At 44.7% G+C, this 144,179-nt stretch overlaps 1 protein-coding gene, 1 non-coding gene and 1 pseudogene across 2 annotated transcripts; 2 read left to right on the top strand and 1 right to left on the bottom strand.

Moving 5' to 3' along the window:
* The first annotated feature begins 6,345 nt into the window (after positions 1 to 6,345).
* On the top strand, positions 6,346 to 10,753 carry LOC128579396 (death-associated protein kinase 1-like; annotated as a pseudogene).
* Positions 10,754 to 38,869: 28,116 nt separating this feature from the next.
* Positions 38,870 to 38,943, top strand: LOC128579404 (small nucleolar RNA SNORD65). The gene has a single exon (XR_008378142.1). It is a non-coding gene; the product is annotated as a small nucleolar RNA SNORD65 (small nucleolar RNA).
* Positions 38,944 to 40,722: 1,779 nt separating this feature from the next.
* On the bottom strand, positions 40,723 to 126,833 carry LOC128579393 (leucine-rich repeat-containing protein 75A-like). The gene is given in 14 exon segments (XM_053581516.1): positions 40,723 to 41,009; positions 41,012 to 41,256; positions 43,572 to 43,646; positions 43,706 to 43,746; positions 52,163 to 52,291; positions 52,339 to 52,351; positions 105,176 to 105,273; positions 105,817 to 105,954; positions 110,808 to 110,895; positions 113,186 to 113,410; positions 114,826 to 114,901; positions 117,687 to 117,729; positions 126,288 to 126,467; positions 126,794 to 126,833. Coding segments are annotated over 12 exon segments (1,422 nt in total). The 5' UTR covers positions 117,694 to 117,729; positions 126,288 to 126,467; positions 126,794 to 126,833.
* Between the last annotated feature and the right edge of the window lie 17,346 nt (positions 126,834 to 144,179).

The raw sequence follows: 144,179 nt of genomic DNA, 5'->3' as shown, positions 1-144,179 counted from the left end.
GACACTAAGGCTGTGGAGTGGTGCCCCACAGGAGGAAGGGCAACATCAGAGGTCACAGGTGGAGTAAAGTGCAGGAAGGGCACCTGAAGGGACCTCCTGATGCCCCCAGAACAGCCTGTGGGCAGGGCCCTCTGTACCACCAAGCAGTAGTCAGCAAAGGGAAAGATTTCCTTCTGGGATTTCAGCATTTCCCAAGAAATTGTTCCTTTAGTAATACTAAGTATCAACACCATCCTGACCTCTTATCCTCCCAATAAGAACTGTCACTGAGGAGAAATGACTGCAAATTACCAAACAGTGTCTGCTTCACTCAGCAAGTCCCTGCCCATATTATTGACCCTGACAAGTGGTCATCTGGACACAAGGTTTGGCCCTGACAGGTGACCTAGACACAGTTTCCAGGTCATAGCTAAATGAATAAACTTATTTTAGGTAAGCACCGTAGCTTTTGTAAGACTTGGACTATGATGTCCAGAGAAATACATTAAAGTGTTGGCTATTTTGACAAGGTTGGGGAAGCTGAGGCCTTTGGGGCCACATGTGATCTTGGGATCATTGAGTGAAGCCTTTTTATTGAATACAAATTTTACAGAACAAATCCCTTTCTTGTTTGTTGTCTTCTTACCTTTCTGTTTGCCAACTTTTCTGATTGTATAATCTGAAGTGTATGTGTGTGTTTGCATGATTTTAAGAATAAGTCTGATCTCATTGCCCCTCCTCCTTTCCCTGTATCCAGCCCAACCTTTGGGTCTTCTTTCTTTCTTTTTCTTTTCTTTTCCTTTTTTTTTTTTTTTTTTTTTGTCTGAGAGTCTCACTTTGTCGCCCTTGGTAGAGTGCCATGGTTCACAGCAACCTCAAACTCTTGGGCTCAAGTGATTCTCTTGCCTCAGTGTCCAAAGTAGCTGGGATTATAGGCACAAGCCACAACGCCTGGCTATTTTTAAAGATGAGGTCTCACTTTGGCTGAAGCTGGTCTTGAACCTATGAGTTCAGTCAATCCACCTGCCTTGGCCTCCCACAGTGCTAGGATTATAGGAGTGAGCCACCAAGCCTGGCCCTTTGGGTCTGCTTTTTCCTTCTCATCCGCTTCTTTAGATTATCCCATTATCCCCTTGTTCAGTCTTAAAGGTTTGGTTTTACATACAGGATTACCTTTGTATTTGGAGCACAAATTTTGAATGTCAGATTGCCAAGTGAAATGTCACTTTCTTAGTGCCTTGCAATGTCTGCAGAGTGAATTGTGTACTCGCGATCCTTCCTAGTACCATTCAGCACCTTGAACCCCTTCCCCAGTGTATCTGCTCATAAATACTTAGGAGCACCCACTTGGAGCCAGGCCCTGAGGCAGACAGACAGCTCTGCCCACACCTTGCTGGTGGCCCAGAAGGGATGGGAGGCTGATAGGCCAGTGAGCAACTGGGAGGGTGAGGACACCCTGGGGCTGTGCTGGGCAAGCACAGTCTCTATTCTGTCACCAGGAGAACCAGATTTGCTCTCAGCTAGCCACCAACCCCACATATTCCACCATTATTTATATGATAGTCTCTTTAAACTGGCTCACCTTTCCTTATTTACTAAAATACCTTGGTTTAAAAATGGACCACTTAAAATCCTTTGCCTAAAGAGAAAACCAGCACCACTGCCATAATAAAACTAAATACAGTGAACACAAACCATGTGATTACAGTTTGACTGCATGCTCATGGCCAGTCCCTGTTATGAAAAGGGAAGATGAGCAAGTATTGAGGAGATGCTAAAATCTTAAGGCTGCAAACTGAGACTTGCTGTTAGAGTATCTGAAAGGCCTTCTAGAAAACTTTAAAATGGAAAACTTCTGGGTTTTGTGACTCGGCATTATTTAGTGCCATGGCCTACTACTGCCTAAAATCACTTTGCATCCAACATAAAACAATCCCGTGTGTTAGAGAGAGAAGCCGCCCAGCGGGAGCTAGAGCCATGGAGACGCACAGCTGCTGTCAGAGAAGCGCAGGAAGACCCAGAAGGGAGGAAATCCTGGCCCTTCTTTCCTCCCACCCTCTCCAGTGCCTCCCCTTGGCTGGCCCTAGGCAGACACCAAATGACAAGCAAGCCTGGAGATGCAGCCCCTAGGCCAGCCTCTCAGGGTGCAAAGCAGGGCAGGTAAGGGTCTTAGGGAGGTAGAAGGGAAGGGAAATGCCACCGCCTCCCTGGGAATTCCTGTGCCCAGCACACTTGGGGGCACACACCACCCAGCCTGAAGCCAGACTAAGGTGGGGACAGCAAGGCGGGAGGGAGACTTGCGTCCTATCTGGCCAGCAGTCTCTGTGAGCATCAACAAGGCTGTACCCGGGCTCTGAGAATGTGAGCATGCGCAGCTGCAGCATTATGTTGGAGCCTGACCTCACCAAAGGAATGCTAGAGGTGTTCCTGGCCCTGTCCTGCCAGCCACACTGCTCCACCAACGACCAGTCCACCAAGGCCATCGACATCCAGAATACCTATTTGAATGGTATGCACCACCTGGTCCAGGGAGGGATCTCAGGTTTGCCTTTGACAGGGCTTAAGTCATTTCCCAAAGGGAGCTTGTCCCAAAGGGAGCTTGTCCGTGCCCCATGTGTCGCATCTGCAGCTATAGTAATTTACATTCCCACAACAGTGTGTAAGAGTTCCCTTTTCTGTACAACCTCACCAGCATCTGTTAATTTTTGTCTCGTATCATAGCCATTCTAGTTGGAGTAAGTTGATATCTGATTGTTGGTTTGATTTGCATTTCCCTCACCATTAGTGATGTTGAGCACTTTGTTGTGTATCTGCTGGCATTTTTTCTTTTAGGAAATAGTCATTCATATCCTTTGCCCACTTATTTATTTATATTTTATATTAATATAAGGATACAAATGATGAGGCTACATTATTTGGGTTTCTGAAGTAAGGTTCAACTTGTAGTTGAGCCCTTCACCCAGACACGTGCGGCAAACCCTTAGTTGTGCCCATTAGGTGAGAGCTTACCAATCGCCCTCCCTCCTCCTTTCCCCTTGCCCCTTTCCCTCCTCCCCTCTCCCCTCCAACTTGAATATTATTGTTTTTCTCTCTTGTGGGCATGTAGTTGTTTATCTATTGGTTTCATATTAGTATTGAGTACTACTTTTAAAGGATTTTTTGTTTGTTTGTTTTCTTACTGTTGAGTTGAGTTCCTTGTATTTTGTGGATATTAATCCTTTCTCAGACAAATAGTTTGGTAATGTTTTCTCTCATTCAAAATGTTGTCTCTTTGTTCTGTTGATTGTTTCCTCAGCTGTGTAAAAGTTTTTTATCTTTAGTCCCATTCATTTGTTTTTGTTTTTGTCTCCTGTGCTTTTGAGGTTTTAACTGTAATATCTTTGCAAGAATAGTGTCCTGAATTGTGTTTCTCCATATTTTCTTCTCATAGTTCTATAATTTCAGGTTGTGCATGTAAATCTCCAATCTATCTTAAGATGATTTTTGCATATGCTGAGAGATAGGGGTTCAATTTCATTCTTCTGCATATAGATGCCTAATTTTTCCTGTATCATTTATTAAAGAGGGTGTTCTTTATCCAATTTGTGTTCTTGGCACCTTTGTTGAAAATCACTTGGTGAGGCCAGGTTCAGTGGTTCACACCTGTAATGCTAGCACTCTGGAAGGCTAGTGGATTGCTTGAGCTCAGTTGTTTGAGATCAGCCTGAGCAAGAACAAGACCTGTCTCTATTAAAAATAGAAAAAAATATAGCCGGGCCTTGTGGTGGACACCTGTTGTCTCAGCTACTTGGGAGACTGAGGCAAGAGAATCACTTAAGCCCAAGAGTTTGAGGTTGCTGTGAGCTGTGACCCCACAGCACTCTACTGAGGGTGATATAGTGAGACTCTGTCTCAAAAAAAAAAAATAGCCAGGGATTGTGGTGCAGGCCTATAGTCTGGCTACTCAGGAGGCTGAGCAAGACAGAGGATCGCTTGATCCTAAGAATTGGAAGTTGCTGTGAGCTATGTGCCACAGCACTTCTACCTAGGGCATGGAGTAAGACTCTGTCTCAGAAAAGAAAGAAAAGAAAAGAAAGCAAAGCAAGGAAATTCAATTGCCATTTGTGCCATGGCTCTTTGTGTCTATGTGATATTACCAATACCATGCTGTTTTGCAATAATATGAGTAAAAGTCAGATAATGTGATGCCTCCAGCCTTGTTCTTTTCACTCAGGATTACTTTGGCTATGCAAGATCTTTTGTGGTTTCATATGATTATGTGTTTTTTTTTTCTATTTCTGTGAAAAGTGATATTGTTATTTATTTTTTTTGTTTTGAGACAGACTCTCACATTGTTGCCCTCAGTAGAGTGCCGTGGTGTCACACCTCACAGAAAACTCAAGTTTTGGGGCTCAGCAATTCTCTTGATTTAGCCTCATGAGTTTCTGGGACTACAGCTGCCCGGCTCTTTTTAGAGGGGGTCTTACTCTTGGTCAGGCTGGTCTCAAACTCCTGAGCTCAGGCAATCCACCCACCTCAGCTTCCCAAAGTGCTAGGATTGCAAGTGTGAGCCATCATACCCGGCCAATATTTTTTCTTAAAATTTCTATGGAATAATTAATAATACATGGGATATATAATAAATACAGCTAAAAAACAGGAAATGCTTAGGGAGTATGGAATTAAATCACAATATCTATGGAAATGCAATAGAAAACAAATTTATTTTAATTTATTCAGGGAAAAGCTTATTTAGAGAATGATCGTGGCACCACTGGTGATTTGCATGAAAAGAAGTAAGTTTGGACACCTATATTTCAGCATCTATATCATCTAAAAATACATAGATCTAAACTTTTAAATGTAAAATAAATAAATTTCATGACTTAAAATTTAGGAGAATGTATTTTTAAACTAAGTAGGTACTGGAGAGCTGGGCAAGGTGGCTCATGCCTGAAATACCAGCACCTGGGAGGCCAAGGCAGGTGGATTACCTGAGGTCACAGGTTTGAGACCAGCCTGAGCCAGTGTGAGACCTTGTCTCTGAAAACAGCTGGGCATTGTGGCAGGTGCCTGTAGGGAGGCTGAGGCAAGAGAATTGCTTGAGCCCAAGACTTTGAGGTTGCTGTGAGTGGTGACGCCACAACACGCTACTGAGGGTGACACAGTGAGACTCTTTCTCAAAAAAAAAAAAAAAAAAAAAAAAGAATTCATAAGTAGGTACTGGGAAACTTTCTAAACCAAGATAGGAAACCATAGAAGTTTTTGACTTGTTGCCCACAGCACAGTAGTTATAGCACCAACCACGTACACTCAGGCTGGCAGGTTTGAACCTAGCCCGGTCCAGCTAAAAAACAATGACAACTGCAATTAAAAAAAAAAAAAAAAGGCGTTGTGGCAGGCATCTGTGGTCTCAGCTACTTGGGAGGCTGAGGCAAGAGAACCGCTTACCCCCAAGAGTTAGAGGTTGCTGTGAGCTGTGACGTCATAGCACTCAACTGAGGGTGACATAGTGAGACTCTGTTTCAAAAAAAAAAAAGAAAAAAGAAAGAAACAAAGAAAACAATAGACGTTTTCAGAGAAAACATACTAATTTAGCAACTTAACATTTTTTCTAATTTTTTTCTGGCAAGTGAATTCCATAAACAAAGGAAGGATAGAATAGACTTGGAAAAAAATATTTTAACACATTTGATGGATAAAAGGCTACTATCCATAATATTTGTATTTGAAAAGCTCACCAAAATTGGTAATCAAAGGGTAAATGTGTGAAATGGAAAAAATGCTAAAGTGGAGAAGTGCTCACATGTTCTCCTGCTACCCCTGAAGCCCAGGCACACACTCGGGGAAGGTGTGTGCCTTCCTCCTGTCCCACCTCCTGTTGCATCCCCGCCCCCTTCCAAAACACTGCCCTGTCAAAACCAGGCTTCCTTTCCCATCATGCTTTAGGGATTCTCAGGAAACTCCTCTGTCATGAAAACTTGGCCCTTGAGTACCATCAATCCTTGCTTTCCTGAGTGGGTCACACTGTGTAAGAATGAGCACATGGGGGAGTGTCTAGTGAGGCCTGGGAGGACTCTGGTCACAGAAACTAGTGGGCAAGTGATCTGAGCCTGTAGAAGGTCCTAGGCGTCCCCACCGTGTCTGGATTAAGGCTGCCTTCTCTAGACGATTTTGAATCCAGCTGTGGAGTGATCGGCTGCTCTGCCATTGAGGGAGAGAGTGAATGAGGAAAGGACTGAGGAAGAAGTGAGTAAACATTAGGAGGTGGTGAATATTAGTTGATTGAATGATTGAGTCCACAATTCCAAAACATTTTTGGAAGTTTCACCATCTATTTGACATTATCAATAGAACTAAAAAGCCTCTTATAAAACTTTATGTTTGAGAAATAGATTCCGTTTAAAACAATTGTAAGGAAATAACCAGCTCAGCCAGTACTCAGCCATAAAAGTGCTTACTCCTTCATCAAATCAACCCTGTGCAACATGCCTGAATGAAAGGTGTCATCTCTACCTGGGTCCTCCTCAGAGCATCCACACTGTGAGCAAGGTCACCTGTCCTGCCCCACCTGTTGTTGGTCTGCCCTCCTATGACTCACCTGTGTGAGAAAATCATCTCCACGCTGCCTTCCTGGAGGAAGCTCAATGGGCTCAAGCAGCTGATGTCGCTATAGCAGTTTGTGTATGACGTGCAGGACCAGCTGAATCCCCCGGCCAGCGAGGAGGACCTCAGGTGCATAGCTCAGTGGCTCCACAATACAGATGAGGTGAGAGTGCCGCACACTCAAGTCTGTCCCAAATTCCAGCTCTTGAAGGTGGTATGAGCTGGGGAGGCAGAGTGAAAATGACCCAACTACCCATAAAATTTCCAGACCTGTGACTTACATCCAGCCTCAAGTGACCCTTTGAGCCGCAGTTCCCTGCTTTCCTACCTCACGGTAGGAGCAGTCATTTGTCTTGTTTTGTTTGGCTTACCAGCTTCTCTTAGTTGGGGAGCACATTGCCTGCTACCCTGGGTAACTGGGCAGCTCTTCACTCTCCTTGGGCAGCCAGAACTTCCCTGCTATTCCTGGAAGCCCCCAGAAGGGCTGCTTTCCAAGGTATGTGAATGTACCATTTCTGAACAGATTCTTTGGGTTCACAATTGAAAAAGGCAGTGAGGTGTTCTCATAGAGACAATGTTTGAGACTTGACTAAGACAGAGATATAGTGCAGACACACAGAGTAATAAAAATGCAAGGAACACATTAAAAAAAGAAAAAACAAACAAAAAAAAAAAAAAAAAAAAAAAAAAAACAGCCAGTGATGCCTGCTAGAAATGACCCCAAAATGGGAGTCTTTGCTCTGGCTGTGTTACATTTGGCACTGGGGTGTGGTTTGGAAATCTGTTCTGATTACACCACCTGCCCGACCCCAGAAAAGGGACAAAGCTTTTGAGTCCCTCCATGAGGTGAAATCAGGAGACACAAGGTACTCTGGGCCAAGAAGAGTGGATCTGAGTATTAAAACTGGAAGCAGCCCTGAAGTTATTGAAAGCCAGAAGCTGCCTCTGCAGTCTCGGCTGCCAGGTTTGCCTCTTTGAACCATGTGTTCTTGAGGCTAAACTTGAATCCAATGACCCTGAAAACTAGAGCCTCGGGCAGTAATTTTGTCAGCCAGTAAACTCCCAGTTCTACAGCAGCTGATCTGCTCACTTCTCCAGGAATAGTTTAAATGATTGAATATGAGGAAAAAGACAGGCACAGGATCAAAGCATAGATTATAAGATACTACTGGATATTAAAAAGTATTTTCTTTGTAATAAGAAACTCCTTTCACAGAATTCCCTTGCATTCTAGCATTTGACTAGCACCTTTCTGGATGGCAGCATATAATCTGCTTTCTCTGCCATCATCCCTCTCTGCCCTGAGACTTCACAGTACACGCAGACTTAAAGAAGGATGACAATAAAGGGGTGTCTACACCATATGCCCCTCCCCCAGCCCCAGCCCTCCCACAGTCTTGCCTTCTTCTGGTCTCTGATCTTCAGATCTCACTCCCATTTCCCCAGGAGCCCTTCTGATGTGTCCCTTCTGGTCCAGGGCCACACTGCATTTGGTTAGCTGTGTCACCTCCTCACTCTGCTCCACTGTGGGACAGTTTTCAATCTCTGTCTTTTGTGACACTAAGCAGACAGAAGTCTTTAGGAGGAAATTGCAAAGGGTGTTCCACCCAATGCCATGTCAAATACTTCATAGATATTGGCTCCACCTTCAGGAGTTGTTCCACCTAGGCTAATTTTTAAACAGAATCCTAGACAGAGGCCAAGTGGAAGGTTTAAGCCAGGCTGTGGGTAGAAATGTACTACTGTTGTGCACAGAGTCTGAGCCTCCCTGGGAGGAAGGCGTCCACCTTGGGTGGTCATTATCCATAGAACTAGCCCGAAACAGGAGGGAAGACAGGATGTGGAACTGATGCATAAAGGGAAAGTTACTTCTGTTTTTAGCCACATTTTTTTTTTCCTTCTGACTTCTGATTTTTTAAGGAAGTAAGCAACCATAAACCTGAAGTCACCTCTGGTCACCATCCCCCATCTCATTGCTCCCCCCATCTCTGGGGCTAACAGTTATCATGGCAGCCTACCTTTCCAGACCTTTTTGTATGGTTGATTACAATTTACATAATGGAATATAACCTTCTGAATCCTTTTTGAAAAATCTTTTGAAAAATGTAAAGACTTCAGCAAAGTTGCAAGAGTAGTGCCACAGACCCTCATGCATGTGCCCTATACTTCACTGGCACTGTAACCACTGTGCAATGGCACTGAGCCCATTCACTTTTTTTTATGTTTCTATTTATTTTGGGATTCAGAATCCAGTCTAAAATCACTCACTGCATTTGGTAGCAATTTCTTGTATTTTTTTCTTTCATTTCACTGACCTTTGTGAAAACTCAAGGGTAGCTGTTGTCCACAATCTCTCTTCTGACACTACCTTGATGCTTTTCCCATTTAATGTTAACTCTTTGAGAGTCACCCTGGATCACCCCTCAGAACATCAGCTCAGACGCTCTCACTGGGGTCAGGTCCTTTCCTGCTGAATGGCTGGTGCCCCCAGCCAGGGCTCCTTCCCTAAGCCGGACCGTCTTTCTCCCCCTCTGGCATATCAACATCATGCAGAGTGAAGCAGTCCAGGACGTGCTACTCCTGTACCCCCGCTAGCTCTGCACCAACGTGCTGGGAAAGCTGCTGTCCATGGAGACACCGCGAGCCCTGCACCATTACCGGACAGCTACACCGTGGAGGACATCCAGCGCCTGGTGCCCGACAGTGACCTGGAGGAGCTGCTGCAGATCCTGGATGCCATGGACATCTGTGCCCAGGACCTGAGCAGTGGGACCATGGTGGACACGCCCGTGCTGGTCAAGACAGACAACCTGAACCGCTCCTGGGCTGACGAGGACAAGATGATGGTGTACCGCGGCATGCACATCATGCCAGTGGAGCACCTCACCCACTTTCCGTACTGCATCTTTCACAAGGTGCAGGTGAACCTGTACCAGTGGATCCACCAGCAGAGCACTGAGGGGGTCACAGACATCGCCTGTGGGTGAATGGCTACAAGGGGCCAACCGCAGGCCGAGTTACTGGTGCTCCTGGTCAACCACAGCCAGGGTATGGAGGTGCAGGTGTGCGGGCTGGAGACGGGAAAGGTCAAGTGCTGCCTGCTGCTGGACTCGGTGTGCAGCACCATTGAGACCGTCATGGCCACCACGCTGCCGGGGCTGCTGACTGTGAAGCCTTACCTGAGCCCACAGTAGCCGGGAGCACCATGAGCCCATCATGGTGAGACCTCCCTGAAAAACACCATGGGTACAAGGAAAGCTTCAACAGCATCATGTGCTTCGGCTGCCACAAGGTCTACTAGCAGGCCAGCCTCGGCATGGACATCCACGTGTCCAACCTGAACCTCCTGATGCAGAGGAAGCTGAGTCGCCTGCTGGACCCGCCCGACCCCATGGGGAAGGACTGGTGCCTGCTAGCCATGAACTTGGGCCTCCCGGACCTTGTGGCAAAGTACAATAGCAGCGAGGCTGCCAAGGACTTCCTTCCCAGCCTGATGCATGCCCTGCTGCAGGAATGGACCTCCTACCCCGACAGCACAGTGGGCGTCCTCATGTCCAAACTGAGGGAGCTGGGCCACTGGGACGCAGTGGACATTCTGCTGAAAGCATCCTCTGTGTTCAAAATCAACGTGGAGGGCAAAGGCCTGGACACCTACGCCTCCAGCTGCAACAGCGGCACCACCTACAATTTCATTAGCTCGGTGGTGGCCCAGTGAGGTTAGCTGTGACCGCAGAGCAAAGGGGGTGCGGCCCATCCTTGCACCCGAGATGCCCAGGGCGTTCCTTCCCTCACCCCATCCCGAGGGCTGCCCTCCCCTCCCTCCAGCTGGTCCTCGGCCCCTGCTGCCTTCCTTCCTCTTACCCATTCCCTTGTCTGTCGACAGTCTTCTAGTTCCAGAACAGAGCAGACCTTGACTTTGGCCATTTGAAAAGCTAGTGTAGCTCCTCCGTATTTTGGACATCATCTCGCCCTCCAGTACTTTGCTTTTACTGGAATTCTACTGGAATTCCTAACATTTCCATGAAATTTTTTTAGCTACTCTATGGGTTGTCCTTTAAAAACAGAAAAGTGCACATTTATCCGAAGTATGTATTTCCTATACTCTTTGCTTTGTTATACCATCTCCTCCTCAGCTTCTCTCTTTTATATGTGTAGGAGAAACTCCCACATACGGAATCCCACTGTATAATTTATAAACAGACACTATGTGAGTGCCTTTGCAGAAGAGAGTGTGTTTGAAATTGTCAGAGTCAGCCAGCAGCTGTCACCAAGGAAACACTACCTCTCTGTCCCTGCTGTATGCTGAGCACCGCCAGAGGTGCTTCACCCTGAATGTTCTCATTTTTATTCTTTCCAGCAATTTCTGTGTTTCGTTTGGCAAGGAAAGGAGAGAAAGGGATCTTCCTCCAGGGTAATTTCATGGTCAGTGTTGTTGCTATGAGAAGACGTTGTCATTTTCTTTGGTTTCAATGTCATTGTAAATGTCAGCAGCAAACCTACCGACTTAGTCATTCCCTGTCATCTCAGGTAGAAAGTTGACACAGTTGCAGGGTTAGGGAGAGCTGTGTAAGAATTCAGAAGGTCCCTGACTCATCACTTGGCAGTCCGTTGTAATTGGTGCATAGCAGATGGCTTCCACATTTAGATCCTGGTTTGATAACTTCCTGAAACATAGAAAATAAAGAAGGCAAGTTTACTTCAGTGATTTTAAATTGTGATCGAGTTTTAAATTGATACGAGGGAACATGTCGAAATTCTTCTGTCCTGAGAAGCATGTGATGTTAATGTTATATAATATGTATATATACATATGCACTAAGTATATACTTATATATTAATACTGGTATTTTTACTTAATCTATAAGATGTCATAAGAAAGTTTATGATTTTTCTTGTTTCTTTTTTTTAATAAATGGTTGTTGCATTACTTTTGTTAGTCTTTAATTCAAAATGATTTCTTTTTCTTTGTTGTGTTATCATTTCCAATAATCCCACATATCTTAAGACAGACCAATCTGAAATCCAAGAATTAATTAAGACTAAATGCTCAGAGGTTGAAAACACCCCATTTTATTTAGTTGATTAATTATTACTAACACTGGGAAGTTCAAAGAGCCCAGATGACCTTCACATTTCTTCTTATTTTAAAGAAAAGAAGCCCCTTTCATTTTCCTTGGGTGAACCAAAAAGCCAAATGCAATCTTTGAGCCTGGACACTGGGGAACAGAAAAAGCTTCGCTATTTCTATGCAAAAGTGAAGGAAATGGCGCCACGAGCAAGAGAAAACCTATAGCAAAAGGTATGTAATTTGTTGCCCCTCTTCAAATTCAAACTACATTTGAAGTTCATTTTTTCACCCAAATTGTCCACAAGAAATATGATTTACTTTTCTAGTGAGAGGAGAAATAGTAATGAATAAAATTAACAACTACATATAGCAATACCCAGAATGGGTTATGCCCAAACGTAAATGTTGAAGCCTTAAGGAGTGGAATATCCTTTCCTTGTCTTAACTCCTCCTCTAGGTTTTGGCCTCATTCTCTCCTACTTGAAAGGAGCTTCGTATTGCAGGGATATGGCAAGGGGAGCTAAAACCAGAGCATCTGCATGTAAAACTCCAGAGAATAACTCTGATTGGACCAGTTGGGTCACGTAGCTGTCCCTGTGCAAATGTCAACGGCTTGAGGAGACAGAGTTACTAGTACTGGGCTCGCCCCAGTGACCTTGGGTGGATATTGGGGGGAGGTAGCAGTTCTCTCCAAAAAGGAAGTTCTGGTAACAGAGGAAGGGGATGAGGGGAGGGTGTTGGGCAGAGAAATGCAAAGCATCTGAAGAGTGTTCATTACCTTTGGGCTCTGAAGGTGTTGCGGTCATACTCAGGAACCATTACATCCCAAACTTCAAGAGCTTAAGGATCACTGACCTCACTGCCCATCCTGGGAGATGCCCTGGGGGCATTGCATGGGGCAGTCTGGGGTCTTCTGTACCAGAGAGTGGTCAGGCTAAAACTGGCAAAGCCCCACCTGTGTAGCTGGCTCTGCCCCCTGAAGGAGGGGAGAAACCGGACAGTAGCTCCTATGGCCACCATAAGAATCAGAAGATGCAAGGACTTGGGAGCCTGAAAGAAAAGCCGGTCATGGACCCTTTCTCTTGGAATTGCTGAAACGTCTTCAGGCCACATGTTCCTCATCACCGTTGGGCTGTGGTATGGCTGCTCCTGGGTATCAAGTTCCATCTTTGGTCACCCTGGGGTGTCTGAGGTCTCCAGTATGGACAAAAGCATCCCAAGGACACAAAGCCTCTATGGTGTAGTCTTGAGGACACTTGTGGGACTTCCAGTGGACTCAGAATCTGGATTCTCACCAATTCTAAACAGAGTCAGATCTCTGGGGTGAATGGTGGTGGTCTTTTCTGTAAAAAGGGGTTCACAATGACAACTGCAGGACTCACAGAAATCATGAGAGTACATTTGGCCTATCAATGTCCACAGAACATACCAGTCTTCCAGATCCTGAAAAGCCACTCCAAAGAACAGGGCCAGGCTGGCTATTCCTGTGTAAAGGGCTGCCAGATGCCAGCCAGGCTGTACAAGCCAAAGGGCAGTCAGGACATCTGAGCCTAGAAGTGGAAGGCTTTCATTAAGGGTAAAAAGATGGTTTCAGTTCTGCAGATAAAAGTGTTCCGGAGATGAATTAGTCACAATTGCACAGCAGTGTGAATATGTTTAATGGCACTGACCCGGCCAGTTCCAATGGTTAAAATGGTAAGTTTTATGTTATGTATCTTTTATAAATTTTATATAAGGGGTAAGAGGTAAAGCTGGACTCTAAAAATGTCCAGGTAACAACAAAGCTGCCAGAGTAATGGACGAGGCTACCCACTGTATTTAGAGCAGCCCAGCAAAGCTGAGCCCCCCCACCCCAAAGTGGGATAAAAAAAATGATTGCTTGCCTTTGGAAAGAATTTGGGACTTGGGATTTAAACAAACAAACAAGGAAACAAACACTTTAAAGTGGTCATATAGGGGAAGGAGTGAGAGTTTTCATTGGCTTCTCTGTTTACAGTTAATTTTTTTTTTTTTTCTGATTTGAATTCATGCACAGGATGGTGCCCTGGTCTTCGTAGGACTTTAGATTCTTGAGGGCTTACTGAGCCCACACTGTTTAGAAGGCTGTTTAGGAGGAGTGAGTAGCGAGCTATGTTTCATCATTCCCCAGAGGGTTGTTGAGCACCTATGATGCTGCCAACCCCATGCTGGTGACAGGGACACAGTGCTGGGTGCAGCTGTGCCTGGCTCAACAACCAGGCCCCAGGGCTCAGCTCCACAGCTGTCTGAGGAAATTGCTCTCGGGGCTATATACAGAGATCATGCCTGGGTTTTCCTGAGGGTGAGGTCAGACATTACCATTGAAACCAAAAGTCACATGCTGATAGGAGGCTGGAGGTGCCAAACTCCACAGCTTCCAGATGGGGGCTAAGGAGGACAGGTTCGTCTACCCCAGATATACGCTCCGGCCAGAGAAAGTAGACCAAGGGCACCCCTGAAAGGAGGTTTCAAGGAGCAGTCAGTCCCCTTCCACCTCCACTGGGCAGAAAGGAAGCCCAGGAAATGCCCCAGGACAGAGCTGCTAATCCCTTCTAAGAACGAATTCTTTGTTGTTGTTTGTTCTTTTCTCTTTGAGATGGAGCCTCACTTTGCTGCCCAGCTAGAGTGCTGTGGCATCAGCCAAGCTCTCAGCAACCTCAGAGTCTTGGGCTAAAGTGATCCTCCTGCCTCAGCCTACCAGGTAACTGGGACTACAGGTGCTCACAACAATGCCCAGCTAGTGTTTCTATTTTTGGTAGAGATGGGGTCTTGCTCTTTATCAGCCTGGTCTCAAACTCTTGATCTCAAACAATCCTCCCACCTTTGCCTCCCAGAATTCTGAGATTACAGACTTGAGCCACTGCACCATCTAGGAACAAATTTTCCACCTGTGTGGACATGGTGGGGGTTGGGGATAGGTCCTCAGAGATCCTGGGCTGTTCCTGACACCATCACTCTCAGGGGCAAAGGCAGGTGAGGGTGACCTGGCAGGTGCCCTGGGCTGTATCTCAAGCCCATGGAATTCTTGTCTGGGTATAGAGAAGCAGCTCAGGTGAGTTGTGGGTGGATGAGACCAACTTTCCCACTGAAGTCACAGACTTTCACAACTAGGATCTATTTTGTTGTTGTTTATTTCATATTATTACTACTTTTTATTAAATCATAACTTTGTACATTGATGCATTTATGAGGTTCAGGGTACTGCTTCAATATACAATGGGAAATGCTTACATTGAACTAAGTAACACATCCATCACAATTATACTCATTTCTTAATAGTTTTGAAATGTACCGTTGCATCATGCACCTTAGGTGAGGTCCCCCCAAATACTCTGCCTCCTCCCATATCCCCCCTCTCCTCCCCTGTCTCTCCTCTTCCCTTCTAATTTCTGGACTATAGTTATGTTTTGGCATTCATATGAATGTGTAGGGAGGTGATTATATATTAATTTCATAGTAGTTTTGAGTACATTGGATTCTTGTTTTTCCATTCTTGAGATACTTAGAAGAATATGTTCCAGTTCCATCCAGGTAAACATAAAAGTCTCCAACTTTTTTATGGCTGCACAGTACTCCATGGTGTACATACACCACAATTTGTTAATTCATTCATGGGTCAGTGGGCACTTGGGTGTTTCCCTGTCTTGGCTATTATGAATTGGGCTGCAATAAACATTCTTGTGCAAATGTCACAACTACGATCTTGAAAGCGGCTTGGTTCCACTACCCTCTTTGAGATAGATAGAAAAGACATTAAAAGATGTAGATGTGATCCCACAGTTCAGTCATGGACCGTTCAGACTAAGTGTCAGGACATTGACCACCCTGAGGACCCTTTATACTGCATGTTATACTGTGTGTGCACATGTGTGTGAATGTGTGTCATAAGTATACCTGTGTCTACATGCATATTGTATGTGTGCATTTGTGTACATGTACAGAAGTGTATGTGTATGTGTACTGTGCACATGTGCATGCACTTGTGTAACTGAGTTGGTGTGTATGTGTGCAACAGGGGTGTGTGCATGTGTATATGTGTGTAAGTGCATGTGTGTGCAAGTTTGTGTGTTCATGTGTATGTATGTGCATATATGTGTGTGGGGTGTGGGGTGTGGGTAGGGCTACATCTTTCTCTGGCCAGAAAGGCTTGTTTTTCTGGCCAAGAGCCTTGATTCCTGCTGATTCAGCTGTGAGAGTGTTTCCCACAATCAAAATGACTAAACGGAACATCGTGAGAACTTCCTTCCGCTCTGCCCTTCCCACTGGGTGCCACCCTCGGGCCTCAGATTCTGAGGCCCCAGCCCCAGCCTGAGCCCCACAGGAGCTCTGCAGAGCTGTCAGATTGTGTCACATTCAGTGTGGATGAGAATCATTTCATCTTCCAAGAAGGGAAGGCCAGTCACTCGAGAGGGAGGCCAGGGCTGCTGCCTCTAAATCACAGGATTTTCTGATTGGAATTCACAGGGAACCAGGCAGTGATGACTGAGGGTCCAGCTCCTGCAACCGAGCTGAGCGTCAGCAGCCACTATCACCCTGGCCCGGCCTTCAAAGCCACTGGCCCCTTGGCTCTCAGGCAATTTGAAGCAATGGAAGTTTTTATTCCCCTTGGCTGTTTCTAGACAGATTTTAATGTCACTGAAATCCTTGAAGTGTTTGATTGTATATACCCTATGATTTTTTTTTCTAAGATTACAGCATCGCTATTTTTCAGTGTTAGTAGAAGCTTTTCAGAAACATCAGTTTTCACGGTGACATAGTTCTGCAATAACGTTGTTAGGTCCCAACTCCTACTATGAAACACTCAGGCATCGTTACCTACTGTTAATACAGCCAGGATGAACATCTTCAGGCACATTTCATTCTGTATTTTGGACTAGGCATGAAATACATGTTTTTGTGTTTTTTTTTTTTTTTAATTTTGGGGACAAAAAAATTAAAATCCAAGGAGAGAAAGCACCTAGTATAGTTAAGCAAAAACATTTGTGTTGCTGTCTATCTGCTTTTCTGTTTCCTAGAAAAAGATCATTTTATTAACTGCTAATAAACCTTAGGATAATTTTTCTACATTGTTTAGCATTAATATCTTAGCTTAATGCTAAGACTGCACTATATGCTCAAGGGAAGAGGCTCCCATTTACAGATGTCTCTCTCTTCTAGGTTCCAGAAGTAAATATTTATAAAATGAGAAAGGTCACATTTAGGACCTTAGGATAGTCAGGGGAGGCTGCTAAGGACTAGATTCTGCTTTTTTTTTCTTTTTGTTTTTTTGAGACAGAGTCTATGTCGCCCTAGGTAGAGTGCCATGGCATCACAGCTCACAGCAACCTCAAACTCTTCAGCTTAAGCGATTCTCTTGCCTCAGCCTCCCAAGTAGCTGGGACAACAGGTGCCCACCACAATGCCTGGCTATTTTTTTGTTGTAGTTGTCATTGTCATTTTAGCAGGTCTGGGCTGGGTTTGAACCCACCTGCCCCAGTATATGTGGCCGGTGCCCTAACCAATGAGGTATAGACCCTGAGCCATAGATGTTTTAACACTTTTTTTTTGTTTTTTTGAGACAGAGTCTCATTTTGTCACCCTCGGTAGAATACTGTGGCGTCACAGCTCACAGAAAACTCCAACTCCTGGGTTCAGGTGATTCTCTTGCATCAGCCTCCTGAGCATTTGGGACTACAGGCATCCACCACACACTCGGCTATTTTTTGTTGCAGTTTGGCCAGGGATGGGTTTGAACCCACCATCCTCATTATATGGAGCCAGCAGCTTACCCACTGAGCCACAGGTGACACCTTGCTTTAACACTTTGGCCCTCCTAGGTCCCACCCTGCCACCAAGGACTGAGAGAGTCAATAGCTTAACATATGCCTGGCTTGGGGGCACTACATTATCTGTTACACGGCTGATGTAGAGGGCAGGGATTCTATTTCAGAGATTACAAAAACTGTGGACAATGCAATGAATCAAGATTGAAATAAAAGAAGAAATTGATAGATTACTGGATTTGCAAATTGAATCACTGAATTGATTTATCAAGGATGTGTGTGTGTGTATGTGTGTGTGTTTGTGTGTGTGTGTGAAACATGTCCCCAAAGTCTTTTGTACAGTTCATGTTTTGCTAACTCAGAAAAATAAGTCCTACAAATTTATCCCCAAGATCACTGCAGTTATAGTTAAATTTTTATTTTAGTTAAATAAAATTGTTATTATATACTTAGTTTTGTATTAAATATACATATTATTGAATAACAAATAAGATATTGAATAACGAGTTGCTAGTTTTAATTATTTGAAGCAACCCTTCTGATTGGGAATGAAAATGGCTGACTTTAAAACAAAATGTTTGCTAACAAACTTCTTAAAACTAAATAAATGCAAAACAATTTTAGGTTTCATAGCAGGGTTAATGGAAGGCAAAAGCATTCTATAGATAACATTGTTGTGACAATGTGTGTGATCCCAAGACTATTAATGTCTAGAACAAGTGGAAATTCCAGGCACTATTTCAGACTTTCAAGGTCCAAGTTAAGGGTTTGCATGGTAACAGGGGCTTGGGTAATATCTGGATGATGGATGAAAGAAAGAAAAGTTCACTGAGGCAAATATATCAGATAAAGAAGAATAAAGTTGGAAAACATGATGGGGGTGGGGGGCAGAGGGCCCAGGAGGGGTGGAGGGATCTGCTGGGCTCTTGGCAGCAGGAGCAGGATAGTGGCCACACCCTCCTCCTGCTCTTCCCTCTCACCCTCAGAAACTCTCTGTGACTCTCCTGGGCTCTGTACGCAGGCCTGGGACCATATATACCTAAGTCCTTGCACCCTCAGCCCACAGTAGCTTCAGGCAGCATAGCTATTGAGAGAATGGACAATATTTTCATTTCTCTGAATAGAAATCCTGAATTATGGTGGAGCCTACACACTACCATTTTTTTCCTTTTTTTATTTTTGTTAAATCATAGCTGTGTACATTAATATGATCATGGGGCATCATACACTTGGTTCATAGATTGTTTGACACATTTTCATCACACTAGTTAACATAGCTTTCATAGCATTTTCTTAGTTATTTTGCTGAGACCTTTACATTCCACATTTACTACGATTCACATGTACCCTTGCAAGATGCACCGCAGGTGTAATCCCATTATTCCCTCCCTCCACCTCCCTCCCTCCTCCATCCCATCACTTTCCCCATTCTCCCTATTCTTAGGTTGTAACTGGGTTAGATTTCTTCAAGGCCCTGGGTCCCTTCCCTGTGCTACCCTCCCTCCGGTTCGGCAGGGCAGAGACTGGGGACAAGGGTGAACAAGGCGGGCAAAAGTGGAACGCAGTGAAGTCGCCAAGCTTCTCAGAACTGACATTCCCGCCCAGAGACCGGTCCTTGATAAGACAGCCCGCCACCTAAGCTGTTCACTCCCTTTTGGTTTTCACCAATCTTCAGGCAGATATCCCACGCCAAGGGGTCTAAGTGGCCGAGCATTCAGGTCTGAGAATTCTCAGGTTCCCTCACTCCCTTCACCCGGTCATCAGCAGCATCTCTGAGTGGCGATGGGGGAACAGGCTTGGATCACGGTGCTCTGCGACTGGAGAGGCTGTGATATTTTTCACTGAGTCCTCTCCTCGCGTCCACTGGCTTCTATCTGGAGTGAGATCTACTTGGCTTCTGTGCGTCAGACCCTGGCAAATGGAACTTCACAGCCTCGAATTATCCCCCCACTCGTCTCAGCCTGAGGTTCTCTGGATGCCACGCGATTAACGTGGAGCCTCTTTACGGAAGGGACATCGGTTTTCGCAGGAGCTCTGGAGAGTCCAAAGGGATAAGGATATCCTCTGGGCTCAAGGGTAATATCGGCCTAGATCTGTCACGTGGTGTCAGGTTTCGCTTTGTCTGGCAGACCTCCCTCTGAGGTGAGAGACGATGCAGAATGACCAGGCACGCGTGTTCAGTACCCCTGTGCCATTAGGATGCACTGATGCCAGAGTTGGATCCGTGCTGGGGCGCGGCGGTCACACCTGTGCAAGGGAGGGCCCCGCTGTCTGACTGCCCAGCGCACAGTGCAAAGCTCCTGCCCACTCCAGGCTTCCTTTTCTAGTTCCCTTTTCAAAACCCTTTGGCTTTGCCCCTGGCCACTCACAGATTCCCGGCAAGACTCGGGAGCTTCGTGTCCGACGACTGAATTTAGACGCCACCCTTGCCTTTCGTGAGCCGTGAGATGGGTCCCTTTCAGCTACTGGGTGACCATCGCACTCACTTGTCTGGTTGTCCGCGTCATGAGAACAGACGGCGCACACGATACAGAGTCTTTTGTCGAAGCTGTAAAGTAGACCGACAGACCAACCAGATCCTGGGAAAGTTGAACGTGGCAGAAAGGCCTCCACTTCTCATGAGCACTACTTCTTGTCCCATCCACAGCTGATGGAGTGCCAACTCAAACTCGATTTTCCCTCTTACCTAGAGAAGACGAAGGGAAGCGAACGCGAAAGTAGTTGCCGGGCTAGGGGTGATGGCGGCTACTCGCCCGAGAATGTGCGTCTTCCTTGGCCAGGACCCTTTAGGGAACGTGAGCGGATGGTGGAGACAGTATCAGGTCACGGTTGAAAGGTATGGCTTTGACTCGTACATCTCCTCGTGTACAGGGCAAATCAGGAAAATCAGGTGGGGGTATCTCTTTACACAGGGTCTAGTCGGGGCACCAATCTTTTACTTCCACTGAAGGGAATTGAAGTGTGTCTTTGGTTGCAGAGCTTCAGAGACCAACGTCTCGCCCCAACTCCCACAAGCTCTGCAGCCCTCGCTGTTAGGAGAGAAGGAGATTTGGGTTTTCTGGCGCCAAGGCTGTCGAGTCGGGTCCTGAGCACAGGCAGCCCTTTTCGCTGGAGGTTGGGGCGCCACTTGCTCTCCAGACCTGGCTTCCCCGACCAGGCCTGGCCTCCGTCGAACCCTGCCCTCACCGAGCTCCAGAGGGTCAGCCATCTTTGCCGTCTTCTGCCAGAGGGCGTTGCATTTAGTAAGTGTTCCGTGTGTATGCCTGGCCAGGGGTGATGAACCCTGCCTCCGAGTCTGACTGTCAGAGCCTCTGGCCCCCGGCTCAGGGAGCCAGAGACAGGACTGAGCCACGCATGCCCAGGCCCCTTCCTCCTGGTAGAAGCTGACCAGCAAATGGAGGTTTCTCCCCATGGCAGAAAGCAGCCTCTTCCCCATGCTGCCCTGAGCGGTGTCCGCAGGAAAAGGTAGTGTGGATTTCGTTGGCAAGCTGTGGTCACTGGCCAAGCTCCGGTGGTGGGCGTGACTGAGAGAACGGGGTCTCTGCCTCTGCTCCTTGTCTGGACCTCGTCTCCGCGGCCCCTCCTCAGGGCATCCGGGGAACACCAAAGGAGGCGTCCTGAGGGCTGATTCGAAGCCCTCAGGGTCCGGGCTGGCTGTCCAAAGCCCTCCATACCCCTCCTATGATCCCCCCCCCAAAGCCTCACCAGAAAACCAAGCTGCAAGGCCAAGCGGCAGCCGAGCTGAGGTTGGGGTTTGGGGCAACCGCGGCCTTTGCCTGTGAACAAGAGAGCCAAGCGTCCCTACCGTCTCTCTCCTTCCCATCCTATTGAGGCGAGGGTTCCCTCCAGGTGGTCTCACAATCTTTGACACGGAGTCCACCCCACATTCCGAGGTCTGATCCACACCTCGCCACCCGCTCCCTGCCCTGACCAGTAGCCTTTGTCCTCCACTTGAACACCACCAGCCCTCCCCACCCCAGGAGGGGGCCTGCTGCACCAGGGACCTCCTGCTCCCTCAGGCCCCACCCTGCTTGTCACTCTCCAGGGTTGGGGGTGGCTGTTCTCAGCTGGGCCTTGCCTGCAGCCCAGGTCTCCACGAGGTGTGGGCAGGACCTGACTCCCGTCCAGGGCTGGCACGGGCTAGAAACGCAACCCACAAGGACACGTGGAAAGGCTGGCCTTCGTCAATCAACGCTAATTGAAAACAGACCCTTTGCAGACCTGGGAGATGAAGAATAGATTTCGATCATGACCCTTTGGGCCCAAGTATGCGGACACAGGCTCTCCTTCACAGTGTGGAGCGGCAAGTTGGAGAGCACTGTGGCCACGTCTGGCAACGTCTAAATGCACATATCCCACAGATGAAACGTTGAAGCCATGAAAATCTATCTCTCTGTAGCCCAGGGTCCAGTGCAGCGAGCATAGTGTGCAATACAGAAAAAACGGCAGTGAGCCAATGGTGAGCAGAGGGCGCTGATGAGACCGTGTCTCAAGAAAACTCGCCAGCCAGGATGAAGAGTCAAGGACAAGTTCTAGAATCCGGCCGGCAAGGGCAGCGCTCACCTTCCAAAATCCTAAGTCGTTTGTTTCTCTTCCTGATCGGTATCAAAAGAGGTCGATTTAGCTTAGGAATAAGCTAGTTACCGGACACACGCTAAGGGAGGGAGGCTGCAGAGGCAGGGCGGGGCAGCGGGATGAGGAGAAGGAGGTGGAGCGATGACCCTGGTCCCTCGCCAGGATGGCACAGCACCTCTTGGAAGATGGGAGAGCAAAAGGGCAGGGGTTAACACATGGCCTGCGGGTTGTGAGCGGGGCAGTCCTGGGTTTGGGATGGAGAGGAGGGCCCGCGGCAGCAGCCATTGACTTGCTGGGTGTAGGGCACAGGTCCCGGTGCACAGACAGGGCTTTGGAAGGACCCTGGCCACGGTAACCTGGGGACCCAGAGCTGGCGTTCACAGGGAAGGGGACTGAGCTCAGGGCGCAGGAGGAGGAACAGCTGGGGAAGCAGCGGGAGTGCCCTGGGCTGGATCCGGCGGCGAGTGCGACAGAGAGGCGTCCTGGATCCGAGAAGGGACCCTTGAGGGAGGGGGCTTCTGAGGATAGATCGGGGTTCCCCGGATCTGATTTCGGAGATAAGGGAGTCTGCGTGCGCGGGGCTGTCCCGAGATCGGGGAGCCACAGACCTCCCCACGCCGTGGGAGGGGTTGGGGGGCGGGTTTCGGAGGCACCGCTGGGTTCGGGGTTTAGCCGGGAGAGCGTCCTCTCTCAGGTGCAGTCGGTCAGAGAAGTCTTTGAAGGAGGCCATCGAGGGTCCCTCTGGGCCCTTGCTGTTCCCGGAGTCGGCTGGGCGGGGCCGGAGCCCCTTGGGAATCTTCCATTGTGACTCTCCTCCCCGCGGCTGCCTGGCCACGCCCCCTTTGGCTCGCGCCTTCCTCCTGGACCAATGGGCTGGGAGCATTGAGGTCTCGCCCAACCACCGCTGCGTCCCTGGTAGCGCCAGTCCCCAGCTGTCCGGGCTAAGTCGCCTTACTGCCCAGCTAGGGAGTGGATGCTGTCTGGACGTGGCGCTGTACTCAGCTGGATCTCCTCCGTGAGTTCCCATCCCCGTTCCCGTAGGTCCCCCTTCAACCTGCCGCTACCCGGGATGTCAGAAGAAATCCGACGGATAAAACTAGCCAGAGCCAGGAAGAAGGTACAAGGAACGGAGCAGGCTGGCGGCTCCCAACACGGCCCGAAGACCCCATCCCTCCCCAGTCTCCCAGGCCCGGACCAGGCCTGAGAGACGCAGAGCTGCCCCCAGGGTGCCCCTCGGTTCCCCCCGCAACCTGTCCTCAGCGGGTCCTGGCCCCTGAACAGACTGCCCCGTGTCCCCCCAGTGACTCCGGGCTGGTGATTCCCCCTAGTCCGGGCTCTGGCCTGGGCCCCGGCGGCCTCCTGCCACCCCAATCCTGCCCTCCCCGGGATCTGCTGCCGTCCGTCTCCAAGCCCCTGGGTCCCTTCCCCGCGCTACCCTCCCTCCGGCTCGGCAGAGCAGAGACTGGGGACAAGGGTGAACAAGGCGGGCAGAAGTGGAACGCAGTGAAGTCGCCAAGCTTCTCAGAACTGACATTCCCGCCCAGAGCCCGGTCCTTCATAAGACAGCCCGCCACCTAAGCTGTTCACTCCCTTTTGGTTTTCGCCAATCTTCAGGCAGATATCCCGCGCCATGGGGTCTAAGGGGCCGAGAATTCAGGTCTGAGAATTCTCAGGTTCCCTCACTCCCTTCACCCGGTCATCAGCAGCATCTCTGAGTGGCGATGGGGGAACAGGCTTGGATCACTGTGCTCTGCGACTGGAGAGGCTGTGATATTTTTCACTGAGTCCTCTCCTCGCGTCCACTGGCTTCTATCTGGAGTGAGATCTACTTGGCTTCTGTGCGTCAGACCCTGGCAAATGGAACTTCACAGCCTCGAATCATCCCCCCACTCGTCTCAGCCTGAGGTTCTCTGGATGCCACGCGCTTAACGTGGAGCCTCTTTACGGAAGGGACATCGGTTTTACCTGGAGCTCTGGAGAGTCCAAAGGGATAAGGATATCCTCTGGGCTCAAGGGTAATATCGGCCTAGATCTGTCACGTGGTGTCAGGTTTCGCTTTGTCTGGCAGACCTCCCTCTGAGGTGAGAGACGATGCAGAATGACCAGGCACGCGTGTTCAGTACCCCTGTGCCATTAGGATGCACTGATGCCAGAGTTGGATCCGTGCTGGGGCGCGGCGGTCACACCTGTGCAAGGGAGGGCCCCGCTGTCTGACTGCCCAGCGCAAGGTGCAAAGCTCCTGCCCACTCCAGGCTTCCTTTTCTAGTTCCCTTTTCAAAACCCTTTGGCTTTGCCCCTGGCCACTGACAGATTCCCTGCAAGACTCGGGAGCTTCGTGTCCGACGACTGAATTTAGACGCCACCCTTGCCTTTCGTGAGCCGTGAGATGGGTCCCTTTCAGCGACTGGGTGACCATCGCACTCACTTGTCTGGTTGTCCGCGTCATGAGATCAGACGGCGCACACGATACAGAGTCTTTTGTCGAAGCTGTAAAGTAGACCGACAGACCAACCAGATCCTGGAAAGTTGAACGTGGCAGAAAGGCCTCCACTTCTCATGAGCACTACTTCTTGTCCCATCCACAGCTGATGGAGTGCCAACTCAAACTCGATTTTCCCTCTTACCTAGAGAAGACGAAGGGAAGCGAACGCGAAAGTAGTTGCCGGGCTAGGGGTGATGGCGGCTACTCGCCCGAGAATGTTGCTCTTCCTTGGCCAGGACCCTTTAGGGAACGTGAGCGGATGGTGGAGACAGTATCAGGTCACGGTTGAAAGGTATGGCTTTGACTCGTACATCTCCTCGTGTACAAGGCAAATCGGGAAAATCAGGTGGGGGTATCTCTTTACACAGGGTCTAGTCGGGGCACCAATCTTTTACTTCCACTGAAGGGAATTGAAGTGTGTCTTAGTTTGCAGAGCTTCAGAGACCAAAGTCTCGCCCCAACTCCCCCAAGCTCTGCAGCCCTCGCTATTAGGAGAGAAGGAGATTTGGGTTTTCTGGCGCCAAGGCTGTCGAGTCGGGTCCTGAGCACAGGCAGCTCTTTTCGCTGGAGGTTGGGGCGCCACTTGCTCTCCAGACCTGGCTTCCCCGACCAGGCCTGGCCTCCGTCGAACCCTGCCCTCATCGAGCTCCAGAGGGTCAGCCATCTTTGCCGTCTTCAGCCAGAGAGCGTTGCATTTAGTAAGTGTTCCGTGTGTATGCCTGGCCCGGGGTGATGAACCCTGCCTCCGAGTCTGACTGTCAGAGCCTCTGGCCCCCGGCTCAGGGAGCCAGAGACAGGACTGAGCCACGCATGCCCAGGCCCCTTCCTCCTGGTAGAAGCTGACCAGCAAATGGAGGTTTCTCCCCATGGCAGAAAGCAGCCTCTTCCCCATGCTGCCCTGAGCGGTGTCCGCAGGAAAAGGTAGTGTGGATTTCGTTGGCAAGCTGTGGTCACTGGCCAAGCCCCAGTGGTGGGCGTGACTGAGAGAACGGGGTCTCTGCCTCTGCTCCTTGTCTGGACCTCGTCTCCGCGGCCCCTCCTCAGGGCATCCGGGGAACACCAAAGGAGGCGTCCTGAGGGCTGATTCGAAGCCCTCAGGGTCCGGGCTGGCTGTCCAAAACCCTCCATACCTCTCCTATGATCCCCCCCCAAAGCCTCACCAGAAAACCAAGCTGCAAGGCCAAGCGGCAGCCGAGCTGAGGTTGGGGTTTGGGGCAACCGCGGCCTTTGCCTGTGAACAAGAGAGCCAAGCGTCCCTACCGTCTCTCTCCTTCCCTTCCTACTGAGGCGAGGGTTCCCTCCAGGTGGTCTCACAATCTTTGACACGGAGTCCACCCCACATTCCGAGGTCTGATCCACACCTCGCCTCCCACTCCCTGGCCTGACCAGTAGTCTTTGTCCTCCACTTGAACACCACCAGCCCTCCCCGCCCCAGGAGGGGGCCTGCTGCACCAGGGACCTCCTGCTCCCTCAGGCCCCACCCTGCTTGTCACTCTCCAGGGTTGGGGGTGGCTGTTCTCAGCTGGGCCTTGCCTGCAGCCCAGGTCTCCACGAGGTGTGGGCAGGACCTGACTCCCGTCCAGGGCTGGCACGGGCTAGAAACGCAACCCACAAGGACACGTGGAAAGGCTGGCCTTCGTCAATCAACGCTAATTGAAAACAGACCCTTTGCAGACCTGGGAGATGAAGAATAGATTTCGATCATGACCCTTTGGGCCCAAGTATGCGGACACAGGCTCTCCTGCACAGTGTGGAGCGGCAAGTTGGAGAGCACTGTGGCCACGTCTGGCAACGTCTAAATGCACATGTTCCACAGATGAAACGTTGAAGCCATGAAAATCTATCTCTCTGTAGCCCAGGGTCCAGTGCAGCGAGCATAGTGTGCAATACAGAAAAAACGGCAGTGAGCCGATGGTCAGGAGAGGGCGCTGATGAGACCGTGTCTCATGAAAACTCGCCAGCCAGGATGAAGAGTCAAGGACAAGTTCTAGAATCCGGCCGGCAAGGGCAGCGCTCACCTTCCAAAATCCTAAGTCGTTTGTTTCTCTTCCTGATCGGTATCAAAAGAGGTCGATTTAGCTTAGGAATAAGCTAGTTACCGGACACACGCTAAGGGAGGGAGGCTGCAGAGGCAGGGCGGGGAAGCGGGATGAGGAGAAGGAGGTGGAGCGATGACCCTGGTCCCTCGCCAGGATGGCACAGCACCTCTTGGAAGATGGGAGAGCAAAAGGGCAGGGGTTGAGACATGGCCTGGGGGTTGTGAGCGGGACAGTCCTGGGTTTGGGATGGAGAGGAGGGCCCGCGGCAGCAGCCATTGACTTGCTGGGTGTAGGGCACAGGTCCCGGTGCACAGTCAGGGCTTTGGGAGGACCCTGGCCACGGTAACCTGGGGACCCAGAGCTGGCGTTCACAGGGAAGGGGACAGAGCTCAGGGCGCAGGAGGAGGAACAGCTGGGGAAGCAGCGGGAGTGCCCTGGGCTGGATCCGGCGGCGAGTGCGACAGAGAGGCGTCCAGGATCCAAGAAGGGACCCTTGAGGGAGGGGGCTTCTGAGGACCGTTCGGGGTTCCCCGGATCTGATTTCGGAGATAAGGGAGTCTGCGTGCGCGGGGCTGTCCCGAGATCGGGGTGCCACAGACCTCCCCACGCCGTGGGAGGGGTTGGGGGGCGGGTTTCGGAGGCACCGCTGGGTTCGGGGTTTAGCCGGGAGAGCGTCCTCTCTCAGGTGCAGTCGGTCAGAGAAGTCTTTGAAGGAGGCCATCGAGGGTCCCTCTGGGCCCTTGCTGTTCCCGGAGTGGGCTGGGCGGGGCCGGAGCCCCTTGGGAATCTTCCATTGTGACTCTCCTCCGCGCGGCTGCCTGGCCACGCCCCCTTTGGCTCGCGCCTTCCTCCTGGACCAATGGGCTGGGAGCATTGAGGTCTCGCCCAACCACCGCTGCGTCCCTGGTAGCGCCAGTCCCCAGCTGTCCGGGCTAAGTCGCCTTACTGCCCAGCTAGGGAGTGGATGCTGTCTGGACGTGGCGCTGTACTCAGCTGGATCTCCTCCGTGAGTTCCCATCCCCGTTCCCGTAGGTCCCCCTTCAACCTGCCGCTACCCGAGATGTCAGAAGAAATCCGACGGATAAAAAAAAAAAAAAAAAAAAAAAACTAATACACTTGGCTTGTGAAGAAAATAACTAAGTTATGAATAATTCAGATACTTAGAAATTGTGTGAAATAATAACACCTTTATTAGTTTTGAATTTAAGTCAACAATAATAAAGTAATACAACTTAGATTACCTTTAAATGTTTATTTTTAACAAAGAAAGTAAAGTGGATGATGAGACAGAAGTGAACAAACAGTCATGGACACAAGTGCAATAAATGACAACCGAGGTAAAAAAAAAAAAAAAAAAAAAAAAAAAAAAACTAGCCAGAGCCAGGAAGAAGGTACAAGGAACGGAGCAGGCTGGCGGCTCCCAACACAGCCCGAAGACCCCATCCCTCCCCAGTCTCCCAGGCACGGACCAGGCCTGAGAGACGCAGAGCTGCCCCCAGGGTGCCCCTCGGTTCCCCGCGCAACCTGTCCTCAGCGGGTCCTGGCCCCAGAACAGACTGCCCCGTGGCCCCTCAGTGACTCCGGGCTGGTGATTCCCCCTAGTCCGGGCTCTGGCCTGGGCCCCGGCGGCCTCCTGCCACCCCAATCCTGCCCTCCCCGGGATCTGCTGCCGTCCTTCTCCAAGCCCCTGGGTCCCTTCCCCGCGCTACCCTCCCTCCGGCTCGGCAGAGAAGAGACTGGGGACAAGGGTGAACAAGGCGGGCAGAAGTGGAACGCAGTGAAGTCGCCAAGCTTCTCAGAACTGACATTCCCGCCCAGAGCCCGGTCCTTGATAAGACAGCCCGCCACCTAAGCTGTTCACTCCCTTTTGGTTTTCGCCAATCTTCAGGCAGATATCCCGTGCCATGGGGTCTAAGTGGCCCAGCATTCAGGTCTGAGAATTCTCAGGTTCCCTCACTCCCTTCACCCGGTCATCAGCAGCATCTCTGAGTGGCGATGGGGGAACAGGCTTGGATCACGGTGCTCTGCGACTGGAGAGGCTGTGATATTTTTCACTGAGTCCTCTCCTCGCGTCCACTGGCTTCTATCTGGAGTGAGATCTACTTGGCTTCTGTGCGTCAGACCCTGGCAAATGGAACTTCACAGCCTCGAATCATCCCCCCACTCGTCTCAGCCTGAGGTTCTCTGGATGCCACGCGCTTAACGTGGACCCTCTTTACGGAAGGGACATCGGTTTTCCCAGGAGCTCTGGAGAGTCCAAAGGGATAAGGATATCGTCTGGGCTCAAGGGGAATATTGGCCTGGATCTGTCAAGTGGTGTCAGGTTTCGCTTTGTCTGGCAGACCTCCCTCTGAGGTGAGAGACGATGCAGAATGACCAGGCACGCGTGTTCAGTACCCCTGTGCCATTAGGATGCACTGATGCCAGAGTTGGATCCGTGCTGGGGCGCGGCGGTCACACCTGTGCAAGGGAGGGCCCCGCTGTCTGACTGCCCAGCGCACAGTGCAAAGCTCCTGCCCACTCCAGGCTTCCTTTTCTAGTTCCCTTTTCAAAACCCTTTGGCTTTGCCCCTGGCCACTGACAGATTCCCTGCAAGACTCGGGAGCTTCGTGTCCGACGACTGAATTTAGACGCCACCCTTGCCTTTCGTGAGCCGTGAGATGGGTCCCTTTCAGCTACTGGGTGACCATCGCACTCACTTGTCTAGTTGTCCGCGTCATGAGATCAGACGGCGCACACGATACAGAGTCTTTTGTCGAAGCTGTAAAGTAGACCGACAGACCAACCAGATCCTGGAAAGTTGAACGTGGCAGAAAGGCCTCCACTTCTCATGAGCACTACTTCTTGTCCATCCACAGCTGATGGAGTGCCAACTCAAACTCGATTTTCCCTCTTACCTAGAGAAGAAGAAGGGAAGCGAACGCGAAAATAGTTGCCAGGTTAGGGGTGATGGCGGCTACTCGCCGGAGAATGTGCGTTTTCCTTGGCCACGACCCTTTAGGGAACGTGAGCGGATGGTGGATACAGTATCAGGTCATGGGTGAAAGGTATGGCTTTGACTCGTACATCTCCTCGTGTACAGGGCAAATCGGGAAAATCGGGTGGGGGTATCTCTTTACACAGGGTCTAGTCGGGGCACCAATCTTTTACTTCCACTGAAGGGAATTGAAGTGCGTCTTAGTTTGCAGAGCTTCAGAGACCAACGTCTCGCCCCAACTCCCCCAAGCTCTGCAGCCCTCGCTGATAGGAGAGAAGGATATTTGGGTTTTCTGGCACCAAGGCTGTCGAGTCGGGTCCTGAGCACAGGCAGCCCTTTTCGCTGGAGGTTGGGGCGCCACTTGCTCTCCAGACCTGGCTTCCCCGACCAGGCCTGGCCTCCGTCGAACCCTGCCCTCACCGAGCTCCAGAGGGTCAGCCATCTTTGCCGTCTTCTGCCAGAGGGCGTTGCATTTAGTAAGTGTTCCGTGTGTATGCCTGGCCCGGGGTGATGAACCTTGCCTCCGAGTCTGACTGTCAGAGCCTCTGGCCCCCGGCTCAGGGAGCCAGAGACAGGACTGAGCCACGCATGCCCAGGCCCCTTCCTCCTGGTAGAAGCTGACCAGCAAATGGAGGTTTCTCCCCATGGCAGAAAGCAGCCTCTTCCCCATGCTGCCCTGAGCGGTGTCCGCAGGAAAAGGTAGTGTGGATTTCGTTGGCAAGCTGTGGTCACTGGCCAAGCCCCGGTGGTGGGCGTGACTGAGAGAACGGGGTCTCTGCCTCTGCTCCTTGTCTGGACCTCGTCTCCGCTGCCCCTCCTCACGGCATCCGGGGAACACCAAAGGAGGCGTCCTGAGGGCTGATTCGAAGCCCTCAGGGTCCTGGCTGGCTGTCAAAAGCCCTCCATACCCCTCCTATGATCCCCCCCCCAAAGCCTAACCAGAAAACCAAGCTGCAAGGCCAAGCGGCAGCCGAGCTGAGGTTGGGGTTTGGGGCAACCGCTGCCTTTGCCTGTGAACAAGAGAGCCAAGCGTCCCTACCGTCTCTCTCCTTCCCATCCTACTGAGGCGAGGGTTCCCTCCAGGTGGTCTCACAATCTTTGACACGGAGTCCACCCCACATTCCGAGGTCTGATCCACACCTCGCCTCCCGCTCCCTGCCCTGACCAGTAGTCTTTGTCCTCCACTTGAACACCACCAGCCCTCCCCACCCCAGGAGGGGGCCTGCTGCACCAGGGACCTCCTCCTCCCTCAGGCCCCACCCTGCTTGTCACTCTCCAGTGTTGGGGGTGGCTGTTCTCAGCTGGGCCTTGCCTGCAGCCCAGGTCTCCACGAGGTGTGGGCAGGACCTGACTCCCGTCCAGGGCTGGCACGGGCTAGAAACGCAATCCACAAGGACACGTGGAAAGGCTGGCCTTCGTCAATCAACGCTAATTGAAAACAGACCCTTTGCAGACCTGGGAGATGAAGAATAGATTTCGATCATGACCGTTTGGGCCCAAGTATGCGGACACAGGCTCTCCTTCACAGTGTGGAGCGGCAAGTTGGAGAGCACTGTGGCCACTTCTGGCAACGTCTAAATGCACATGTTCCACAGATGAAACGTTGAAGCCATGAAAATCTATCTCTCTGTAGCCCAGGGTCCAGTGCAGCGAGCCTAGTGTGCAATACAGAAAAAACGGCAGTGAGCCGATGGTGAGCAGAGGGCGCTGATGAGACCGTGTCTCAAGAAAACTCGCCAGCCAGGATGAAGAGTCAAGGACAAGTTCTAGAATCCGGCCGGCAAGGGCAGCGCTCACCTTCCAAAATCCTAAGTCGTTTGTTTCTCTTCCTGATCGGTATCAAAAGAGGTCGATTTAGCTTAGGAATAAGCTAGTTACCGGACACACGCTAAGGGAGGGAGGCTGCAGAGGCAGGGCGGGGAAGCGGGATGAGGAGAAGGAGGTGGAGCGATGACCCTGGTCCCTCGCCAGGATGGCACAGCACCTCTTGGAAGATGGGAGAGCAAAAGGGCAGGGGTTGAGACATGGCCTGGGGGTTGTGAGCGGGGCAGTCCTGGGTTTGGGATGGAGAGGAGGGCCCGCGGCAGCAGCCATTGACTTGCTGGGTGTAGGGCACAGGTCCGGGTGCACAGTTAGGGCTTTGGGAGGACCCTGGCCACGGTAACCTGGGGACCCAGAGCTGGCGTTCAGAGGGAAGGGGACAGAGCTCAGGGCGCAGGAGGAGGAACAGCTGGGGAAGCAGCGGGAGTGCCCTGGGCTGGATCCGGCGGCGAGTGCGACAGAGAGGCGTCCAGGTTCAGAGAAGGGACCCTTGAGGGAGGGGGCTTCTGAGGACCATTCGGGGTTCCCCGGATCTGATTTCGGAGATAAGGGAGTCTGCGTGCGCGGGGCTGTCCCGAGATCGGGGAGCCACAGACCTCCCCACGCCGTGGGAGGGGTTGGGGGGCGGGTTTCGGAGGCACCGCTGGGTTCGGGGTTTAGCCGGGAGAGCTGCCTCTCTCAGGTGCAGTCGGTCAGAGAAGTCTTTGAAGGAGGCCATCGAGGGTCCCTCTGGGCCCTTGCTGTTCCCGGAGTCGGCTGGGCGGGGCCGGAGCCCCTTGGGAATCTTCCATTGTGACTCTCCTCCGCGCGGCTGCCTGGCCACGCCCCCTTTGGCTCGCGCCTTCCTCCTGGACCAATGGGCTGGGAGCATTGAGGTCTCGCCCAACCACCGCTGCGTCCCTGGTAGCGCCAGTCCCCAGCTGTCCGGGCTAAGTCGCCTTACTGCCCAGCTAGGGAGTGGATGCTGTCTGGACGTGGCGCTGTACTCAGCTGGATCTCCTCCGTGAGTTCCCATCCCCGTTCCCGTAGGTCCCCCTTCAACCTGCAGCTACCCGGGATGTCAGAAGAAATCCGACGGATAAAACTAGCCAGAGCCAGGAAGAAGGTACAAGGAAAGGAGCAGGCTGGCGGCTCCCAACACGGCCCGAAGACCCCATCCCTCCCCAGTCTCCCAGGCCCGGACCAGGCCTGAGAGACGCAGAGCTGCCCCCAGGGTGCCCCTCGGTTCCCCCCGCAACCTGTCCTCAGCGGGTCCTGGCCCCTGAACAGACTGCCCCGTGGCCCCTCAGTGACTCCGGGCTGGTGATTCCCCCTAGTCCGGGCTCTGGCCTGGGCCCCGGCGGCCTCCTGCCACCCCAATCCTGCCCTCCCCGGGATCGGCTGCCGTCCGTCTCCAAGCCCCTGGGTCCCTTCCCCGCGCTACCCTCCCTCCGGCTCGGCAGAGCAGAGACTGGGGACAAGGGTGAACAAGGCGGGCAGAAGTGGAACGCAGTGAAGTCGCCAAGCTTCTCAGAACTGACATTCCCGCCCAGAGCCCGGTCCTTGATAAGACAGCCCGCCACCTAAGCTGTTCACTCCTTTGGTTTTCGCCAATCTTCAGGCAGATATCCCGCGCCATGGGGTCTAAGGGGCCGAGCATTCAGGTCTGAGAATTCTCAGGTTCCCTCACTCCCTTCACCCGGTCATCAGCAGCATCTCTGAGTGGCGATGGGGGAACAGGCTTGGATCACGGTGCTCTGCGACTGGAGAGGCTGTGATATTTTTCACTGAGTCCTCTCCTCGCGTCCACTGGCTTCTATCTGGAGTGAGATCTACTTGGCTTCTGTGCGTCAGACCCTGGCAAATGGAACTTCACAGCCTCGAATCATCCCCCCACTCGTCTCAGCCTGAGGTTCTCTGGATGCCACGCGCTTAACGTGGAGCCTCTTTACGGAAGGGACATCGGTTTTCCCAGGAGCTCTGGAGAGTCCAAAGGGATAAGGATATCGTCTGGGCTCAAGGGGAATATTGGCCTGGATCTGTCAAGTGGTGTCAGGTTTCGCTTTGTCTGGCAGACCTCCCTCTGAGGTGAGAGACGATGCAGAATGACCAGGCACGCGTGTTCAGTACCCCTGTGCCATTAGGATGCACTGATGCCAGAGTTGGATCCGTGCTGGGGCGCGGCGGTCACACCTGTGCAAGGGAGGGCCCCGCTGTCTGACTGCCCAGCACACAGTGCAAAGCTCCTGCCCACTCCAGGCTTCCTTTTCTAGTTCCCTTTTCAAAACCCTTTGGCTTTGCCCCTGGCCACTCACAGATTCCCGGCAAGACTCGGGAGCTTCGTGTCCGACGACTGAATTTAGACGCCACCCTTGCCTTTTGTGAGCCGTGGGATGGGTCCCTTTCAGCTACTGGGTGACCATCGCACTCACTTGTCTGGTTGTCCGCGTCATGAGATCAGACGGCGCACACGATACAGAGTCTTTTGTCGAAGCTGTAAAGTAGACCGACAGACCAACCAGATCCTGGAAAGTTGAACGTGGCAGAAAGGCCTCCACTTCTCATGAGCACTACTTCTTGTCCCATCCACAGCTGATGGAGTGCCAACTCAAACTCGATTTTCCCTCTTACCTAGAGAAGACGAAGGGAAGCGAACGCGAAAGTAGTTGCCCGGCTAGGGGTGATGGCGGCTACTCGCCCGAGAATGTGGGTCTTCCTTGGCCAGGATCCTTTAGGGAACGTGAGCGGATGGTGGAGACAGTATCAGGTCACGGGTGAAAGGTATGGCTTTGACTCGTACATCTCCTCGTGTACAGGGCAAATCGGGAAAATCAGGTGGGGGTATCTCTTTACACAGGGTCTAGTCGGGGCACCAATCTTTTACTTCCACTGAAGGGAATTGAAGTGCGTCTTTGGTTGCAGAGCTTCAGAGACCAACGTCTCGCCCCAACTCCCCCAAGCTCTGCAGCCCTCGCTGTTAGGAGAGAAGGAGATTTGGGTTTTCTGGCGCCAAGGCTGTCGAGTCGGGTCCTGAGCACAGGCAGCCCTTTTCGCTGGAGGTTGGGGCGCCACTTGCTCTCCAGACCTGGCTTCCCCCACCAGGCCTGGCCTCCGTCGAACCCTGCCCTCACCGAGCTCCAGAGGGTCAGCCATCTTTGCCGTCTTCTGCCAGAGGGCGTTGCATTTAGGAAGTGTTCCGTGTGTATGCCTGGCCCGGGGTGATGTACCCTGCCTCCGAGTCTGATTGTCAGAGCCTCTGGCCCCCGGCTCAGGGAGCCAGAGTAAGGACTGAGCCACGCATGCCCAGGCCCCTTCCTCCTGGTAGAAGCTGACCAGCAAATGGAGGTTTCTCCCCATGGCAGAAAGCAGCCTCTTCCCCATGCTGCCCTGAGCGGTGTCCGCAGGAAAAGGTAGTGTGGATTTCGTTGGCAAGCTGTGGTCACTGGCCAAGCCCCGGTGGTGGGCGTGACTGAGAGAACGGGGTCTCTGCCTCTGCTCCTTGTCTGGACCTCGTCTCCGCGGCCCCTCCTCAGGGCATCCGGGGAACACCAAAGGAGACGTCCTGAGTGCTGATTCGAAGCCCTCTGGGTCTGGGCTGGCCGTCCAGAACCCTCCATACCCCTCCTATGTTCCCCCACCCACCCAAAGCCTCACCGGAAAACCAAGCTACAAGGCCAAGCGGCAGCCGAGCTGAGGTTGGGGTTTGGGGCAACCGCGGCCTTTGCCTGTGAACAAGAGAGCCAAGCGTCCCTACCGTCTCTCTCCTTCCCATCCTACTGAGGCGAGGGTTCCCTCCAGGTGGTCTCACAATCTTTGACACGGAGTCCACCCCACATTCCGAGGTCTGATCCACACCTCGCCACCCGCTCCCTGCCCTGACCAGTAGTCTTTGTCCTCCCCTTGAACACCACCAGCCCTCCCCACCCCAGGAGGGGGCCTGCTGCACCAGGGACCTCCTGCTCCCTCAGGCCCCACCCTGCTTGTCACTCTCCAGGTTTCGGGGTGGGTGTTCTCAGCTGGGCCTTGCCTGCAGCCCAGGTCTCCACGAGGTGTGGGCAGGACCTGACTCCCGTCCAGGGCTGGCACGGGCTAGAAACGCAACCCAGAAGGACACGTGGAAAGGCTGGCCTTCGTCAATCAACGCTAATTGAAAACAGACCCTTTGCAGATCTGGGAGATGAAGAATAGATTTTGATCATGACCGTTTGGGCCCAAGTATGCGGACACAGGCTCTCCTGCACAGTGTGGAGCAGCAAGTGGGAGAGCACTGTGGCCACGTCTGGCAACGTCTAAATGCACATATCCCACAGATGAAACGTTGAAGCCATGAAAATCTATCTCTCTGTAGCCCAGGGTCCAGTGTAGCGAGCTTAGTGTGCAATACAGAAAAAACGGCAGTGAGCCGTTGGTCAGCAGAGGGCCCTGATGAGACGGTGTCTCAAGAAAACTCGCCAGCCAGGATAAAGTGTCAAGGACAAGTTCTAGAATCCGGCCGGCAAGGGCAGCGCTCACCTTCCAAAATCCTAAGTCGTTTGTTTCTCTTCCTGATCGGTATCAAAAGAGGTCGATTTAGCTTAGGAATAAGCTAGTTACCGGACACACGCTAAGGGAAGGAGGCTGCAGAGGCAGGGCTGGGAAGCGGGATGAGGAGAAGGAGGTGGAGCGATGACCCTGGTCCCTCGCCAGGATGGCACAGCACCTCTTGGAAGATGGGAGAGCAAAAGGGCAGGGGTTGAGACATGGCCTGGGGGTTGTGAGCGGGGCAGTCCTGGGTTTGTTTTTGAGAGGAGGGCCCGCGGCAGCAGCCATTGACTTGCTGGGTATAGGGCAGAGGTCCCGGTGAACAGACAGGGCTTTGGAAGGACCCTGGCAAATGTAACCTGGGGACCCAGAGCTGGCGTTCAGAGGAAAGGGGACTGAGCTCAGGGCGCAGGAGGAGGAACAGCTGGGGAAGCAGCGGGAGTGCCCTGGGCTGGATCTGGCGGCGAGTGCGACAGAGAGGCGTCCAGGATCCGAGAAGGGACCCTTGAGGGAGGGTGCTTTTGAGGACCGTTTGGGGTTCTCCGGATCTGATTTCGGAGATAAGGGAGTCTGCGTGCGCGGGGCTGTCCCGAGATCGGGGAGCCACAGACCTCTCCCCGAGGCGAGAGGTCGTGGTGTTCAGAAGGGTCACTGGGTACCGGTTTAGCCGATAGAGCAGCCTCTCTCAGGTGCAGTAGTTCATAGAAGTCTTTAAAGGAGGACTTCTAGGGTCCCGCTTGACCCACCCCTCACCCTCTCTTCTTGGAGTGGGCGGGCCCGGTGCTCGTGCTCGTGGGCAACTTCAATTCTGAGTCTACTAGGCGGGGCTGCCCGGCCAGGGTCCCTTTGACTGGCGCCCTACTTCTCGACCAATAGACAGGGAACATTGAGGTCTCGCCCACCCACATCTGTTTCCCTGCTAACTCTGGGCCCCAGCTGTCCTGGCTCAGTTGTTTTTCTGTCCCGCTAGGTATTGGAGTCTGTCTGCACGTGTTGCTGTACTCAGCTGGGTCTCATCCATGAGTTCCCATTCCTGTTCCTGTAGGTCCCACTTTCCCTCCCCCGCCACCACCCGGGATGTTGGAAGAAATCCGACAGGAAGAACTGGCCAGATCCAGGAAGAAAGTCCAACGTGCCATGGCGGCGGCTCCCAATACAGGCCGAAGACCCCACCCCACCCCAGGCTCCCAGGCCAGGACCACGGCTACAGTCTGTGTGCCACACCTGAGACACGCAAAGCTGCCTTCCAGGGTGCCCTCGGCTCCCTCCCCAACGTCTCCTCAGCTGTTCCTGGCCCCTAGCAGACCACCTGGTGGTCCCCCAGTGACTCTGGGCTGCTGATTCCCCCTAGTCCGGGCTCTGCCCTGGGCCCCGGCCTCCTGCAACCTCAATCTTGCCCTCCCTGGGTTTGGCGTCCTTTCCTATCCAAGGCCCTGGGTCCCTGCCCTGTGCTCCCCTCCCTCCCTCCCAGCACAGCAGAGAGTGGGGACACGGGTGGACTCGGTAGGCAGGAGTAGAACGCATTGAAGTCACCATGCTGTTCACTCCCTTTCGGCTTTCGCCCATCTCCACGCAGATTACCCGGGGCAAGGGGTCTAAGGAGCAGAGCGTCCAGGTCTGAGAAGTCTCAGGCTCCCTCACTCTCTTCACTCAGTCATCAGCAACATCTCTGAGTGGCGGATGGGGAAACAGGCTTGGTTCACTGTGCTCTGCAACTGGAGAGACTGTGATATTTTTTCACTGAGTTGTCTCCTCGCGTTCACTCGCTTCTATCTGGAGTGAGATCTACTTGGCTTCTGTGGATCATACCCTGGCAATGTGAACGTCACAGCCTCGCATATTCCCCCAATCGTCTCAACCTGAGGTTCTCTGGCTGCCACACGCTTACCGTGGGGCATCTTTGCAGAGCATCGGTTTTCCCAAAAGCTCTGAGGACTCAAAAAGCATTCAGGGGCTCAAGGATAAGACCTGCCTAGATTTTCAGGTTGTGTCAGGTTGTGATTTTTCAGGTAGACCTCTCTCTGAAATGATGTTCAGCTTGGCCTCTTTCTCTGAGGTTCCCAGACTGACTGGGCGCGCGTGTTCACCACCCTTGTGTCATTATGATACTCTGACATCAAAGTTGGATCCGTGCTGGGGCGCGGCGGTCTCCCACTTGTGCAAGGGAGGGCCCCGCTGTCTGACTCCACAGCGCACAGTGCACAGCTCCTGCCGTCTCGAGGCTTCCTTTTCTGGTTCCTTTTCAAAACACTTTAATTTTCTTCCCCCCTGGCACTCGCAGATTCCCGGCAAAACTCGGGAGCTTCTCATCAGACGACTGAATTTAGGCGCCACTCTTACCTTTTGTGAGCTATGTAATGGGTCCCTTTCAGCCACTGAGTGACCATCACACTCACTTGTCTGGTCGTCTGCGTCATTAGATCAGATGGTTCACACGATACCGAGTCTTTTGTCAAAACTGTGAAATAGACCAACAGAGGATAACTATTCCTGTCTGACTGCAGTCAACAAGTCCTCACCATTTGCTACTTCCCAGTAATGAATTTGCCTGAACTGTGGCCTAATTGCTGTATTCATCCAGGTTGCAAATAAGTGAAGGATTACCAGCATGTTGGAATGCTGAGTACTGGAGCCAGGAGCATTGATCTTCATGAGGTACATTTTATTCTATGTTGAGATAGTGTTTTTATCCCAACCTTGAAACAGAAAAGTAGTCAAAACTTTGCATAAATAAACAAATGCAATAAGTGTAACCTGGTTTCTGGTATCTTCAATGAATCCCCAATAATAAAAATAAGTCTTCAGAGACTCTTGTTAGGATGGATTTAGATTTGTACATTTGGAATGAGGCTCTCAGAAATGTCTCCTGCTCAGCATCTGCAGTTTGTATTGTGTGTGGCTTCTCTTTTCCAGGTTTTTGAAAACTGAGTGCTGCAATGCATAGATTGAGAGCTGGCAGCCATAGCAGCTCAGGCAAAGCAGAAGAGGTAAGCCTTGATCTGACCCCCACAGTAGAATGAATAAACAGCTGATTTTGTTAATTGATTTGAAGAATAGGATATCAAATGATGAAATCACCCCCAAATAGCTGGAATTACCGGCAGATTGTGTAGTGGTGAGCCTATGGTTTTCTGACGATATCTTTTCTTGTGCGAATGGCTGTTGGTTAGAGCAGGAAGTGAAACTGAAATTTAGTTTCTTTACAGGCTGCATCCCCAGAGGATGGATGTCAGTCTGTGAAGGACCAAGAGCTGCTATCAACTTGGATTCTGAAAACCTAACTGTTGAACATTTGGTGTAGAAATATTCCTTGTGTATCAGGACATTCTCAACAAAGCTAAGAGAGTATTGGGCAACAGTTTTCTGTAACTGGCACATTTGGTATCATTCATTAAATTTTCTAGCATTGTCCCTTGCCAGCCTATCCAACAGGAGCTTATACAAATTGGTTGTTATGTTGGGAGCTAGTTCTTTAAAATGGTAATTGTTAGTTCCCCTTGAGTAATGTTTTCATTCATTTACCATGAACTAATACCATAATAAAGAATGGTCTTTGGTATTGGTTGTTACAAATGTGTATTTGAAGAAAAAGTAAATTTGACTATTGCTGTCAGGTATTAGCAGTCCTTACAGTCAAAACTCTTTGCTCTTAACAGTTTTATACCTTAGAGGGCAACAATTCCAAAGCATTTAAGACATGGACACAAAGGGTTCTAATCCCTGCTGCCTCTTGAGTACTATCCCTTTGCATAGCTTTGTTCAATCTCCTTCAGCATTTAAATGACTTTGTAGCCAAAACCCTTGAAGTATGCAAGGCCCCATCTTGCTGCCTGCCTGGCTTGAGGCCCATCAGGCAGTGCTTACTCATACTGTTTTCTGGTTCATGAGTGACTGTTTCCCCGAAGAGACCTGGGACTAGGGGTTGCCTGTTTTTTTCTAGGTGGGATTCTTTCAGCAAAAGTGTTTGAGTGTAAGGGGATCAGATAAGCTGAAAAATCTTTGCTCAATTAGGCTCTCCTGGGAGCTTCCAGGTGACCGATTTTGTTTGGGCCTGCTGAGAATTTGGATTCAACTTGGTGGGTGTTTAAGAGCCTTCTGTAGTAGGTTTTTAGAAATACTCTCAAAGAATGGGTTGATGGCAAGTACCTTGGCCTTCACACGCCAGAGATATTGGATCTCACATGAAGGCTGGCTGAATGGGCCTTCACGTGCATGCCTCAGTCACTACTACTTGGTGCTGATGTATTGAAGGATATAGTTGTGATAGGTAGCCCTGGGGGAAGGTGTGTAGAATCATGGGGGAGGGGTGGGGACAGCACTCAGGAGAAGTAGAGGTTGAGACAAGTTCCATGGAGTGCAAGGCTCCATAAGGAAGGAGGTAGACCACTTCCTTTCAGTCCGTTAGCATACGTGGAACTAGGCTTATCCCCCCAGTTTCTTCATCTAGGAGTTTTGGTAAAAATTGCACCTTCCTAGAGTGTGGTACCTTCAGCATTTGGCTGGAGTCACTCCCCTAGATAAAACAAGTGACCCAGAATGGGAACATCTGGGTTACTTTTAGGGCCCCAACTATACTGGGGGAAAGCATTCTCATGAGCTCAACCTGCTGGCACTCAGCATACAATATGCCTGTTCTCATAGCCTTTGGGGGGAGGCCAAGGGCTGACTTGGGAGGGGTGTCCAGAGCTTCAAGCCAGGGATGACTTCATAGGAGCCAAAACGCAGGTGGTATGATTTATAGGGGGCAGATGGAGAGGAACAAGAAGTAAAAGGCTTTCCCAGGTGCTGTGGCTTGCCTTTTGTGATAGGGTTGGCCAGGCCAACTTTGGCAATAGCCTGAGCCTCCTGACAGGAGCCCCTGGCCTGCCTTGACCATCTCTACCCCATGAGGGCTCCCTGGTGAGGCCCCTTCCATGTCATATCGCTAATGCTGCTAAAGTCTCCTTGACCTCATGGTGGTCTTTGGCCAAGGCCACAGGACCCCCTCCAGGGTCCTCCTGGTCCACTGTCCCTTCCTGGGCCTCTTCCCCACTGCCTGGGCCCTCACCCAGCTCCAGGATAGTGAGTAGGTGGCCCTGCTTCGGGGACCGCTTGTGTAGGCTGAGCAGAAAGGGCTGGGGCAAAGAGAAGATGTCCACATTGTTGCCAAGGTCGATCCACATGACATTGGGGAACTTGCTGGGGTCCTTAAGGATGTCAGTAGCATGGCCCGCATCAGTCGGTTGCCGTTGAGTGCCAGCGTGGTGAGGCGGGGCAGGGTGTTGAGTGCTGGCAGCAGCTGCAGGACCACGTCGTGCGTGAGGCCTGTGAAACCCAGCTGCACACTGTCCACTTGCTCCCCACAGCTCTGCACATAGCTGGTCACCCGTTCCAGATCACGGGAGGTCAGTGGGATGCCTGACAGTTCCACCGTGTTGTCTGGATGGCTCCTGGCCAGGACAGCCTTGAGGCTGAAAGGGAAAGAGGCAGGCAAAGTCAAGCAAATGGTACAAGCCTCCTCAGAAGCAGCAGTACTCTCTGCCTCTAGTGATCATTTTTATAAAACTTGCAGATCAAACTCAAGGGAGAATCCAGGGAGCTCCAGGCCCTTGGCACTACCCCACATCCTGGCTGGCCAGAACCCAAGTTCTGCCTGCCCTTCCTGTCTCCATAAGGGGTGTCTGCATTTGCATCTTTACATTTTCCCTTCCTATTCTGTGACTTTATACTCTGCACCTGTTATTATCCTAAAAAATGGAGTTAATGGGGTTGTTATGTGAAGTTAATATATGTAAAATAGAACAATGCCTTGTATAGGTAAGTGATGGACAAATAGTTGCTGCTGCTGCTATTATTAATCACTTGGGTTGAGCTCCCTGCTTCTACCACCCGTGGCTGGTAGCTGTGTTGCCCCAGGATTCGCACAAATGATCTCAGAGGCCCCATCTTTCCCACCATATGGAGGGATCTGTAGGGTGAGCCCTGAAGGGGAGGGAACAGGGGATCCAGGTCTGGGGCTGAGTGTTCTCCACCCATCCCGCTCCCTGCTAGCTGCCACCCTTGTCCTTTGTTCCCCTGCTTCTTGCCCTGGGTCAGAGCCTAGGCTGCTCCAGCAGATGGTGTGTCCTTTCCACCAGCCCATTCTGTTTACTAGTGGTGCTGAGATGCTCATTCCCCACATTTTCAAGTGCCCTGGGAGGGGGTTCCCTCCCTGTTCAAACAGCACATGTTAACAGCAGCTCAAGAGTCAGCCTGGGCCTCCTGGCCAGGCAGGGTAAGTCCCCTGCTTCAGGGATCTGAAGCTGTCCGCAGTTTGCTCATTTTGCCTCTGACTGGGGTCCAGCCCCAGGGTGTTTGAAGGTAAAGCTTTCATGCCATGACATTTAAGTGCTTGCAACACTGCCTGGCATCTATTCAGCAGGATTTAACTGTTGGCTGCTGGTATCAATGTTAATAAAGCAGACCCAGTACCCCAGGGAGACCGTGGTGACCAGCCCAGCCCCACCCATACTAGTCAAACAGCAACAGTGCTGTCTTCTGCCCCATTCATTCCTTCAACAAGTGTGTGTTAAGCTCCTACTGGGAGCCAGGCACTAGGGTCACTGAATGGGATGGACAATCTCTGCTTTCATTCTTGGGGTGGGGGGAGGCAGACCACAAACTTGAGGGAGAAGTGATAGAGTAGCTGGGCACTGTTCTATATAGAGGGAGGTGGCATTTGACCTGAAGGGAAGAAAAAAGGTTCAGGCCACCAGAAGAGTTGGAAGAAGTTCCAGGAGAAGACAGAAAGGCCCTAGGGCTGGAAAGGGCTGGGTGTGATTGTGAACCACCTGGGAGGCTGTGGCTGGGACTGGGGAGTGGGGGAAGGACAGGTCACAAAGGGCCCGTCTGGATTGCTTTTAAGTGTGATGAGAAACCAACAGAGGGGAAGGAGACCTCATTTTCAATGGCTCCCAAAGAAGAATGGCTTCACTGCCCATGAGTTGGGGGAGATAGAAGAGGCTCCTGGATTCCAGTTTCCACACCCCCGTCCTGTTCTATCCCTGTATGTGACCCTTCCCTCCACCCAGGTGGAGCTCCATAAGAGCCTCCCAGGGGTCTCCTTCCCAGTGTTGGGGTAGGGGTGGCCAGAGTGGAAGGAGGTGCCAGAGCTTGCTCTTCTCCAAGAGGGAGGGGGACAGTTCTTCCCTCCCCCGCCTTTGGGACCAACAAGCAAAGCCAGCAGTAGCATCAAGACCTTGCCAAAGAGTCTTCAAAGGCCAGGCACCCTGCCCGTGGTCATTTGCAAAAAAGGCAGGAGTGCTTCCTCCTCCAGGAAGCCTTCAGGGTACCCTCTCTGTTTCTGTTGGTACCTACCAGTTGTAGCTCACAAGGTCTATGTCCTATGTGCCACCCTCCACCATCAATCTTCTCAGGGACTATCAAGCCCCTGAGAGTCCTTCCTGCTGTATGGACCAGGGTTTTGATCTGGGCCCCTTGGGGACACCCCAGAGAACTGGGGGGTTCAGTTGGGAGTGCCCACTTTTAGCACACCAGATATGAGAAGCTGCTCACGTCCCCTCGCTTCCAGCCCCATCTAAGTGGGCCCATACTCCCCAGCTCCCACCCTACAGCCAGGGTGCCTCCTGCAGCTCCTCACGCCCACCAGGAATGCCCTCCTGGCTGTTCCTCTGACTGAGTCCTCCCTCCAAGCGTCCCTCTGGCTCTGCCCTTCTTCCAGGCCAGGGAGGGGCACCATGTGTCACACACTCAGACTGGCATAGACGCACTGTGGATTGCAACTCACCAGGCCTGTGGCTTCCTCTTCACCAGTCCCCGGTGTCGCCTCCACTGGGAGTGGGGGCTGAGGTGGTATGTACCTCTGGTAGGTACCATAAGAAACAGAGAGGGTACCCTGGAAGGCTTCCTGGAGGAGGAAGCTGGCGGCATAGCTTCTCCATGGCGCCCAGCGCATCGCTTTCCTGCAGAAGGGGGTAGGTCCTACTCGCTGGAGCAGCTGAGTAGATGCCTCTCACAGACAGCAGTGGTTGCAACCAGTCTGTACAATGGTTTTTATTTTGTTGTTGCAGTTTTTGGCCAGGCTGGGTTTGAACCCACCACCTCTGGTATATGGGGCCGGCGCCCTACTCCTTGAGCCACAGGTGCTTCCCCAATGGTTTTAGTTTTTGTGGATTAGTTGCTAGCACTGAGAAACAGATTTATGTATCTAAGTCTTGGTTTCAGGCAGTCCAACAACAGTTGGCAGGAGCTGAGTGCCCCCTGACCCCTTGGCCAGCATCCACCCAGGATCTCCAAGGGCCATCCTGTTCATTCGTTTGCTCAACAAATATTTACTGAGCACTTACTAGGTGCCAGGCACTTCTAGGAATCTGAGATATGGCCATGAACATCCTGGTTTTGTATTTCACATGGTAAAGAGGAAAGTGTAATATTTTTACCTATTTCTCAAATGTGGGAATATAAAAGAGTGAAGGGGGCAGGTCTTTCCCAGCCTAATCCATTCATCCATGTTACCCCTCTGGCCCATCAGTATTTGAGTTTGAGACTCTGGGCATTATGGGCTGAATTGTGTCCCCCACAAATTTATATGATGTCCTAACCCCTAATACCTCAGAATATGACTAATTGGAAACAAGGTCTTTAAAGAGGTGATCAAGGTAAAGTGAGGTCACAGGTGAGGCCTTGATCCAATATGACTGGTGTCCTTATAGGAAAAAATCAGGACACATAAGTACAGAGGGAAAGACCATGTGAGGACAAGGCTAGACAGTAGCCATCTACAAACCTAGGAGAGAAAGCAAACCTACCAATGTTGGACTTCCGGCCTCTAGAAGTGTGAGATAATTAATGTCTGTTGTTTCAGCCACCCAGACTGTGGTATTTTGTTCGGGTGGCCCACCCAAACAGAGACACTGGGATAAAGGATGCAGCAGGAAGACCCTGGAGAGACTCCAACTCTGATGTCCCCAGGGAAGTCAGTCCAAGAGGCCCTGAGCCAGAGCTGTGTGGGAGCAGGGGTGTGAATCCCATCTAGGGGGGTGGAGTGTGGGCCACGAGTGTACTTCTGCCAGACCAAGGGTTAGCAAGTGTACTTCATGCCATGGCCAAGGGTTAGCAAGAGCCAGGCAGAGACCCATGGGTGGCCAACAGCTCTGGTGAGGGGAGGGTCAATGCCCTGACCTGTGTAGCCCCCAGCCACACAGTGTGCACTCAGCAGGCTGCTTTGCTATGTGACTCCAGGATCCCTCTATTAATGGAGGAGCTGTGCAGAGTAGTGAAGAGCACACACCTGGGGCCAAACTGCATGGATTCCAGTTGGCTTTAGTCACAAAGTGTGGCCTTGGGCAAACACCTGACCTCTCTGTGTCTCTGATGGGCATCTGTGAGGGGCTCTCACAAGAGTTTTTCTGAGGGTTTAAGTAAGTTATGACTTGTACTGTGCTTTGGTAGAGACCAGCATGCAGCAAGCTCTCCAGGCTGGCTCGGTCAGCGAATACTGCACTGCACCAGCGCACTGAACTTGGGCAGGGGAAAGAAGGGAGACTACTTCACTCAAATTGGAGCTGAGCTTTTAAGAGCAGGTGGGTTAGTGATTATTCTATGGAAACAGGAAACACAAGGAATCCCTGAGTGAAGAGGAAACGATCTGAGCAAGGGCTTGGGGGTCTTGGAAGGGTTGAGACTTTGGGTAGAAGAGGGCTTCAGAGGTGAAGAGGGCAAAAAGGCAGGGCAGGGGATGACCCACTCACGCAGGGCCATGGTGAGTTGAGGGGCCTCTGGGACCCCCAGCTGGGGGTACCATTGGATTTATCAGGCAGGGGCTCCAGACAGGTCTGAGCTAAATGCATCCATCAGCAGCTGATGTGCACCCCTGGCCAGGGAATGAACCAAGGGGGATGTGGGGGCCACCAGACACATAGGAGTGAGAAAAGGAGAAAGAAGTAGAGCCTGGGCACCAAGGGGAAGGGTGGCCAGAGGGGTCAGATCCCCAAGGAGGCCACAGGGTCTCAGCCAGCACAGGCTCAGGAAGGGGCGGTTGTGGTGGGGGCCCAGGTGAGGGCTGACTTTGGAGGCCAAAGGGAGAATGGGAAGTGACACCAGAGATGGCACACCTAGGGCCACAGTTCCCCACCTTGGAACTTTGCACACCAGGATCCTAAGACACTGATGCCCTGGCCACCTAAGTGATGGTGGGCAGCTCGGGTACAGGGATTTCTAAAAGTTCTTCAAGTGATTCCCTTGTGCAGCCACGGTGGAGAAGTGCTGCAGGCGGATTTGGGTGATCTGGCCAGCATCACTCCAGGAGCCCCCTACCCAAGGACAGAACGCTGCCAGCCTCCAAAGTTGAGAACTGAGCTCAGCTGACCCTCCTTCTCCAACCACTTCCCAGAGTTTCTAAGATCCTGGTCAGGGGCCCTCCCTCTCTACCCTCTAGGCCAGGGCAGCTGAGCCTTGCAGGAAGGGAACAAAGAGGAAGAGGAAGCGTCAATGCCGCGCCATAGCCACAGGGGGGCAGCCGCGCCAAGGCGCGGCTCGTGATGACTTAGCTCAGCCGCTGCCGTTAGAGAACCGACCCCTCCCTGGCCAAACGGGGACAAAGACAAGCACACCTAACAGAGGTGTCTTGAGACTAGGCGTGCGCCAGTGTTCTCACAGAAGTGAGAGTTCCCATCTGCTTGTCCAAACTGAATAAATAATAGCTTCCGGGACACAGTAAACATCTCTGTGCACTTGGGACTCAGAACGTGACACCCCAAGTATGGCACCTTGGCATGCCGAGCACTGTGAGCAAAGGACATTGGAAGGACTTGGAACCAAGGTCCCTCTGTCCTTCTCCTGTCCTCTCGTGCCCCCCCAGGATTCCTCTTTGCTTAGGAAGCTCATAGAAGCCAGAACCCCTCTCACCAAAGCCAGCCACAAAACTTAAAAAGGTCGCTCTCCCTGCCTCTGGAGTACTCTCCTTCCAGGGGGGCTGTTCCACCCTGGGGGCGAAGTGTAGCTGAACAGGCCAAGTGGAGTTGAGCAGCCGCCCGCTGCTCCCCTCCCCATGCCTACACAGGCCCTTCGTTGGGTCACTTAGGGCTGATGGTCTCATCAGACCTGAGAATAAAAAGTTTTCCCTGGGTTTTGGAGTCTTCTTTTCTCTCTCTCTCTTTTTTTTTTTAGATAAAGAATCTCACTCTGTTGCCCAGGCTGGAGTGCAGTGGTGGGATCCTAGCTTACTGCAGCTTTGAACTCCTGGACTCAAGCCATACTCTCACTTTAGCCTTCTAAGTAGCTGGGACTACAGACATATCACTATGCCTGGCTATTTTTTTTTTTTTTTTGGTAGAGACAGAGTCTCACTTTTTCACCCTCGGTGGGGTGCTGTGGCAGCACACAGGTCACAGCATCCTCCAACTTCTGGGCTTAGGCGATTCTCTTGCCTCAGCCTCCCGAATAGCTGGGACTACAGGCGCCCTTCACAAGGTCAGGCTATTTTTTTGTTGTTGCAGTTTGGCTGGGCCCGGGTTTGAACCCGCCACCCTTGGTATATACACCCTTGGTATATGAGCCACAGATGCCGCCCAATGCCTGGCTAATTTTTTTAAGAGACAGGGTTTTGTTGTGTTGCCCAGGCTGTTCTTGAACTTCAAGTGATTCTTTCACATCAGCTTCCCAAAGTGTCAGTATCATAGGTGTGAGGCACCATACCCAGCAGAGCTTCATTTCTGAACGCTCCCATGTCACACAGAACTTTGATTAAATCTGTTATGCTTGTCTCTTGTTAAGTGTCAGCCGTGTCCCTTATAATGGGTGAAGAAGGGTGTCACACCATTCTGCCCCTACCAACTCACTACAGTCCCGTACCCCACAAGAATCTCAGGGAGTGGGAGGTACTACTCACACTCCCACTTGGCATATGAAGGAACTGAGGCATAGAGGAGTTAGCAGACTGGCACACAGTCTGTAAGAAGGAGTCGGGACCCACATCTCATCAGAGGCACCAAGGCTGCTGCTGTCTCCTAACCACCATCCCAGGTGTTCCCTGCGCTGAGAAAGCTTGTCTTGTCTTTGGCTTAGCTGAGCTCAAGGCGTTCTATCACTTACAACCAGAAAAGCCTTTAGTTCAAACACCTACTACTGACCCAGCTCCCTCCTGGGGGGAACAGGCCTGGCCCAGAGTGCAGGAGGAATAGGAGAAGGTGGATAAGGGAGGAAAGGGAGTGTCCTTCCTGCAAGTTTGCAACATTGTATGGAGCAAGAGCTGCAACCCAGGCTGGAGCTCTGTGATACCAGCACTGCCTTGTCCTACGTGTCCAGGTGCCCTGTGCCCAGCACTGGCCAGGACTGCAGCCCTATCCTCTGGGAACTTTCTTCTCCTCTAAAGTGGTGCAGCTTAGCAGCCCTATTTATTTATTTATTTATTTATCTTTGAGACAGAGCCTCACTATTGCCCTGAGTAGAGTGTGGTGGCATCATAGCTCACAGTAACCTCAAACTCCTGGGCTCAATTGATCCTCCTGCCTCAGTCTCCTGAGTAGCTGGGACTATAGGCATCTGCCACATGCTTGGCTAGTATTTTTCTATTTTTAGTAGAGACAGGGTCTTCCTCTTGCTCAGGCTGGTCTCCAACTCCTGAGCTCAGGGAATCCACCCACTTTTGCCTCCTAGAGTGCTGAGATTATAGGCCTGAGCCAGCACACCTGGTCCTCCAGCAGCCCTCTTGTGTGACCAGACCCCCCTGCTGACTGAGACGACATACCAGCCCTTTCCCTGGAACCTAGACTTGATAATAAGCAAAACTCCTCCATGGCTAGAACCTGACTGGTAAACTGGGGGCACAGGCAGCCCTTCAGGGTGTAGAGTGGACAGGGAGGGAGGTCAGGTGGGCAGCCAGGAGGTGACACCACAGTACCTTTGGGGATGATTCTCTTCCAGGCTTCAGCCAGCCTAAAGTCAGTGTGCTGTGGGTGGGGTGCAGTCAGGGAAACTTAGGCCATTGCTGGGTCAAGTGTGGGGTGGGGACTCTCCAGACCTGCCCAGTGACACTGCCAGGGCCTTGGGGAAGAATGAATGTGTTTGGGGGCTTCTCACGGACCCCCAGGGAAAGATGCTCCAGGTGAACTGCAGGCCTTCCCCAGCATCTGATACTGCTCCATTTCTGCACTGCCAGGCAAGGTTTCCATCTGCCACCTTCACACCCCATGCACCCCAGAACTGCCCCGGGACCCCACCAAGCACAGCCCTCCACTGCCTGCACTCAAAGGTGACCCTTGTTCATTTCTAAATTATTTCCATCATCCACCTGTCCAATGCTGACTGCCCTGCTCACTTCACTGAGCACCAGGCACTGTTGCAGAGGTGGGGACCCTGTGCTGGTTTTCTCTGCTTACTCCTTCCCCATCGCCTGTTCCCTGCCCTTCCCTGTGCTCAAGAGGGCTGAGCTCTGGAGTTCCCTCCATGCTTCAGCAAAAGTCCTCACCCCAGCATCCATCTCCTTCCACGCTGGATCAGGGATGGCCTGGGTGACACCAGAACCTACAGAATGGCAGCAGTGATGGTTTGTGACTTCTGAGATGAGGTCATAAATGTACTGCGGCTTCCCTCTTACCACCTGCTTTGGCACAAGTCAGCACAACAGCCATGATGCCAGAGGACTCAAGTGGTTCTACGGAGGGGCCCTTAGGGCAAGGAACGAGGCCTCCTGCCAACAACCCTATAATGTGCCATCTTGGAAGTGGACCTGCCACCCTCTGCCAAGCCTTCTGATACCTGCAGCCATGACTGATGCCTCGGGAGACCCTAAGCTAGAACTACCAAGCTAAGCTGCCCCTGAATGCCTGACCTACAGAGGCTGTAGGACACATGTCCTTTGCTTCTAGCCACTGAGTTTTGGGATAATTTGTTACATTGTGATGAACACAGTGTGGCTCTGGACCCTGCATTCTCACCCTGCTCTGCCATCAGGTCCCCCCACTGCCTGCAGGGTAGCAACTTCCTGCTGCTTGGAGGCTTTGGTGTCTCAATGTTCTCTGCTGATTTCTTTTATCCTGCCCACAAGCCTTTATTAACCCTTCTTAAAAATTCACAATGGAATGTGTCACTTGCTTTCTGCCTGGAACAGGATGCAATTGTGAAGGAAAGAGACATCACCATTGTGGTGGGGAAAGCAGAAAATAAATTAGCAAGGTGGTTTCAGAGACCAGCAAGTAAAATGCAGAAATGAATGAGGAAATGAACAGGGCTCAGGTAGACCAGGAGGCCGACCCTAGGCAGGCTTGTTGAGAAAGGCCTCTTGGGAACTTTTAGGAAGGAAGCTCAGAGGAAGGAGGGGGTGTCATGTAGTCATAAGGGCAGCAAAGTCCCTAGGGCAGGAGACAGAGGCAGCTGTGTGGTTGCAGCAGAGCATGCAGGGCCACAGTGGGAAAGATGAGACTGCCTTGCTTGTAGAGACGGTGCTAAAGGATTTTCAGGGAGATGCATGTGATCCCACATACATGTTAGATGGCGTTCTCTGTACAATGCATACTACTAACAGCAGGCTGCACCTACCCTCAGCCTGGGGAACGCATAGCTTAGGGATTTCCCACCTTTGCCTCATCCACAGCTAGGAGAGTTCTTCAGAAGAGCCATTCCCCTGTCACACAGCTTTGGGCATTGGCAGGGACCCCCAGGCCTACAGCAGGGCCGGCCCCCACTAGCTGGGTTTGGAACTCCTGAGCAGGGACCAGACCATTACTCTTTAGGTCTCTGAGCCTGCAGGGCTCACGGCCCAGGGACCAGGTCTTCCTGACAACTAGCCTGCTGGGTCTTTGCACACCACTCAGCACATGGCAGGTGCCCACCAACTGGTTAGCACCTTCTGGGCACTGTGTGCTCACATGTGCCAGGCACACAGAAGAGCTTCTTGTGAACCATCTTATCTGACTCTCCAAACAGCTTGACAGGAGAGAGATTATTTTTATGTCCATTTTAGAGTTGAAGAGGATCAAGTCCAAGTAATTCAGTGATTGGAGAAAGGTTACAATATGCCATGGATTGAAATCATCTCCCCAGAATTCATATGTTGAAACCCTGATCCTCAAGGTGATGGTATCAGGAGGTGGGGCCTTGGGGGGATTAGGTCATCAGGGTTGAGCCCTCATGATGGGATTAGTGCCCTTACAGGGGAGGCCAGGCCAAGGAGCTCCCTAACCTACCTTTCTTTCTTTCTTTCTTTCTTTCTTTCTTTCTTTCTTTCTTTCTTTCTTTCTTTCTTTCTTTCTTTCTTTCTTTCTTTCTTTCTTTCTTTCTTTCTTTCTTTCGTTCTTTCTTTCTTTCTTTTTTTTGAGACAGAGTCTCACTTCGTTGCCCTCAGTAGAGTGCTGTGGTGTCACAGCTCACAGTAACCTCAAACACTTGGACTCAAGCAATTCTCTTGCTTTAGCAAGATAATTCTCTATGAGGTTTCTGTGAGCTGTGATGCCACAGGGCATTGAAGTGAGATTCTGTCTCAAAAAAAAAGCTGCTGGTGATTGAGAGATGTGATAGAAGGGGAAAAAAAGACAGAGGAGAGCTCAGTGTGGAGTTGCCTGGCTCTCCCCTGACTTCCCAGTTGGGGAAGGGTGTCCAGCTGCTCATCCCTGGGTAAGTCAGCCTGGCACCCCACAAGGCCCAGCCTAGGCCCCAGCTCACAGGACAGGAGTAGAACCTCCCTCCAGAAGGGGCTGAGGAACAGTTTGGGTGCCTGGAGAGTCCTAGAGCTTTTCCTTCTGAAAAGGAAGGGGGATGCTGGGCAAGGTGGGTGGGACAGCCAACTTTTTCAGGCAGGAAATGAACATGACCCAGGGGTGGGTCATCTTGGATTTAAAGACAACTAACTGGGAGTAGTGGGGATTGAGGTAAACTAGAGAGCCCCATGCAGGGCTGCTGTCATCCTTGTATGGCTTCTTTGTGCAAATAAGAAGTCCGCCTTTAGGAGGACACAGTTCTGCACCATGGTCATGGTTTGGTTGGTGGAGAGAGGCCTGGGTTTTAATTATTCCCTGCTTCTCTCCAATCTCTACCTCTCTCTGAGCATGTATTTGTGCAGTGTACAACCTGAACAACTGTACATGGTGTACCTGGCCCTGAATAACAGAGATGGCTACTCAGCTGCAGCCCTGTAGGAATCAGGGCTTCATGTTGCTGAAGCTTCTAGTTTTTTAAGGGCTGCTGAATATAGGGATCGTGTGAAAAATCCTGTTTTTAAATGTTGGCAATGAATTCACCCCGGGTGCCAAACCAAACCCATCTGTGCTGATGGCACCAAGGGAGGGCACCTTGGGGCTGCTCTCTTGGTGCCTGCAGGAGGGGATTCTCTTGCTCAGAAAGGTGCCCACCTCATACCCCGGGAACTGGACTGCAGAGCCCTACCAGCTTGGGGCAGTGGATGTAGCGTGCCAGGCTGATGATGAGGTCGTGAGTGATGCGGTCCACCAGGTTCCGGAAACTAGCATAGCGATACAGAACGTCATCCAGCGAGGTCGAATCCATTCCCAGGTCCTGCAAGAGCAGAGGGCACCAGAGGTCAGGATGGCTGCTTCACTCACCTTGCCCAACACACTGGGACAAGTGGGCACAGGCCACTGGGTGCCCCTGCTGGCAGCTCAGCATCCCCCAGAACTCTGGCAGGGAAGTGTCTGCAGGTCCCTAGGGGGCCTGGATGAGCCCAGGCCTCTTTCTCTCTCTCTGAGCCGAGGAAAAGTGGGCTGGACGTTCACGGGCGCCACAGTCTATGCAGGTCCCAGTGTGTTCACCTCTCCTGTGATGTCACTGGCCTATTCCTCTCCATTTTCCCAGAGGATGAAGCCAAGGGTGGCCTGCCACAGTGTTAGTGGCTGTTTCCCCACTGGGGGCAAAATTTGGAACCAGCATGCATAGCAAAACTCCTCTGCCTTGTCACAGGATTGTTCATTGATAAAGAGTTGTGTTTTCAGCTTGGTGCCTATAGCACGGTGGTTACAGTGCCAGCCACATACACCGAGGCTGGCAGGTTCGAACCAGGCCCAGGGCCAGCTAAAACAACAATGACAACTGCAACAAAAAATAGCTTGGCGTTGAGGCAGGCATCTGTAGTCCCAGCTACTCGAGGGTCTGAGGCAAGAGAATTGTTTAAGCCTAAGAATTTGAGGTTGCTGTGAGCTGAGATGCCACAGCACTCTAGTGCGGGTGACATAGTGAGACTCTTGTCTAAAAAAAAAAAAAAAAAAAAAGTGTGCTTTCTTCCCGCTTCTGAAGTTATATTTACTTCTCCTTAGGCAGATGTGGCCACAGTACCCCTCTGCCTTGGGAGCTTTTGAGTTGCAGGCCAGAGGAGGAGGAGGGTCCCAGCCCCAGTGGCCAGGAGGGAGGGGGGGAAAGGTGTGGGTGACCATCTGAGTTGCTGCAGGGGCTTGCTTCTTGTTTTGTTGGGATATTCTGGTCTTTTCTAAACACCTTCCCCACGATTCTGAAACATCACAAAAAGGTGGGACATTCAACAAGATGGGATCTGTGCAGAACAAGTCCCCAGATACCGACTCCTCCAGCTGTCAGAATCTCAGGAAGGTGGGGATGACCTAGACCCAGCCTGGGGCTGTCCTGCACAGACCCCCATCTGCTCTTATCCACCATGGGATGAGCTGGGCAGGAGGCAGGGGGAGGGCAGCGACTCGGCTCTGTGGCTGACATTTCTATAATATAAAAAGGGTCTTTCCACGTGGGTCTGGAGGGGCCAGGGTGTCTCCTGGGGGCAGGCTCTCTGAGTCTCTGAGCTGGTCAGGTCCAACCTGCACCGGTAGGGGCATTCTGCCTCCTGCCCCTTGGACAGCTTTGTTGGTGCTGTGGTGAGGACAGGAGGGCCCGGTCTGGAGGGCTTTGTTTTCCACATGGCAGGAATGAAACTTTGAGGCAAACTGCCAGCCCTGCGCCTGGGTGTCTGGCTGCTGACATAATTACAGGGACCTGTGTCCAGGGGCTCAGGGTCTGGCACAGCTGCAGTGGCAGGAAGCTTCTCAAGTGTTGGCCTAGAGCCTGGCCCCTTGTAAAACCAAGTGTCACACTAGCCTTAGACCTCTGGTCCTGCTCTGGCATCTTCAATCTCTCAGGCAGTGCTGTATCCTGAAGCGGATGACCTAATATCACTGAGCCTCAGTTTCCTCATCTGTCAGATGGGGACAGTGACTCCAGCATCATGAGTAGATAAGAGAAACACGACCAAGTAACATATGTAAAGTATCTGGCAGGGAAGAGAGTCACCAACAGTGGATGCCCTGAACCCACTTCACTTCCATTTCTTTATTTCTGCCCCCTTCACTGGGAAAGACCCCTCCCCTTATATAGTGGTTCTCAACTCCTTTTTGGATCAGAGACCCATTTGAGAATGTGTCAAGAGCCATGATCCTTTTTTCAAGAAAAATACAGGAGTGAGAGAAGGGTTCGGACTTTCCACACTGGTCGCATGGTCAGGAGGGTGTGTGGGAGCCATGTTACCTGTGGAATTCTGGGACACAAACCATCACCCAGTAACATGCAGAATCTCAGGGCAGGAGGAGGCTGGGAAGGTGGGAAGGCCGAAAGTCAAAAGGGCTTGTGGTCTCGGGTCTCAGAGGCCTGCGTGGCCAAAAGAGCTGTGGCCTAGTGCCTGGCTCCCCAGCCGGACCTCGCTTACACCTTGAGGCTCTCCTTCCTGGGGCCAGAGAGGTAAGGAAGGAAGGAAGGAAGGCAGAAGACGACCGTGAAAACAGACCCTGTCATTCCCATGGTCAGAGGCTAGACTGTGGCCATGGGAGGAGGCCAGAGGCTGCAGTTATTTTTCTTCTATGGGCTGTCTGCAAGCTAGGATCCTCCTCTGTGGCTGTCAACATCATGTCAGCCTCTTTCCCTCCCCTGCTTCCTCTGTGCATTCCCCCTGGCACCTAGTGGTCTTCCCCTTACAGCCATCCTTGCTCCCTGTCCCCGGATGACCCTGGGAGAAAAAGCTGGACACTGGGCCCGGCTGAAGCCCAGCTAACTGAAAGTCTGTGGCAAGGCCCCTCTCTCTGTGATCTCCTTCTCCCTCTGTGAAATGGCAGGTGAACCACACAGTAGTTTTTAAGTTGTATTCTAAGACCTTGGGGCTGACAGGTGGGGGCAGGTTTGGGCAGGAGAGGGGAGAGAGGGGCAGCAAGGCTGTGGGCTGCGGTGCTCAGGAGTGGCTCCTGGCTACAGACAGACACACAAAGGTAGTTCTGTTGTCAAAGAAAAGCCTGGAACCCTGCCTGGGTGACCATTAGGGTTTCTCATGCTCCTGCCAGCCCCACTTCATCTTCCCAGCTTCCGCCACATTTCAAGGCCAGTGGAGGCTGACCTGTCCTGGAAAGACCAAGAAAACCCTAGATGCCAACCCAGAGGCTGTGGCAGGTCTGAGCAGATGCTGAATGTCCTTTCCCAGAGCCACGCTCCCACCATCCCCTCCTCTGGCCGGTCGCCCCAGGTGCCCGGCTTGCTGTGGCTGCCCTCTGTGTTTCTACCATCCTTCCTTGGGATGGGGCAGTGGGGAGAGGGGATCCCCCAGGCGGGCGCTCTGGGTCACTGTGAGTCATGGCCACCTCCCTCCCTGTGAATTCCAGCTGGGTGGGGCTCCCCAGTGTCCCAAGGCCAGGGCAGTGAAACCCAGGCGGAGCCTGGCCAAAGGCTGCTGCATGCTTTATTGCTTTATTTTTCTATCTCGAGTCTGCCTAGGTCCTCAGAATGCTTATGCTGTTTCAGGGCACTTCACAGTCCCGAGGACCTTGGCCACGTTCAGGTGTCCTCTCCACATCCACTCCCAGTAAGCCAGTTTACTGGGGATGACTGTGTCCCCGCCCATGGGGACTACTTATGGTACTGGGTGACGGAGGGGCGCTCCTTGAACACTCAGGTGTCACAGAAGGCTGCAGCCTGGGCCATAGACCTGGGAAGTGTCCAATCTGTAAATGGCCCCTGTAAATGGCTGCACAGACACTGCCCAACACTGCCCGTTCGGCACTCCACTCTGCCCTGACTTCCAGGAAGAGATGGGGGGACAGGCATGTGAGACCCGCTGCCTGTGTGAGGAACCTGGGAGAACCAGATCCAGATGTGGCCCCTCCTGAGCACAGCCCTAGCCCAGGAGGGGCTGGTTTGCCGGCAGAGTTCCAAGCATTGAGGAAAAGCTCATCTTCCTCCGTATGGGTCTGGGTTCCACCTCTAGGAACAGCCCCCAAACCCAGCTATTCAACTTCAGTTGTGTGGGACCCACTTCCTCGCGATGGTGCCTCCTGGAGAGGCTCGTTGCAAGTGGGATAAAGGGTACAGGGTGGAGGGTACGGATTTCTAAAAAGCGAGTAGAGATTCACATGGGCGGGGTTGGTATTAAAACAGCATTTCTCAAAGTGTCTTCTGAAGATCTCGGGGAGGAGTCATTGAAGACATTTTGGGGGCACAGCCACATTCTCTCCCCACCGGCCCAGGGTGTGGATGCCAGACCTACTTCAGCCAAAGCAGCCTGTCACAAGGCGGGCATGTGGGCGCGACACGTCCGAGAACCCGCTGTCTTCTAGGGTGTCACAAACATGGGAAACTCCACCTTCCTCATTTTCTCCTTTGGAGAGTATAGTCATTTTGTAAAAATGTATTTCTTCCCCAGGTGAACTTACTAATTTTAAATGAATGAATAAAGATGTTCTTGTTTTAATTTCTCCCACAGAAAATAGCATTAGATATGTGATTCAACCCACGTAGAGAAAACGTCTTTGAGGGCCTCAGTAATTATAAAGGTATTAAAGGGCTCCTGAAACCCAAAAAAGTTTGAGCCTTGGGGTGAGAAGAATGTGGTGCCCTGAAGGAAGGGGCTGAGAGTGGGGTGCCAGGTTAGGAAGTGGGGGCCCCCTGGGAAGGATGTAGCTTCCTCTGGACCTCTTCTCTGTCCCCCACACCTGACGCCTTATGAGGCTCTCCGGCAGTGCAGATACAGATTTGTGTGGTGCCACTGAGGGTCCAGAAGAGCCCCGGCCCACACTGGGGTCTGGCAGAAGGAGACACATCCAACCCAAGGGAATGTGTTAAAAAATTTGAACCACTATGGACCCTATTGGTAATTGCTGGAGGAGAGGAGTCCATGAACAGACCACCAATTATGGCTCTCGTGGTGCTAACTCCCTTGTGCAAACATATTTACATCAGTGCAAACCTATGGCCCTCCACCAGCAGCACCAGCTATAGGAGGGGAATCCACCAGTCGATCTAACCGTTTCTGTTCCAGTGGTGCAAACATTCCTTGTGAAAACCATTTCAAGGAAGCTGTAGCACTACCCCTAAAATCTGATTTGTAGACTTGGTACAAGGCAGCCATCACCTGTGGCTGGGGAGGAGGATCTGGTTCCTGGACCTTCCCAGCCTAGGTCACCTGAGACTAGGAATGCCTCTCTGTAAGTTGGCAGGAGGGGTGTGAGGAGACACTGGGCACAGTTACTGGGCAAGAACTCTCCAGAGGGTAGAGAAAAGATCCTCCTTAGAACAAGGGAGATCCAGGAGAATCCACGCCATCTCAAAGGGAGTGTTGCACAGCCACAATTGCCTCTCACAACTAGGGATGGGTAGCATTTGACTCAGTGGCCCACACAATAGAGAGGTCTCTGAGAGATCTTGTCAAACACCCTGACATCTGCGGGGGGTATTCTGTCAGGCAACCAGAAAGTGGAGAGCTGTGGGCTCAGGATTGCAGAGGAAAATTTGTTCCCTTTTGCCGCATGCAGCATGGGAAACCAGAGGTGAGAATTTCTTGGCATAAAAGAAGAGGCTTCATGGCTCTCAAAGAGGTCCTTTGTTCCTGGCTCACTCACAGAAAGCCCTTGGCAGGCTCCCCATTTGGGGGAATGTCTCCCTTTCCGGTTGGCAACAGGTGCATTCTGTCTAGTTGCTCCTTATCTGATCTCTATTCTCTTTCTCACCCTCTCAGTTTGCCTTAGTGGGGATAATGTGTACCTTTTTATTTATTTTTTTGTCATTGTGTTCAACTCTCCAATTTCAGTTTCCTAAAGTTGCCTTCAGTTTAATTTTTCTTCTTTTGGACATGGGCTTTTGGTGAATGTTGCTTCTAGTTGTTCATCTTGTCCCATTATTTATTTATTTATTTATTTGGAGACAGAGTCTCAAGCTGTCACCCTGGATAGTGCCATGGTGTCACAGCCCACTGCAACCTCAAACTGTTGGGCTTAAGCAGTTCTCTTGCCTCAATCTCCCAAGTAGCTGGGACTACAGACACCAGACACAATGCCCAGCTACTTTTTTTTAGGGGGGGGGCGCTGTAGTTGTCGTCATTTAGCAGGGCTGGGCTAGATTTGAACCCACCAGCTCTGGTGTATGTGGTTGGTGCCCTAGCCGCTGACCTTCCCCTCTTGATATGTTACAATTGTATATGACAATATTGAACTCTATTGTTTAGCATGATTAAAAATTTCACTATAAATCAGTTATTTATTCATTTCCAATAAAATTCTCTCTGAATTTTGATATCTCTCTGTTTGAGAGATATCTGTTGATATCTCTCTGTTTATTAGCCTGTATGAATAAAAAATATCTCTAGTATGTTTGTTTTAGTGGTTTTGGTCAAAATGTTGATTCTGTCTAGGTGAGTATTCATGAAAATTGTGATTTCTGCAACTATATATTGATGAATATGTATTACATTTATGTGAGAGAGCTACTTTTGTAATTTGAAGGGAAATTTTGAAAAGTTTTATAAGTGTATATTTGAGATATAATTTTTCTTCTCGTTATTGTAAAACACAATATAAAATTCACAATTTAATTATTCACATCAGTCATGTTAATTATATTTACAATGTTATGCAATGTATGTCTAAAATGCACACATCTTGCCAGACTAAAATTCAGTAATATAAAACAAAAACCCATTTCACCATTGCCTAACCCCTGAAAAATATCATTATTTTATTTTGTTTCCAAGAGTGTAACTACATCAGAAATAGTATTATATAAGTGCAATCAGATATGCTACATCTGTATATTTTTGACTTATATTTAAATATGCATAATGTCATCAAGGTATATATCTCTATTGCATCTATGATAAGTTTATCTGCTTCTGAAAACCTCAAAAATAATACATTATATTCCAAATTGTATTTCTTGGGCAGGAGACAAGATGGCGGACTGAAGCCAGCTTTCAACAAAGGCTCCCGTCCAGAAGGAGAGTTAAGGGACAGGAATTTAGTAAGTATCCTGGTGGACTTGAGCCTCACCAAGAGAGAAGGCTGAAGAACGCACATCAACACCGCTGAGGCAAGTTGTGATCACAAGGACGCAAACAAAAGGTACAAAATCCACCACCGAGCGGACGGGAGTCCCCCTCCCCCATGAGACCGGCTCTAGAGCCCCAAAATTGAACAAGCGGGCAGAAATTAAAGGCCCTCCCACTACACTCCACGGGAGAGACCTTCTAAAAACTGGACCTACCTCCCCTACTGGGGTGCCGTGGCGTTCTCCTGCCGGACATAGGACTGAATAAAACTTTGGGAATCCTTTGCCGGCAACCCTGAATCCCCGGCGCTCCCCTCCCGCCCACTGAGGTCTGGAGGCCTGTCCCCCAGGACTTCGGATCCGTGGGTGATTTCTCAAGGGGAGTGGACAGTCCCCGAGTTGCGACTGGTCAGCATTGACTCTGAGGCACGCAAGTGAGGAGAGGGCACCGGGCTGAGGGGGAGTCACTCCTCGCGGCACTTCCCTGCGGTGCAGTGCACCAACCCTCCCCGGGCATACGGGGCCCAAGACTGAATAAGACTCTGGCCTCCCCGCTGAGAGCTGAGAGTCCCTACTCTCACTCGGGGTCTGAGGGACTATCCCCCAGGAGTTCGGCTCCTTGGGTGATTTCTCGAGGGGAGTGCACAGTGCCTGAGCTGCGTCAGGTCAGCGCCGACTCTGGGATACGTGAGCGAGGAGAGGGCACTCTGCTGAGGGGAAATCAAGCCTTGGCGGCACTTCCCTGCGGTGCAGTGCACCAACCCTCCCCGGGCATAGGGAGCCCAAGACTGAATCAGACTCTGGCCTCCCCGCTGAGAGCTGAGAACCCCTACTCTCACTCGGGGTCTGAGGGCCTATCCCCCGGAGTTCGGATCCTTGGGTGATTTCTCGAGGGGAGTGCACAGTGCCTGAGCTGCCTCAGGTCAGCGCTGACTCCGGGACACATGAGCGAGGAGAGGGCATTCTGCTGAGGGGAAATCAAGCCTTGGCAGCACTTCCCTGCGGTGCAGTGCAGGAGCCCTCCCCGGACTGTAGTGTTGCGTAAAACTGAATGAAACTCTAGCTTCCCCCCGCCCCACTCCCAATCGGGGTCTGGGGGCCCATCCCCCAAGAGTTCTGATTCTTGGGGGATCTCTTAAGGGGTGTGGACCCAGCACAAACTGCGGCCACTCAGTGCTGACTCTGGGGCGCGGGACAGAGGAGAAAAGGGTCGCCTGAGTGCCCACAAAAGAGCAGCAGTTCCCTGGAGGTAGATCAACAGCCGTTTTTTCTTTAACGGCAGAACGCTCACTTCTGGATATTCTGAGGCCACACCCCCTGTCTCCCTGGGCAACCAGAGGAGGTCACCGGTGACACGGCTCACAAACCCGGAAGCCTCCAGGGCGGGGCCGACCCAGAGAGGTGTTCAGACGCAATTCTCCAACAGCAAAAACGTTTGAACTCAAAACAGCCCGTCTCCTGTAGGCGACGACAGGAACAGAGACAGAACCTCACAAAGTTGTCTGTTCTGTTCTGTTCTGTTAGCAGCATCCATCAGGGATGGGGCTAAGCCTGAGTGAACACCTCCTTCCCATCACCTGCATCAAACACTCAAAGATGTCAGGCCCCATCTCCTCCTGCTAGATAGCGGCAGTCTGCGGGGGCCTGGCAGACTTCCTTGCGATTCAGGCAGGTGCAAACCCCTGGAGGGTCTGTTCACTGCAGGCAACTGGGTTAGCCATCTGCAGAGATACCAGTGACTGGGTCCGACGGAGGGGCAAAGTGGGGAAGGAGACGTCAACCTTCCCAGACTGCTCTGTTTGCTGGGTGGCTCCTCCTGACTCCACGCTGCACTGGGGTGAGCTGTGTCAGAGGGGTCACCAGGCCCCTGTGATCCAGTTCCCAGAGACCTCTTGAACCCTTCCACCCGAGACAAGTGCCGATTGAGACAGTTGATTCGGACCTTTTGAACTGGGCTAATAGACTGAGGACTCTTCAGACGGTGCCCTGGGTGTGCGATTGTAGGAAGGTTTGATTCTCCTTTTCCAACTGGGGCCAGAGGTGGGCAGGCGGGGTGACTTAATTGCTGATTTTTCCACACAGCTGAGACTTCAAGCCAGAGTAGAAGTTGCAATAGGATCGAACAGAAACCAGCTGAAAACAAGACAGAACCACTTTGCTCCACCACACCAGACAGGGCCCCAGTTTCTCAGGCCACAACACTGTACGGGCCCTCCATAAAACCCCAGGGGAAAAACCAAAGGGAGTAAACCATGGGGCGGAATCAGCGGAAAAACTCTGGTAACATGAATAACCAGAATAGATCAACCCCCCCAAGAAAAGATACGGCAGATGTGATTGAAGATCCCATTCATAAACAACTGGCTGAGATGTCAGAAGTCGAATTCAGAATTTGGTTTGCAGACAAGATTAATAAAATGGAATTAGGAATTCGAGGAGAAATTCAAAAACTGTCTCAAGAATTTAACGAATTTAAAGACAAAACCACCAAAGACTTAGACACACTGAAACAAGAACTTACAGCCCTCAAAGATATGAAAAATACAGTAGAATCCCTCAGTAACAGAATGGAGCAAGCAGAAGAAAGGATTTCTGACATTGAAGATAAAGTCTTCGAACGCTCCCAATCTCTCAAAGAGGAAGAGAAATGGAGAGCAAAAACGGATCACTCACTCAGAGAGCTCTCAGATAATTCGAAAAAAAACAACATAAGGGTTATAGGAATTTCGGAGACTGATGAAGTAGCTGCCAAGGGCACAGAGGCCCTTCTACATGAAATTATGAAAGAAAATTTTCCAGACATGCCTAGAGAATCTGAAATTCAGATAGCAGACAGCTTCAGAACCCCAGCACGATTCAACCCCAATAAGCCATCTCCCAGACATATCATAATTAGCTTCACTAAAGTTAACATGAAAGAGAAGATTCTCAAAGCAGCCCGGCGAAAGAAAACTATAACGTACAAAGGTAAGAATATTAGAATAACTGCAGATCTCTCTGCTGAAACTTTTCAAGCAAGAAGAGGCTGGTCATCAACTTTTAATCTCCTAAAGCAAAAAAACTTTCAACCCAGGATCTTGTATCCAGCTAAACTGAGTTTCATCTATGATGGAGAAATTAAATACTTCAATGACATTCATATGTTGAAAAAATTTGCCATAAGTAAACCAGCTCTTCAGGATGTTCTCAGACCTATCCTCCACAATGACCAACCCAATCCTATACCACAAAAGTAAACTCACTCAGAAACTTCGGATCAAACTCCAACTTCCACACTGGCGAAAGGATTAAAAATGTCCACTGGACCTTTGAAAAACTCGATACCCAAAATTCCACCAGACTTATCAATACTCTCCATCAATGTGAATGGCTTAAACTGTCCTCTAAAGAGGCATAGGTTAGCTGACTGGATACAAAAACTTAAGCCAGATATTTGTTGCATACAAGAGTCACATCTCAACTTAAAAGACAAATACAGACTCAGGGTGAAAGGATGGTCATCCATATTTCAGGCAAATGGTAATCAGAAAAAAGCAGGTGTTGCAATTTTATTTGCAGATACAGTAGGCTTTAAACCATCAAAAGTAAGGAAGGACAAGAATGGTCACTTCATATTTGTTAAGGGTAATACTCAATATGACGAGATCTCAATTATTAATATCTATGCACCCAACCAGAATGCACCTCGATTTATAAGAGAAACTCTAACAGACATGAGTAACTTGATTTCCTCCAGCTCCATAATCGTTGGAGATTTCAACACTCCCTTGGCAGTGTTGGATCGATCCTCTAGAAAGAAGCTGAGCAAAGAAATCTTAGATTTAAACCTAACCATCCAATATTTAGATTTAGCAGACATCTACAGAACATTTCATCCTAACAAAACTGAATACACATACTTCTCATCAGCCCACGGAACTTACTCCAAAATTGATCACATTTTAGGTCACAAGTCTAACCTCAGTAAATTTAAAGGAATAGAAATTATTCCATGCATCTTCTCGGACCATCATGGAATAAAACTTGAATTGAGTAACAACAGGAATCTGCATACCCATACAAAAACATGGAAGTTAAATAACCTTATGCTGAATGATAGCTGGGTCAGAGATGAGATTAAGAAAGAAATCACCAATTTTTTGGAACAAAATGACAATGAAGACACAAACTATCAGAACCTCTGGGACACTGCAAAGGCAGTTCTAAGAGGGAAATTTATAGCACTGCAAGCCTTCCTCAAGAGAACGGAAAGAGAGGAAGTTAACAACTTAATGGGACATCTCACGCAACTGGAAAAGGAAGAACATTCCAACCCCAAACCCAGTAGAAGAAAAGAATAACCAAAATTAGAGCAGAATTAAATGAAATTGAAAACAAAAGAATAATACAACAGATCAATAAATCAAAAAGCTGTTTTTTTGAAAAGGTCAATAAAATAGATAAACCTCTGGCCAACCTAATCAGGAAAAAAAGAGTAAAATCTCTAATATCATCAATCAGAAACAACAAAGACGAAATAACCACAGACTCATCAGAAATCCAAAAAATCCTTAATGAATATTACAAGAAACTTTATTCTCAGAAATATGAAAATCTGAAGGAAATAGACCGATACTTGGAAGCACGCCACCTTCCAAGACTTAACCAGAATCAAGTGGAAATGTTGAACAGACCCATATCAAGTTCAGAAATAGCATCAACTATACAAAACCTCCCTAAAAAGAAAAGCCCGGGACCAGATGGTTTCACGTCAGAATTCTACCAAACCTTTAAAGAGGAATTAGTACCTACATTACTCAACCTGTTCCAAAATGTAGAAAAAGAAGGAAGACTACCCAACACGTTCTATGAAGCAAATATCACCCTGATCCCCAAACCAGGAAAAGACCCAACAAGAAAAGAAAATTATAGACCAATATCACTAATGAATATAGATGCAAAAATATTCAACAAGATCCTAACAAACAGAATCCAGCAACACATCAAACAAATTATACATCATGACCAAGTTGGTTTTATCCCAGGGTCTCAAGGCTGGTTCAATATACGTAAATCTATAAATGTAATTCAGCACATAAACAAATTAAAAAACAAAGACCATATGATTCTCTCAATTGATGCAGAAAAAGCTTTTGATAATATCCAGCATCCCTTCATGATCAGAACACTCAAGAAAATTGGTCTAGAAGGGACTTTTCTTAAACTGATAGAGGCTATCTACAGCAAACCCACAGCCAATATCATATTGAATGGAGTTAAATTGGAATCATTTCCACTCAGATCAGGAACCAGACAAGGCTGCCCATTGTCTCCATTGCTTTTCAACATTGTAATGGAAGTTTTAGCCACCGCAATTAGGGAAGAAAAGGCGATCAAGGGTATCCATATAGGGTCAGAAGAAATCAAACTCTCGCTCTTCGCAGATGATATGATTGTGTATCTGGAAAACACTAGGGACTCTACTACAAAACTCCTAGAAGTGATCAAGGAATACAGCAGTGTCTCAGGTTACAAAATCAACATTCATAAATCGGTAGCCTTTATATACACCAACAACAGTCAAATTGAAAAAACAGTTAAGGACTCTATCCCATTCACAGTAGTGCCAAAGAAGATGAAATATTTGGGAATTTACCTAACAAAAGACGTGAAAGATCTCTATAAAGAGAACTATGAAACTCTAAGAAAAGAAATAGCTGAAAATGTTAACAAATGGAAAAACATATCATGCTCATGGCTAGGAAGAATCAACATTATCAAAATGTCCATACTACCCAAAGCAATATATAATTTCAACGCACTCCCTATTAAAGCTCCACTGTCATATTTTAAAGATCTTGAAAAAACATTACTTCGTTTTATATGGAATCAGAAAAAACCTCGAATAGCCAAGACATTACTCAGAAATAAAAACAAAACAGGAGGAATCACACTACCAGACCTCAGACTTTACTACAAATCGATAGTGATCAAAACAGCATGGTATTGGCACAAAAACAGAGAAGTAGATATCTGGAATAGAATAGAGAACCAAGAGATGAATCCAGCTACTTACCGCTATTTGATTTTTGACAAGCCAATTAAAAACATTCAGTGGGGAAAAGATTCCCTATTTAACAAATGGTGCTGGGTGAACTGGCTGGCAACCTGCAGAAGACTGAAATTGGACCCACACCTTTCACCATTAACTAAGATAGACTCTCATTGGATTAAAGATTTAAACTTAAGACATGAAACTATAAAAATACTAGAGGAGAATGCAGGGAAAACCCTGAAGAAATTGGTATGGGTGAGCATTTCATGAGGAGAACCCCCCGGGCAATTGAAGCAGCTTCAAAAATACACTACTGGGACTTGATCAAACTAAAAAGCTTCTGCACAGCTAAGAACACAGTAAGCAGAGCAAGCAGACAGCCCTCAGAATGGGAGAAGATATTTGCAGGGTATAACTCTGACAAAGGTTTAATAACCAGAATCCACAGAGAACTCAAACGCATCAGCAAGAAAAAAACAAGGGATCCCATCGCAGGCTGGGCAAGGGATTTGAAGAGAAACTTCTCTGAAGAAGACAGGCGCACGGCCTTCAGACATATGAAAAAATGCTCATCATCTTTAATCATCAGAGAAATGCAAATCAAAACTACTCTGAGATATCATCTAACTCCAATGAGACTAGCCCATATCACAAAATCTCAAGACCAGAGATGTTGGCGTGGATGCGGAGAAAAGGGAACACTTCTGCACTGCTGGTGGGAATGCAAATTAATACATTCCTTTTGGAAAGATATATGGAGAACACTCAGAGATCTAAAAATAGATCTGCCATTCAATCCTGTAATTCCTCTGCTGGGCATATACCCAGAAGACCAAAAATCACAACATAACAAAGATATTTGTACCAGAATGTTTATTGCAGCCCAATTCATAATAGCTAAGTCATGGAAAAAGCCCAAATGCCCATCGATCCACGAATGAATTAATAAATTGTGGTATATGTATACCATGGAATACTATGCAGCCTTAAAGAAAGATGGAGACTTTACCTCTTTCATGTTTACATGGATGGAGCTGGAACATATTCTTCTTAGTAAAGTATCCCAAGAATGGAAGAAAAAATACCCAATGTACACAGCCCTACTATGAAACTAATTTGGGGCTCTCACATGAAAGCTATAACCCAGCTACAACTTAACAATAGGGGGAAGTGGGAAAGGGGGGGTGGGTAGAGGGAGGGGAATCGGTGGGATCACACCTGTGGTGCATATTACAGGGGTATTTGTGAAACTTGGTAAATGTAGAATGTAAATGTTTTGGCACAGTAACTGAGATAACGCCGGAAAGGCTATGTTAACCACTGTGATAAAAATGTGTCAAATGGTTTACGAAGTGAGTGTATGATGCCCCATAATCATATCATTGTATACAGTTATGATTTAATAAAAAAATTAAAAAAAAAAAAACAAATTGTATTTCTTAGTAAGGGCAGTTTGGATTGCTTTCATCTCCTGGTTTTTGTGAACATTAGTGCATTAATGTGGGTTTGTAAATAGCTGTTAGAAAATACATGCAAGAATTTATACCTATGTTTCTTCTGATTTATTGGTTTAGTTGCCTGCCTTTTTGTCAGTACAAAATTACTTTGATTACTATAGCTTTTTAATGTTTTGAAATCCGAAAGTGTGGTGTCTGTAACATTGTTTCTCTTTCTAATGATTGTTTGGATCTCTGTGGTGCCTTAGGATTCCAGGGGATTTGAGGGGTGACTGTTTTTCTTTTTGCAAAAATAAAATGGGAGTTTTAAAAGGATTACATTTAATCAGCAAATAAATTTGAGCAGTATGGGCATCTTCTCAGCATTAAATCTTCGAGTGCTTGAACAAGAGTTTATTTCCATGTATTTGTGGATTTTTTCTGTTCTTTCTAATTGATTTATACTTCTTTTCCATTTTCGTAAGAAATGAAAGTATAAAATTTCAATTTTTAAAATTGTGACAGAACGGTTGGTAGTTCCAGGAAAATGTTTTATGAGCTAATGAGAAGATTGTATATTCTGATATTCTATGTCTCTATATACCTATTAGGCCTCATTGCTTTGTAGTATTTTCAAGTTTTTTTTATTAATAATCTGAATTTATTTATTACTGAAAGTAGAATATTGAAGTATTCTATTATATGCTTTTTTATTTCTTGCTGCAATTCTGTCAATGTGTTTACATTTTTTGTGACCTTCAGTTCAAGAGAAAGATATATATATATTATGCATACATATATTATTTATGCTTCCAAGCAAGACAATTTTATTATTTAATGAACCTTATCTCTTGTGAAAGTAGTTAAAGTATATTTTTTAAAATGTAATATTTTTAACATAAAATGTGATGTGCCTACCATAATTGTGATCTCCTCTGCTCTCATATTCTTTATTTTTTTTTTTTTTTTTGAGACAGAGTCTCACTATGTCACCCTCGGTAATACCGCTCACAGAAACCTCAAACTCTTGGACTTAAGCAATTCTCTTGCCCCAGACTCCCAAGTAGCTGGGACTACAGGTGCCCACCACAATGCCTGGCTATTTTTTGTTGCAGTTGTTATTGTTGTTTTGCAGGCCTGGGATTGGGCTCGAATCTGCCACCTTGTGTGTATGTGGCCAGTGCCCCACTCACTGAGCTACGGGAGCTGAGGCTGCTCTCTTATTCTTAACATCTTTTTTGGCATGTTTCTTCTATCACACCAATTTTAGTACATTGCTTTTATTAGATACTAAGTTGAGACTCTTGTACACAATGTAGTTGGATTTTTGATAGTCCCTTTGTGGAAGGGATTTCCATATGTCTTTTAAGTGGAGCATCTATTGCATCAACTTCACGTAATTTTTAAAAAGGCAACAACTTATTCTTTCTCTGATTGTTTTCTACGTTTGTCAGAATTTGCTGTTTTTCTCATTGTTATCCTTTGTGTCTCATTGACTTTTAGAGACATAGTGTATTTTCACATTTTCTTCTCTGTATCTCTGTAAGTATTCTTTATTTTTATCGTGAGAATTTCCTAAAATCTTTTGAATTTACAAGATACATTAATATGGTGTAACTTAACATTACCTCTGTATAAAATTTTATTGTCTTTCCAATTTTATAGCACAATTAAAATGTTTTATGCACTATTATTATAACACCACAGTTTTCTTTTCTTTTTATTTCTTTATATATTTTTTTTGAGACAGAGTCTCCAGCTGTTGCCGTGGGTAGAGAACTGTGGCATCACGTTCAGAGAAAGCTCAAACTCCTGGGCTTAAGTGATTACTCTTGCCTCAGCCTCCCAAGTACCTGGGATTACAGGCGCCCGTCACAATGCCTACCTGCTTTTTGGTTGTAGTTGTCATTGTTTGGTGGGCACACTCCTGGAAAACAGGCTGGGGATTGATCAGGAGCTGTGTAGAGAACTGTGGGGCCAACGGGGGACTTTCCCTTGGGCTCAGAGAGCTGAGTTGGGAGGAGAGGTCATTGGCCAGAGACAAGAGGAGCTTGTGTGCAGATGTGCCACAGACACACATGTGAACACGATTCACTGCCACCGGCTCACCTGTACTCAGGCCTGTCCCCTTTCAGCAGCAGGTGAAGCTCTACCCCTTCATCCCCCCAAAACTCTGAGAATCTTGGTGTGTCTTCCTTAAGTCCCCAGCTGTCTGTCCCCTGTTTTTGGATTCATTCCTGTCTCTCATGTCCCTTCTGCCCTCTCTTTTCCTTCTTTTTTCCCCACTCTCCCCTCCTGCTCGCCTTCTCCCTCCTCTCTCCTGGTCCTCTGCTGGGGATGCTGGCTGCTCTTGCCTCCTTCGACCAGTAGATGGCAGCCTCTCCACAGCAATGGCACCCACATTTTTTTGGGGCTAAAACTCAACAGGCTCTTCTCCCTCTGCAACCTGGAACTTCTGAGCTTTGGGTGTGGTGTTCTTAGGAACCATACTGGGTCCTGGGGATAGCAGAATCCCCAGAAGCCCACACATGGGGGAGGAGGAGCCTGGAGACATCACTGGTCTAGTTCTCTGCTTCAGAGCTGGGGCCCCAGGACACCTTTTCATTGCTCCATTAGTAAAAGAAAAACAAAACAAACAAAAAAATCGACCAAAACCAAAAACCTCTCCTGTATTTAAAATCCAGGATATCTTACAGAGCATATCAGGCAGTCTCTGAGAATTTCAGAAAACGTGGCAGCAGGGGCCTCATGCTTTCTGGGGCACAGGAGCAGAAGCAGTGTCCCCTGTCTCTCTGGACAGACGAGGTGTTTTCAGATCCGCCTTGGTGTGTGCACCTACTCCACCCATTTCCCCCAGGCAGAAAGTCTTCTGTTTTCCAGGAGTGTGTTGTCCAGCTGGAAGTTCCCCCAAAGCAACTTCTGTGAGGTGGAGACCTCCTGTCAAAGGAATTTCATCAGCATCTTGCAGTGTAAAGGCAGCAAGGACTAAGTCTCTGGGCACAGTCTTTGTGGTCTCGGCCTCGCAGCATTATTTGCCATCCCAGTGCAAATACCTAAGCCGGGAGAATCCTGAGGTCCCCCAAGAGGGTACCGCACACCTGAAGGAGTGGGCTGCCCATTTTAGAAAACCTTGGAGACTGTTCTGTAATGGGCTGTGTGTGGTCGTGGTGGGGAGTTCAGCTGACCAATTTCCAGATTTATCATCACCAGGGTATTGGGAACATATATGAGGGTAAAATATGTTTTTACTCTTGGAAAAATGTAAAAGAAGAAAGACCTCAATTTATTTCTGTTCAATTATGTCTTCAGTGAGAAAATGGGCATTTATGGAGCGCCTGCCATGTGCAAGGCTTGAGGGTGTAATGTGGGGTGAGGTCAAGTTGTTCCTTCTTTTCACAGGAGAGAGGAGAAGAAAACGGGTAAAAGATCTGGATACAGAATCACACAGACCCATGCATCTTCCAACCAGCCAGTCCCTCTCTGTTCATTTTGTGCAGATGGGAGAGGATGTTCCCAGGACACAAGGGCATCTTAGTCTGGGGCCTGGCATGAGCTCAGTAACACCCAGTGTCAGAGGCTACCCTCTCGCTTGGTATCCCTGTAGGCTCCAGTTCCTTCCTAGAAGAAGGCTGGATGCCTTCTCCAGGTGGCATAAGGAGGGAAGGTTAGTGCATGCACTGGGGTCAAGCTGCCTGGGTTCAAATCTCCTGTCTTCTGCCCCCATTAACTATGAGACCTTGGAAAGTTCCACCATTCCTTTGGGCTGAAGTGTTCTGCCTGTGAAATTGGTCATAATTATTGTTCTGGCATAGCGATAGCCATGTGGATTGAATAAGAAAATCCACACAAAGAAGGCTCTTTACATGGTGCCTAGCTCATGTAAGCCCCTATTGAACACAGGCTGTTATTCTGTCCTATTGTTTTATCTTCTACGCTCTGCCAGGTTTGAAACTGAGATTCCGAAGAGACTGATACCAGCTAATGGATTTTTCACTCTAAGATTCAAAAAGAGTTTTGTTTGGTTTTGTTGGGGAAGGGATTTTCAACCGCTGCTGATCTGGTCCCATGTCCCCAAAGACACGAGCCATTTCTGGACTTGGTGCCAGTAGCACATGAGTAAGTAGAGGCAGTGTCCACCTGTCAGCTGTGTCTCTGCGAGGGAGGCTGAGACAGCACCAGCATACAGAAGGTGCACAGTTCATTCTCTGGGGTGAACGGACAATTTCCCATTGCAGGGCCCAGACTGTCCTGCTGTTCTATCCTACATTCTTCCCCCATCCGATCCTGCCCATCCTTATGTTCCAGCCTCAGACTCCCTTGAGACCGACCATTCCCTTCCACTCACCCTCTCATTCGATCATCTGTTTACTTGCTCAATTAGTGCACATGCATGCCAGGCCCATGACAGATTCCAACAGGGCAAGGATGGACAAATCCTTATTACTGTCTGCCCGATGGCCGTGGGGTAGGCAGACAAGTACCTGGGTGACTACAATTCATTAGGCAGTGTCTCCATGACACCTGTTCAGGCCTGTTTTAGGGGAAGGGGTTGGTCTGAGTCCTAGAGGAAGTTATTAAGTGCCTTGACACAAACGAGGCCTTCACAACTGGGAGCAGATTTCTCTGATCCCTCAGGGAGGCTTCCATGCTCCAAGAGGCTGGAGAGGACGCAGAGGGTATGGAGGGGTGGAGGCATGGACAAGGAGCAGGGCTGGAGAAAGACAGTGACCATGCTATGAAGATGGCCGCCTCATCCAGGTGGCTCTGTGGCTCACAGGGCAGAGCACCCGTGATTGGAGCAGAAAAGGAAATGGCAGAATGGAGACCCCAAGCACTGCAGGGGCCTGGACTCAGCCTGGACAGAGGTGGCTCTTTTTCAGCACCCAGAGGTAGCAGGAGGTGGGCAGTTCACAGCAACCTTCGGCTGTGCCTAATTCATGTGTGTAGCACCTGTGGTGTCTCATGAAGGGATGTTAAAAATAATGGTAACCATTTGCTGCAGTGTTGAACAAATGGCATCAGCTCGATGGGTCTCAATTCCAAAATGCATTCTTCCAACCCTGGCAGTTTTCAAGACCCTCACTTGGTGAGCTTCCCCAGAGCATTTGTCTGGGCCTGATGTCACTAGAAGGGTTGCTGGGAGGGTCTGAGCCTCTAGGATGGAGGTGGACCTGCTAATAATCACCCCAGAAGGTCTCTCATCAGAGGGATTCTCATGGGTCCAGTCAGCATTTTGCGTCCCAAGGGTACTACTCAGCACCGTGGGACACCTCCCCCATCCAGCCAAGGCTTTGTAGTTCTCAAACTTCCTAATGCTACAACCCTTAAATACAGTTCCTCATGTTGTGGTGACCCGGAACCATAAAATTATTTTTGTTGCTACTTCGTAAGTGTAATTTTGCTCCTGTTGTGAATCTTAATGTAGATATCTGATATGCACGATTTATTTTCATTGTTACAAATTGTAGGTTGAGAACCGCTGCTCTAGGGTCATGCAGCTATTCACTTGGTCACCTCATTCTTAGCCTAGGGTTCATTTTTTCTCCACAAGAAAAATATAATATATTACTTGGCCAGAGAAACTAAACCAGGACAGAGGAATTAACTTCCCTTTTTGTTCTGTGACTCAGAACTTCTGACAAGTGATTACCAAAAGGTGCGTCCTTTTCTGGCGGTTCCTGTGTGTTGGGAAACCCCAGACTGTGCTCTTAATGTAGAAACTCAGGTCATCCCCAGGGCTTCCTCCACCCTCTGTTTCCTGGGCATTTCCAAGCTGGTGTGTTGAAGTGCAAAATTTTATGTAATAATACATGCACACGAACTAGTAAATTGATGAACACAAACTAGATTCAACAAAGGTTTTGAGACCTTAGCCTGGCGTCACATTAAACACGGCTATTACTTCTACAGAAAAGTGAATTTTTCGATCCATACAGAAAACAAGGTCAAATCTGAAAGCTCAGCTTCCAAACTTCCTCCTTGTTTATAATGATGTTTTAATCTGGTTTCTGTCCATTCCTAGCTCAAAAATCTGTTAATAAGAACGTGAGAGGCTGATGAGAAGCTCTGGTTTAAACACACACACACCACTTACCTCTACTTTCTTCCACTTATGAGTTCTGTGACTTTAGATTTTAGTTCCTGGATTCCTCTAGAATCAGATCCTGAGAAAAAGATTTGGGCGTAGCCAATTTTTTTGGGGGGAGAATATCACAGGGTGCAGAAGGGAGGCTGGGGATATGAGACAGGTCCACGGGAATCTCACAGTAGCTTCCTCAGTCCTGCTGGGGACCCGCATGGGAACCATATAGGTCAGACCCAAGGAAGCTGGGGTCTTTCACCTGGCATGCATGACATTGTGACATTACCTTCCTTTCGTCATGTTTCTGTTTGGTCTTCTCTTCCCAGACTCCTGCTCAGTTTTAGCTATCTGCCCTCTTCTAGCCGGGACAATTCCAGATGCCACACAGTGGGGTCCTGAATCCACAAAAAGTGTTCTCTTTGTCTTTTAGGAGCTGACTCAGGTCTTAGTCTTCACACCTGACAGGACACTGGCATCCCCACCACCAACACAGCTCCATTGCCCTGCTCATCCCGCAAGTTTAAAATGAAAATGATGGCAAATTAGAGTCAAACCGAGAAGCCACAGCAAGTCTTTCCTCATTTGGCTGAAGCCTTGGTGCCCTCAGAGCTGCCTCCTTTCTCCGGAGTATACCTCCATCCTCACGCATGCGCACCCACCCACCCACCCACACACACACACACACACACACACACACCGGTGTGGCCAACACCCACTCAAGCACACACCCCAATTTCAGGTTCCCCATATTGATGGCTAAAATACTCCCAGTGACCAACACACAGCCCTTTTCTCCTACATTGCCATTTTACGTTACTTGAATGCTTGTGTTAATCTAATAGTTTAGATTTATGTTGGGTTTTGTAGCACATTATATTTTGACCGATACTAACATTCCAACATTTAGATGGAATAAGATAAGAAAACTCTCTTAATCTCTGCACTTGGGTTCCATCAGCTGTCAATAATTCATCATTTGAGTCCTTCAGACAGATTTACAAGTTTGAATATATTGCATCCATCACTGAAATTAACTTTAGGGGCAAAATGATGTGCAAGGTCACACAACTTCTCCAGGAGGCAGATAGTGTGTTTCAGAGATGAGTCAACTGTTGACACATTTATGTGGAGGAGGCAGGCTGGCAGCATTGAAGCAGCAGTTTCATAGGGGCCCAGGTGGACAGGGACTGCTGGCAGGGCATCACTCAGTGTCCTGTAAACAGAGCTCTCTGCTGGCACCAAGAGTCTTGTGCTATGCACCAAACACAATGCACCATGAACCACTTGAAGCTGGAGAGGGTGCAGTTGTGCTGTGTGTTAGGCAAAATCAGGCACGGATCATGTCAGGTGAAGGCATCTCCTTTGGTGGAATTCTGCTTGTCCTGCTCTCATGGTGAATTCTTGGGAAGCAGAACTGGAGTTAAGGATTCAGGTTGACCTGATGTGATCAATAACTTATTCGCAGGAAGAGAAAGAGGCTAGCAATGTGTGTGCTGTCAAGCCCAGTGGGCAGCTGGAGCTTTGGTGCACTCCAGGAGTTACCCCACCTTAGAGATGAGGACAGTCCATTTGCCAGACAAATCACCACCCATCTTGGAGGAGGCCAACTTGAACCCTAGACATGAACTCCAAGACACATCCCATTTTTTGGAAGGCTTGTCTCTGTAGCCTTGGGAAGTCAATGAAAGCCTCTAGTAGCATGTGAGGTGGTCATACGGGCATTTCCAGTGGGTGGCTTTTGGCATTTAGACAAGAGGACCAAGTAGACAGGGCAGGGCAGCTCAGACATGGTCCCTACAGACATGCCTGCAGTCAAGGAGGAGAATGAGACCAGGCCGATTGAGCAGGTCATTGGGTATCAGGCTGGACTGCACTGCCCACCTTCCCACCTTTTCCTCAACCTCAGTTTCCATGAGAGACTTAAGCAGCTGAAGGTGGCTGGGAGGCACATACAACAGTACAAAGCTCTGTTTCTCTACCTGGCTTCATATTATTTGGCTTTGATTCCTGTAGCTATCTATAGGATGATGACTACTAATCTTAGAATTGTTTTCTCCTATCTCTAGGGATGTGGATATGCCATTTAAACTTTGGGATAGAGATGCTTTTAGGGTTAGCACAGCTCCTCTCCATTTCTTCTGTGTAAATAGACAAACAAATTTGCCCTCAATTTTGCTGACTCAAGTGTTCAAGATGCAATGAGACTAGAGCCTTAGTGCTCCAAAGTAGGTTTCTGTTGTCCTGCAGCAGGACAGTGAGCAGAAAGCTCAGAGAGAAATGTGGGGAACACTCAAAGAACCTTAGTTACAGTGTTCTCTGCGTGAGATTTCTGTTTCTGCTTCATATTCAGAGGCGATAGTAGTGAATACTCCAATTCCTGTGTCTCCTGGTACCCCAAAGAAAGATGAGATATTTGTAGACTTTTTGTTCTAGTTATTCTTTACCAAGGAGGCATGATTAGAGCGACAGAGATGACAACCCTCTGAACTGCTCTCTATGAAAGTGGTGTTCAATAGTGAGGGTTCACAGAAATGTCTTCTGCTTTTAAACTCCAAATGCTTCAAGAAATTCCTTGACATTTAGTGTCTTTTGACATAGGCTATTTTGGGTGCTACCAGATAATTATTCCCTTGCTTTTAACTATGCACAATCTGAATGTAAAACCTTGTGCATAAAGTCTTAGTCATGCTTATTGAGACTGCATGGCAAATTTGTGCATGTGTAAATCATGTGGCTTTCACTCTTCAAGTCCATTCTCTGCACCATATACCAGAAAGTGATGGGGTTCTCCCTCCCCCCCCAAGGAGAAGGCGCCCTTGTCATGATCAGCAGCATTATATGGGAACGTCTCTGTATTGCAATTATCCACTATAACTTCATTGCTATTGGAGAAGTGGTTAATAAATGAAGGTAGCAGAAAATATGATTTCATATCAGTTAATAAAATTATTCATGTAGGTTTAAATACTTTTTACAGTTGATTTAAAATTTGTGACTGGTTTATGCATGATGATACAGGTTGTTATTTGCATCTTTGCAATTTTATTTCAATTTAGAAACAGTACAATTATTACTTTTTTCCAATAACAGAGCCTTTGAGAATTAAGCTTGTCTTTTCTTAAAACACATTTTATGAAAATGATTTTAGTATGATTTTAACTGTATTTCTGAGGAGTATTTTGCAAGGAAACTCCTTTAATGGGACTTAAACGGAAGATCCTTTTGAGACCAAGGTGGACGGTTTTTAAGAACGAGACCTTGTTTGTGGGAGAATGACCTGAATCTTTTGTACAGTTGAAGAAATTTCTGAAGTTTCTAGAAATGGTTTATTAAGGATAAGAGTCCAATTGGAGTAAACAGTGGCTCATACTCAGTTGGTTGCCTGGATCACACTGGGACCAGGCCAGCTGGATCTGTGCAAAGAAACAGGCAACTGGCAGTTGCTTTTGGTTTCATAGGCCTCTGCATGGGTTACCTTAGGATCATTTATGTCTAAATTTTGTCTTACTTTAGTAGATCTTATCTTAATATCTGGGTGACTGGTGTGCAATTGTCATATTTTGTCCTATTGATTTGACTTCTAAAGATCCCCTGTTGTCTTGTCCTGCACCTACAGAGTGCATCCCGGGCTGAAAGGACAGGGTCCTTGTCACCCACCTCCCTGGCCACAGTCAGCTGCACTCAACCATCTGCCATCGTAAGGGGCTGTGGCCACAGGGCCACCCAGGGTAGCACAGTGTACCTTGCCAAGGGCACTCACCACAGCTCCAAGCCCCACAGCCTCAGTAGCAAAGGAGATCCAGGGGAACAGGAGAAGTAGGCAACACACTGACCCTTTGGCCCTATCTGGCTCTGCTTTTCTGATGCTGCAGATACAGATAACTGCACTACTTTATGAATCGTATGTTATTACAAACTTAAGACAACCAATGACTCTGATTCTTTTGTGAATTTATTTTCCCTGGAATCTAGAAACCCTTTTACAATCCCCTGAAGTGCTTGTCACATAAGAAAAAGCCAAGTCCGAGTGTTGGATGTGAACTGGCTCCTCTGATTCAGGGGAGATTTGGTGAACCCCAGGAACACTCTGCCCAGGAAAGGGAGGAGAGGCTCTCAGAAAGGGTATGGGGTCTCTATGTCCTCTTGGTTCAGGGCCCTGGAGCAGAGGGAAGCACTCTGACAGGCACAGGTAGTCCCCCAGCCATCACCCTGATTCCCCAAATGTCCTTCCATGGAAGCAGGAGAAGCAGAGTTTAGACACTTCTCCCTGCTGTGGTTGCGAAAGTCAAAAGCTTGAGTGTCCATTGTGGCTTTATATTTAAAAAGAAAAATATTTCAAGAGTGTTTGAGGTGAGAAATCAGACTGCAAATGATCCACAAAAAAGCATATGTACAGCATCTAGAAATAATTACCAACCGCTCAGAAGCAAGGGGAAGTTTTTGTTAAGGGGCTACAGAAGCCTCCCAGGGGGCTTTCATCCCCCAAAGTTTCAGCCACTTATGACAACAACTGGGGGGTGCTCAGCACCTGGGGCAGGAGTGGCAACCTGTGTGTGTGTGCGTGCGCGTGAGCACACGCGCCCATGCCTGCATGTGCCGGGGTCCCTGGCAGGGTCAAAGAGACTCAGATCCTGGTGTAGCTGAACGGAGAGATTTTACAGTCCAGCCTTTGACTCTGGCTGTAGGCACAGACACCTACAAGGTGCTTTCAAAACTGTAGATCGTAGGCAGCGCCGGCAGCCTCCAGAGTCACTATCCTGGTTGCTGGAACCTTGGGGCCAGACAGGGAGCCTCGAGAGAAATCAGATGTATGCTGAGAACCACCCCCTGAAGGCTACCACACATCGTGAAGTCCAAATGCTGAGGGACTGGATACCTGCATTTTGTCTCTTCTAATGGATGGTTCTTATTTATTACCAGGCATTGGGGAAATGCAGGGTAAAGGTAAACAGTCAGGACCTTCTGCTACTGGACCTCTCAGCAGCAAAATCTCTAAAGGGGACAAGAGGACTGGGCCATCATCCACTACTGAAACTTCCAGGATTCCTCAGAGCTCCTTGTTAGCCCCCTGGGCTCCTTCAAACCCTTAGACCCTTACTGCTTTGGGGTTTACTTCTGATTTTTGTTCTCTGGCCATCTGTCAGTTAAATATTTATTCAAAAATAAAGAGAAATGCATGCCAAATATTTAACAAGTCACAGGAAATAGTTGTAGGGTGGCTGTACCTTCATAAGCATAGAGCCGGTGGAAGAACACATGATTTATTCTTCCATGCAGAAGAAAGGGTGGTGTGACTGCCCAGGCCTCAAAACCCACTGCAAGATGGCCATTCAATAAAAGCTCAGGACTGTCTTTATCCATTCATTGGCCTTATTTTTTATTTTTGAAAATTAATATATTCACGGGGTGGGTTATCAATAGCTCTTCTCCTTAACCACTGCTCCAAAAATGTCTCTGAAGAGAGAATGAAATGCTTGGCATGCATTTCACAGCTAGACTACTGAGTGAGGCCCAGGGTGATGAAGAGAAAGAGAGCAGGCAGAAGTGTGTTTATTGGCTGCTGCAGGGACCAGGGAAACTGGAGAGGGAGACCAGGAAAGCCTTGGGCTGGAGGCCCCAGGTGTTTGTGCCCAGAATGAGTGTTGCTCCTGCAAAAACAGTCCCACCCTGAATGGGGGAGGCTGAGAACTTGCCAAGGGGGTGCCGGAGGCCTGGGCTTGTGAACTGGCTGTAGCAGGCAATCTCAGCAGGAAAGCCAAGGGCAGGTGTATGTCCACTGCTAACAATCTGCAGACTTGATTGGCTTGACTCACCCAGAGCCTCTGAAAGCCTGGAATTGGTGGTTGATGTTTAGAACTCCAGGGATTTCACATAAAAATATGTTTCTGGCTTCTTGGGAAATTTCAAAAGGCTTTGGGCCCTCAAGCTGTTTGGCTGACGAGCCATGGTCAGCCAGAGCTGCTCGCCTTCTGACAAAAAGGGTCTGGCTCTAGGTGCCCAGTTCCACCCAGACCAGGTCAGGAATCGGAGTTACATGCTTTATGCTCAGCTGGGTGGGCTTCCTGCCACCTGAACATCTGGTCTTTCTTCACCCACTGGGAAAGACTCAGACTAAGGGGAGGCAGGGAAAGCCAGGGAACATGGGACAAGGCTGGGGTGGATGCTGTCAGGTGGAATAAAGGAAACACTCGCAGATCTGGAGGCTCGGGTGACCATCCTGGCTCTGCTCTGTTATGCCAGGAGCAAGAGGGGAGAAGGCGAAGACCCATCTGTAGACTCAGCTGTCCCTCAATAGGCCCATTTGACAAATGTCTTTCTACAATCCTTACAGATCCCTAGCCTGCTGGGGGGGCTCTCCACCCCATCCCAGCTGTGCAAACCCCAAGGCAACCTTAGTAGATCTGGGACAAATAGGCCTGTATCCTTTATGGACAGGCAACATCTACTTTAAGGAAGTGAGTGCACAGGAGGGTCATTACTCGGTTTTTCTGAAGGAAAGGAACCCAGAAAGGTCCTGATTCACCAAGCTTTAGGCTGATCTGTGTGCTAGGTCCCTGCCAGGTGCTGAGAAGTTTGAGCAACAAGCAGCCAAGAGGCAGCACTGAGCTCGGGGTGGAGCCAGCAAGGGATGTGGAGCCGGATGTGCTGAGGACTCAGAGGGGACTTCCTGGAGGGAGCATGTGAGCTGTGGAGATGCAGGTGTCCCCAGCAGAAAGCACAGCCTAAAAGCTGTTCACATAAAATGCAAGGAGTCCGTCTTTGGTGTCTCTAGCCCGCTATTCTTTTCTTTCTTTGTTTATTTAAATAAATTTTTTATTTCAATTTCATATGAGAGCACAAATTTTTAGGTTATATTGTTCTCACTTCCAAAGTAAAGTTCAAGATGTAGAAAAACCCCTCACCAAGGGGGCTTGCTAAACACTCTATCATTGTGCACTTAGGTGGGATGCACCAAATACCTTCTCTCCTCCAATCAACTACCCTTCCCACATCCCCCTCCCATTTCCTTCCTCACCTCTCCCCCTGTCTAGACTATATTTTTCTTTTGTCATTTATATAAGGATGTAATTGTTTATATATTATTTTCATATTGTTATTGAGTACATGGGACTTTTTTTCTTGAGATACTTTACTAACAGGAATGTACCTCCATCCAGGTAAATATAAAAGATGGTAAGTCTTTATGTCAAGAATGTTTCAATCCATCCAGGTAAACATAAAAGATGTTAAGTCTCTATCTTTTTATGGCTGATTAGTATTCTATGGTATGCATGTACCACAATTTGTTAATCTGTTCATGGGTTGATGAGTGTTTGGGCTGCTTCCATGACTTGGCAATTATGAATTGATTTTCAGTAAACACTCTGGTGAAAATGTCTTTGTGGTAAAATGATTTTGTAGATCCCTAATTAGGGGATTGTGAGATCAATGTGAACCTCCATAGAGTTTATATTAGTTTGCAATCCCACCAGCACTGTAAAAGTGTTTCCTTTTCTCCACATCCACACCAGCATCTGCAGTTTTGACAGTTTGTGATGTAGGCTAATTTTACTGGAGTTGGGTAATATCTCACCTGAGTGGTTTTGACTTGCATTGCCCTGATGATTAAAGACGATGAGCATTTCTTCATGTGTTTGTTGGCTATTCATCTGTCTTCTTTAGAGAAGTTTCTGTTCAAGTCTCGTGACCACATCGAAGTGGGGTTCTTTGCTCTTTTTTGTGGTGATTAATTTGAGTTCTCTGTAAATTCTAGTTATCAGGATTTTGTCAGATTCATCACAGGAGAAATTTCCTTCCATTCCTAAGGCTATCTGTTTGCTTTGTTTGTGGTACCCTTAGCTACACAGAAACTTTTAGCGTGATCAAATCCCATTTATTTATTTGTAGTGTTGCTAGATTTGCCATGGGTATATTCCTCATATAGTTTTTCCCAAGGCCAATATCTTGAAGTGTGTTTTCCTCACACTCTCTTCTAGAATTTCTATTGTTTTATGTCTTAAATTTAAATCTTTTATTCAGTGAGAATTAATGTTTTTCAGTGGTGAGAGGTGCAGGTCCAGTTTCAGTCTTTCACATGTGGCTGACACGTTCTCCCAGCATCATTGGTTAAACAAGAATTATTTTTCCTAGTGGGTCCTTTTTTTAGGCTTATCAAGATCATATGTCTGTATGTGGCTGCGTTCCTCTCTAGATTCTCTAATCTATTCCATAGATCTGAATCTCTGTTTTTGTGCCAGTACCTTGCTATTTTGAGCACTATAGACTTGTAGTATAATCTGAATTCTGATAACATGTCGCCTTCAAATTTATTGTTATTTCTACCTGCCTTTCCCTGGGATGCTGTGTGGAAGCTGTATGGGCATTCTAAGGCCTCTTCCTTGCAGGTTTTAGGGCATCACTCTGCCTGGTAGATGCTGGTGGTGTTAAATGGTTTCCTTGATCTTCTATCTCCTATTGTCATCATTAGGATTCCAGAAAGCCAGCCTGTTGTCTGGTTTAGGAGGCTGGAGACTCCCGCAAACTTTTCTCATTTGATGGCTCCTAATTAATCAGGAGCATAAGTGGCTATGTCTTCATAGCCATCCTATAGTCGCTGGGTACCCCCCCCTTCCCTGATGGCATTTCCACTGTGTGAGAAAGAATAGCACCCCGGGAATCCACAGTGGTGTCAGCCTAGCCAATGTGGACTCTGACAGTCATTAACTGTGTCCTAGAGGAGGCTTTCCTGAAGATGGGGCACTCCACTGTGTTTTCTGTAAGTCATTTGTTCATTATTGACCATGAAAAGAAAAGGGAAAAAGGCAGGGCAGTCCCAGAAAAGTAGAGTGGAGGGAAGACAAAGGAACTTGTGTGGATTTTTGTGCCCTGCTGAGAAAACCAGGAGGAAGGAGCTTGAGGACCACCCAATGCAGAAAAGCCACATTTTCAAATCCCCATGCCATGGGTCTCACCTACTCCTAACCTGGACAGTCAGTGGATCAAATAATAATTGGAACTCTTAGAACACTCCCAAGTTTTGGGGTTGCCCATGATCCCACCACGAACTGAGGCCTGGAGGCAAAGGTGTCTTTCCCCAGGGCAGAAGGATGTATCAAGTGATTATAAGACGTACTGAGAGTTGCAGAGACAGGTGGCTTTAGTTCCATCTTTTCTCCCTTAATTGTAAAATACTAATTATATTACGTCATGTGTTTTGATTAGTGAAACTTATTTCGAGTAGTCTATCTGATTCTTCCCATCTAAGGAGGGCAAGTCAGTCCTTCCCACTGACTTTTGAGAATTGAGAGATTTCACTTAAAGCAGAAAAATAGGCCCTTCAGCCAGGAAATTGAGAGTCTGTGATTCTGTGGGCAAGGAGGACTCCACAGAGCTGAGTATTCAAAGATAGGCTTCCACCCAGGCCATGCAAACACTGGGCTGCTAATAACGCAATGATCAGACCCTGCAACTTCTTTCCATTCTTTATTTTGTCCCATTTTTGAAAAATCTGACACATATTCCTGACTTGCAAAAGAGTATGTGAAACAAAATTTAATAGAAATAAATTACACACTGCCACATTCCCACATAAAGGTTGTGAGAAGCCAGTGAAATCCACACTTTGATGAATTTCAGCTCTCGCTATGCCAGGAGCCTTTTGCCATGTATAGGACCAGGGCATCAAAGAGGTGTTTACCGTCCTCATCCACCATGAGGAGGTGTTTGTCCTTGAATGCTGAATTAGCAGCCAACATCATGGCCATAGCCACAGATAACGGTGTTGGTCTGTTGGGCCTGGCCTCTGTTTCTGAGAAATATGCAAGCACTAATACCTTTGACAGATGAGAAAAATGAAGTCTTGGCAATTAGGAGCTTGCTCAAGAGCATGCAGCTGTTAAGTGCTGGAATTGGAGCTGTCTCCCAAGCTGAGACCCAGGTGCGCTCCTTGCTCCTGGGAATCCACAATGGTGGCAGCCTAGGCAGTTCAATCATTTGAATCTCTTTGAAGTAATTTGGGGCTTCCAGGTAATGCTGGACATGACATTAACCTGTTGTTTTGAAATGTTTATCCGTGACGTATAGTATGCTGAAAACTTGTCTGTGTTTGCAGAGAGAGGAGATGTGATAGACCTTACCCAGCCAAAAAAAGGCTTTTTTTTTTTTTTGGGAGGGATGGTCATTTCTCTTTACCCATTCCAGTTTTCTAAACTTCTTTCATAGGGGTGAGGGGGAAGAGTTTAGAGAGTATAACCATGTGGGTAACATTTCTGATTGGTTGTGGTCAATGCTGCAACAATATGGCTGTCAGATAGGAAAAAAAAGAAGGACAGCCTAGGCCTTGGTCAGGTACATGGATACACTTCTGTGTTTGGAGTGACCATCAGTGACCAGGATCAGACTTCCTGAGGCTGCATCCCTGTGCATCATGCAGAAGAGTGTGTGCAAAAGCTCCTAGCAAGTGAGACAGCCGGGTGCTAATAGTGATGGTGAAAGGAAAAAGAAATAGAAAACAAAAAAGAAAGGCTGACATGCTTTTTTATTCATGGCTTCAAGGAACAGAATTGGGTTTTATTTCTAGATACTAGAAAGTGAAACTTTCACTGTGACTTTTTGTTTCACATGTATTTAAAAAATAAAATAACCTGCTGGTTGTTTGAAAGCAAATGAGGCTCCCTCTTTCCTTCCTGAAACATCTCACCATCCCCAATTTTAGCGAAACTGTGTGTGTAAACAGTATCTTAATTGACTTCAGGTTAAGGAAGTCTGGAAAACAAGTTACAATTTATAAAAGCATAATGGACATCCTTGAGACCTCATCACTAAATAAACTACAGGGATTTATTTACCAACCACAAACTGAGTGCAGGATGTTTGCTACATATTCAGTGGGTGGAAACAAATAGCAGAAAGACTGGACTAGTGTGCTAGAGGACTACATTTGGGGAGAAAAGAGTCTCCCTGCAAAGCAGAGGGCCAGTGCCAAACTTGGTCCCAGATGATCAACCCGCACAATGAAGTTGGTAATGGAGGCTCATTTAGATCTCATTCACGTCTAATCTCTCTGTCTCTGTTTAGTGCTGTGTCTATTTTGAGATTCAGAAAATAAATATTTGTATTTGCAAAGTAAATTGTCTTTTGGTTGTTCATTAATGATCATGTACATTTTCCTGTTTGATCCCTTGGAGCTAAATCTCGGCCTTTAGGTTTCACCTGTAAAGCGGGATCATGGGCTTCTTTGGTAGTTCAGAGAGGCAGCATCTGGAGCCATAACGCCTGGTTTCAAATAACAGCATCCCCAGTTCCTGCTTCACCTGGGCACATTACTCACTGTCTTTCCTCCTCAGTTTTTGCACCTGAAAAAGGGGAGGATCATAATAATGGGACTTACGTTTAGGGTGGTGTTAGGGCTGAATGACACACAATCTCTCATCCCATTCTTAAAACAGATAGTATCTGATTAAAAAAAAATCTCCCACCCATGAATGATTTTTCCCCATTTTGGTAATGTTGGATCTTCTTTCCTTTTCATTTTAGTAAATCATTTTAAAGGATTTTCATAGCTTCACTGAATATACTGGCTGGCTACTAGGAGTTTTATGACCTGGGGTTGGGGGTCAGTGAGGTTGCTTCTAACAGTCTGAGTTACAAAAGGTAGAAGAACATGTTTGCAGAGGAGTTTAGGGGGCAGGTAGAGCAGATCAATTTGTGTAGACTAGATGCCTCCTGAACAAAATCCCCAGTATCTTAGAAAAGCAAACTAATCCAGATGGCTGACTGGCTGGACAGGCAGAGTTTAGCAGCCTCTTTCTGTATTAGGAGGTCACCTGTACTGTCCCCCACCCCACATACACATGCCAAAAAAGACAGACTTAGCATCTGGGCCAGTTATCCCAAAATTTAACATTTGTAGTGCTCCACGACGACTGCACATTGAAAAGTTTATGCTTCCCCATCATCCCCTTTTATTTTGTAATTCTCTGTTCTTCACAGTACTGATTTGTAGAATTGGGCATGATAAAGAGTAACTATTTTGAATTTATCCAATATGCCCATCTGTATGGATATAGACTGTGGGTATGGACCAAAGTGTCTCATTTCTTTATGAAAGGAGAGATGTGCCATTCCCTCTCACTCATAATAGACTGACATTAAAACAATACAATGGCCCTGAATGTTGATAAATGTGACTGCTCTTCTGATACTGTTTTTGGTGAGATGACTGCAATCCATATGGGCTCCAAGAAATACATTAATGTTTTCATGAAAGATGTGCACAGGTAGTAAATTATCTGCAAATAACCTTGGGTATCAGCTTTCAGTGGACTGGATATTTATTTAATGAAAGCATTTTGTGTTGGTGGTTTCATAGGTCTGCTCCTACCTCACATGTGATTTTGGAGGAGGCAGTGCACAGCACAACCTTGGCAAAAGCCAAGTTACAATATTGGCTCCCCTCCCATTTTAAAATTGTATGATGAAACAAACTACAATTAAGGGTTAATGTGTTCATTTTAAGTGACACAATGCAAAACAGGAAATGATTGAACCAGTAGAGATCACCCACTAGTTTATTTAACTGGGTATGTACGGCTAGGGAACTCCTCTGCTGAGAGAAAAAGCACACAAAAAATCACGCAGTCCTCCTGACATTGGAATTTAGACAAGGTTGCTACAAAGCAGAGATTGGAAACTCTAACACCACAGATGCCTGGCTGCTGAAGCCCAGCAGAGATGCCACTTGGATCCCAGGCAGCACTTATCACTAGGACCTGGCACTGAGGTGGCTGTATCCAGAAAGATCTTGCCAGACCTTTTCACTTCTCAGGAGAAAATGGAAATCCATTTTGTTATGTGATTTTTTTTTTTTTTAAGTTAACATTGGCCATTCATTACTTTTTTTTTCTTTAATGGTTTTGGGGACAGAAAATTAAAAATAAATGTGAGTGTCTCCAGCTTGTAACCTTTGGGAAGGATGGATGTATTTATGTGTACAGGAGTGATGGGATCTATGATACTGCCACTGAGCCACCATGGGGAAAAGAATGTGGACTTTGGGGACTCATAGTCAGATTGGGCAGACCCATCCCTGCCCCATGAGGAAGCGTTAAGGTGGAGGGAGAAAGTAGGGAATGAAAAGGCAAACAAACCCTGATTTGCATTCTCTTCCCCAAACTCTTCAGCACCCCCTTCAGCACATAGGCCTTGCAGAAATGGGCTATTAAATAAACATATCCTGCTGAGACAGGGGATTAGTCCAAAGTTACAGCAGATCCTTGTAAACCGACATTCCTATTCTCAGTTCCGCTGGTAACTAACCAACACCCAACCTTGTAAATCTAACCTGGCAAAGGCTTGCTTTTCTTCCCCACCCCACATGAAAGAAAGGTATAAAAACTGTCTTCTTTTGTTATGCAGGTGCAGAGAGTTTTCAGATGTGAACCTTTATTGGTCATCCAGCTGATAAAGGACCTGATTCTCAATTGAAACAGTGTGTTGGGTTTTTCTCTACAATTCCACTTGCATTGGCTACAGTATTTGGAGGCCCCAGTGAGATCTCGCTAGCTGGAGTGTCTGAATCCCTGTGACACCCCCTGCAGAGGGCAGAAATTAAGGTGAGGCACACCCTGAGACATTCCAGGCCCTTTAATTTCCTGAAATCCTATTGAGGGCTCTGAAGAAACTCAGATGGATTCCACCAAAATCCTGGGTCTGAAACTCCCTCTCAAGAGGTAAGTGTTCTTTTTCTAAGTGTAGTTTATTTGTGTTCAGGAAGTAACCTTACATTACCAAGAACAGTCCACCGAATAGTCACAGAGACTCCAGTGCTGTAGGGATGCTGCTAAGTGCCCCAGGGATCCAGGTTAGTGCAGAGGAAGAATGACAGGTACCCAAGAAGGAGGCACAGTGACTCCTGAATACTGCCAGGGAGAGACTCATGAGGGAGAGATAGGAGCTCCTGAGAGTTGGCTCATGCTGGATAGACCTGTCCCAGGTTCCTGAAAATAGCAGGATGCCAGTGGGGAGACTCAGCCTCAGAGGCACATTTGATTTGTTCTTTGTTCATGAGTTTGTTTGTCATTATTGTCATCAGTGTGCTGACTATTCTTAGTGTCCGTTCTGATTTCTATTCTTTTTGATTGGGTTCACAATTGTGGGAACTCAATAAAATGAACCCCTGATACCCCCCCAGTGCATGTTAAAGAACTTCACTGCTGGCTTCTCCGATGACTATGGAGTCCACTACTCTAACAACCATCTCCGACTCCTCTGTGAAGTTGAATGGCCCAGATTTAATGTAGGGTGGCCTTCTACTGGCTCCCTTGACCCAACTCTCATGACTGTGGTCCATCAAGTGGTCACTGGGAAGCCAGGTCACCTGGACCAGTTCCCCTACATTGATCAGTGATTGATTTTATTCCGTAATCCCCTTCCCTGGCTTTGTGTATGTGAAGTGGGTATAACAAAGCGAGACCACTCAAGGAGAGAATAGGCTCAGATGCACGTGGTAGCTACCAACTGGCCGGAAGAAACTGGCATATGCACTGGGAAATGTCTAAGACAACAAAGAATCGATCCAGGGTCCCCACTATTTTAATGGAATTATGTGTCTGATCAACCCCTGAATGTTAGATTGCTGGCAGGACTGTTGAGAGGTGTAGGAGAGTGTGTGTGTGTCTGTGGTGGGACTGAGACTGGACACCAACTGTAGAGTTCCCCATTTCCCCTCACGAATCCTAGGACAGTGTTGGTTTACCTTCTATGGCTAAGTGACAGTTTGTGTAAGAAATCGAGGGTACCCAGGTTAAGAAATCTGTTGGAATTGTGTGCATGTGAATGCTTGGAAACTAACTGAGATGGGTAATAATAGGCACGAGGAGTTCATGTCCCCTTCCCCTTTTCATAGGGAAAATAACTGTGTGCTGGCTGCTGTCTGTATCCCTGTCTATAAAGTGTTTGCAGTTTGTCTGAGGGAAAGGGATGAGAAGCACATGGGAAAAGGCTGCCCTGTTAATAACTGTGCTGAAAGATTTTAGAAAAGGTCTTGTGGAGAGACTACTGCAACATGTCTCTGGGAAGACTGAGAACTTTAAACAAGAATAAATTACATGCCTGATGTTCAGGTGATTGTGGTATCATTTAAGATAGAATTTGTTTTAAACCTGTTACTAAAGTTAAAATGTTCAAAGTTTATAGAACTGCTACCTCTATAATATTTCTAAGTTTGCTGGATTTGACCTTGAGCTTGTGTTGTTGATTTTAAATCTCTGAATTGGGTGAGCTCATTCCCCTACTTAGGCCAGCAACTGCAGGGCACAGCCTAGCCCACATGGCTCCTTTTTTCCCTGCTCCAACTTTTCCCACTGGCTATTCTGAAAGAAACTGGATGTTCCAGGTTTTCTGCTTTCTGTTTTGGATGCAGATCCTGTCCTTGATGGCCATCTTTACTACATGGCTGTGTTTGACTTAAGGGAACAATGAAAAGACATCAGAAAGAATGCTTATGTTATGGTATTGTTGCTGGAGTTTCTTTCTTAAGTGAATCCTTAGTCTCAGGGAGTAAGAGTTGAGCCTATGGGTCACAGATGAATGATAAATTTTGATTTTGTTGGTGGGAGGGGCAGGCAGACAGAGTGAATTATGCCAGAGCTTCTGTTCGTGGGGAGGAGGCCCAAGTCAGAGGAATTCTGAATGGGTCCTTTTTCTAAGATTACTATTGACACTATTAGAAATTTCGCCAGGCTTGTTAGATATGAAGATGCCTTTAAAACTGATTGTTTTAACAAATGAATGAATGCAGTCCCTTCACAGGGGCAAGGTTATTAGGTTTTTGTCATAGGGAGGGGATTAGGATATTTACTCTTTGTTTAGGCTGCTTTAATCCTGGATTTGCTCAGTTCAGAGGGTGTAGTCTGCAGGGTGCAGCCTGTTTATGCCTAGAAATGGGAATGTGATTTCTGAGCTCATCTGAGCCTAAAAAATGGGGTGTCCCTGTCTAGCCCTGAGTGGGAAAATCCTGTATCAATATTATATTCCACAAATGTCTCTCTTTTGTAAAACATAATAATTTGATTATTTAAATTATTTGGGAAACTGAGTCTTTTTCAAGAATAAGATTCTTGCCTTCTAAATCTTCTAATTATTAGTTTAGCCAAGTAAATAATTAACTTCATAGTAAACTGTGATCTTGTTTTCTAATAAGTAGTTTTTTTGAGAGTAAATAGCAAATAGGCAGAAAGGAAAATCGCATTGTGGGTGGCGCCTGTGGCTCAAGGAGTAGGGCGCCAGTCCCATATGCCGGAGGTGGCGGGTTCAAACCCAGCCCCGGCCAAAAACCACAAAAAAAAAAAAAAGAAAAAAAAAAAAAAAAGAAAATCGCATTGTGTAAGAAAAGGATCTTATGTGGTAAATTTTCTCCTGAAACAGAATGATTATTTAAGAAAGTAATAGGCAGGACAATCTAGAACATTTAGAATGTTTTCAATTGTCTGTTCAGGATTGAAGAAAGTTCATAAGATTATTTTTGAAAGAATTTACATATAATCCAGGTGACTATCCAGTACTGCCTTTAAAATCTTTTGACTTGTCATCTTGTTAAAGAAACGTTTTCAGCCTGTAATATTTGACAAATCTTCCAAAATGAAAACTCTAAATTTGTTCTTTTTGAAATATCAAGACCACTGAAAATCTGAGAAAGACATATTAAACTTACTCAATATACCAAAAAGGTATAGAAAATATTGTCAATTATGAAATAATTTTATATAGATTATATTTATATGTATATTCCAATATATAAAATATTAGTCTGTCTTAATATATATTATCATTAATAATTTTAATTCATCACAAAAAGTATGTTTTGTAACTGACTGAGTTTAAAGTTTATCCTTCAAGAGAAATTATTAAAAAAGACTGAGGAATTGTCTCCAATTCAAATTTTTGGTGTCTTGGATAATTAAATAGCATCGCGCTAAAGGCAAACTTCTAAGACTTTAATTAGAAAACTAACCTGCCTGTAAGTGTTCTTAACCTAACTTCAAACAGAACAAAAATCAGTTACATGGAACTCAGCTGGTTTGTTATGGTTTTTTGTTTTAAACATTGCTGATTCTTTCTGTGTTCCGTTTTCCAGAAGTCAAGAAAACCATTTTCTGTCTTTTGAGCTTCAGGAATGTATATACTTATAGGCAGAAGGTGAAACATTTATTTTTCCTCTCTCCTTGATTTCTCTTGAATTTGAAAGCCATCTGTAAGTATTCCTAATTTCTGACAATACAATTATTTGCATAAGTTCAATAAGAATATATTTGGTTCTATAGGATATTATAAAAACACTGGTATTTTACCAAGGCTTTCACTGGAATAGCATTTTCAGAGGTGTCCAGACTGCCTCAAAGAATTAAAGTTGACTTTATAAGGCCAATAAAAGATAAGTTCATTGAAAAAACTGGCCAGATACCCATCGATAACATTTTCTGGTCTGCATAAATAAAGAATGTCACTTTTTGACAGGTCTGGGAACCAAAATTTGCTTGGGCATCTCAAAAGACAAAGAATTTATCCAATACATGTAGGTATGTAATGGCACATATGAAATCTGGGCTTATGGAAGGCTTTCAACTCTAACCTGAGATTCCGTATAAAAAGTTTCAGCAAAGGGAAAGAAAGGTCTAGGCAATTTTAAAGGGAAGAAAGGCCTAGGTAACTAACAATTATTCTTCATGCACTTTATGCCAATGATCACACCCAGTATCCTGAAAGTACAGCTTATTTTGGCAATTGAATTAGTTCTGCTATCATTTGTTTTTAGTAAAGTGAGAATTAGAAAGAGAAAAGTAGTTCAAAGAAAAAAGAAACTGTACCCCACCTGTATTAGATTCCAGCCTTGTCTGCAATGCCAGCTCATAAAATGAGACATAGCTGTTTTACTAAACTGATCTGTTAAATGGGACTAAGATATGGGCCAAAGAATATAAAGCTATATACAGTAATTATATTTACTCTGAAGACTTAAGTGTCAACAAAGTCACCTGTTGGCCACACTGAAAACGATTGTGTAGTATTAAACGTAATCTCTTTTGTCTATATAGATACCTTGAGAAAAAAAAAAAAAAACTGGAACTTGAATGAGAATTTCCCAGTAAATGATGTGAATGTAACATGGCCTCATAAAAGGCCCAATATTCAACTGATGTGCAAGAATATTCACTTGAATTGTCCAGAACTTTGGATCAGTTCCATAGGAACTCTTAAACCTAGGTATTATCTTAAAAACTGTGCTAAGTCTGTAGATAAGAATACTAATGTTCTCACTGTGAATTTCCAGGTGAATCTTAGCCTTGAAATCCAGAACTTGCCGATATTTATACTTAACTGCTAAATGGTTTCATTCTCTTACACTGAACCCAACCTTGACTATGGCCTTGTCAGTATAAGAAAGCCAGAGAGCCGCAAACATATGCAAGGTGGCTGAGGTCAGGCAGAAGCCAGATGAAAGCCCTGAGAATTTCTGTGAAAGACTAAATGAAACATACAAACTGGCCAACCATAATATGAAATTAGTAAGGGAGGAGAGAAAGGGCCAGTTGAGTAAAAATCAGCCAACCAAAAGCCTCTGAGCTGCTAAAGGAAGAACTATGAACAGTCCTGGTGCCAGGCCTCCCTGACCTGGCCAACCCCTTTTAAACTATACGTATCAGAGAGGAATAGAACAGCTGAGGAAGTGCTCAACCCAAATGTATTATCCTTGGCAAGACCAGTTGCTTATCTCTCTAAGCAACTTGCCAACGGCCTGAAAAGATGGCCTCCATACCTAAGAACACATGTAGTCCCTGCCATACTACTGCAGGAGGCTGATAAGTTGACTTTGGGACAAAACTTAAGAGTCCAAGTACCATATGAAATGGTCACTGTTATGAACACCAAGGGTATCATTGGTTGATCAACTCATGCCTCACGGAATACCAAAGCTTACTGTATGAAAATCAGAGGTTGGTTATAGAGGTTGCATATATGAGGCCATACACTTAGGAAAGAAGCAAAAAGAAAATTAAAAGACTTCTTGGGAGACACTTTTACATTCCCCTACGTACACATGCTTGATTGTAAGCAAGGGAAAAAAAATCAATGAAGAAAACACAAACCCTTTTTACAGGACAGCAACTATAAAAACGAAAGTGGTGGATGCTGAGGAGAAATGGATAAAACTACTGATCAAATTGGATTTGGCAGTTACATGAGACCTTCAGTCCTCCTGCCTGTTCCTGTTCTTTGAAAGGTGGTATCTGTGCTTCTCTGCTCAGTGAATGTGCAGCATTTGTTGAACACAGCTTCCATTTCCCCAGCCTAGATGATGTCATAGAAAATAAACCCCCGATATTACCATGACCTGAAAACCTACAGGGAGAACAATGTGTAGGGATATATTCTCTGACTGTTACTTTAGTTCTTTGGATCTGCTTTTATCAGATAACCATTTCATTTTTTAATGAGTCATAAATTTGTAAGGAAAAGCTAAAATTAAACACTCTTTAGAGTTATTGTAGGAATCCAGCAATATACACTAATTGAAAGAAATGGATCTTGATCTTTAAAAACTTTCTTTACAACAAATGGTGTTGGCACAACTGGATAAACACATGTAAAAGACTGAAACTCAATGCACAACTTTCACCACTTAAAAAATTGATGCAAGATGGAAAAGAGAATTAAATATAAGACACAAAATGATAAAAATCTTGGAAGGAACTGTGGGGAAAACTCTTGACGATGTTGGACTGGGGAATGATTTTATGGACAAAGACTTCAGCAGTCATTGCAACAACAAAACAAAAAGACAACCTTCAGAACAGGAAAAGATATTTGTAACGTATGTATCTGACAAAGGGTTGATAACTAGAATCTACAAAGAACTCATATTAATCAACACAAAATAAACAATCCCATCTACCACTGGGCAAGAGATATGAACGGAACCTTCTCTGATGATGACAAATGCCTAACATTTGAAAAAAAATGCTCATCATCCCTGATCATCAGAGAAATATAAATCAAAACCACCCTGAGACATCACCTAACCCCAGTGAGAATGGCCCACATCAGAAAGTCTCAAAGCTGCAGATGCCGGTGTGGATGTTGAGAGAAGGAAACACTTTTACACTGCTGTTGTGACTGCAAACTAATACAACCTTTGTGGAAAATAGTATGAAGAATCCTCAAAGAACTCAAACTAGACTTCCCAGTTGATCCTGCACTCCCATTACTAGGCATGTACCCAGAAGAAAAAAATCCTTTAATCATAAAGACATTTGCACTAGACTGTTCACTGCAGCTCAATTTACAATCACCAACATATGCAAACAACCTAAATGCCCAACAACACAGGAATGGATTAAGAAGCTGTGGTATATGTATACCATGGAATATTATGCAGCGATAGTATTCTTTTGTATTAATTAATTATTATATTAATCTTTTGTATTAACCTGGATTGAGTTGGAACACATTCTTCTTAGTAAAGCCTCACAAGAATGGGGAAGCAAGAATTAAATGTACTCAATTCTCATATGAAGGGAGTAGATGACCTATTACAAGGTGGAGGTGCTTTAAATTAAGTAGGCAAAGTGAAAAAGATACTTCATGATACGCTGTGCTCTTCTGTTTCAGATCTAAGGAGTTACTCTACTGGGTACCTTGTTGGAATGATTACAAAAACATGTTTCTGACAGTGTCTCAGAAGTTGAAGGATACCACCTTATTGGACAGAATTTCTATTGTTTCAAATCTAATGTTTAAACAAATAATATTTCAAGATTAAAGACAAAAATTCTTTTACAATGAAATGCAAACAATTTAATGTCTCCGGCTATATGAAGCACTTGTACTTGTGGCATGAGCCAAGGTCCACATGGTCCTTGAGACCTCCTCCATGCTGCATACTAGGGGCTACTGGTACAAGATTCCTCGGGCACTAGCAGCTACTTTATCTGGCAGGTTCACTATAAATTCATGTTGCATGTCTTTAAAATTTTCAAAGTTAGTTTTAGAAAACATTATAAATGCACAGGCTGATTTCATTTTTTTTTTTTTTTGTGAGTATACTTACTTCCCATGTTATGTTTAAAAATAAAAGTTACTTGTGCAGACACGGGAAAGAGATCTGAAGAAATCCAAGACTCTTCAAATCAATATTCTAGTGATTTTAGTGGTAGTTGAAAAACACTTTACAGGTTACTTGTCCATTCACTGTGGTGTATGCACAAAATAAAGCCAATGGCAACACACCTTCTTCTACTCACTCTTCACAAAACAGTTACATTTCCTTAAGGATGACTTGATCAGTTATAGTTTAAAATTTTTCATTAAGAACATCTTTGTTCTTGTTGAAAATTGAAGTCAACATAATTAAAATCACCAAGTTATAGGATCCATTTTAAAATGTACTTGTAACAAACCAAATCTACATTTTGAATCATTTTAACTTTCATAATTTAGGAATCTTGCCAGATGATTATGAAGACAGTTGAAAAGTCCAGTAAATTACTTACTTCCATTAATACAATTTTCATAAGAATATCTTACTAAAAAGGTTAGAGACCACAGTGAAAGCCAGCAAGAGCCTACATATATTTGAAAGTTGGAAAATTTTATCAGTTAGAGAAAATACATGGCTAATTTTGAATATTTGATTTCTGAAACAGAAAATGCCACAGATAACCTTGAGTCTAGGCAAACATTTAAAACCACATATGGTACTAATGTTCTGTACCTTTCAAAAAGTGCAGTACTTTAGTCCTCTTGGTGTCTTTCTGCCGGCCCTGTGTCATACGATGGCAAAGATGACGACTCCAGGGCCATTTGATGTTATCTCTCCAGGAACGTCCTTCATAGCACTTGTCCAAAGGACCGATTTCATCTAGTAAGGAAGGGAAATTTTCAATTACTTTAGAATATATAAATGTTAACATTTTATGGAAATCCCCATTAAACGGATCAACAGACAGCATGTAAAAATTAACAGGAATGGAAATACTGACTGAGTTCTTTCAAAATGAGATTATATAAAAGAAATTTAAGTTTTAGATTTTTACCAAAGTCTGAAAGTACTCTGCATTGTAACCAACTGAACTACATAAGGGTCTCGAATCACAGATTTTTAAAGGATATACCCTGATCATGGAGCTGGACAGTGGGAGGGTCTGTAATATCAGCTGAAATACCACAATCTGGGCAAAACTTCAGAATTACAATTGTAGAGTACAATTCTTTGGAGTTGCTTTGATCTTGCCTGGATATACTTCTGAATCTATCTAGTGCAACAAATAGTTATATAATTATTAAAATGATTCCCTTCAATAAATATTAAAAATTACTCCATAAGGCCATTTTTAATGTGAACACCATTCAAAAGATAAGAAAACCAAGGTGAATTTGAGGAATTTAACTATGTTCATCTTTAATAGTTTTCTTTTTTTAAATCTCTCTCTTCCATGCCTCAATACAATGGACAGTAAATCTAATATATAGAAACCTCCCCCGCCCAGCATCCCTGGCACTCGTGTGGTCTCTCTTCATCTCTCCGACTCGATGACACCATAATGAAGCTACTCTCATTCTTTCTACTGAAGTATTTTCTTAAGCCAGGGACCTGGACATTTTCTAGGCCTCTTCTTCGTCCCTCATTACCATCATTCCCAACAGGGTCCTTGGATACATTTCTGAATGTGAACCATTCTTCCCTTTTCTAGTTCCACTTCACCTTTCAAGAACTCACCATCCCTTAACAAATTTTCAGAGGTTTTCTTTTAAAGTTTAATAATATTTTAATAATTTTCCTTTGGAAATTATGTGTATGGCCATGATTAACTCCGTAGCTTATGGTTATGATTTCAAAGCACCTATTACAAACACTCAGGAATCTTGGATAATGAAAAAATATGCCATACACAGCGGTTCTCAACGTTTGTGTCATGACCCCTTTGTTCAATTTGTAACAACGTGGCCTTAAGGAAGGTTGAGAACCACTGCCATAAAGAGAGAGACAAGATGGCTGACCAGATACACTAATGCTGGATCATCTGAGAAAGTATTTTAGATGAAAAAGAAAGAATCAATCACAGATTGGGTATAATTTCTATAGAAAAGCATCAGAACCTATAGATGATTCCATAACAAAGTTTCAGAGTAGAACACAAAGGAGGAAGACATCCTAGTGTACAGTGAGAAGGGTAGAGAGAGCAATTTCTTCTCTTTCCCCCACATCTCTGGCAGTTGATGGGCTCTGTACCTGCTGGAAAGACTTTCTCCCCACATGAGCACACAGGCTGCTGCCACCAGTGAGCTGGGAACTGCTTGTGGACAGGTCACGGGCCTCCCAACCCACAGACAGCCCTTTCTTCCCCCAGAGACTCAAAATGGGATGGCAGGTGCCATATTGCTTCTCTACCTATCTTGGGCCTTTGTCCTTCTCAGAGCTCTTCAATTCTTCAGGTTTTGTTCTGTTTCTTTCCACACACAGAGTTTTCTCCAGCCCCGACTGTGAAATCCACAGGGTTCTAGGTAATTCGCTTGACTCCAGAACATGGACCTTCTGCCCAGGGTGGGCATCTATTTGTACTCCTGCAAACAGACTCTGTTCCTGCCCTTCTCACACATGTCACTGCCAAGAGCAACCCAAAGGCAACTCAACACCAGCCCCTTTCTCCCACACATTGTCAGGACCCATTCTATGCAGTCTCAGAGACATGCCCATAAACAAGCACTAACAGCAAGGTTAGGCTGCAAGTTCTTCAAAAGGACACTTGCAACCTGAATGTTTATACCACCACAGTTCACGACTGGAAAGATGTCAAAACAACCCAAGTGCCTATCAATTTATCAGTGGATAAATAAAATATGATATATGTATACTATAGAGTAGTGATCATTCATTAAAAAATGGTGATGATCTATGTTTTTTAACAACCTGGGTAGAACTGGAGGCCATTCCACGTGGTATATCACAAGATTGGGAAAAACAGCACATATAATTCACACTAAATTGCAACTAGTAGATCAATAGTTATGTGCACATCTGGAACTAAATAGAAATCAGGTAGGAGGAAGGGGAAAAAGACGTTGAGTAAATTCAACCTAACTGGTCTAATGCACACATTCTGGGTGAAGGGCACACTTACAACTTTGACTTAAAATGTATAAAAGCAAATTATGTAACTAAAACATGTGTACCCCTGTAATATAGTGAAATAATAAAAAAGACCTAATACAGGTGCAAATGTAACATATTAAAATTTGTAGGAATGTCAAAATAAAAGCTGACAAAATGCTGACTCTGCATCCTTTAAGCACTCAGCTCTCCCTCACTTACTCCCTTAGTCCTGCCACCTCTGCTTCCTACAATGCTTTAGAAACTCCGGCCGTTCCACTGGCTGCCTCCTTCTCACACTTCAAGTCTCAGCGGACTTGCTTCGTCCTCAGTAGGCCTCCCTTTCTCTGTGATCCAGTCTACGTAGCGCCCCTGCTCATACTTTCTACTTTCAGAAAATTATTTCCCTCGCACACCCCTCCGGTCACCATGCAGCTTGGTGATTTGTTCTCTTAAATGGATGACTTGCCTTCTTTTTAGTTCAATTTTCTAATCCTGGAGGATTTGCCATTTTAAATTGCTGATCTACATTGATTTTTATTTTGATATTTGATGTTTAGATAGAACATTTATTTTTACTTTCTATGTAATTAGTGGAGGATTTATTTTACCTTGGCAAACTTCAGACGGAGGATTATTTATATACTTAAATTATTCTAGCCTAACTTATATGAACAGCAAAAAGGAAAAGCAGCAAATGTCAATGAGAGATAAAGGTAATATTAGTTAGAGGTGGTGAAGAAAATAATGCTCAGTTCCAGGCTACTGCCTAGCTTTTCATGGGGTAAAAAAAGAACACAGCCCTGGGTGGCGCCTGTGGCTCAGTGGGTAGGGTGCTGGTCCCATATGCCAGAGGTGGCGGGTTCAAGCCCAGCCCCGGCCAAAAAAAAAAAAGAACACAGCCCTAAACCAAGAGTTCACTGATTGTTTGGTCATGTGTTGGCATAAAAGCCTTCCTTTTTTTTTGGAGACAGATTCTCACTATGACGCCCTGGGCAGAGTGCTGCAGTGTCACAGCTCATAATAACCTTAAAGCCCTAAACTCTTGGACTTAAACAATTCTTTTGCCTCAGCCTCCCAAGTAGCTGGGACTATAGGCAACCGCCACAATCCCGGGCATTTTTTTGCTGCAGATGTCATTGTTTTGCTGGCCAGGTCTGGGCTTGAATCCACCAGCCCTGGCATCTGTGGCTGATGCCACAACCACTGTGCTATAGGCGCCGAGCCAAACATATTGGAGAGGGCACCTGAATTTGACTTCCTATTTTTTACAGCAACAATAATGCTTTTGATGACTTGCTCATGAGAAAAATTACAGTGTCCCAAGCACAACTGGAAAAATAAGGGATTACTATGCTGTTCATTGCTTTTACTTATAAAAATTATTGTTTTCAGATACAGACCTTCTGTCGCCCTCTTTGCTAACTGCCCATACGACATGGTGGGTTTCCCTGAGCATGGTTTATACAAAGAGAAAAAAATCCATTGTGTTATTGTTCTCTTAAACACTAAAATTCACCATTTAGGAGTTACAGAGCCTCAGAGTTTCAAATAACTGCTGAAAACAGAGTTCCAGAAAGAGCAATAATTTCTCATGGGGCATTAAACAACAGTGACTTCATTGATTCAGCACTTGCATAAATTCTCTGTGTAAAGGGGTAAGGCTTGTAAAATATTTACATGGATTGGCACTTTTATTTCCTTAAAAAGGGGCTCAGAGTTAGTAATGAGCTAAAAGATATTCTGAAAGATGTAGTACATTCATAATTCACTTTCTTTTTCTTTTTTCTTTCAGATTAATACTATAGTACAAATGATTAGTTTACAGTGCTTACATTAGTTAGGTAAGGTCCCTGTTGTAGTTGTGTTCTACCCCCGAAAGGAGTGCCATATACCTTTACATTTTGCCTGTTAGTTGGGGGGAGTATAATTCACTGAATTTCAGTTCTTACTATTTGCAAGTATGGACATCTGTTTGAAGCATGGTTCATGGTTCTCTTATATAGTTATGTTTTTTCCTTTTTGTTCTTTGGAGACAGAGTCTCACTCTGTCTTAGCTCACAGCAACCTCAAACTCCATGACTCACAGCATCATCCTGCTTCAGTCTCCCAAGTAACTGGGACTATAGGCATGTGCCACCATGCCTGGCTAGTTTTTCCCATTTTTAGTGGCAATTATGTCTTCTTCTTGCTCAGCCTATTCTTGAACTCCAAAGCTCAACCAATCCACCTGCCTCAGCCTACCAGAGTGCTAGGATTACAGGTGTGAGCCACTGCACCTGGCCTTGTATAGTTTTTATGTGGCCTCATGATACTACATGGGAGCTTCAGCAGAATCAAGATTTAATAGCTATATACAAAAATGCCAGCAACAAATTCTGGGATAGATCTGTCTGTATGTGTCCACCTGCATCAAGATGTTTTCTAGGAAAAATACATCAAGACGAATGGATGCCAATACTGCACTGATGAGAGAGCTGTCTTCTTTCTTAGCAGTATCTGGTCTATATTACCTAATTATTTAAAATATAAGTTGTTACTTATTCTAAAATTTATCAAGAAATAATCAAAAAGATTTCTGCTAATAAACAGTATTAAAATAAAATTTCAAAATTGATATTACATTTCTGTGCATATATACATATAAGTATATGTCTCAAACTTATGTGTACATATACATATATATATAAATGGGAATAATCAATGAAAAATGTAGGAAAACTATTTCTTCAGGTAGAATATTGTCCAAACTAATCACTTTCTCTTACAGAGAAATAAAAATTAATTCCTTCATAAGGCATTCTAATATGAATATACTTTTAACTCTTTTATAGAAAACATATTAACCCCAAAGCAGACCAGGTAATGAGATGCACATATGAAGTAACATCGGTTTATTTCCATGTGTAACTCATATAAAACTACAAATATGTAGCTGATAATAATGATAATAGAAAAAAATTCACATTTAAACATATCTCCCCTTGGGTTGAAGAACAAAGAAATTTATTTCCTTTCTTTTTGTAAAAATGCTGTATTTAAAATTGTTCTCTTGAAACAATGAACATTTCATATTATGGGAAGTCTTATAAGCTTCAGTAGTAGTTTTTTTTAAGTCAAAAATGTGATAATGGTAGAAATGTTTTATGTAAATTTGAAGTAAGGTGCATATTCTAAAAGCCCTTAGGATTTCATTTATTAATTCAAGTTCATTTATCATTAAATCCAAGTTCTAGAAATTGAACCAAATAAACCACACCATAATCAAGTCTAACAACTCATAAGCAAGAACTCTTAAGGAATATTTTTGTTCACTAAGAACAAAGTTGAGTATCCCTTATCCAAAAGTGTGGGTCCAAGAATGTTTCAGATTTTGGATTTTCTCAGATTTGGAAAACCTGCATGATGTACACTTACTGGCAGAGCATCCCAAATTCAAACACCTGAAATCCAAAACGCTCCATGACCATTTCTTTTGAACACGTGTTGGCATTCAAAATGTTTCAGACCTTGGAGCACTTTGGATTTCAGATTTAGGATGTTCAATCTGAACTAAGAGAATGTATATTTAGAGTGACATTTTCAAAGCACTACAAAATTATTTCCTTGGGAATATGTGTAATGAGCATTTTCTTTACTTAAGGAAAGGAATGGCTATCAATTTAAAGTGCTTCTGGTGACACTGTTAACTATATCAATATTTTCTAACCTCACTAGTTTCAGGAAAGGTAAGTGAAATCCGAAAGTATCATAAATGTATTTACCTTCAATGAAAGATGCATAGATGTACATGGGAGGAGTACGCTTAACCTTTGGTGTTTCCCTGCAGATGAAGGCGTTTGCCAGGCAGACCTGTGCCAGGGTCCGGCCACTGTACTGAAATTTGGACCAGGTGAGAAATCTGGCTTTAGGTACCTGCTCCAGCTTATACGGGAAAGAAAGGATCTAAGTTAGATTTGAGGGCTTAAAGAAACTTTAAAACTACATAGTTTAATTAGATTATATCTCAAAAACAATGCTACCTTAGCTTTCTCATGAGAAAAGAACATTATAAATGCTCCTAAACAGACAGTATTATGACAGGAATAGTGTGAGTAAATTTACATTCGTGGATACATGAATGAGATGTCTTTCTCAACCTAAGCAAAGGAGCCGAGGTTGTCACTGTTTATCAAAGGTTATTTATTTGTATTAGATTAAATCATTTCCATATATACCCACTTAAATTCTTCCTGCCAGCTGTACATGGTAAGTAGCAGTCCATTACAATTAGTGTTTCTTAATACTTAAGTCTATTTCTTCTGGGAAAAAAAAAAAACCTAACTTGGGAATTGGCTCCATCCACTGATTCTTCAAGAACACAACACACAGTTGCTCTGCAGAGAAGCAACTGATGCAACTGGAGGATGCAAGATCCTGTCTTGTTAGCACAATTGTACTTTGTAAACCCTGGGTTCACAATAAAATTCAAATTTCCTTGAGGCCAAATATATCTAGACTTTTGTAAAAGCTTATGTTTAGTAAATTAGACAATCTTTTTGGAATTAAATGGACATTATTTTGTTTTCATTATCTGATCAAGAGCTTACTAAACAAAGACAGTCTCACAACTCGTATACAATTCATTAAATAACACTTCAGTTGATAACACAAGAATATGGAGAGCTCTTTCAAAATTTTCCTATTGTTTGCCCAAAGAGAGTGATTGCTTAAAGAGCTCTTTACCATTTCAAGTATTACTAGACCTTCAGTAGGATTTTTTAGAAATCTTCTGCAATGAAAGCTATGGAATTCCAGGTGAGTCTAAATGTCATAAATACAAGAAGGGATCCTCCATCAACTCTATTCACCTGGACAAACAGCATATCAGAAGTAATTGATAAAAGAAGAACCCGTACACTCTGGCTTTCCTGGCTTGTATATATTCATGGAGAGTAGTAGAGGTGTTTCCTGCTTTTCAAAGGAAACAAAGGTGATTCTACAGAGAAGTGCAATTTGCCAATGGCCAGTGCTTCCAATTGTGCGTTGATAAGTCTCCCATGAGAATGCTGGAACTGCAGAAATGTAGACTTGTTACAAGACTCCCTTTGTAACATCAAAATCACTAAAGACATCTATCATTTCACTTTGGGATTATAAAAATAACTAAACAGGACTAACCTTTATAAAAAGAATAAAGGCATTGAGCAAGATGTGCATATCAATGATGCATCAAAAAGGAATTCATACATAAGAAGTACATGACCATTTGAATTTTTTAAATCTTGCCATTATAAATCAAGTATCATTAATAATTTTTATAGTGTATAGAAGAATATTTAAAAATCCACTTATCTGACTCAGCTTCCTTAGCACAGTGGTTATGGTGCTGGCCACCTGCGCCGAGGTTGGTAGGTTCGAACCCAGCTTGGGGTCAGCTAAACAACAATGACAACTGCAACAAAAAATTAGCCAGGCATTGTGCAGGCACCCGTAGTCCCAGTTACATGGGAGGATGAGGCAAGAAAATCACCTAAGCCCAGGAGTTTGAGGTTGCTATGAGCTGTGATGCCAGGGCAGTCCACTGAGGGCAACATAAAGAGACTCAGTTTCAATTTAAAAAAAAAATTCACTTACTTACTAAAGTTAATCGTACATTTAACTAATACAAGTATTTCCACAGAGCTCTAAATGAAGCCACCAGTGACACCAACACACATGGGATTACTCCGGCTCTACATTGCCAAGTTTAAGAGATAGTTTAATGTTAAGCTACAAGACTGTCATGTTAATCTCTAGTTCAAATGACAATAAGAACAATTTAGGCATTAAGAGAAATAGAAAGAGGTTCCTATCTGCTGTTAATACAACTTAGCAGTATAACATCCTGGATATGTTTAAAAACACTTGGAGCCACACTACCTGGCTTTGAATTCTACATCCACCACTTACTACTTTAGGGCATGTTTCGTAGCTCTTCTGTTCCTCATTCTCTCCATATGGAAAGGTTTCATATACCTTAAAACAATCCTTGTACAGCCCTTACAATTCCATTACATACCCAATCACAAGAAGCAGCTTTATTATATTCTCATTCTACTATTATCAACAGAAATATATGTTTATTTAATGACTTCAATCTGCAAGCCTGTATAATTTTCTGGAAAAAAAATCATTTTGCCTTTGAATTAAAACAAAACAAAAACCACTGATCTGATACAAAGAGCTCTGTAGACAAAATACATTTGCCTTTTCTTTGTTATCTATACTGTTTTACATAGCTTTGTTACATAATACAATGCTATACAAAGTTTGAAATGTTAAAAGGGCTGTTGTTAACCATTATCTCAATGGCTTGCAGGATCAAATTGGTTTACTTTTACACTGGAGTCCATGGTACATTAGCAAAAATAATGAAGGGGAAAAATGCTAACATATCTCAGAAACTCTTGCTAGAACAATGTAAGAAGAGGACAACACAATGGTGGAAAGTGTGGGCTTCAGAGTCACAGGGCTGGGCCTCCGTCTCTGCTCAGTGCCTGGCTGCTGTGTTCTTCTGCAGGCACCTGCCCATAAGCAACAGCTGCCTTCCCTGAGCTGAGAAATAAATGAATCATTGTAATAGAAACCAATCAATTCTGTGTCTGACAACAAGCAATGCTCAATGTATGTTAGCATATGTCAATCCTTTCTAAAAGAATTATTGCTATTATTAACATTATTGCACAGCAAAAGCTGCTGTCATCTGTCTTACATTTGTGCCATAAATGTCATTTACTACCTTTATAGAAAACAGGATACTCTGGAATTGAGCAGAAATTGGTCATAGCTACCAGGAGAAATTATCAACTCGTCAAAGAATTATCAGATCAGTGTAACTGAGTCTGATGGATTCAATGATTTGTTATGAGTTACATTTCTCCTTCAAAAGAAATATGGGTGAGTAGTCTCCAAAATATGGGTTATTTTAATTTTACAAAGGAGTAATTTGTGCCAGCTGATAACTCACTTTCAAAATAACAAACTGTGTTGTTATCAAACTAAGAATAATGGTAATAATTATAATGAAGATAATCTGTATGAACCACTAAAAATAATTCTGCTTTGTGTGTTTTATCCTCATTCAATTTTCAGAACAATCTTATCAGGAAGATATTATGGCTATCACCAAAGATGGATGATGAAATTGGAGTTCAGAGAGGCTGAGCCACTTACCACAGTCACACAGCTAGTGTGTGGTAGAACAGCCTTAGCCCCAAAGCCCAGAGCAAAGACCTTAAAGACAAATGATTTAGACACAAAGCTGTGTAGATTGCAGTGATAGAAAACTGCAGAAATGGATAAAAAAAGGATAAGCAAACTACATGTAAACAGATGTCCTTGAAGAGAAGTAAGAAAGGAGATAGGACATAAGCTAAAGATGGATAGTTAGTCAAAGGAATTTGTTTCTAAAAAATCAAGACATGAATAATTTTATTGGGCAAGGAAGCCAAAAGCATGCAATGGAGCGTAAAAATTTTAGTGTATAAAGCAGGATTCTTTATGAGGCACGAAATGAGGGACCAAGGCATAGAAATCGCTATCTCCTCTTTGTGACAGGAGATGAGGAAAAGAATGAAAGCTAGTTGGAGAGGAGGAATGATGCTCAGGTTAGGGAAAAAGGGGAGAAAGAGAAGGTGTGCGACATTAAGAACAGTCACGATCCACACGCCTACCATCAGTGACCCACACGATGGACGGCATCAGAGGAGAGTGGCAGGGGGGACTAGGAACTCAAGATGACTATGGACATCTGGAATGGCAAAGGAAGTAAAAAGACTGCTTGATTGTCCAGTTCCACTGAGGATCTGGCTTATGCTGTGACTTACTTATCTGTAATAGCACTAATCCTCAGAATTGTGTTAGGTTCTGTTACAAAGAATACTTTGCCTGTGTTGCCATCACTGTGCTGCTTAAGGTGGAACTGGTAGCACAGGTACAGAAGGGGTACAGTCAGCACAAAGACTCATCCGGGACCAACAGACTGGGAAGGTCAATGTGAAGACAGGGCTGGGCATGAGAAAGTAAGGACAGTTCTGACAATGTAGGCAGGAGGCAAGATGACAGGCCTCAGGCTAGTTTTGGAAAGAAGTTAAGCCAAGAAGGAGCTGACAAGATCATCTAAACGGAAGCTAAGATGAGTGACAGTAGAGAGAAAAAAGGTAGAAGGTGCAGGGCAGTGTGGTAGTGGTGGAAGGAAAGTGGTTTGAGTCAGGAAGTGGACTTCTGGACAGCTGCAGAGTGACTCAGGCCTGAATGGCTGAGTATAAGACAGGGCTTTAGGCCACAAAAATGGACATGGAAGGGACTGCAGACAAAGGAGATAAGGCACAGAGTAGAAGAGAGAACCCAAGGACACCAGGGTGGATGAACCTAATATACTATCCATGTTACCGTCTCTAAATCAGTAGAGGCTACCAAGGACAATACCACACTATATTTGTAAAATTACCTGAAAAAGGTATGTTGCTCCACACACTCCTTCCAGAACCTTTTGGCTGCCTGGGGACTTGGCATTTGAAATGTAATGGTGCCATCAAATTTGTTCTTCTGAAATAAATACACAAAATCGATCAGCATATTCCCATAAAAGGCAAGGAGAAGCTACTGAGAAACATGGATTTAGATGGCTCTATAAAAAGTCTTTCTTCTTGAAAAAGGTAAATATTGTATATCTAATGTACTCATACAAAATGGACTTTTCAGAGATTGATACACCATTTTCTATGAAAATCAAGTAGAAGTTATTCAACATCAACCAACCGACCAACTTCAGTGTCCACTAAACTTTTATTGCATTCCTATTCATCTCCACCACTGAATTAATTTAACAACAAAAACCTATTGTTCCTTCCCTACTGTGTGCTAAGAATTTATGACTTTTTCTGTGCATGTCTGTGTGCGTGTGTGTTTAGTAGCAAAAATATGTATATGTAGGCTGATCATCAAAAAGACTGACTTTTTTATAATGGAATAGAGAATAGTTCATTTTCTTGAAATTTTGGTGGGAAAGAATTTATTTAGCTCAAGGCTGTAAAGTAGCAAACTGACGCAAGCGATTAGATATGCCAATGGTGATGAACGATTGCTTACCTCTTCGAGCCTCAGTCTGAGTAAAAACTCACTGCCCTTACAGGAGACCTTTGCGATGTTACCCCAGTCAAAATGACAGAACGTCAGCTCTTCCTTATAGATGAACACGCCATTGCCAGACACGCCCAGCTTGATGTTCTGCAAAGAATAACCGAATTAACCATATTTAGAGCTGTCAAAGTTATATAATCAAGAGGCTAAAGAGCTCTCTCAAAGAAAGAATGGCAACTTAATGCTTTTGTATTTAAATTATAGTAATAGTACACAAATTAATAGAAACTGTAAGACATAGTCACATCTGAAATCTATTTATCTTAAGGACTCAGCTTTGATTTGCTAAACAGTTATTGCAACATGAATATAGGACTCAATATTCTTTCTCTTTGTTCGTTGTTTTGAGACAGAGTCCCCCCTTGTCACACTCAGTAGCGTCCCCTCGTAGGTCATAGCTTATAACAACCTCAAACGCTTCTGCTCAAGCAATGATCTTGCCTCAGCTTCCCAAGTAGCTGGGACTGCAGGCATCCACCAGGAGACCTGGCCATTTTTAGAGACAGGGTCTTACTCTTTCTCTGGCTGGCCTTGAACCCATGAGCTCCGGCAATCCACCCAACTCAGCCTCCCAGAGTGCTAAAATTATAGGCATCAGACACCACGCCTGGCCCTAGGACACAATATTCTTCAAAAGCGATAGGACATATGCTCTGCAGCTCTGAACAATAACAAGGAAGAAAGGAAACAACTGTATCAACTATCCTGAAGGTAAAGAAAATAAAATACGCTTTCCTGAAGGCTATTCAAGCCATTAGAAATGATCTGTTGGTCCACCCTAAGATGCACTCAACCATCTTATTTGAGGCCAATTTAATTCAGATAAATCACCCTGAATTATTTATTTATTCAGATAAATAAATTATGTGAATTTTATTTAATTCAGATAAAGCTGTTGAAATGATGTCAGTAGTTCACAAAGCACAAATCCACCACAGAAAATTGCACTGAAATCTCTGAATTCTTTCAAGAACTTTTTCAATAAGTCAGAGTGCTGACATTCACTTCTCGTCAAGCATTCCTTTGACTGGCATACTTTAAAAGACTATTAATGAAGCTCTTCATAGTTTTCTTTCCCCCAGAGCTTTCATTTAAAATAGATGATAATTGAGAATAACTAAGAGCCTGAAGGGCTTTTAGAAAACTAAATCAATGGACAGCCAAAGTGACTAATTGCCTCCTCACATTTCAAGTAGTGCTAAGGGTCTAAAGTGCACAATCTATAAAGTATACAAATCCCCATGGTCTTTGGGGGAGAACTGGATCTCATCCATGACATATAAAATTCCAATCTTAGGTGCACATCTGGAAGTAAAACTCAATAGAAACCCAGTAGGTAGGAGGTGGGGAGATGGGTTAGGTGAATTCACATTTAACTGGTATAATGCCTCTTTTTGGGGTGCAGAACAATTTTAACTTTGACTGAAGTGATCAAAAGCGTATTACGGGTAAATCATGTCTACCTCTATAGTATTCCCAAACTGAAAAAAGAAATATCATGTCTACACATTTAGTATTCCCAAACTAAGAAAAGAAATATAAAATTAAAGAATACTATCTAAAAGTATCCACATTCTTAAAAGTCAATAATAGGAAACAAGCTGACAGAAAAACGTGCTGAAACAAACACTATCTTCAGTCTACATGTCACTTCATAAAGCATAATATCTTGACTACCTTTACTAAGAAAAATTCAATAGAATTTACATGTCTAGAAAATACAAGCACAGGTCGAGGAAGTTAATGACAATTGCTTTCTCTGCTGTGATACTTGAATAATTCATAAAAACAAAACTATATTAGATCAACCCAAGCATGTTTTTAAAAATCTAGTCTATTCCTTTACTCACCCTGTCCTTGCAGCCACAACTATCTCTAGGAATAGAATAAAAAGGTGGAGTGAATCAGGTGCATGTGCCCAAGTAACTTTGCCAAAACCATCCCTGACCACGTCCACAGGGAGCAAGGTGGAAGATTGCTCACGGTGTCATGTTCTCACCAAAAGAGAGGAAGCAACCCAAGTGGAAACACTGCACAAGACATCTCCAGTCCTAAGGAATCTTTGGACAGGACAAGAAAGCCATTTTATCTGACTTAAAAATAAGGGCAATGCAGATTCAAGTAAATTGGTTGATTTTGGTATTGCTCTACAGCATGGTTTTCGGATTATTAACATTTGTGTGAATAGAAATTCAAGATAAGTGCCAGGGAGTAAAAGGGGAAAAGCATGTCTTAACCCCTCACATGTGAGTTCTGCCACCGGGCAGCAAAGGCAGAAAAGGAAAGTCTAAAAAGAAACACCTGCTCTGCCTTGCTCACCACCTCAGGACGCTGCCCCATGTGGATAACAGCGGGTCCCTTGATGGCTGGCTGCCAAATGGGTTTGGAAATTTCTCACAAGAGATCATGGAGAAAAATGGAGGGGAGGTCGGAGTATTTTACACTCAGATTCCCTCCCTGCATGGTGGCATCAGGCTGCCTGTGTTCCTCTGACACTGGCTCCTCTCAAGACAACCATCTCCACACATCTGCCTTCTGGGTTCAGGTATGCAGTCTGCTCTGCCACCTTCAGACCTGGGGACGTCAAAAGGGATGCTGACACAGCCCGGGGGACCACAGACGATGGTTTGTGCTGCTTTGTGGTTTGCTTGCACCTGTGTTAAGAGTCCTTTTATTCCAGACTCTTCTAATTATCCTAACATGAATACACCAGTAAGAACTCCTCTAAAATTGGATATTTTTTCTTCCATTCTTGAGATACTCTGCTAGAAAGAAAAAGTATCCAATGTACTCAGTATTATTACAAAGCCAATATATAACTACCCACACTTTCACACAAAAGATAAAACACAACTGTAGCCCAGGATGAAGAAGGGGAGTGGGGAACGGTGAGGCTAGTGGAGGGAGGGTAATCACTGGGACCTCACCTATGGTGCATATTACAAGGGTACATGTCAAATCTATTAAAAGTAGAGTAAAAATGTCTTAACATAATAAGTAAGTGAGGTGAAGGCTATGTTAACCTCACATATGCTTGATGTAAGCATTCCAAATTGTATACAAAATTAGCACATTGTATCCCAAAATGTATTAATGTACACTGTTATGATTTAATAAAACTATTGTTAAGAGGAAAAAAAATATACTGTACAAATTGCCCTGGCTGAGAAGGGCAGATTAAAAAAAAAAAAAAAAGAACTCCTTTAACAGCAGTAAATAAATAAATAAATCTGAACTCAAGACAATAAAGAAGGATCAAATAGAAAAAGGAACAAAACTATAAAGTACATAAAAACTTCTTTTCAATTGCTATAGAGAGTCTGTTCAATAAGCCACAAACATCTTACTCATCAAATATTATCTAACAAATCAAATAGCTAACAAACACAATGGTGATTACTTTGAGTTTTTTAGTCTTCTGCTCTTAACTACAAAGCAAACACTGATATTATAACAGGGCCTATAACTTTTTAGCTTTCCTTCTAAGATATCACATTTAAAAACAAAATCTTGACGCTTTGTGACATTGTAATCTAAGAACTGGTTTCAATGATCACGAGATGCAAGATTTGCATGTGGCAGGCGTAGTAGGGTTTAGAGAAGGAGAAATGTGCTTGGGAGGTCTTTTTGGACCCATGAGTCATAGAAAGGAAATCTATGTTTCAGTGGAACCTTTCCTAGAGATTTCCTAAATCATGCAACCTGGGCTGCTAAACTGCAGGTAGGTTTTGACAGAGTCCTTTCAAAGCTCACAACTGTGGGTTCCCTCAGTACATTCCACTGACTGTGGACACATTTCTCAAAACCAAATCCATCTTTCACCTGGGCTCCCATTTTCTTCCTTTACTCTCCCCACTATGTAATTACCTAAGCTAGAATCATGAAATAGGTGACATTTGTCATTAGTAATAACCATAGTATGCATTTACAGATTTCATTTTCATTTCTTGATGAATAGGGTTCACCTGTTCATAACTGTTAATATATCAAAGCGACTGTCATTAGAATATCTGTGTATCTATGCTCACAAAAATAGGTATATTATTGCCTACTTTATTGTATGAAATGGCCTATGAAGTATTCTGTCATGTTTTTATGTTTCTCAATTCAAACTCCTTTTAAATATACAAATAAATATGTTTTCAATTTTTGTAATTATTTTTTCAGAAATTTGATCTTTAGGATTTTATTTTTCAGGAGTATGGCATTCAAAATCGTATCTTCAAGGTCATGACCAGTGCTCCACCATTATTTTTGATTCCCTGATCTTACTACCTCTCACATGAGACTGAGGTTCCTTCATCATGTGAGCCTGGGCCAGTGTACTTGATCTTTCACAAAATCCAAAACAGACCTATAGGAACGAGCCCAAGGCTAGGGCTCCTTCACAGCCCAGAAGCTTTTGGAAGCAGTCAGAACTGTGCCACCTCAGCCCTGTTAGGTTTACTAAGATCGGCTCCCTCTCCTAATACAGATGTGGAAGAGGGAGCCGGGGCAGACACAGCACTTCTCCAACAGAAGCTGGGACTCAGTATAAACCAGGATAAGAGGTAAAAAATGCTGACAAGTTGTGCTTAGAATAACTACCCATGAAAAGGTGTTCATTAAAAAGACTACTGAAAAGAAGAAGTAGGGGAGAATAAATGATTCCTCCCACTACCAAAACCCCATGATTAACCGAAGAAATATTAGAAATCCTCAAGGGAAGGCCAACAGTCTTTTTCCAATAGTGAACTAGGCCATCCTTTTGTTATTTCCTTCTCTCCTCCCTCCCTCCCCCTTCCTTCGCCTCCCTCTCTCCCTCCTTCCCTCCCTTCCTCCCTTCCTTCCTTTCTCTCTCTCTTCTTTTTTATGAAACTAGGCCATTCTAAAGCTAGAGCCCTGGGAAAACTTCAGTGAACACGCTGGAGTGAAGTTACTTTCCATGACAATGACAGTACCTTGGCCTCATGCAGATGAACCCCATACATGGGCAGTCCCCTGGCGTGCTCTATGAACTGATAATCAGCTTCTGCTGAAGCTATGCCACTGAGAATAAAAAGAAACAATATTCCGGTTGCTTTGAATACATGCAAAAAAGAAGTGTTTAAAACAGAGCCAGGGGTGGCTAAGATTAGATAGTTTGGAGTAGAGGATGTAACCCAGGAAAGTTGGCAGAAGACCAGGAAATGGGAAAACACACTCAACTCTCAACTCTAGCATTTTTCTCTTAAGATCATCGCATCTAGGGCAGCACCTGTGGCTTAGTGATCAGGGCGCCGTACCCATATACCCAGGGTGGTGGGTTTGAACCCGGCACCGGCCAAACTGCAACAAAAAATAGCCAGACGTTTAGGTGGGTGCCTGTAGTCCCTGCTACTCGGGAGGCTGAGGCAAGAGAATAGCCTAAGCCCTAAAGCTTTAGGTTGCTGTGAGCTGTGACGCCATAGCACTCTACCAAAGGTGACAGAGTAAGACACTATCTCTGAAAAAAAATACAAAATAAATAAAAAGGATCCTCTCATCTTAACGTGCTAACAGCAATGAGTCACATAACTCCACCCTTATGATTTGTATGTTAAGAGAGTTGATTTTTATTATTTCTACTGGTGAAGAAAGCCACAGAATTAATGGGTATAAGTTAACAGAGAATTTTTTTTAAGTGACTTCATTTCTATGATATAGAGAAATTCTTACTCCCTACTTTTATGTTGCTAGGACTGACCATAATGAACACTGAAATGACTTGCATTTCATTTTATACCTATGATAGATAATCACATTCTGTCCACACTACAAATATTTCTATTCTTAACCCTAACTCAACAAATTTTAAGCTCCTAGAGAACAAGTCCATGTCCCATTAATCTTATATTCCCCAAGGCATTTCAGTACCTGATAATTCATATGAGAACTACACGATAAAGGCCTGTTGATCGCAACTTAAACCACAGTAACATTTTCAGAGTGAAATGTTGTATTTATTTTTTAAAGAAAAGTCAAAAAATGTGGCCTGTTTTCTAATATGTGAAAGTTTCTTGCAGAACATTTACAAAGTATTTTATAAAACTACATTTTCTTTTTCTTTCTTTCTCTTTCTTTCTCTTTTTCTTTCTCTCTCTCTCTTTCTTTCTCTCTTTCTCTTTCTTTCTTTCTTTCGTTCTTTTCGCCTGTTTCCTAATATGTAAAAGTTTCTTGCAGAACGTTTACAAAGTATTTTATAAATCTGCAATTTTCTTTCTTTCTTTTTCTTTTTTTTTTATTGCAGTTTTTGGCTGGGGCTGGGCTTGAACCCATCGCTTCTGGCTTATGGGGCCAGCACCCTACTCCTTTGAGCCTGAGGTGCTGTCCTATAAATCTACAATTTTAAATAACAGAACAAATTATAATTGTGTAGCTAGGCTTTTAAAAACTTGTGTAAAAACCCATTCTCTTTTCACACAGATAGAAACATTCCCAAAGTATATGGTATTGAATTACTAATGTAATTTTAGTAATCTTTAGCTAAGCCAAAGGGGTCATCTTATGTGCATAAAGTAACTATCTGCTTATTGGTAGGTTCCTTCAGATTTTTTTTTTTTTTTTGAGACGGAGTCTCAATCTATTGCCCTAGCTAGAGTGCCATGGTGTTATCACAGCACACTGCAACCTCCAAATCCTGGGCTAAGTGAACCTCCTTCCTCAGTCTTCTAAGTACATGGAACTACAGTGTGAGCCATGACGTATGGATAGTTTTTCTGTTTCTAGTAGAGACAGTGTCTTGCTCTTGCTTAGGCTGGTTTGGAATGCCTCAGCTCAAACAGTCCTTCCATTGGCCTCCCAGTGTGCTGGGATTACAGTGTGAGCCGCCACACCCAGCCCCACCTCCACATTTCTGTTGCTATTTTCCTGCATCCATCCCCACCTACACTTCTAATTCAAATCTCAATACCTTTTCCTTTCTTTTTTATTTACAAATCTCAATGTTTTGTTATCTCCCTGGCATTTTACCATAGTAATAAAAACCATTAAAAGGCAGAAGAAATAGAAATGCCAAACATGTATGTGTATATGCTTGTTTCCAGTGTGTATAGGTTAAAGGAAGAGGAGGTGTCGTAGGGAAAGGTGCATTCATCCACTAAATGAAGCATTTGAACATGTGCATAGGGCCTCATATTACAGTCACCCAACAAATGACAGGAGATCGCAGGGGGTGCAGGTTGGCTTGATCAGAGCTAGGTTATCCAAAAAGAAAACTGGATAATCCCCCAAACTGTGCTCCAATGTCTACAAAGTGTTACAAGAGACACTATTTAAATCTACCATGACCAGTCTCCCTCCAGGAAGCACGACAACATACATATGTGCTTTGTAGAAATTCAACACCAAGTCCTCCATCTTCTTGGTGTCAATGGACCCAAAATAATAATCAGTATGTGGCTTGATTTTGTTGAGGACCTCATCATCCACATAGTTTCCATGTTCCGCTTGGATGGTGTACGATTCCAGGAGGGCACGAGTCACAGGGGGGCAGGGCAGGCGCCCAGAAACAGTGTCTGCCCGGATCTGGAGGCATAGGAGGTATCTGTGAGGAGCAGAGGGAAAAAAGGGGAGAATAATTAGTTAAGACTGCAGCACTTCTATTCCTTCAATGCTGATGTCCCTTTGGAAAGAAATATACAACATAGACCCCCTTCATATCCATAGAAAAAAAGGGTATTCTCTATGAAGAAGCCTCCTCTCACTCCTTGGGCTTCTAAACTTTGGTTTATTTACAGAAACTAGTTTCAAAGGCTAATGAATAGAATGGTAATGTTATTTATTTGATTTTCTTTCTTTTGATATAGAGTCCACCCTGTGTTGCCCTTGGTAGAGTGCCGTGACATCACAGCTCACAGCTCACAGGTTTTGGGCTTAAGTGCTTCTCTTGCCTCAGCCTCCCAAGTAGCTGGGATTACAGGCACTCGCCACAATTCCTGGCCTTTTTCTGTTGTTGTTGTTGTTGCAGTTGTTATTGTTTAGGTTTCCTGGGGTGGGTTCAATCCTGGCACACTGGGTGTACGTGGCCGGCACTGTAACTAACCACTGTACTACAGGCGCGGAGCCTAGAATGGAAATTCTTAACTGCTGTTCTGGTCATAGTCGATGATTACTGTTAGAATAAAGTAAAAATGCCAATCACATCAACTGTCTTCTTGGATTTAAAATGTTAACAAAAATTAGAATGCCACTCTAAAGTTCTGAAGATTAATGAAATTTTAAAAATAATGAGAGTCTTAATCATTGGCTTGAAGAACCTAAGGTTACCCTTCTTGATCATCTCTACCTCGTTCATGTTACTTTCTCTTTTTCCTAAAAGAACTTTAACAAGTTTCTTGCCTCCTTTCCTTAACATTATAGGAAGGAGCTTATCCCTTAAGGCTACAAGACTGTCTCTCCATAGCCCCTGCATTTACCCCAAAAGTTACCATTCAAATTCTCAGAAACAGTAAATATTCTCTTCTTAATAAACTGAGTCTTTTATTTTTGCAATTGAAGTGGAGTGTGCTTTAATGGCCCACACAATCTCAGAGGAGATGGAATTGAAATAGCTACTGACTACAAGGGAAGGCCTACTTAGTTTGGTGGTTTGGGTGAGATCAGGGGACAAAAAAAAAAAAATTACCAGTTTAAATGCCTTTTAAAAATCACCAGTATTAAAGTTTCAAAGATTAAACATCAGTGACTTTTTAAAAGACCACAAAGAAAACAAAGTTGCTTCATTATATCATTTTTTTATGTTTCCATTTCTCAAATGGAAATCAAAAAGCTGAAGAGAGTAAACTTATTTTGAAATTGACAACATTTCAAACTAATTGGGATTACTCAATTCTAAGGAAACTTTTAAAACTTACCTTAATAAAAAACTGTTAGGTTTCAACCCTGAAATTACTACTATTCTCCCAGAAATAAATAAATGCTATACGGAAAGATTAATTTTCAAATGCAAATATAAAGTACCTGGAAATACTCTCAGTCATCTGAGAAGCACAAGATGGATAAAATTTTACATTAAATGTAAAAAGCCAGGAGCGATCTGCAATAATTAAATATCATGATTATTTAAACAATCAATAGAATGACTTTTTTTTTGTAGAGACAGAGATTCACTTTATTGCCCTCAGTAGAGTGTCATGGCATCACACGGCTCACAGCAACCTCTAACTCTTGGGCTTACGCCATTCTTTTCCCTCAGCCTCCCAAGTAGCTGGGAATACAGGCGCCCACCACAATGCCCGGAAATTTTTCTGTTGCAGTTTGGCCGGGGCTGGGTTTGAACACACCACCCTCTGTATATGGGGCCGGTGCCCTGCCCACTGAGGCACAGGTACCACTCAGAAGGACATTTTTGATAAAACTTTAAGGTCAATGTTTAAATGGTACAGATCAATCTCACTGCAGATCCGTGTGCAGAATTTTATTTTATTATTTTAAAAATTAACACAATTTACCAAACTAAAAGAAAATAAAAAATAAATTAGAAATCAATTACACAAATAACCCATCATTAACATGAATAGGTTCACTTCCTTAGAAACATTTATTTCTACTTTCATAAATGTTTACGTGGTGATCCATTATGCAAACATTTTAATATGACCTCCAAGTACTAGCTTAGAGATAAGATTTCTTTTAATCACAGGCTTTTCAGTTGCCAAATATTCTCTGCCATTTTCTTAAAAAATAAAAATTAAAAAAAAGCATTTCAAGATTTCTACTTTGTTGGTGGAAGGGAGTAATACTACTCATTGCATTTCTAGTAGGATGCAGTATTTGAATAAAGTGTAAAAGGGATACCAGAAAAGGGAAGGTTTGGTAAAACTTCACAATACTTAAAGAAAATAAAATTGTTCCCCAGGCTTTATACAAGAAGCATAAGTACCCTCAAATAACTTCAAGTTTTCTGTGTTGTGATCTAAAGGATAATCATTCATATCATAAATGACTTCTTAAAAATAAATCTTACCATTTATGCATTAAAACTTAATGTTGTGATGTGTCTCATTTTGAATGCTCAAAATAATAAAACTATAGGGAAAGGGGCAGGTATTACTTTTCTAAGGGGATTCAAATCACTCCATTAGACTGAATTTAGATTTCTGCTCCAAGTTCACAGGATTTTTAAATAAAAACAAGGCTGTGCATATACACCTTAAAAGATCTTGCCAGATCTCTAATTTCTTGACTTGAAGTTTCTTTAGTCCCATCTTCTTCAATGTGTCATTTTATGTTTTTCTCCCCGCCAGCACACTCCCTTTCCTCTAACTCAATAGTCCACAAATAGTTATTGACTGGCTACTGTGGACATAAATGCACTTTTGCTGTATTTGGGGCACTACGTCACTGTTCTAGTAATAATATCAATCCTATGTCAGAGTTTACATTTACTTTACACATATAAAAATAGGATACTGGGATACAGGATTTTTCAAAGTATTGTTAAATATTATGTCTCTTGCCTTGCAGCACTTTGGTGACAGCATCAAGCATCCAAGCACTGTGTATGAAAACATACATTTTGGAGGTGACTGTCACTCCAAAGTAAAGCAATATCATCACAGGATTATCGTTTCATAATGGTTAATTGTTGATTTTTTTCTAGGTTTTAACACAGCACTTGAGTGCCTGGCTATGACTACAGGAATAAATTTCTAATAGAATGCCTATGTTTTCTAAAAGGTAATGAAATGTATCCATAACACTAGTCTTTTTCTAAAGTGACAAATACAAATTGTAAATATTTCTGGTTCATAATACTATGTTGTAAAGTATGAATACATTCTGGGATGGCTAAATCAAGCAAATTAACATAGTTGTTATACCTCAGATATGTTTTTGTTTTGAGAACACTCAAAATCTACTCCTAATCATTTTCAAGTTAAATTTTCATTTCTTTTTATATTGCCACATCATCATTTTTACCCGGCTATATAGCAACAGACCTTCTAGCTATAAACAGTTTATATATTAATCATATGCAAGCATTCAACAGATGGAGTCTTTTCAGGTAACTTTGAGAAAATAAAGGTTGTAAAGACAAATTTTCAACAACAACGAGGTTGATATTTGTCACAAATATCTCAAAAATTAACGTTTACCTTTGCTAATTATCTTTTGACTGAAAGCTACAATGAAATCTTGGCAGAGATGAGGCTTAGAGAACTCATCTGGTGAGAGTGGATATTTGAAGGCACTCAGAGATTCTATGGGTACATGGGAAGAAAGGGGTAAGCACGCCTAACTATAAACCCAGATTCAAAGAATAAAAACAGTGGTCCTTGATTGTGGAACCAAGGAGAAGTAAAGACAGTGAAGGTATCAGAGCCCTGGAAAGATGCTCGAGTCCTCACTCTTCCAGAACATCTGCAACCAGTGTACCTTTACTACTCTGGATAGACAGATATGCTGACTAAACTAATTAGACACTTCCAAATCAAAGCCATGCCCATGGTATATGTCTACTAAGAATCAAATCTACAAAAATCATCACATGATTGCATGTCTTCTTGCATGAGAAGACCATCTTCTCATTCTTTCCCAGAAAAACAAAGTCAGACACTGTGAGGGAACATTTAGAAATGTGAGTCTAGAACTTCCAAAAAAATAGAAGACCCTAAGCCAAGTTCAAAATAGTCACAATTCTACAAAAATATCATTAGCATTATTAACTCCTAAGATGGTATTACATGCAAAACAGAACTGATTAGTCTAGCACTATATTATTATCCCAGCTTATATTCCTATAAATGTTACAGATAATAAAGGGATGAATAGATGTAATGATTAACTTAACAACCCCAAAATATGATTTAAATACTCACTTCGCATTTGTGTTTTTATCTTTTTTGTGGGATCAAGCCAGATCTGCAGGAGGAGAGAAAAGGTTAATGAACCCAGAAGAAAAACTCCAGAGTCACAAATAGAACCATTTATGATTCACCTACTTGTTAAAGTGTAAGCACAATTTCATAAAGTCCTATTCCAAGCAGCTTTCCTCTGTTAGCATTTCACTAGGCTAAGTAGTGACTTGGTTTTCAGTGCATGTGTTTACGTGTGTTGAGTTTCTGTGTGTGCTTTAATTAAACACTAAATGCTTCTAAGGTGACTCTTATGGCCTCGTTCTCTTGGATCTGAAATGGAACTACACTTCAAATCTGAGGATGCAACAGTCTTGGTTAACCAAGTCTTCTGACATTTCCCTACAACATTTTAATACAGGTTCTCAGAGAAAAAGTGTTCCAAATGAGGCTTGATCCTCTCATGACAGAAAAATCTGGGAAAAGAGCGCTAGACAATATATCCTAATAGCATATGTCTACTCATAGGATACGAGCAGTGTTAGAAAGAACCTCAGAATATATGGTTAAAATGTCCACAGAGAGTGGGATTGGTCAAACTCATGCCTAAGTCACTATGAATCCGGGCAGTCCCCTAATTATAGATATCTGATTTGCATAAAGCTTGCACTTATGATGGAGGCTATTACAGTAGGCCCCGAAGTTACAAACATCTCACTAACCTACAACTCAGAAATGGAGGCTATCACAGGTAATGGGTAAATGTATCTGTTCTATCTTACATACAGATTCAACTTACAAAGAAAACTATACAACCTACCTCCTTCATAACCTGTGTATTTGAACACTTGTGGGAACACAAACCACATGGGCTTATTAGGACCCCATAACTCTCTTGACTTTTGTAACATTTCAAACTTTCTCATGCCTATTTTATCCCCTTCATCAATATTTCCCTAACTTTCAATTGCATATGAATGAATCACCTGAACATCTAGTAAAAAATGCAGCCTGGAGTTTATCTAACAAGTTTTCACATTGTGCTAACACTGCTGCTCCTGGGACTACCTTTTGAGTAGGAGAGCCCAAAATTTCTTTTGACATAGAAATGATTGCTTTTTCCCAAAGCAAAATGTACACAGACAGTTTTCAAGTCTTATTGGCTTATCAGCCTACACTGAGTTGTCAAGTAAGCTCCCTACGGAAAGCCCTAGCAGGGCACTGTTTCCACATACTGCTCCCCATCCAAATACTGCTCCCAATAATAATAAGCAGCTCTAAAAATGAACAGCAAGACCCAGCTGCCCCCCACACTGATTCACAACTACAAATCCCCACCCTGCCGTATTGTCTTCAGTATCAAACCTAATCTCTCTTGTCCATTTCAAATTTCCAGGGCAGTGATCCCTATACCTATCACTGCGTCCTATTTTTTTTTTTTTTTTTACTTAGATGACAGCAATTTATTTTCTCACAGTCTTGGAGGATGGGAAATCAAAGATCAATCACTATTGTTGAAACTGCAAGGGTTTGAAGCAAAGTAACTCTGAATAAATCAAGCTAGTAGAATAGTAATACATCTCTGTGGGAAATAAAACAGAATGTTATACAAATCTATCCAGGAAGAAAAACCATTCTTTGCCTAGGTTACTTTAGGATTAGATTTTGTCCACAACAAACAGGAAGACCTTTTTAAAATTTTATGGAACAAAAGTTAAAAAATCAAATTAGATTATATGTGAATAATTTAATTCACTTCCAAATATATTTGAACAATGATTACCTGAAACCTGATTTTCTCAGAAAGGACATCTCACTTTTTATTCCCCAGAAGTTTTCAGTTAAAGCCTAGACACAAAGTGTGTGCCTAATGTTTGTGTATTTTCATCTGACATTTTTCTAAGAGTAACTATGATGTATTAGGAATTATAAATTATTATTTAGCATTAGCATATTTTTGAAAAAGAATGCTAGGGTAAACCCCACCCAAATTTGTCCTTATGTTAATATCATCTGACTTAATGTCCTTAACCTCTCCTTGACTTCAGCCATAGTCTTCATGGCCACAAGCCAGGTCATGTCATCACACTTCTCAGAAACAGTCATTTCCTCTCATCTAAGTTTTCTACACACTTATTACCACTGTGCCTAATCTTCAACATCTTTGCAATTCTACTCCTTCCCTAAGACATTTTTTTGAAGCCAATCTGCTATTTCAGATTCAATTACTTTCCTTCCTAAGACCCTCTGACTAATTATCTTGATTACATCTCATCAACATCTCCAATTTTCTCATTGCTTTTTCCTCTAACTGTAACTACCATAAACACAGCCAAGAGAGAACCTATCCAATACTCCATTTCTCCACTATTATACCCAGTTTGATGAAGGCAGTTAGAGAAAAACGCACGAATATATTCTATTGTCGTCACAATTTTATGATCTCCAATCTCAGTCAATAGCAACCCCTGTGCTAGCTCTTGGGTGGCTGTCTCTCCTGGTCACACTGCAACCCTACTCACTCGTAAACAGATGGTTTTGCCACCTGTTTCATAGAGATTTTATACTGCACTTTGTACAACTCAAATTTTTTAACCACTACATCACCTCTTATCCTGTTTCTTGCAGACTCTGGATGAGGTCACTCTCTTCACTCGAGGCTAATCATTTTCATGAATTTAGAACATATTCTCATCATCACTTTCCTCTGTCATCAGCCATCTATGTTTCTTGGTCTTTCTCACAGGAAAGCCAAAGCTATTTACAATAAAGCAAATCCTCCAACCCCCCCAAACGTTAGTCAACTATCTGCATTGTCCAGTATGATAGCCACCACTCACCAGTCATGCCAGCCATATTTCAAGTGATCAACAGCCCCCTGTGGCTCCTTGTGGATACACCTTACAAATAATACTCTAGAAACAGAAACTAATCCATGTCCCAAGAACTTTCTGATATGAACAGAGAGATGGGGTCACATGTTATACTAACTTGGGTTATTTTAAAAACAACATGATTAAAATCCTCCTCTTATATTTCCCTGTAAGAAATTTCAATGTTTTCTAAAAAGCAAAACAGGGGGTGGGAAATGGAGATAAAAGTGGAAGGCACTATGACAGAGTGATCAGGGGGAAACCCAAGCATCACTGCTGGCCCTGCATACTAAAAAGAATACTCACTACACAGAACTAGTGTCTCAGCCCTAAGTCATATTTAGCAGTGATAAGAAAAAGGCAAGACAGAAGTGCAGGAAACAAAATGTGTTAAAAGTTCCATCATGCAGTTAAAGATAAATGCCTTGTGTTTTCACCCTTACCCTCTGTCTAAGCTTTGCTCTGTGCTCTATTTTCTCATGCCTGAGACTTCAATAAAAGCCTGTGAGGGACAAAGAGAGGGGTGTTGGCCTCCCCAGGTCCCTCAGTTCAACACAAATGGACTGAGTAGATGTTATTCATTTGCTGTCAAGTTGCACCACAGCTACTGGACAGGGCAGGTATTCCGAATTCCCACCAAAATGAAAACGTCTATTGGAAGTACTGGGGTACATCCTCTAATGTCGCCTTCCCTTCTGTTCTTTTCATGGCCAGGCTCTTAAAATAATAGTTCACACATGTGCTGAAATTCTACACCATTAATTTTCTATGGCTTCACCTACTCCTTGATCCCCAAGCATTATCTAGCCAACAACCTACAAACACCTCCAATTCTGCAAAATGACAATTAAATTTACTCTCCAGTGATTAACTCTACCCAAACTGCTACTTTTCCTCCAAAGACCTATGTAAAGTCTCCACAAACTCCCCAGTGCCCAACTTTGACGTTTGAACTTACCTTCCATACTCAATATCACACCTCAGAGGTGATGGGTCATACAGCCTGCCAGGCACATTCCCCACACAGTGTCCCTGTGTCTTCCTCTTCACCCCTAATACCACCTCCCTGGTATTCATCACCTTGGGGCTAGATGGTCACAATTGTCTCCTGACCCCCTGTCTCTGGTCTCAGCTCCCTGTATAATTGCTTTCAACTCCAGGAACAAGTTCTTTCTGAAATGTAAATCTGACCAAAAATCTTTCTTCTTAAAATCTGGATTCCTTAACATGAGATACAATATATTCCAAAAATGATCTCTGCCTATCTTTCCAGCTGCTTTCCCAGCATCTCCATCAGCACTCCCCACAGAGCCCTCAAACCAACCTGGGATTCCAGCTGAAAGAGAGCACTTGCTGAGAAAACACATCACTTGCTGAGAAAAGACGGCTCTAAAACTGGTGCCCAGCTCCTCTTTCCCATATGCCTGTGCCTCCTGGGTCTTTTCTATGTGGAGATGATGACACTGCCACCTCCGCCATCCCAATAGACAGCTTAAAATGCCTCATGTGTATCAGGACCTTCCATGATGGAGCCGCTGCTTCTCTTGTGCAGAATGTCCCTTCCCTGCTCACATCCAGAATATTGCCCCTAATTTTCAGTAGCTATGTCAACACTAAACTGTTCATCTCATTCCCAAAATTGATAGATCTGCCTTTATGTAACACAAAATATTCACGCCAGGCAGTAAAACTTCAAAAAGTGTCTCCTCTCTAGTCCCTAATAAATGTCAGGCAGGTATTTAGGACAGAGTATAGTAGGCTCTGATAATGAATAGAGTTAGATTATAAGGAGGTTATACACTTGATAATTTTAGCCTCACCAAATGGTTAATCCATTTTCTGTTCCAACATACCTGAGCAATATGACATCTCATAGTCCACCTGGTAACATCTTATAACATCTTTCAATAAATCTCCACTCCTATAACATCTCCTGCTATAACATCTTTCAATAAATTACACAAATTATGCAAATTAAACAATGAGCTAGTATTTTTTTTAACTGGGAAGGGGACAATAACGGCATTCCCAGTAAACATAATCATTCATATGTATTAGTGTATTTGGTGCGTATTTAGGAAGAATGGAGGTAGGATGAGAGATAAATAAGATTCATAATTAATTAATTCCTAATTCTGTCTCTCCCGTGATTCTGATATGAAAAAGGAAGTCCCTTTCGAATAACACTGGCACAGACCGGCACACTATCACCATCTGTAAGTTAGCTCAAGTCACACATGTATTAATGTCATAATAGAGTGATCAACAGTCAAACTCATAATAGAAACTCTGCCAGCACCGTCCTTCAACACCCTATACAGAAAGTCTTGCAAGAGGACTTTCAGAATTTGATGACATGGAAAATTCCTCCGAGAAAAGATGGTACACTGCTACATTCCCAGTTATGATAGCTACGAAACAGTGTGCCTATTCTTAATGAACAGGAAATTCACAATTTTGCATTTTGCCTAAAATCTACTTTTTTCTACTAGTTTTTCCTGAGTTTCAAACTTATCTATAACATTTTTTGCCCTAGGCACCTTGGGTTAAATATTTAACTTCTCTATGCCTCACATTTTCACATTGTGGCTGATAATCATTACCTTGGAAGCCTCTTCTGAAAACTCCCTGAGACAACATGTAAAAGGTGCTGAGAACTGTGCCGGCCACACAGTGCCAATCCCAGAATGATCAGCTGGTAACAGGCATTTCTATTCTAGTACTAATGTCTTTGTGGTAAATGCCACATCTGATTCTTAAAAAAAATAAATTCTAAATAATTATGCCTGGTTATAAGCCTCAACCCAACAAGTACAGTATTTTCATCCAGAAAAAAAAGCATCTCATGCACTAGGTACATTTGAGACGGATTATAGATGGAGCATTTTTCATGCTAGATGCTATCTTTTAAGACACATCCAAAATTAAATTCATTTATTTACTTATTCTTTCCAGAGGTTATCTGAGCCAAAGTTCAAACTGTTGGAAACTATATTCATTCTATCCCCTTCTACGGCCCATCAAGTCTTCCTTCTCCTAAATAAACTCCTCCAACTTCCCAAAAACCAGGCCTTACTTATTCTTGGTATCTGCCATCCTTTGCTCAGACCGGTCAATCATTAGATTGATTCTGTCTCCTTGCAAAGACTCTCTTATTCACTTTTCTATTTCACTGCCACAACCTTAAAGCCATGTTTGTGCTTTCAGTAATCACCCTTATTCAAGTCCCTTTTCATCCCATTCTTAGTGTTAGCACAAGTGTTTTATTTATTTATTTATTTATTTATTTATTTATTTATTTATTTATTTATTTATTTAGACACAGTGTCTCACTCTGTTGCCCCAGGCTAGAGTACTGTGTTATTAACCATCTCACAGCAACCTCACACTTCTAGGTTCAAGTTAACCTCCTGCTTCAGCCTTCCAAGCGTCTAAAACTACAGGGATCTGCCACAAGGCCCAGCTACAAAGTGACCTCTTGAAAGGCAAGAGGTGCTCATCTCACATACTTGCTTCATCTTATCAATGACTTACCATTTGGTAGGATAAAAGAAATTACCCAAGTCTCAGTGAATAGCCTAGATACCCCGACATGATCTGACCCCTGCTAATGCCCAGCCCTACCCTACAGGCTTCTTTAGAATTTTCAAGCAGATAGCTGCCCTAAACTCAGGGTCCCATGTCTGTACTTCCTATGTTCTGTTACCCAGCCAAGGTCCACTCACACCATAGGTCTCTGCTCAAACAACATTCCCTCTTAAGAACGGTCTTCCTGGATGGAGTCCCGGCACCCCGGCACCCGTAACATGGTGGTTATAGCGCAGGCCACAAACACCAAGACCGGTGGGTGAGTTCAAACGAGCCCAGGCCAGATAAACAATGACAACTGCAACAACAAAAAAATAGCCAGGCATTGTGGCAGGGACCTGTGGTCCCAGCTACTTGGGAGGCAGAGGCAAGAAAATTGCCTAAGCCTGAGAGTTTGAGGTTGTTGTCAGCTGGGCACTCTGCCGAGGGTGACAAAATGGGACACTGTCTCAAAAACAAACAACAACAAAAAAAAACAGTATTTCTGTTTAGTGTCCATAATTTTTCCTGTAGAGCAGGAATCAAAATGTAGTAACTGGGTAATTAGTTCTTTCCTCTGTCTCCTCAACTAGAATATAAGCAGAGACATCTAGGAGGCCAGGGTCTTTGTGTTCATGGTTCTCTATTGGATCCTTTGCCATTTTGCCCATAGGGAGGGTTTTTTTTTTATTGTGTAAAAAACCACATAGTATAAAACCTTCCATTTTAAACATTGTTAAGGCACAGTTATGTTAACTATATTCTTATTATTGTACAACAGATCTCTAAAACGTTTTCATTTTGCAAAACAGAAACCACTTGAACAATTCCCCGTTTTCCTTTCTCACGGCCCTAGGCAACCACAATTCTATTCTCTGTTTCCATGAGTTTGATTCTTCTGATGCCTCATCTAGTAGAATCATACAGTGTTTATGTCACTTAACATTTTCTACATTTATTCATGCTATAACATATGACAAAATTTCCTTTTTTAAGACTGAATAACATTCCCTTATACGTATGTACCACACTTTTTTTATCCATTAATGGACATGTAGCTACGTCCACCTCTCAGCTATTATGAATAATGCTACAATAAGCATGAGTGTCCAAATACCTCTTCAAGGTCTCACTTTCAGCTATTTTTGATCTATACCCAGAAGTGGGATTGCTGTGCCATATGATACCTCTACTTTTCATTTTTATGACATGTCCATACTGTTTTCTATTAACAGCTGTACCATTTTACGTTCCCGCACACAGCACACAAGGGTTTAAATTTCTCCACATCCTCCTTGATACCTCTTATTTTCTTGTGATGACAATGGACAGGGTCTGAGATGGTTTATAGGTAACAAGCATTAGTTAATGTCTAGATATGGTGAGGCAACAAAAATAAATAAAGCAAAATTTGTATCCTCAAAGAGTTCACAGAGTCATAGCAGGAAAGAATAACACACACATAACATTTGTACTACATTTGTAGACCACAGGCAGAAAAATTACCAAATCCCCTCTACAGTAGGCTGAGATTAGGAGTAGAATATAAATTAGACACATATATTAGGAGTTATCAAAATAAAATATAATAAATCTCATTATGTAAATATCACTCTTATGCAAAACTAGTGTTCCAGAAATTCTGGATTTCTAAATATAGCATAGTCTATTTCTACTAACAGAACACATCAGTCTATACATTTGCAACATACTGAATTTTGTCCCTATTTTCCAAAGATTAAATGCTCATAGGAAACTACTAACTGGTAATTTCAAAAATTTAGATAACAACAACCATTCTCACCACATTCTCTTTTATGCCTTTGAAGGCCAACAAAGAAGTACATGCTTGGAAACACTATTAAGATCAACTTATAATTTATAGCCTCAAAAATGTCCAGTTTAGTCATATATGTTGTTAATTCTGAGAAGAGTGTTGTACACACAGACCTAGTAAGGGTACTCACACACTCTTCAGCAGGCCGGCAGGCAATTTAATTGCCTCTAGTCTAAACATGAAATTAACACAAACTAAACATCAAGATTAGAAAAGTAAGCAAGTTCAGAAAATGTTCTGTTCTATAATGCCATCCTTCCTACCCTGTATTTTATTAGTGGGACATGGAAATACAAACAATGATGTCATGTAGGCAAATAAAATGCACACTCAGGTTTCGGTACTCACCCTTCTATTCTTCTTTCTGTGATTTGAGTGTTAGGTCTCAAACAGTAATCCCTTTTACTGTCACCATGAGCCTTGGGTATCCTCACATAGAATCCCTCCAATGTGTCTCCATCCCATGTGTCAGGCACCCTTAATACCCACCATGCAGGTGCCTACACAGTGTGAGCTGATTTATCCATCCTTAGCAACAAAAAGGCAGACTGAGACATTGAAAACCAAACGTTTAATGCCGTTTTTAAAACTCTGTGTTGTTTTTATGTCAGAACACCAATTTTCAATCGATGACAATTACATTCTGTCTGCTTACAAGTGTAAAACACACACATACAAAAAAACTCCCAAAACGTATAGATCATTTTCTCTACACAAGATAGTTTTCCAATATTTACCAGATTTCTAAGGTGAAGTCTTGATAACACATAAGTTATTTTAAAGACAAATTTTATACTGATAAAAACTTGTTTTAAAAAGTTCTTAAAAGTAAAGATAGAGTCAAAGTCAGTTACCTTCTCCTCAACATTTTCGTAAAACATGAGCCCAAAATAGTCCTTTTCTAGCACATCCAGATGGTCACATACGTAGTCCAATAATGCTTTTCCCACTGAATTTTTCTGAAGAAAAAAGCAGCATTTTTTACTTTTCAAGCACTAAAGATTTCATGAGTACTGTAACTACAGAACATACTGGCAGATCTACGATACAGTGTAAAGTAACCTAAAATATTTATTTCCCAATTTTATGACAATATGAAAATGATTCATAATGCTTTTCACTTTAGCCCTTATACCTCCCACTCATAAAAAGGCAGAAATTCTAAAGTGAAATCATAATAAAATGCCCTCTCCTTTATTGATACTAGTCCCTGTAACAAAAAGGACTAAAAAGGCACTATGCGAGCAGTTCCTTTACTAATGTTAAAAATGGTACAAAATCTGTTGAGACTGCTTCCCTCTATTCCTTCAGGTGGCTCATGACATATGACTGGATAGTCCCCAGGAAAATCAATCAGCCCCATTATTCAATATATCCTAACATCATTTATTCCACCAACATTTTACTTTGATGTTTCACTTTTTACCACATTTGTAGACAGAATTTTCTTTATTTTTTTCTACTTCCAAAACTAACACTTTTATTAAATCAAGGAAAGATTCACTGTAGAAAAGTCAACAAAGGTTTTAACAGAACAAAGTATACCTTTTTACAAAATATGTAGATATTAACAGCAAACTGTTTCTGAGATTTGCTTTTATGTTCTTTTAGTTATTTTAAAGCAAACATAAAAATGTTAATTAGTAGGGAATGTGCTAGTAATGATGATTACATGAAGAGCTAATCCACTCTTCATCCTTTATCTGTGATTTAGAACATCTACAAAATGCTTTATTATTTCTACTAATGAACTGATTCAGGTTTCACCAAAAAGTAGCAAAACCGAGTGGCTGGTAGAATCTGTCTCACTACATCATACTCGCCCATTATCTTTGAGAATAAGAAATAACCACAGCACCATATAAATAGTTAATTTTTTTGTGTGTGTGTTTGTGTGTGTGTGAAAAGTCAGTTTTTAGGTTATAACAGTGGCCAACTAGATCAGTTAGCATGTAACTGACATTTTTGTAATTTTCGTGATATACAACATTTTAATCAGAAAACATGAACACTTCAGTACCCTGTTGTGTGCCCCGTTTAGAAATACTTAATAGCACTTCCCTAGACAACGCTGGTTGCTACTGCAGCATAACCTAGTGAAAGTTGGCAGTGATCAAGTAAAGACAAATTAAAATACTAATGTGATTTCCCATACATATGATTGGTCAAAAGTAATCAGTTTGATAATAAGATATGTTAATGATAATGTGGTAAAATCAAACTTAAATGACTGCTGGTTACAATGTAAGTTATTGGCACATTCACTTTGGCAGTATCTGTGAAAAGTGACGTGAAACTTCATCAATAATTTCACCACTGTCTGTCTACCCTAAAGAAACTCTTGCACAGTAGATGAGGAAACTCATCCTACAATGTTCACTGAAGGGCCATTATTGTACATAAAGAAGGGGAATCAACGGTTCAGTCATATAAAGGAATACTCCACAGCTGTTAAAACAAATTAAGATTTACATATCATAAAATGATATACAAAGCAAGAAGGAAAAGATGACAATGAGATGAAGCAATGTCCGTAATGTTTTATTTGGTTAAAGATCGAAAACACACAATAAGGTAGTAATGGCTGATTAAATGTTTATGGTGGATATCAACTGCCCCTTCTACTGTTTCTGTGTTTTTATAGTTTTTTAAATAATTCATGACTTTTAAGAAAAGATAGAACAAAACTAGATTTAAAAAATAAAGGACAATGGTCACTCCTGTGGTTCACTGTTCAAAAGAAATTTATAAATTAATAGGCATTTTGGATCATCTAAATAGTCCTATAATCTATAGATAAAGAAATAGGCCCAGAGAGATTGAATCAATGATTCAAGGTCACTTAGGATCAAGTTAAATGCTCAAAAATCTACATTCCCTCACTTTTACGGTAGGTAGGAAAAACAAGGGACATGGGGTCCCTTGACCCAAGTTCAGAAAATCATTCTTTTCTATTGTTTTCCCTGTATAGGAGCAGCCTTGTCCCTTCCATCAAGGGAAGACACAGCACTTGCTCCTGGAACAATGCAAGAAGCAGCAGCCATCTTGGAAGCAGCTCCTCATCAAATACCAAATTTCCTGGCACCTTAGTCTTGGACTTTCCAATCTCCAGAACTGAAAGCAATTAATTCCTGGTGTTTATGAATGACCCAGGCTAAGGCATTTTGTTATGGCAACAAGAATTAAGACATAGATTTTCAATCCCCTTTCGCTTCTCCCTCTCTTTAAACACAATTGAAATATCAAGGTGAGCACAAGAACCATAAATCATCTGAATACATAATAAACTACTGTTCTACTTGATACACTTAAGATGTTATTACCAAGCTGAACTCTTTCATCGTTGTTAAAGTATAACTTCTATTTTTAACAAGAATGTCAGAAGTTAGGAAAAATGTTAATAGGAAATCAACTGGAGCAGTTTTTAACCAGCAATATCAGTCCCATGTGAGACAGAAGAAACAGTATCATTCTGTGCTCAGGTCCATGAGCTCTAGAATCAAATTACCATGGCTACAATATTGATTCAACAACAAACTAGCTGTGAAACACGGGCCACGTTGTTTCATACCTCTACCCCATATTCCTCACGGTAACACTGGCAATACTAATGATGCCCACCTTACACAGAGTCTCATATATATTAAGTGACATAATCAAAGCATTTCACACAGTTCTTCTGTAAACATTAGCTATTAGTATATGTCATGTAAATTAAGTAATTAGTTGTAAAAAGCACTAAATTCTTCTGATTGACATAAAATGATAAGGTACTGAAGGCTTCAAAAATGACACTGGCTTCTGTCATTGGTTTTTGTCAGGATTCTGTCAAAGGAATTATCCTTTGTAAATCATGGGTGTTTTCTCATTAAATGAAACTACATAAATAAGCTAGATTTTAGCTATTATCTATCTCAAGGTAAAACATTTGGAGTTACACTTCATTATTCAGAAATACCAACCTACTACCATATGGTGTCCTCAGGAGAAACATCTTACAGCCAGAGGTAATAATCAGAATATTTCATTACCATTCAGAACAAACACCGAGTACACAGGACTGGAGGACATTGACCCTGCTTGTTTTAAGGGACAGGTAAATTTTTTTGTAACGGAAATAACTTTTTTCTATTCTTTTAATACAAATGTATGAAAAGTAGATTACAGAAACCTGGTGAAACACATTCACTGTGCCATGTCATGACCACACATCACTACAGCTCTCCACTCAGCTCTGTCTCACCTCTACCTCACAGAGGTATTTGAAACCAGTTAAGAGGACCACAGTACACTTCATCATCTGGGTCTTCTTCCTGCCCTTAGCAGAGGCCTCTGCTTTTATCTCAGTCTTTTCCGGAGAGGCAGAGCCTACTTCCGTGATCATCATTACAGCTTATGCTGTAGATGAAACAAAATCATAAAATGGTACTTTATAAACTCTCTAAATTATAGTTTTGGCAAGGAGTGGAATAAGAAAGGGTGAGAAGGGGAACAGCAGAGAGATAACAGGGAGAAATCACACAAGAGGAAGGTTCAAAAGTATAGGAGAAAATGAAGACTGGTAGTCTGACTCTCAGAATTCTGTCTGAGTCACAGAACCCAAACCAGCATCACAATAGAATTCTAAATGAGGACAGTTACACCTTAAATTGACCAAGACCATAGGTATTACTGTTCATTGGTTTGAACTAGTTATAAATGACAACTAACCCCCAAAGTCCAGTTTTGTATAGGATACTTACTTTGCTGTGTACTTAGTGTTCTTCCTTCTATATGTGGTAATAGGAAAATGTTATCACCAAAGTATTGAAGCACAATCTTATTGCAAATTTACACATTAAAACCAAAATATACCACAGTGCTAGCAGTTATGGCAACAGATTTTAAATGTAGTGTGCCTAATAGCAATAACATTAAATCTAGAGCAAAGATATCTCATTTTGTGTTCCAGTCACACCATTTTTGCTATCACTGTTGCAATGCAAAAGTTAATTTTCTGAGAAAGGTACTCAAACTATAATCACACTTGTAAAACCTCCATCCTGTCCATTTTGCTTACTCTTTTATTTGTGTACATGATGATAAGACAAATGTCTATGGACCCTAATCCAAACCAAATGAAGAAACACTAGAGGAGAAAAAACATATCTAATGATTGATTTGATTTTGATTTTATCACAACTCATGGAAACGAAATTTAAATTAAATCTGAAAATAACTGTTGGGTAAATTTACACAGGCAAAGGGACTTTCAAAGTGTGGAAACAACTGCCATAGAGAATAGGCAGAGCCTGGCAGAGATAGCAGATCATATATTTTTTTTTCTTTAACTAGTCATAAAAGTCCTAGCATCCTGGCCCAGGAGTAATGCCCGAGTATCTTCAAAAGTGCTACAAACATAGAACTAGGTAGTAGCACACACCTGTAGTCCCAAAGAAGTATTTCTGAAAATATGTATTATATGTGAAACACAATGAAGATTACGATGTGAGGTGGTCATACGGGCATTTACAGTGGGTGGCTTGTAGACATGAGGACCAAGTAGACAAGGTAGGGCAGCTCAGAGATGGTCCCTCCAGACATGCCTGCAGTCAAAAAGGAGAATGAGACCCAGTGTCAGGCTAGTCTCCACTGCCCGCCTTCCCCCCTTTTCCTCAACCCCCTTTTCCATGAGAGACTTCTGCAACTGAAGGTGGCTGGGAGGCACAGACAACACTCCAAAGCTCCGTTTCTCTATCTGGCTTTATATTTTTGGACTTTGATTCCTCTATAGGAGGAAGACTACTAATCTTGGAATTCTTTTCTCTCATCTCTAGGGATGTGGATATGCCATTTAAACTTTGGGATAGAGATGCTTATTAGGGTTAGCACAGCTCATCTCCATTTCTTCTGTGTAAATAGACAAATGATTTGCCCTTGAGTTTGCTGACTCAAGTGTTCAAGGTGCAATGAGCCTAGAGCCTTAGTGATCCAATGTAGGTTTCTGTTGTCCCGCAGCAGGGCAGTGAGCAGAAAGCTAAGAGAGGGAGGTGGGGAACACTCAAAGAACCTTAGTTACAGTGTTCTCTGCATGAGATTTCTGTTTCTGCTTCATGTTCAGAGGCAATTGGTGAATACTCCACTCGAATTCCTGTGACTCCTGGAAGACACAAAGAAAGATGAGATATTTGTAGACTTTTTGATCTGGTTATTCTTCACCAAGAGGCATGTTTAGAGCTACAGAGATGAAAATACTCTGAACTTCTCTCTATGAAAGGGATCTTCAATAGTGAGGGTTCACAGAAATGTCCCCTTGCTTTTAAACTCCAAATGCTTTGAGAAATTTCTTGAAACTTAGAGTCATTTGACATAGGCTATTTTGGCTGCTTCTAGAAAATTATTTCCTTGCTTCTAACTAAGCACAATATGAATGCAAACCCTTGTGCATAAAGTCTTAGGCATGCTTATTAGGACTCCGTGGCAAATTTGTAGGTATGTAAATCATGTGGCTTTCCCTCTCCAAGTCCATTTTCTGCACCACATACCAGAAAGTCATAGGCTTCCTCATTTTCCCCTGGAGAGGGCGCCCTTGTCATCATCAACAGCAATATTTGGGAACATCTCTGTATTTCAAATATCCCCCATAACTTCATTGCTATTGGAGAAGTTAATAAATGAAGGTAGCACAAAAAATGATTTCAAATCAGCTAATAAACTTATTCATGTAGATTTAAAATAGTTTTTATAGTTGATTTAACATTTGTGACTGGTTTATAGATGATGATATAGGTTGATTTTGCATCTTTGCAATTTTATTTCAATTTAGAAACCGTACAATTATTTTTTTTTTCCAATAAGAAAATTGGAAAAAGAGAGAGAATTAAGAGAATTATGAGAATTAAGCTTGTGTTTTCTTAAAACACATTTTAAGAGAATGATTTTAAATATATTTCTGAGGAATGTTTACAGGGAAACTCCTTTAATGGGACTTCAGATGATCCTTTGAGACTACAGTGGGTGGTTTTTAAGGAGGACTTGTTTGTGGGAGAAATGACCTGAATCTTTTCTAAGGTTGAAGAAATTTCTGAAGTTATCAGAAATGGTTTATTAAGGATTACGAGCCCATTTGAAGTAAACATTGGCTCATACACAGTTGGTTGCCTGGATCATACTGGGACCAGGCCAGCTGGATCTGTGCAAAAAGACAACTGGCGGGTGCTTTTGGTTTCATGGGCCTCTGCGTGGTTATCTTGGGATAGTTCACGTCTAAGTTTTGTCTTAGTTTAGTAGATATTACCTTAATAGCTTGGTGACTGGTGTGTAGGTGTCGTAGTTGTTCCTGGTTTTTGGTTTCTGAAAGGTCCCCTGTTGTCTTGTGGTGCACCTACAGAGTGCAGCATGGGCTGAAAAGACAGGGTTCTTGTCACTCAACTCCCTGGCCACCGTCAGCTGTACTCAACCATCTGCCATAGTAAGGGGCTGTAGCCACAGGGCCTTCCGGGGTACCACAGTCTACCTTGGCAAGGACACTCACCACAGCTCCTAGGCCCAGAGCCACAGTAGTGAAGGTGACGCAAGGGAACAGGATAAGTGGGTAACACGCTCTTTGGCCCTATCTGGCTCCGCTTCTTCGATGCTGCAGATACAGATAACTGCACTACTTTGTGAATCGTATGTGATTACAAAATGGAGACAAACAATGACTCTGATTCCTTTGTGAATTTATTTTCTCTGGCACCAAGAAACCCTTTTAAAATCCCCTGAAGAGGTTGGCACATAAGAAAAAGTCAAGTCAGAGTGTTGGACATGAACTGGCTCCTCTGATTCAGGGGAGATTTTGTGAACCCTGAGTGGGATACTCTGCCCAGGAAAGGGAGGAGGAGCTCTAAGAAAGGTGCAGGGGTCCCTGGCAGGGTCAAAAAAACTCAGATCCTGGAGGAGCTGAAAGGAGAGCTAGTACAGTCCAGCCTTTGACTCTGGCTGTAGGCACAGACACCTACGAGGTGCTTTCAAAACTGTAGATTCTGGGCAGAGTTGGCAGCCTCCATAGCCACCATCCTGGTTGCTGGACCCCTGGGATCATACAGGAAACCTTGAGAGAAATCAGATATATGTTGAGAATCATCCCCTGAAGGCTACCACACATCTTGAATTCTGAATGCTGAGGACCTGGGAACCTACATTTTCCCCCTTATTCTAATGGATGGTTCTTATTTATGCCCAGTAACTGGGGAAATGCAGGGTAAAGGGTACTCACCCAGGATCCTCAGCTGCAGGAGCTCTCAGCCGCAAAATCTCTAGAGGAGACAATAGGGCTGGGGCATTCTATACATCTGGAACTTCCAGGATTCCTCGGAGTTCCTTCGTACCCCCTGGGCTTCTCCACACCCTTAGACCCTTACAACTTTGGGGTTACTTCTGCTTTTTGTTCTCTGGCCATCTGTCAGTTAAATCTTCATTCAAAAATAAAGAGATGGCTTGGCGCCTGTGGCTCAAGCGGCTAAGGTGCCAGCCACATATACCTGAGCTGGCAGGTTCAAATCCAGCCCAGGCCCGCCAAATAACAATGACCGCTGCAACCAAAAAATAACCGGGCATTGTGGCAGGCGCCTGTAGTCCCAGCTACTTGGGAGGCGGAGGCAGAAGAATTGCTTGAGCCCAGGAGTCAGAGGTTGCTGTGAGCTATGATGCCATGGCACTCTACCCAGGGCTTCAGGCTCTGTCTCAAAAAATAAAATAAAATAAAATGAAATAAAATAAAATAAAACAAGTAAAATAAAATAAAATAAAATAAAAAATAAAGAGAAATGCATGCCAAATATTTAACAAGTTCCAGAAAATAGTTGTAGGGTGCCGGTGGCCTTCCTCAGCACGGAACCAGTGGAGACAACAGGTGATTTATTCTTCTAGGCAGAAGAAAGTGCTGGAGTGATTTCCCAGGTCTTAAACCACATTGCCAACTGGCCATTCAATAAAAGCTCAGGACTTTCTTTATCCAGGCATTGGCATTTTTTTTTCTGAAAATTAATCCATGAGGTCGATGACCAGTAGCTTCTTTCCCTTAACCACTGCTCCACAATAATCTCTGGACAGAGAGTGAGTTCAGAGCCACAGCTAGACTACTGAGTGAGGCCCAGGGTGGTGAAGGAAGGAAAAGAGAGAAGGAGGATGTGTCCTTTTTGGCTCCTGCAGGGATCAGGGGAACTGGGGAGCGTGTCCAGGAAAGCCTTGAGCTGGAAGCCCCAGCTTCTGGTCCCAGGGCTGAGTGTGGCTCCTGCAAGAACAGTACCGCCCTGAATGGGGGAGGCTGAGCCCTTGCCAAGGGGCTGCTGGGAGGGCTGGGCTAGTAAAGTGGCTGCAGCAGGCAATCTCATCAGGAAGGTCAAGGGCAGGTGTGTGTCCACTCCTAATAATCAACAGACTTGATTGGTTTGACTATGTTTGTGGTGAAATGATTTTGCAGATGCTTAGTATGGGAATGTGAGATCAACGTGAACCTCCATAGAGGTTATATTAGTTTGCCATCCCACCAGCACTGTAAAACTGTTTCCTTTTCTCCACATCCACAGCAGCATCACACGATTGAGAGTTTGTGATGTAGGCTAATCTTACTGGAGTTAGGTGATATCTCACCTAACTGAGTGGTTTTGATTTGCATTTCCCTGATGATTAAAGATGATGATCATTTCTTCATGTGTTTGTTGGCCACTCATCTGTCATGTTCAGAGAATTTTCTGTTCAAGTCTCTTGCCCACATACAAGTGGGGTTGTTTGCTTTTTTTGTGGTGATTAATTTGAGTTCTCTGTAGATTCTAGTTATCGAGCTTTTGTCAGATTCATAACATGAAAATTTGTCTTCCATTCCTAAGGCTCTCTGCTTTGTCTGTGTTACCCTTAGCTCTGCAGAAACTTTTTAGTTTGATCAAATCCCATTTATTTTTGGTGTCGCTACATTTGCCATGGGAATATTCCTCATATTTTTTTTCCAGGGCCACTAACTTGAAGTGTGTTTTCCTCATAGTCTCTTCTAGAATTTATATTGTTTTATGCCTTTAATGTAAATCTTGTATCCAGTGAGAATCAATTTCTTTCAGTGGTGAGAGGTGCAGGTCCAGTGTCAGTCTTCCACATGTAGCTGATAAGTCCTCCCAGCACCATTTTAAATAAGGAATCTTTTTCCCAGTGCATGCTTTTGTTAGGCTTATCAAAGATCATATGGCTATATGTGGCTGGGTTCATCTCTACATTCTCTAATCTATTCCATAGAACTGCATCTATGTTTTTGTGTCAGCACCTTGCTGTTTTAATCACTATACACTTGTAGAATAATCTGAGATGTGGTAACATGATGCCTTCAGATTTATTGTTATTTCTAGCTGGATTTTCCTAGGATACTAGCATGGAAGCTGGATGGGCATTCTAAGGCCTCTTCCTTGCAGGTTTGAGGGCAGCACTCTGCCTGGTAGATGCTGGTGGTATTAAATTGTTTCTTTGATCTTATTGTCCTCATTAGGATTCCGGAAATCCAGTCTGTTGTCTGGTTCAGCCTCCTGCAAACTTGTCTTATTTGATGCGGCCTAATTACTCAGGAGCAGAAGTGGCTAAGTCCTCAAGGTCCCTTTTCATCCTATAGTCTCTGGGTACCGCCCCTTCCCTGATGGCATCTCCACTGTGTGAGAAAGAATAGCACTCTGGGAATCCACAATGGTGTCAGCCTAGCCAATGTGGACTCCGACTGTCATTAACTGTGTCCTAGAGGCTTTCCTGAAGATAAAGTCACTCCACTGTGTCTTCTGTAAGTGATTTGTGCATAATTGACCATGAAAAGGGAAGGGAAAAAGAAAGGGTAGTCCCAGAAAAACACACTGGAGGGAAGAGAAGGGAGCCTGTGTGGCCTTTTGTGGCCTGGTGAGAAAACAAAGACGAAGGAGCTTGTGGACCACCCAATATAGAAAAGCCACATCTTCAAATCCCCAGCCACGGATCTCACCTGCTCCTTACCCGGCCAGGCTGAGGATGAAGTAATAATAGGAACTCTAGAACACCCCCAAGTTTGGGGTTTGCCCATGATCTCCCCATGTACTGAGGACTGGAGGCAAAAGTGTGTTTCTACAAAGTAGGAGGATGTATCGAGTGATTATAAGATGTACTGAGAGTTGCAGAGACAGGAGGCTTTCGTTCCATCTGTTCTCCCTTAATTGTAAAATGTTAGTTACATTACATCGTGTGTTTTGATTAATGAAACTTATTTGGAGTAGTCTATCTGATCCTTCCCCTCTAAAATGCTCCACTGACTTTTAAGAATCGAGTAATTTCACTTAAAGCGGACAAATAGGCCCTTCAGCCCGGAAATAGTGAGTCTGTGATTCTGTGGGCAAGGACTCCACAGACAGAGTTGTGCATTCCAAAGATAGGCTTCCACCTAGGCCAAGCAAACATTGGGCTGCTAATAATGCAATGCCGAGACCCTGGAACTTCTTTCCATTCTTTGTTTTGTCCCCTTTTTGGATCTGACCTATCTTCTTGACTTGCAAAATAGTATGTGAAACAAAATTTAATTGAAATAAATTACACATTGTCACATTCCCACATACAGGTTGTGATAAGCCAGTGAAATCCACACTTTGATGAATTTGAGCTCTCGCTATGCCAGGAGCCTTTTGGATGTACAGGACAGGGCATCAAAGAGGTTGTTTTGCCACCCTCATCCACCACGGAGAGGTGTTTGTCCTTCAATGCTGAATTAGCAGCCAACCTTAATGGCCATAACCACAGATAACAAACAGTGTTGCCCGGTTGGACCTGGCTTCTTTTTATGAGAAAGATGCACGCATTAGCCCCTTTGACAGATGAGAAAACAGTGTGGGAGTAATTTCTGCAGTGTGGGAATAAGCCATCAGGCTGTATCACTTGCTGAGAGCTTTTGCACAGACTCTTCTGCATGATGCACAGGGATGCAGCCTCAGGAAGGTCTTGTCAATTAGGAGGAGCTTGCTCAAAGGCAAGCAGTTGTTAAGTGCTGGAATTGGAGCTGTCTGTCGCCCAAGCTGAGAACCAGGAGTTCTCCTTGCTCTTCAAAATCATTTGAATGTGTTTGGGGTAATTTGTGGCTTTTACCTATTGCTGGACGTGACATTATCTTGTTGTTTTGAAGATTCAATGAGATGTTTACCCATGACGCATACTAAGAGCTCAAATGCTGAAATTTGTCTGTGTGTGTGGGGAGAGGAGGTGTGATAGACATTACCTAGCCAAACAAAAACTTTTTTTTTTGGAGGGATGCTCATATCTTCTTACCCTTTCTAGCTTTCTGAACTTCTTTGATAGGTGAAAGGGGAAGGAGTTTGGAACGTTTGGTCTTTTGGGTAAGATTTCTGCTTGGTTTTGGTTATTGCTGTGACAAGGTGGTTGTCAGATAGGAAATAAAAAAGGATAGCCTAGGCCTTGGTCAAGTACATAGATACACTTGTGTATTTGGAGAGACCATCAGTGACCAGGATCACCCGGCAGCAAGTGACTTCCTGAGGCTGCATCCCTGTGCATCATGCAGAACAGTGTGTGCAAAAGCTCTCAACAAGTGATAAAGCCTGATGGCTTATTCCCACACTGCAGAAATTATTTCAAAAAATTCACGAGGATGCAATCTTTCCTAACATGTTCTATGAAGAAACATCACCCTGATAACAAAAAATGGAAAATATCCAACTAAAAATAAGAATTTCAGACCAATTTCGCTAATAAATATAGATGCAAAAATTCTCAACAAAATCCTAGCCAGATTACAGCTTATCATCAAAAAACTCATACACTATTATTAAGTCAGTTTCATCCCAGTGATGTTAGGCTTGTTTAACATATGCAGGTCCATAAACATTATTCACCATATCAACAGAAGCCAAACTGAAGACCATGTGGTCCTCTTAATAGATGCAGAAATAGCATTCAATAAAATCTAGCATCCTTTTGTAATTAGAACACTGAAGAGTATAGGCATACGTGGCACATTTCTTAAACTGATTGAGGCTATCTATGACAAGCTCACAGCTAATATATTACTGAATGGAGTGAAACTGAAAGCTTTTCCACTTATAACTGGACCCAGAGAGGCAAGGGTGTCCTCTCTTGCCACTACTATTCAACATAGTGCTAGAAGTGCTAGCCAATGCAATTAGGCAAGACAAGGAAATAAAGGGCATCCAAATGGCAGCAGAGGAGATCAAACACTCCTTCTTTGCTGATGATCTGATCTCATACTTAGAGAACCCCAAAGACTGGAACCACAATATTACTGTAAGTCATCAAAAACACAGTAATGTCTCAGGATATAAAATCAATGTCCACAAGTCAGTAGCCTTTGTATATGCCAATAACAGCCAAGATCAGAGTCTACTTAAGGACACAACTGACTTTACCATATCTTCAAACAAAAAAAAAAATACCTAGGAATAGACCTAACAAAAGAGGTGAAGGAGCTCTAAAAAGAAAATAATGGAAACCTAAGAAAGGAAATAGCAGAAGATATTAACAAATGAAAGAAAATACCATGCTCATGGCTGAGAACAATCAACACAGTTAAAATTTCCATACTTCTGAAAGCAATCTACCAATTCTATGACATCCCTATTAAAATACAAACATTGTACTTTCAACACTTGGAAAAAAATAAATCTTTGTTTTGTACGAAACCAGAAAAAAAACCCATATACCTAATGCAGTTCTTAATAATAAAAACAAAGCTGGGGTCAACAGCATACCAGACTTTGGGCTGCACTACAAGGCCATAGTGGTCAAAGCAGCATGATAGTGGGACAAAATTAGAGACATAGACATTTGGAATTGAATGAAAAATCAGGAAATGAAACTAACATGTTAAAACCACTTAAGCTTTGATAAACCAAAGAAGAAAATACACTGAGGAAAAGATTCCCTATTCAACAAATGTTGGTGGGAGAACTGGATATTCACATGTAAAAGACTGAAACTGGACCCGGACCTTTCTCCTGTCAGAAAAATTGATTAGGGGCAGCACCTGTGGCTCAGTGGGTAGGGCGCCAGCCCCAAATACCTAGGGTGGTGGGTTCATACCTGCTGATATAAGCCCAAAAGTTTGAGGTTGCTGTGATCTGTGACACCATGGTACTGTATCCAGGTTGACAGCTTGAGACTTTGTCTCAAAAAAAGAAAGAAAAAAAAGAAAAAAGTGTGGCACCTGTGGGTTGGACGCTGGCCCCATATAATGATAGTGGCAGGTTCAAACCCAAACCTGGCCAAACTGCAACAAAAAATAACCGGGCATTGTGGTGCATGCCTGTAGTCCCAGCAACTCAGGAGGCTGAGGTAAGAGAATCACCGAAGCCCAGGAGTTGGAGGTTGCTGTGAACTCTGACGCCATGGCACCCTACCAAGGGTGATAAAGTGAGACTCTGTCTGTACAAAAAAAAAAAAAAAAAAAAAAAAAAACAGAAAGAAAGAAAGAAAGAAAGAATAATACTTTAGGAGAGAGGAGGAAAAGAGGATTTTTTTATTGTCAGTATTAAAGCTCATATTTGTAAAATAAAAAAAGATCTAGAAATTTGTTGACAACTATGTAAATATGCCTGATAAGACTAAAATGCACTTAAAATATTTGAGGACAATTTCATATTTTTAATCACAATTAACAATGTCCTAAATTTATTTACCTAAAAGATATAATTAAAACATGTTTTAAAAATTACCTTCAAGGCTTGGTGCCTGTTGCACAGCGGTAAGGGTGCCAGCCACATACAACCAGACTGGCTGTTTCAAACCAGGCCCAGGCCTGCTAAACAACTATGACAACCACGACAAAGAAATAGCCGGGCATCGTGGCAGGAATATGTAGTCCCAGCGACTTGGGAGGCTGAGGGAAGAAAATCTCTTAAGCCCAGGAGTTTGAGGTTGCAGTGAGCTGTGATGCCACAGCACTCTACCGAGGGTGAAATAGTGAGAATCTGTCTCAAAAAAAACCCAGAAAATTACCTTCAAATACAAAATTTGTTTCTCTCTTCCAAAATAATATAGATTCAAACAATAAACACATTGTTAATTTAAGAATATATTCTTCATTGTTCACCAAGACAGGATGAAAAAAATCATTGAACACACATACACACACGCACACACACACACACACAAAGTAATAAATATTGATGGACAATGCAGGTCTTAAACATGTATGGGCAATATTTATAAAAGGAAAAACATCATAGATGCTTGCATAGGCAATACACATGCCCAATGCATATATAACTCATAAACTACAACATGCTACAGTGTACAGAGTCAAAAATTCTCATCAAATCATTAATATTCAGGTTTAAATTTTAAAAAATAAAATTAACTCATCTGAATAAACATACATTTGAAAAAGATACAACATAATATTGTTTGGGAAAAGAGTTACTAAATTTCATATCTACTATTTGAATTCTGTGCACCCAGGAAGATTGGTGCAACTTTTACACAAAATATATCAGTAATAATACAGCACTTGAAAACTAAGAAAAGCTTGTGTTTCCAAATGAAGAAGTAACAGAAATGTGTAAACTGTGTTGCAAATTATTCAAATAAAAAGAAAACATTTGGGATTAATTTATATCATCATTTAAATCTAGGCTGAGAATGATTGATAGAAATTTGAGTGATTCCTTTTTTCCTAAAATAAATTTGAACTTAAAACCATTTTAATAAATATAATATGGGGCTCGCTAGTAATGTAATTTGCTTCTTACGTAACATGTAAATTTAGCACTTTATTTCAAAACTTTTTATTCTAAGAACCGTGAACAAATTTTGCATGAAACATTTCAGAAAGTGAAAAATATAGGACAGTAAAAGAAGGAAGATGAAAGCAAAGGAGGTCTCCTACTCATATCCCCCACAGCATACTGTGAAAACCCAAACAAAGCAGCTTTTATGAGAGTTTAGGGACTTTTTTAGGTCAGTGTTTCTGAAAAAATAGTAGAGACCAAGATGAAAGAGGATGATTTTGTGAGAGCTGTAACATGACCCACTAGCAGACTTTCCAATAATAGTCCTGGCACCAGAATAAAAAATGATCATACTGTACCATAGACTCAGCTATAGCTTACGTGACCTAGGTTATGCCACTACCACCATCTGCCAAGATCCACAGGATGATTCATACCCATGTGAGTCTCAGGTAGACAGGCCTGCAGACTTGGTCCAATCTTTGGCTGCTGAATCAACATAAAACTCACCTTTTTCATCTCTCAGCCATGGTATAAAAAAAATCCTGCCCACACAGGGAGAAACATCCATCTATGCTCCTGAATCCACAACCACCAAAATTTATCTGAAATGTGTTCTTCATTTGGCCATGTAACCTGGCCTTGGTCATAATCCAGAACGAATTTTGCTCCATTTGAGGTATGTCTGGAAGCACACATATCTGTGTCCATAGAGGCAAGCCTGCTAACAATAATTTTACTGTGAATCTTAAAATTGCCTTGGTAACAATCTCCACTTGACAGCTCTAGAAGCAGTCCTGCTATCCCAAAACGTGGAAGGGGAACATTACATGGACCCAATGACAGACCTAAAGTCATTTCTCATAGGCTGAATGCAGTGGCTCACACTTGTAATTCTGGAACTCTGAGAGGTCAAGGTGGGAGGATCTCTTGAGCTCAAGAGTTTGAGACTATCCTGAGGAAGAGTGAGACCCCATCTCTACTAAAAATAGGGAAAATTAGCCAACCATTGTGGTAGGCACTTGTAATCCCAGGTTCACAGAAGCTTGACACAGGAAGATCACTTGAAGTTTCTGCGAGGTAGGTTGATGCCATTTCACTAAACATGGGCAGCAGTTAAGACTATCTAAAAAAAAAATGAAAAGACATTTTTCACAGGTGTGTATCTGGCAGTAGCCCTATGCATCAGTTGCAGACCCTCTCAGCTATAATCAGGGGTCAGTCTAGCCCATTCAACAACCTGTCCGATAAGTGAACACCTACCCACATTCATTGTATCAATGCTGCAATTGCAGAAACACTGCAGTTTTTAGTCTGAGCACCAGTCCTACGCATCAATACCTTAAAAAAATATCCTACTTCCCAGGGAATAGCCAGGATACACAACTGTATGATCCCTACCAACCATGAAACACACTCGATTCCCTATAACACCCATATTACTTAGCTTCAACCTTACTCAGCTGCAATCTCAGAAAAAAATCTCATCAGCCCAGCCACCCAAAAGAAGAAACATCTCTATAATGACTGAATGAGGTATTTGTTCCTTCAGATTCAGAGTTCAAAACCCTGGGTATCCAGACAATAAAGCATCCAGGTATCCAGACCATAAATCATCAGGCAGGTATGATCACTGTAAAGGTATCTTTTTAGGTAGAAAAGATACAAATAAAGCTCCAGTAATGAATTTCCAAGCAATGAAGATCTAAAAACTGGCTGAAGGTGGCGCCCATAGCTCAGTGGGAGGGTGCTGGCCACATACACAGGGGCTGGAGGGTTGATATCCAGCCCAGAGTTGCTAAAACAACGATGACAACTACAGCAACAACCACAAAATAGCTGGGCATTGTGGCCGGTGCCTGTAGTCTCAACTACTTGGGAGGCTGAGCAAGAGAATTGCTTAAGCCCAAGAGTCTGAGGTTGCTCTGAACTGTGACACTACAGCACTCTACTAAGAATGACATAGTGAGAATGTTGCAAAAAACAAAACAAACAAACAAAAAGGCTGAAAATGAATTTATCTAAGTGAGACACAAAAGAACCCATATAACTAAAAAAATCATAAAAGAACACATAAACAAAATAAGAATTTTAATAGAGAAATAGGAAAAAAAAACAAACAAGAGCTTCAGCTGAAGTCTACAATGTCAAACTGAAAATGTAATGGCATCATAGGAGATTCAGTTATTCAGAATACCATGTCAACAAATGCAAAGGCAGGCCAATTGAAGTTACCCTACAACAGACAAAAAAGAAATAGTAAAGAAAAAATATGTGTCTGAGAGTGCACCATTAAGTGAAGAAATATATGCATTTGTGATTTTCAAATGAGGAATAAACAGATAAAAAGTTTTTTTAAAAAAGAATATCATTCCATCAAAACTACATGGACATAGCTTTGTTAAAATCAAAGTATCTGAAGAAAACCCAATAAAAATTGCCCAGGCCAAATTTTAATTGGAAAAATCCAAAGAAAAAATGAGAAACTTTTTTGTTGAGACAATCTCACTCTGTCACCGAGTGTAAATTG

This window comes from Nycticebus coucang, unplaced genomic scaffold (assembly GCF_027406575.1).
Source record: "Nycticebus coucang isolate mNycCou1 unplaced genomic scaffold, mNycCou1.pri scaffold_50, whole genome shotgun sequence".
Classification (NCBI taxonomy): Eukaryota; Metazoa; Chordata; class Mammalia; order Primates; family Lorisidae; genus Nycticebus; species Nycticebus coucang.
The sequence above is the reverse complement of the archived record's forward strand: the minus strand, read 5'-3'. Positions and strand labels throughout refer to the sequence as shown.